The sequence below is a fragment of the Oryctolagus cuniculus genome, chromosome 7, assembly GCF_051225735.1.
Source record: "Oryctolagus cuniculus isolate XC-2025 breed Fujian yellow rabbit chromosome 7, ASM5122573v1, whole genome shotgun sequence".
Lineage (NCBI taxonomy): Eukaryota > Metazoa > Chordata > Mammalia > Lagomorpha > Leporidae > Oryctolagus > Oryctolagus cuniculus.
Window position 1 is genome coordinate 884,040 of NC_142873.1, and position 144,179 is coordinate 1,028,218.

Sequence of the window (144,179 nt, forward strand, 5' to 3'; positions counted from 1 at the left end):
TGTGGCCTGAGAAAGCAGCAGAAGTTGGCACAAGTTCTTGGACCCCTGCACCCATGTGGGAAATCTGGAAGAAGCTCCTGGCTCCTGGCTCAGGATTGGCTCAGCTCCGGCCATTGTGGCCATCTGGGGAATGACCAGCAGATGGAAGACCTGACTCTCTGCCTCTCCTTCTTTCTCTGTGTAACTCTGCCTTTCAAATAAATAAATAAATCTTTAAAAAAAAACTCAGAATGTACTCACTGAAATATTTTTTATTTCCTTTTTCATTTCTTCTTCAAGCCAATGGCTGACAGTGTGGATTGAGATCCACGTATGTGTGACTTTTCCAGTTTTTCTCAAATAGATTCCTATTTTTATTCTATTGGGGTTATGAAAGACAGTGGTATGACTTCAATTTTCTAAAAATTGTTGACATATTTTTTTCTGAATTAGATGATCCCACCTGGAGAATTTTTGACAGCTGTTGAGAAGAACACATGTTCTGCTGCTGTCGGGTAGAATGCTCTCTGTGTAACTGTTAGGAAAAGTTGATTTACAGTGTTCAAATCTAACACTCTCTATTGATTTCCCACCTAGATATCCTCTTTTATTTTGAAAGTGGAGTATTGGCCTCTTCTGTTTGTTCCATTGCTGTTTACCCCTTCAGAGCTGTCAACATTTGCTTTACATATTGTAGTGCTCTGTGGTTGAGTATGCATGTTTTTCAACCTAGAAAAGTACACAGGTGGACAACTCAATATCAAGAATAATATGGGAACAAAATGAGGAATTCAAAATATACATAGAACCCTGAAGAAGACTCAACAAATTTTCAAGATGTAGAAAATGATGAATAAAAAGAAAAAAATAAAAACTTCTACTCCAAGGAAACACAACAGAAGAAATATTTTATTATGCAGAAATGGGGTTGGCATTGTATGATCCTCAAGCTCTGATGCTTTTCCCTGGCACAAATCCATGTCTTCTACTGAGAGCATCATCCCAGGACTTCAGGGAGTGATCCATCCCACCTGTCAGTGCAAGTGGTAAGTGAGGATAGAACTAGCTCCTGCTGCAGGGGCAAGGGTCATGCTTGTTCTTCCTGCTGTGGCAGTGTTGGTGCATGAGGAGTTGGGGCTCAGGCATGCACATCTTTTGAGGGAATGCACAGGCCCCAGGATTTAGCCCTGGCTGTGAACAAATGGTCCTATGTTCATAACAAGGCACGCCTGCTTCCACCTAGTGTAAGATGCCAGGGGTGACCAAATTATGTTTCCCTCAAACACAGCCAGGAGGGAGGGGATCCAGGCCTCACTCACATTGAACATGGCTTCTGCACTCTGTCATCAGTGTCCTTAGTGAGAAAAGATGGCATCTGCTGATTCCTATTAAAAAAAATCAACATAGCAGCTCATCAAAATGGAATCAGAAATGTTATTGTGGAAATGGGCAAATATAAGAGATTTTACAAGATTAGTAAGTATTAATGGCACTTCTGAGAAAACATAACATGTTAACTTTTATGAGATGTGTATTTGCCTCTTTTTTTTTTTGACAGGCAGAGTGGACAGTGAGAGAGAGAGAGACAGAGAGAAAGGTCTTCCTTTGCCGTTGGTTCACCCTCCAATGGCTGCCGCGGCCGGCACGCTGTGGCAGGTGCACCACGCTGATCCGATGGCAGGAGCCAGGTACTTATCCTGGTCTTCCATGGGGTGCAGGGCCCAAGGACTTAGGCCATCCTCCACTGCACTCCCAGGCCACAGCAGAGAGCTGACCTGGAAGAGGGGCAACTGGGGTATTTGCCTTGTTTACATCAAGAGTTCTTTTTTGTTTTAAAGATTTGTTTTGTTTATTTCAAACACAAAGTTAGAGAGGTAGAGACAGAGAGATCTTCCATCCACTGCTTCACTCCCAAAATGGCCACAATGGCCTGAGTTGGGCCAATCTGAAGCCAAGAGGCAGGGGATTCTTCCAGGTGCCCCATGTGTGTGCCAGGGACAAGTATTTGAGACATTTCCCACTGCTTTCCCAGGCACATTAGTGAAGAGTTGGATGGAAAGTGGAGCACCCAAGACTCAAACCGACATCCATATAGCATTTAGGCATCACAGGCTGGAGCTGTGCCATAGCTCCAGCCCCTATTTGATCACTTTTTAAATGTACTGTTAGTGTGGTACTGACAAAACAAAATACAGCTGATGAATTTTATCATTTAAGCATTTCTAAGTGTATGTTGAGTAGTGTTGAGTATAAGCACATTGCTGTGTTTGTTGAGCAATGTGGAGGATAAGCACATTGCGGTGTGACCAATATTTAGAACTGTTTTTCCTTATGAGACTGAAACCCAACCCAATGAATGAAAATTTCCTATAATTCCACTCTCCCTAATTCCCAGTAACTGCCATTCTACTTGCCATTGCCCAGGCTACAGAGTCTTTAGGAGGTACAGTGATTTCTCAGGGTCACATAACTGAGCATTTAGAGGGAACCATGTTGGAACTCAGTTCTGTCTGTGCAAAGCTGGGTCCTGATTGTACCCAGCACTCCCTGGGGTTTTGGGATTCAGCTATGTGATTATGGACATGGCATGAGCCAGAAGGAGGATGAGACTTTGGAGAGGTCTTTTCTGCTGAGGAATCCTATGAAAGTGGATCCCAAGAAATGAAATCAATTTCTTGATGAAAGTCAACAATAGAACCTGGAACTCATTGTGTCAAGCTTTCTTTGCTGAAGACCCCTGGAGAAAGCCATCTGTTCTGCTCTGTCCTGACTTTCCAGGTGCCCAGACTCAAGAAATCCTGCAGATATTGGCTCAGCTCTCACTATTGATACCTCAGACATTTGGGCAGGAAGGACCCCATGGTGACATGGGTTGTCCCAAAGAAGGAAACTCTAGGCAAGGTCACCACTCTGATCCCACTTGGGCATTGCAACACTACTTCCCCTTTTGTGTCTGTTTTTTGGGAGCCTCATGTAGGGTGCTCTGTCCCATATAGGAACAATTTATTGGAAGAGTTAAAATATGGGTCAGCCTGATAGGTCTACACTCTAGGTCATGGCAGACAGAATGGGAAGAAGAATGATGTGATGGTGCTCATCTTTTATGTGAATCCTAAGCTAGAGAAATGTTCAGACAGAAATCTGTGTTTGGCCTTACTAACAGAAAGTTGCCTGGAACAGAAACAGTATTGATAGCCAGATGGGGTTATGATACCACCAGACCTACCATTAGAACCATTGCACAGGGGCCAGCGCTGTGGCACAGTGGGTTAACACCCTGGCCTGAAGTGCTGGCATCCCATATGGATGCTGGCTCAAGTCCTGGCTGCTCCACTTCCCATCCAGCTCTCTGCTATGGCCTGGGAAAGCAGTAGAAGATGGCCAAAGTCCTTGGGCCCCTGCACCCACATGGGAGACCTGGAAGAAGCTCCTCGCTCATGGCTTTGGATCGGTGCAGCCCCAGCCATTGGGGCCAATTGGGGAGTGAACCATTGGATGGAAGACCTCTCTCTCCCTCTCTGCTTCTCCTTTCTCTGTCTAACTCTGACTTTCAAATAAATAAATAAATCTTTTTTTAAAAAAAAAAGAACCATTGCACGAAGTTGAAAATGTACTTAACAGAGTCGTATACTTCTCCCTGGGTGAGGAGCAATTGCACCACATTGACAATGAAGCCCAATGCTGAATCACTTTGAGTGCACATGCAAAGAGATCTTCATAACCATGGCCTGGAAATGGCCAATAAGATCTCCTGCTCCTCTTCTTTAAAAAAAAAAAAAAAGAAATACCCAATTGTGTTGGTGAAGATACAAAGATTTTCAGCCACATGTGTGTTGTTTGTGGTAACATAAAATGGCACAACCACCACAGAAAACAGTGTCTCTTAATTACATTAAAAATAGATTTTTTATGTGATCTAATACTCTCACTTCTGAGTATACATCTAAAAGTATTGAAAGTTCAATATAAGCAACATATAAATATTATTCACCACAGCATAATTCACTGTAGCCAAGATTTCTAGTGTGGCCTGTACTCACAGTGAAAAGTTATGCAGGCACAGAAGAAAAGGAAATCCTGTGACATGGATGAACCTTGAATATATTTTACTAAATGAAATTAGCCACAAGTATCAGTCCCCAAAGGAAAAATACTGCAATATTCTAATCATATGAAATAAATAAGGTAGTCAGAGGGACTGGCACTGTGGGGCAGTGGGTTTAAGCTCCTGCCTACAGTGCCAGCATCCCATATGGGTGCTGGTTCTAGTCCTGGCTGCTCCACTTCTGATCCAGAACTCTGACATGGCCTGGGAAAGCAGGAGAAGATGGCCCAAGTCCTTGGGCCCCTGCATCTGAGTGGGAAGCCTGGAAGAAACTCCTGGCTCCTGGCTTCAGATTGGCTCAGCTCTGGTTATCTCAGTGTTTTGGGGAGTGAACCAGTGGATGAAAGACCTCTGTCTCTGGCTCTACCACTCTCTGGAACTCTGTCTTTCAAATAAATAATATAAACCTTTAAAATAAGTAAAATAGAATACTAGAAACAGAAAGTAGAAGAGTGGTTATAAATGGTAGGAAGGGTATGCTATTCAGTGGAAATGGAATTTTTAGATTAAAAAAAATCCTAGAGATCTGGTGTGTTTGTGTAGACACATGTATATGTGGCTTACCTTAGAATGACACCTGCCCTTGTGAGATACAGTACTCAAGCCCTCTTCTACCTGACCCTGGATAAGAAAAGGGCTCCCTGTGTTGGTCATATGTCACTCTTCAGGTGCTTGTGAGTAGGGCTTGTGGCAGGCTATTCCCAAAAGAGTAGAGATTCATGACTGGTGCTATCTAGGAATGTTGGGAAGACTGCAATGATGTCTCCTTTCTCTCTCCAGTTTGGTCTCCTTAGTTATCACACTCTCTTTGGGTGAGAATACAGGAAGATACACCAGTCTCTGCTGAGTTTATGATGATGCAAATGCAGTTCAGTCTGTGATTGGATCCTCCTTTGTAAGAAAATGGGCAGCCTCTCATCTTGGCCTGAGACTTGGAAATGCATCCAATAAATATAGTTCTAGTTTTATTTTTGTAGGGCCTTTGTCCAAGTTTATCAGGCCAGAGGATGATCAATAATATCTTTCCAACATTTACATTAGCATTTCTTTCTCCATGAAGAATTTTCCTACAGAGAAAAAACATGAAAGACTGTGATTTTTCTCTTCTATGTCATGGAATTGCTAAAGAAATAATTCCCTCATTAACCATTGGAGTGATCGAAGTGAATCTAAGTGAGCGGTGCACACAGGAGATAGAGCTGAGTGAAGGCAGAAGCTCATAGTGCAGTGGGGAGGCAGACACTCCTGCAGGGAGCACAATCAGTGTTAGAGGGACTGGGAGAGGTTGAACAACATTGAGTGAGGGAGAAATGAGAGGGTTGGATAGAAGAGCAAGATGGAGTTATTCATTTGTGTTCACCAATTTAAACTTAAAAAATTTATTGGATGTATAGGAACATTTGGATAAATTCCTTTTTTCTCTTTCAACATTTCAGTTATTTTATTTGCAGTTTGTATTCAGTGCAAATCAATTCCATAACATGGGGAATTACTATGAATCAAAGCATAAGCCCACAAACATATATGCAATCCAAAATAGAGGAACAGCATTAGATATGAAGCAAACAGTCACGTTCATTCACACACACAGTGGACTCAGATCTGGTCAACCTGGTTGTTTCCAGGCAGGTTTGTAAAGATGATAAAGTGTGACTGTGGAGAATAAGATTTCTGCCAGAGCACTCTTAGTGAAGACATTTTCTTCCTAGTACACAGAGTGTGACCTCAGGTACTGATTAGGATAGCTTATGACCTACTAACAAGAAGAGCATTGAGCCCTTGTGAGAACGTAGGCTTCACAAGAACATGCAACTGCTTTTTCAGACATGCTTGTTAGGGTTTGCAACCATGACTGGGAACTACAACCAAGACCATGCTGAACAAAGAAAAAGTTTTAGGGTGAAGAACTGCCAGGAGTATCATCAGAGGGAGAGGCACTCTGGGCTCAGGTGTAGGGCTGGGGTTTCATAGGGAACTTGTACCAAGGGAGGTGGGAGATAGGTGGGAGATGGATTGGAGCAGCCAAACAAATGGATGTGGGATGTAGGCTGGAGCAGCTGGAGAAGATACCTGATACCAGGAGGTACAGTATGTCTGCCTGATTTATAACTAGGGGCAGTTGTGGGAACAGTGAGGCACAGAAAGTCTCTCAGGCCTGATTTGTGGGAAAGATGAGGCTCTCCATAAGCACAGCACCTCTGTGCTTTTGCTTTCTGATGTCAAGAAAGAGTGGGGGAGATTCCTCAGGCCAGTGTGGATTCAGGACTCTCACAATGTTTATCTACTATATCTTGCTAAACGTGTTTCAGAGAATCCTTAGTTCTATGAACACATGCATGTGCTCTACAATAGGCTGTTGTAATCCTTATCAGTAAAGAAACCACACCTGGTTAGTCTGTGCACACTTTCTGGAGGAAGAGACCCCATGTCCTGTTTTTCCTTTCATTTGCACACCCCAACATATAACCTTGGTTATCCAGACTACTGTGACCAAATTAGATATTGGAACATCTAAGCATCAGCATGTGAGCATGCAAACTCAAGATTTCAGGGATGGTCTGGTTTTGAAAAGATTTCTGTGTGTCAAAGTAGTTGTAAAAGATTGGCTGCAGAATAAAATCGACTATTAGGCTTAAAGCTCCCTGTCACTGGTTCACTCCCCAAATATCTACATTGGTCAAGATTGTGACAATACTTAAGGTGGTGTCAAGAACTCTATATAGGTTTCCAAAATGGGTGACAGGAACCCAGTTAGTTGAACCATCACCATTGCTTTCCAGGGTCTGCAGTAACAGGAAACTGGAGTATGGTTCTGGATGAAGATATCAAACTTATGCAGTGTAATGTAGGATTCAGGCATCTAACTACTAGACCTGCCTGCTTCTCTTATCCATATTTTTAAAATACATATAATATATGAAGAGTAATTTTATTTACTTTTAGCTGTGGATTTAAGATTTTTTAAAATAATTATTTATTTATTTGAAAGAGTTACACAGAGGAAAAAAAGAGAGAGAAAGAGAGAGAGAAAGAGCAAGAGATCTTCTTTCCACTGTTTCATGCCTCAAATGGCCACAATGCTCTGGCTGGAACCAGGAGTCAGGAGTTTCTTTCAGATCCCTCACATGGGTACAGGGGCCCAAGCACGTGGACCATCCTCCACTGCATTTCTGGGCATATTAGCAGGGAGATGAATTGGAATTGGAGCAGCTAGGTCTTGAACCAGCACCCATAAGGGATGATGGTGTCACAGGCAGTTTCTTTACCCACTATGCTACAATGCTGGCCCCCTAGCTGTAGATTTAAAATGCATGTAACAATAAAAAATAATGTTAAATGACAATTTTTCTAATGACTGTTGAGATGACATTAAATTGGAAATATTCTGTTTCCCATTTAGCAGATAGACTGGATTAAGGGACAAGGAGATGGGACAGGCACTATGATATAGGAAGCTAATCCTCCTCCTGTGGTACTCATATGGGCACTGGTTGGTCTCCTGGTTGCTCCACTTCTCATCCAGCTCCATGATAATGGCCTGTAAAAGCAGTGGGAGATGGCTCAGGTGCATGGGCCCCTGCACTCACATGGGAAACCCAGAAGAGATCCTGGCTCCTGGCTTGGGATTGGCCCAGCTCTGGCCATTGTGGCCATTTGGGTAATGGACCAGATTATGGAAGAGCCCCCCCTTCTCCCTGTCTAAAACTCTGCCTCTCAAATAAGTAAATAATAATAGTAACAGATAGAAGGAAAATGATAACTGATGATTGGAAACCCCAGAGAAGAGAGAAGTGAGTCCTCACCACAAAAGAAATCAGGCTAAGACCATCATATTGCAGCAATTCAGGAATCCGAGCCTGTCCAGAACTGCTTCTTATTTGTGACAGTGAACACGACGGAGATAGAGGTGAAAGAGCTGCACCTGCTGAACCCCAGGTTTTGTGTTTCGACTGTTCAATCTGAATAGTGCTGGTCACTGTTTCATCATCCTCTCCACCTTAACACAAACAGACATAAATCCCATTTATTATTTGCTACATAAGCAACACCATATACTTTAGCTCTTCCAATGTTCAGTCATTTTGTGGAGTAACCGAAGATTCATATAAGAGAATAGTTCACTCATGGTCATAGTTGATATGTCAGAATCAATTCATGTTTAGCTGCCACATAATGAGTTAGGAGATGCATTTGAAACTGATAAGGAAATAGTTTTGTATTCTTAAGTTCAAAAATTGATAATCATGTATAATTTCCCACTTTACTCAGACATCTACAGGTTATTTCACAGCATAGCTGTGACACTCCCATATATTGAAATCACTGACTGTTCAGATTGTGTACATATCCCAGTAATTGTGTGGGAAAGACATGTGGAAGGCCAGCACAGGGAAATACTTGAGGGTAATCCCAACCATGGTTTAAATTTTCTATCCATAGAGCCACCCCCTTGGTACAGTTATGACCTTCTCTCCTAGACGTTGGTACAGATGGCCTTGGCTGAGCAAGGATGTCCATATTTTAGGAGTCACATTCAAGGATATGATTATGGATGTACCAATGAAGTTCAGGCCCTGCTTGAGACATCTGAGGGAAAGCTGTAGAGGATGTGATTCTGAAGAACATCTGCTTCATGAGTACTAAGACATATGGATTCTAATTCAACAAAGACTTTTTAGGAAAAAATATAGCATTCACTTATCTAACATTTTAACCCTCAGGTATTCACCTGAGGTAGTGAAAATACATAATATAAAACATTTTCCCAAATCTGCCAGTAGGCAAGGAGATAAGACCAGAGAGTCCTGGATTATATAAAGCAAAAGGTCATAAATGAGATTAAAATAAAATCAGAGAGATGTTTTTCAGATGCAGAATAGGATTGCAAATTGGGAGACAGATTCAGTTTAAAGTGAACCACGGTTCTTCTGAGGTGGAGCAGGACTGAGGCTTTTATAATAAGGAAAGGGAGGGGATGTCCAGCTTTGCATTCTTTGAATATATACAGGGTAGGGTGAGTGCACTGGTTTGAATTGATGCAGGGACTAGCATGTGATTCAATAGGTCAAGCTGCTCTTCTGACATTGGCATCTCATATGGAGTGCAGCTTTGAGTCCTGGCAACTCCTCTTCCAATCTAGATTCTTGCTAGTTTGTCTGAGATAGCAGTGGATAATGGCCCAACCATTTCTGTCAACCATATGGAAGACCTGGATGAAGCTCCTGGCTCCTGTCTTTCATCTAATTCAGTCCTGATTGTGGTGGGCATTGTGTAGTAAGCCAACAGATGAGTGATTTCTGCTGCTTGCCTTTCTCAGTCTCTGATTCCCAAATAAAAACTAAATTAAAAATGAAGGAGTGGCCATTTGACATAGTGGTGTGACCACTGCTTGGGATGCCTGCATCCCATGTCAGAGAGCCTGGGCAAAGTCCCAGCTCTGCTTCTGACTCCAGCTTCATGTTGGTGTGCATTCAGAGAGACAGTGATGAGGGTTAAAGGAGTTGAGTCCGTGCCACCCTTGTAGAGACCCAGATTGTGTTTCAGGTTGCTGGTTTGGGCTTGGTCCTGCCCCAGTTGTGGCATAAAGTTGGGGAATGAACCAACAGATTTGAGATACACCCCATCTCTACTTTTCAAGTACAAAAATAAAATAATTATTTTTAAAGAGCAACAGGGTTTTCAAAACCTTTAAAATAGAAAGATCAAGCTGTTTACAAATTATCACAAATATATTCACAAAAAATGTATTGTGAATAGTATTCTATTTTTTGTGCAGTCTCCACACATGTAGATGCTTAGAAGGGGACAAGTTTTACAACTTCGGCCTAATAGGAATTGGGTAAGGTTTAGCCTTTATAGTATTTGATGCTGTCCCTGCTTTACTAACATGATATGGATATTGTCATCTTATAATTTGGTCATTTTAAGAGTAGTTAGTTTTGAAATTATTTCAAACTTACAGAAATACCATGAGTGAGTCCCATTCATTGAGAATGCCCAGTTATTATACTTTTAGCACTTTTGCCCCGACCCACCTCAAGCTGGGCCCCTCCAGTGTTCCTTTCTGAGAAAATGTGGGCACCATGGTTCGACGCTGGGCTGTGCTCAGTCTCCCATCCACTCTATGATGGGTGCTATCAACTTGGTACTTAGTGAATTTCTGCCAGATTGATTCACACTCAACCTTTTAAGGATTTATTTAGGTGTGTTCTCATGTGAAGGGAAGGAGTGTTGGGGATCCAGAGTCTCGAGGTTGAGACATTTTCGGTCCCAAAGAGGAAGAAGCCACTTTTGCCGCTGCACCGGCCCATGCCGGCCCTTCCTCCCTACATCCAGCCTGGCCCCGCAGCGCCGCCTCTTCCTAGTCTCCCTCCTCGGCTCTCCCTGCATGTTGCGGGGTCACCAGGCACCTGGGCTGTGGCAAGGAACCCGCCGGAGGCCGGTTGGGCGGGGCAGGTGGCGCGGGCAACATCCTGAAGTTTACATTAAACTTCTCCGAGTGGAACCCATGACTTCTGATGAGGACGCTAAAGTTGTGGCTGAACTGCAGGCACAGCGAGGCCAAGAGGGCAAGGACAGCTCTCATCTGATGAATGGTTCTGTATCTCAAACCACTTCTCAAATTCCATCCCAGCTTTGAGTCAGGTACCAACAACTAAGGTTTCAGAGCTAAACCCTAATGCGAAAGTGTGGGGGACTCACGTTACATTTGGAAGCAAGTAGTGCAGCTGTCGGTTTGAGTGCTACATGGGAGGAGACAGCTGGCCATGGTGCAGACTGCAGCCCGCAGGGATTGGATGTCAGTGGTGATGGTGACAAAAGTCGTGAGAATGCAGCATTACCAGATTTACCTGAGTCAAATCAGACACGAAAGCTTTGGCTCTGGATCATGCAGAATACGAATCTCTACCTGAAAATAGTGAAACAGGAGGAAATGAATCTCAACCAGAAAGCCAGGAAGACTCTCAAGAAGTACTTAAAAAAATTGGAATTCTGTTTATCTAGGGAGACTCTTGCTAGTGCCGTGTATCTTACCTCACAGATGGACAGTGAGCAGTATGCTCTAATTACAATGGTAGCTACCCTTGACTATATCAAGAAACTCAGTACTAGTGTGGATTCGATTGTTGAAGTGCTAAGATCTTTACCTTTAGTCCCGGTGGGTGAGAAGGGAGAAAAAGTAAGGCCAAATCAAAATCGTTGCATAGTCATATTGTGAGAAATATCTGAATCTACCCCTGGGGAAGAAGTAGAAGCACTATTCAAAGGAAATAATTTACTGAAATTTATTAACTGTGAATTTGCCCATAATGATAATTGATTTATTACATTTGAAGCAGAAGCTGATGCACAACAGGCTTACAAGTACCTGTGAAAAGTCAAAACTTTTCAAGGAAAACCAATTAAGGTGCAGCTAAAAGGAAGGCAATAGCTATAAACCCATTTTTGCCAAAGAATGGATTTAGGTCTCTCGACATGAACCTTTATACACAGCAGTGTTACACATCATTTATTTACCTCCAGTATACAGTCCCCAACAACAGTTTCCTCTGCACAGCCTGACTGCCCCCAGACATTGTCAACAATGCGTAGCTATTTCGATCCACCCTTGGTAACTCTATTTCCAAATACTGGATTTATACATGGGTTCAGGTCTCCAACCTTCAAGCCTGCAGCCTCTCCTCTGACTTCACTCAGACAGTATCCTCCCAGAAGCAGGAAAAATTCCTTTGGCTATAGGAAGAAAATACAAGCAGCCAAACTCAGTCTCCAACACGACCAAAGCCTCCATCACAAACTTTGAACTGGGGCTGTCCAACTTCCCCCCATTACCTGGAGCTGCAGGCAATTTGATGACAGGACTTGTTTGAAAACAGGCCATCTAGCTCGGTAATAGGATTAGCAAAGGAAAGGAGCCTCCATGCAGATGCAAGTAGGAACGCTATTCCTGTAGTGGTCCCCAGAGAGCCCTCACTGCTGGCTTCTTGTGCTGTATCAGCAACATATGAATGATCCTCCCACCAGCCCATTTACCTGAGGATCCCAAGGTGGTAGAAAAGCAGAAGGAAACCCACAGTGTGGACACTCTCCCTGTCCTTACTACAACTGCGTGTAAATCGGTGCAGGTGCATGGAGCTGCCACAGAATTGCGAAAGCCCAGTTACATGGAGATTTGTCAGAGAACGTGTAAAGAGCCGCCTTCTTCCCCACTGCAACCCCCAAAAGAGCAAAAGTCAAACCCCCGCAGTTGTAGGAAGGAGGAGAAGAAGCTCGCTGCACCTGTGGAGAAACAGAGGGAGCCCCTGCCCTCAAGTCCACTCCCAGAGTCTCCAAAGACAAGGGAAGGCAGCCTGGGCACCGGCTCTCACCCCCAGCTGTTGGAAAGTGTCTTCACAGAGGACAGGACACTCCCCCCAAGTCTCCTCAGTGAAAATCCTATGTCTGGGAGTGGTTGCATAGAGCTGTATTAGCCACAAGTGAAACACTTCCCACTCAGTATGAGAATGAGCCACTGGTTAGGCACTTGCAGTGTCTGTGAGCCCCACAGAATGCCTGCAAATATTTTTTCTTCTCTGAGTCAGATTCTCCCCGTCTAAAAAAAAAACTTTCAGAATTTAATTAATATAAAACTTATTTTTGGTTGGTGCTTAACTGGAGGTGATATGTAAGTCTGATTTTTTTCAGGATAGAAAATGCATTTATCTCAACAGATTCATGTTTTTATTAAGCCTCTGTGTGGTTCTGAATGCAAGCTATATATAGTAAATTTTTCTAAATTAAGGGAACTATGCTGCTTTATTTTTTAAAATAATATTGATCTACAAGTGCATATCTCAGATGCTCCAGCAGATGGCGACCTCGGCCTCAAGCTGGAAGGGGGTTGGCAGTGTCAGGTCGCTGACACACTGGCATGGGAGCTGTGCTTTCATCTAAACTGTTAACAAGTGAGTCCAGCATTTAAAAATACATATAAATATACATATAGGCCTTTTTGGATCCAGTGGGCAGAAAGAACCTGCAGAGCGCACCCTAGAGAAACCTGAAAGCTTTGAGCTTTGACATTCTGCCAGCAAGTACCCAGCTTCTCCCCTCAATTGCAAGTGGCTATTAACTAAAATCAATTCAAAACATGTGAATAGAACCTAAATGAAAATATACTTTTTTGGCCACTGACATGTTGCCAGTATGTTGTATCATGAAATGGTTTTGATCCCTGTGAGCTGGCTGCTTTGGCTCTTGGCCTAGTGCACCTGTTCCATGCACATTTCTGTCCATGTTCCCCTGCCCCCAGGCACTCTCTCAGAAGAGTCCTCATCTTAACTCCATGGGGATGTCTTCCTGAACCTCTGCATCAGCACATGGATTTAAAGGTTATGTAATGGTGAGAGAATGGTGTTTGTGGTTTTATTCCCCTCTTTGGCTGGTGGAGGACAAAAATTGTTGCTCTTTTTACCTCCAAGATGAGGGTCTCATTGATTCACTTCTAGAAGTGTTGTACTTCTGAAGAACAATATAAATTATCTTGTTTTAAAATGCCTAAAAGTATTCTCTTTTATTTATTTGACAGATAGAGGTATACAGTGAGAGAGAGAGAAACAGAGAGAAACATCTTCCTTCCATTGGTTCACCCACCAAATGGCCACCATGACCAGAGCTATGCTGATCTGAAGCCAGGAGCCAGGTGCTTCCTCCTGGTCTCCCATGAAGGTGCAGGGGCCCAAGCACCTGGGCCATCCTTCACTGCCTTCCTGGGCCACAGCAGAGAGCAGGACTGGAAGAGGAGCAACCGGGACTAGAACCCAGTGCCCATATGGGGTGCCATTGCTGCAGGTGGAGGATTAACCAAGTGAGCCACGGTGCTGGCCCCCATCATTTTTCTTTAATTATTCTAAGCAACAGACATTAAAATATTTCCTGCTACATGTAACCATACAGTTTATTCCATGAAATGTTATTTAACAAGATTGAGGTTTTTTTAAAAAAATTATTTCCATCCAATATTTAAAGGCTTGAATTGCATTTAAACTTGAAAATGACTTTGCCTTAACTTTTGTATAAGACAGATTAGTGTCGCTCCCCCATTCGCGGAGGAACGACACAGGACCCTGCGCTGTTCTTTTGTCTGCTCGGCCCTTCCCGGGTTTGCTGCTGGTTCTTCCCAGGTTGGCTGCCAATCCTTCCACCTCCATGGAAGGGTGGTTCCCCCTGCCACTTTCCCCACTTCTGCGGGGAAGTGGCACACCGCCAGCCGGCTCTCTCGGGGGCTGCTCAGATGTTATCCAGATGTTCCCCTTAGATGTTCTTGGTGCATGTTGTCTCTCTCCTCCTTTATAGTCCTCCTCCATCAATCCCAACTCTGCTACCCACACGCAGAGCACGCTGCTCTCCTACAATCAGGAGCAGGATCAGCTCCTGCAGATTATTGGTCAAACTGGAGGCAGCTGTGTAGAAGCTGTTTACTCCTCTCCCAGCACCATATTGTGGGAGAGCAGATGCATAGAATAAGTCTTAATTCCAGTAACTTAGTCTAGTCCGAGTTGCTCCCCACAGCTTAGAGTTCATGGAGACACCCCGGGATGGCATGAGTGGATCAGAATTACTCAGTTACTGTGTGGATATTTTGTTTCTAGTTTTACCGAGTAAGCATACCACAGTACAAGGACTAGCAGTTTTTGTAATATACCTTAAGGATCTTAAACAGTTGATCTTTTTTCTGATTGTTTAAAAATCCTGTAAATGCAAATAGTTGATACTGTATTAAATATGTGCACTTTGGGAGTGTGCTTTGCTTGTACAGTTGTAAATAATCAGAACATATTAATAAAGGTTCCCTACAGAGAAAATCTGATAAAATTACTGATGTATTATAAATGTTGATGTTGAGCTGGATGTAGATATACTTAATGCTGTGGTTTGAATATTATTTTAATTTGTTGAGTTTTTTTTCCCCCTCTCATACTGGTGTGTTGAACTGATTTTGTCTCTTTGCTGCAAAAGGGAAATGGAAAGTTTTATTAAAAGCTGTGAGATGTTTTTATACTCTCTTTCAAAATATGGAAATGCATATTAGTCATATTTAATGTGAAAGAGTTCTGAAGTACAATGTAGTAAGCAGAAACTGGGAGGATCTTTAAGTCAAAATGGAAAATGATCTACTAATTCAAATCATATATGACTAAGTGTGATTTACCCTGCCAGAGAAAACCTGCCTGGTGTCTCTCACTGTTTCCTTCAGAGAAGTAGTCATTATTCAAAGATGTAGAAATACACATATTGCTAATAAGTTTCAAATGCCTGATTAAGGAATGAGAGAATTAATTTCTTGGTAGCTGTCAGATCGCTGGACCGAAAACCCAGAAATAATTGACTTCAAACCAAACCAAGAGATGCTGTAAACACTCAAAGGGCAAGCTCTGAGATCTGGGGCCCTTTGTGTCACTTCTTAGGAGCAGGTGCCAGGGTGTGCTCAGCCATCCCCGACCCACACATCAGTGGGCTTGTAATAGTAAGTCCTTTCTCAAACATGTGATATTTGCAGCATGATGTGTGTGTGATTAGTGCCAACTGTGGTTGGTTGGTTGCAAACTAAAAGGCTAGAGCTGAAGAGCAGCATGCAGGAGGGCAGTGGGCACATGGAGTGGTGTCAGCACAGAAAAGGGGCTGTGCTGGTGGGTTCTGCTGCCATCTGGACAAGGTCAGTGCACTGTAATTACCACTTAGCCAGTGACCATCTGTTGCATCCAGAGCCAAAACCTTGCTCAGATGTGATTTTTATAGTAAAGGTTATATGCCAAATAACTTTTTAAAAAAAGATTTATTTATTTAAAAGTGAAAGTAATGCAGAGAGAGGAGAGGCAGAGAGAGGTAAACCACTTTGGGCACCACCCACCTTACTTCCTTTGGGCGCCATCTTTGAATTGCCACGTGTGCCTAATTTCCCTTCAGCCACCATCTTTGAATTGCCTCCTGTGCCTAATTTCCCCACAGGCAGGAAGGAAGGAAGGCAGGCAGGCAGGCGGGCAGGTGGGCAGGCGGGCAGGCGGGCAGGCGAGAAGGAGGGAAGGAGGGAAGGAGGGAAGGAAGAAAAAAATTGTGTTGTGCAACTCATGGGTTTACCATAAATTTAGATAAAGTGGGGGCTGGTGTGTGCCACAGTCATTAAGCCTCTGCCTGTGGCTCTGCTATCCCATACAGGTGCCAGTTCATGTCTTGGCTGCTCCATTTCCAATCCAGCTCTGTGCTAATGACCTGGAAAAGCAGTGGATGGTGGCCCAAGTGCTTGGACCCCTGCACCCATGTGAGAGACCCAGAAAAATCTCCTGGCTCCTGGCTTTGGATTGGCCCAGCTCTGACCATTGTGGCCATTGGGGAGTGAACCAGCAAAGGGAAGACCTCTCTGTCTCTCTCCTGACTTTGTCAAATAAGTAAATATTTTAAAAAATAGATAAAGTGAAATTTTTTTCTATATAAGTTCTGTTCTATAAAGTAAATCAGAAATTAGAGACTAAGCATCATTGGTTTTCCAATGTTCTATAAAACAAAAATTTACCTCTTGTAGATTCTGTCACTCCCCCTCTTCATGGAGGAATGACACAGGACCCTGAGCTGTTCTTTTGTCTGCTCGGCCCTCCCCGGGTTTGCTGCTGGTTCTTCCCGGGTTGGCTACCATCCCTTCCACCTCCGTGGAAGGGCGGTTCCCCCTGCCACTTTCCCCACTTCTGCAGGGGAGCAGCACACCGCCGGCCGGCTCTCTCGGGGGCTGCACAGGTGTTCCTTCAGATAATGTTCCTGGTGCATGTTGTCTCTCTCCTCCTTTATAGTCCTCTTCCACCAATCCCAACTCTGCTACCCACAAGCCGAGTACACTGCTCTCCTCCAATCAGGAGCAGCTCCTGCAGCTTGTCAAGTTGGTGAAAGGCAGCTGTGTAGAAGCTGTTTACTCCTCTCCCAGTGCCATATTGTGGGAGAGCAGATGCATAGAATAAGTCTTAATTCCAGTAACTTAGTCTAGTCCGAGTTGCTCCCCACAGATTCATGCACTAAAGTTTACTTTTTCAAAGAGGGACAATTTTAACAAGAGCCTTCAAAGAATTTTCTATGATGAGCCAAATTCACTATTGTCAGAAAAAAATTAGTAAATTTTAGGAAGGCCTATTAGAATAAATCAGATATGCCTTCTATTCACATGACTTTGTGAGACTGAGAGTGCTTTGTTTCAACCTTTTTTTTTTTTTTTTTTGACAGGCAGAGTTAGAGAGAGACAGAGAGAAAGTTCTTACTTCCATTGGTTCACCCCCAAATGGCTGCTATGGCCGGCGTTGCACGGATCCAAACCAGGAGCCAGGTGCTTCCTCCTGGTCTCCCATGTGGGTGCAGGGCCCAAGCACTTGGGCCATCATCCACTGCCTTCCTGGGCCACAGCAGAAAGCTGGACTGGAAGAGGAGCAACTGGGACAGAACCAGCGCCCCAACCAGAACTAGAACCTGGGGTGCTGGTGCCACAGGTGGAGGATTAGCTTAGTGAGCTGTGGCGCTGGCCTGTTTCAACCTTTTTCTACTAGGCTGATGAATATTGTCACTTGAAATGTTTTCATTTGAAACTAAATTCTAATTACCAATAATCAATCATTCAAATTAGTACATGATAATACACATTATTTTTCTTTTAGTACATCATAGTGACAAAACTGCAGTAGTACCACATTTATAGTCTGTTCTGGAGTCCTTATTAAAATATTTATTTTTTTCTTGAATCTGTTCTGCTTTCTTAGTTTTATTTTTTTTTAAATTATTGATTTACTTATCTGAAAGTCAGACTTTTCAGAAGAGAGAGAGGGAGAAAGAGAGAGAGGGAGTCAGGGAGAGTATAAAGTACTGTTTGAAGATTACTTTTACAGTTAATTCTCATAGTACAACACATTAAGGACAGAGGTCCTACATGGGGAGCAAGTACACAATGACTCCTGTTGTTGATTTAACAATTGACATTCTTATTTATGATGTCAGTAATCACCTGAGGCTCTTGTTATGAGCTGCCAAGGCTATGGAGGTCTCTTGAGTTCACAAACTCTGACCTTATTTAGACAAGGCCATAATCAAAGTGGAAGTTCTCTCTTCCCTTCAGAGAAAGGTACCTCCTTCTTTGATGGCCTGTTCTTTCCACCGGGATCTCACTCACAGAGATTTTTCATTTAGGTCATTTTTTTGCCACAGTGTCTTGGCTTTCCATGCCTGAGAAACTCTCATGGGCTTTTTAGCCAGATCTGAATGCCTTAAGGGCTGATTCTGAGGCCAGAGTGCTGTTTAGGGCATTTGTGATTCCATGAGTCTGCTGTGTATCCTACTTCCCATGTTGGATTGTTCTCTGCTTTTTAATTCTATCAATTAATATTAGCAGGCACTGATCTTATTTATGTGATCCCTTTGACACTTAATCCTATCTTTATGATCAATTATGAGCTTAAACTGATCACTTTGACTAGTAAGATGGCATTGGTAAATGTCAACTTAATAAGATTTGGAGTCCCATGACCTATGGCAAGAGAACAAGTTTTTCAAATGCTGTTTAATTAAAAGCATATCCATGGGGTCTTGTATATTTTTTCTTATTTAATCTTTCACCTCTACTTATGGATTGAATTCTTTTTTGTTTGTTTTTTGTTTTTTGTTTTTTGACAGGCAGAGTTGACAGTGAGAGAGAGAGACAGAGAGAAAGGTCTTCCTTTGCCGTTGGTTCACCCTCCAATGGCCGCTGTGGCCAGCGCATTGCAGCTGGCGCAGCATGCTGATCTGATGGCAGGAGCCAGGTGCTTCTCCTGGTCTCCCATGGGGTGCAGGGCCCAAGGACTTGGGCCATCCTCCACTGCACTCCCTGGCCACAGCAGAGAGCTGGCCTGGAAGAGGGGCAACCAGGACAGAATCCGGTGCCCTGACCGGGACTAGAACCCGGTGTGCCGGCACTGCAAGGCAGAGGATTAGCCTAGTGAGCTGCGGCGCTGGCTGGATTGAATTCTTAATTCCATGTGAGGAGAAATGTAGGTCAAACTTTTAGTAATATAACAAAATTGCCTTGCAAAATATAACATGGCAAGAATTTGCATTCATGTGTACTTCTTTTCAAAGCTCAGAATCCTAAACATGTACATCTTTAGGGGTACATATCAGATGCAATTTTTTTTTTACAGGCAGAGTGGACAATGAGAGAGAGAGACAGAGAGAAAGGTCTTCCTTTTCCATTGGTTCACCCCCTAATGGCCACTGCAGTTGGCATGCTATGGCTGTCATACCACACTGATCCGAAGCCAGGAGCTAGGTGCTTCTCCTGGTCTCCCATGTGGGTGCAGGGCCCAAGCACTTGGGCCATCCTCCATTGTACTCCCAGGCCACAGCAGAGAGCTGGACAGGAAGAGGAGCAACCAGGACTAGAACCCGGTATGCCGGCACCGCAGGTAGAGGATTAGCCTATTGAGCTACAGCGGCACCCAGATGCAAATTTTATCTGCAATATCACCTTCTAGCTTATTCACACTATTGTTCTATATGACTCATTTGTAGTACTGCAAGGGGATCCCCCCTCTATTGGACCCACTTCCAATAACACCAACCTTTTATTCATATTTTCCAGTTCACTGTAGTTATTCATTTAATCATACATTGAAAAAGACTCTAAATTCTCATTCACCATGTCTTCTGGTTAAGGATGTAAACTTGGTAACTCCAAACATTTGCAGATCCTGTGGCTGCATCTGACAGAGCATATGACTAGTGTATTTATATTGGTCCAATTAAACTCATCTTTACAAAATCACTTAATATGTGTATCTGTCTATATCTAAAAGTTACACAATTTTTTGTCCATGAATACTTCATATCATCATGCATAGATTGAATATTTTCACATATTCACATCACCATTCCCTGTTCATGTGGAATGGATAATATGACATAATATCTCTACTGATGTCATAAGATTTATACATAGGGGCTGGCACTGTGGCATAGTGGGTAAACCCACTGCCTGCAGTGCCAGCATCCCATATGGGAACCAGTTCAAGTCCTGGCTACTCCACTTCCAATTCATTTCAATAATAATTTCATTTTGCACATTGGAATCAAAGTGTGAACCCAACCACCACTCTCTCCATTCATCTTCTCTTCCAGTTATGATCATAAGGAAGGACATCTATATATTTCCAAGATCAAAGAAAATTAATTTTTCTCCAGTAAGGTGATTACTTAATTATTCTTCAGCTTATTTTCAGTTTTCTCTTATTTTTAATTCAACTTTCTGCAAACTTTTTGAAGTATGCTTCTTATGTTGGTTGCTAAATAATATGAACCTGGCACTGTGGCATAGTGGGTAAAGCCACTGCCTGCAGTGCTGGAATCCCATATAGATGCTGGTTCAAGTCCTGCCTGCTTCACTTCCCACTCAGCTTTCTGCTATGGCCTTGGAAAGCAGTGGAAGATGGCCCTAGTCCTTGAAACCCTGCAATCACGGGGGAGGCCCAGGAGAAGCTCTGGATCCTGGTTTCAGATTTTCTCAGCTCTGGCTGTTCATAGCCATTTGGGCAGTGAACAAGTGGATGAAGACTTCTCTCTCTCTCTCTCTCTCTCTCTCCCCCTCTCCCTCCCTCCCTCTCCTTCTGCTTCTCTGTAAATCTGCCTTTCAAATAAAAAAATAAATATTAAAAAAATCCTTCCCTATTCTCATTAGAGAACAGACATGAACTAAATTGAAAAAAAATGGGACTGGTACTGTGGCACAACCAGTAAGCCTGTTGCTGGCAGTGCTGGCATCCATATGGGCACCAGTTCAAGTCCCAGGTGCTCCACTTCCAATTCAGCTCTCTCTATGGCCTAGGAAAGCAATAGAAGATGGCCCAGAACCTTGCGCTCCTACTGCTTGGGAAACCTGGAAGAAGCTCCTGGCTCCTGGCTTCATATCAGTGCATCTCCAGCTGTTGCAGCCAGATGGGGAGTGAACTAGCCTGTAGAAGACCCCTCTCTCTCTGCCACTCCTTCTTTCTCTGTGTAACTCTTTCATATAAATAAATAAATCTTTAAAAAAATTTAAAAATAAAAACTCAATAGTCTCATGGCTTTCTAAAGTTCTGTGCATTTTCCTTCACTTTTTTAAATTAACATGATATCCTCCAGAAGCTAGTGTTCTGTTTTGTTTTAAAGATTTATTTATTTAATAGGCAGTATTATGGAGAAGAGAGGGGAAGAGACAAGGGGGGAAATAGAGAGAGAGGGAGAGAGAGAGTGAGAGAGAGAGAGAGAGAGAGAATATTCCATCCATTGGTTCACTCACCAATGGCTGCTATGTGCAGGGCTGGGTCAAGCTGAAGCCAGCAGTCAGGATCTTCATCCAATTCTCCACATGAGTGCACACTCTCAAGGACTTAGGGCATCTTTTGTTGCTTTTCCAGGCATATTAATAAGGAGTTATCAGAAGTAAAGCAAGCCAGGACTAGAATCAGTGCCCAAATAGGATGCCAGCACTCCAGGCAGCAGTTTAACCTGCTAAGCCACACGCTGGCTCTCCATTTTCCTTCTCTCTTTCCTAAAGAGGAGAAAATATGTATTGATCTATTTTCAGTCTTAGTCTATTTTGTGTTGTTACAAAACCAGTGTACAATGTGTAATTTATAAAGAAAAAGTATATCTTACAGTCATATGAGAAGTCCATGACCAAGAGGCCCCATCAGGAGAGGGCCATATTCCTGTAACTTAACTTGGCAGAAGTCATTACATGGTGAGAGAGAGTGTAAGAGATAAAACTTATCACCTCAAGGTCCTTTCAAAATTGGTGTCAATCTATTCCTGAGGGTTGAAACTATTGTCTTGGGGATTTTTTTTTTAAGATTTTGTTTCTTTGAGAGGTAGAGCTACAGACAGAGAGAGGGAGAGACAGAGAGAAAGGTCTTCCATCTGATGGTTCACTCCTCAAATGGCGACAATGGCTGGAGCTTGGCCAGTCTGAACCTAGGGGCTAGGAGCTTCCTCCAGGTCTCCTATATCAAGGTAGGGGTCAAAGCACTTGGGTCATTCTCCACTGCTTTCTCAGGTGGCAGAGAGCTAGATTGGAAGAGGATCAGCCAGGACATGAACTGGTAACATATGGGATGCTAGCACCACAGACAGAGGCTCAGCCCACAGTGCCACAGCACCAGTTCCAGGTATTATTAGGTTTTCCATACATCATCTGGGATGATACATGTTAAAGTCAGACCATTTTTAAAATTATATTGCATTTTTATTACTATTCCAATTTATTTGGCCTATAGGTAGAATTTTTATTGTAGTTATTCTATTTCACAGCTATTGAAATTAAATGTCAGTTTTTAATTTTTTAAATTTAAGGTAAACAGATTTCACGTATTTCATATATACAGATTTAGGAACATAGTGATACTTCCCACCTTATCCTCTCTCCCACCCACACATCCCCTCTCATCCTTTCTCTCTAATTCCCTGTCTTATTTTTCCCTAAAGATCTATTCATTTTTTATTTGAAAGGCAAAGTTACAAAGACAAAGGAAGGAAGAGACAGAGAGAGATCTTCCATCCACTGCTTTACTCCCCACATGGCTGCGATGGCTGGAGATGGGCTGGTCCAAAGCCAGGAGCCAGGAGCTTCTTCCCAGTTTCCCATGTGGTTGCAGGGGCCCAAGCCCCTGGGTGATCTGATCTTTTCCAGGCGCATTAGCAGGGAGCTGGATTGGAAGTGGAGCCTCTGGGACTGAAACTGGGCACAGTTCTCCCCACCTCACCACAGTGTCAGCCCTATTTCTCTTACTTTCTACACTGATCTACTTTCAGTGGACTTTTTACTCTTAAGATTCACCCTATACTAAGTAAAGAGTACAGCACTGTTGTTCAGCAGTAGAGACAAGGGCTGTAAACAATCATAAACTCTCAAAATATCAATTTCACTCCTATACATTCCATTTTTTGCTGCTCTATTAGTTACCACAGATCAAGGAGAACATAGGTATTTGTCTATTTGGGATTGGCTTATTTCACTAAATTTAATGGTTTTCAATTGTATTCATTGTGTTGCAAAACAAAGGATTTCATTATATTTTATAGCTGAGTAGTTGTTTATTATATATACATATATATATGTACATATGTATATATGTATCACTTTTTTTATCCAGTCATCAGTTGATGGACATCTAGGTTGAATCCATATCTTGGCTATTGCTAATTGAGCTGCAATGAACATGAGGATACAGATAGCTCTTTCATATGCCTATTTCTTTTTTTAAGATTTAATTTATTTGAAATACAGAGTTACAGACAGAGGTAGAGACACAGAGAGAGGTCTTCTACCTGCTGGTTCATTCCCCAGATGACTGCAATGGCCAGAGCTGTACTGATCTGAAGCCAGAAGCCAGGAGCTTCCTTCAGGTCTCCCATGTGGTGCAGGGGCCCAAGAACTTGGGCCATCTTCCACTGCTATCCCACGCTATAGCAGAGAGCTGGATCAGAAGAGGAGCAGGCAAGACTAGAACTGGTGCTCATATGGGATGCCAGTGTTTCAGGCCAGGGCATTAACCTACTGCACCACAGTGCTGGCCCCTCATGTGCCTATTTCATTTCACTTAGATTAATTCCCAGGATTAAGATTGCTGAGTCATATGGTATATCTACGTTCAAGTTTCTGAGGTGTCTCCATACGTCTTCCACAATAGCTGTGCTAGTTTATTTTCCCACCAATAGTGGATTAAGATGCCTTTTCCCCACATTCTGGCCAGCATTTGTTGATTGTTGATTTCTGTTTGAGAGCCACTCTGACAGGGGTGAAGTCAAACCTCATTGTGATTGTGATTTGCATTTCCCTGGTGACTAGTGATAGTGAGTATTTTTCACTTGCCTGTGGTTTTTAAAATTTTCTCTTTTGAAAAGTGCCTGTAGAGCAGCTCACATTGGTTGCCCAGAGAACCAGCTATATCCTGTGCCTTCTTATGCAGTCACAGAGTTTCCACAGTCTCAGCACACAGGGCTCCCACTGTCAAGGGTTGCAGAGGATTTGCTCCACCTTGCTAGACTGTCTCATTCACAGAGACGCAGACATTCCCAGAGCCTCAACAGTTTGAGCGCTGGAGCCTGTGACATGTTGAGAGATTGGGGGGACCTCAGTAATATGTGGGTGCACAGACTCTAGTGAATTTGCCCAGCCAGACTCAAAGTCAGTGGGAAACATGGAGTTTTCCTTCTGTTAGAATCTCTGGATCTCACACATGCACAATAGCCACCAACCAAATGCTTCCTTCTCCCCATCAGTAGTAAGGTGCATGCATTCAAGCTGCTGCCACTGGTACTGGTAGTAGATGGCATCTTGTCTCAGCCAGGTGCTGGGCAGGTACACAAGAGCTTCTGCATCTTCTGTTTCTGTCCAAAATGGTGCCCACCTTCTCTCAACTGATATTGGGCACCATTGCTTAGTGAACGTAGTGAGAGAAACATGCCCCCTTGTTTTTTTTCTGGGTCAGTGGGTACACTTTCCCCTCAGAGCTCCAGGCCAGGCTCACGTCAAAGTCTCCCTCTGTCTATATCACCAGTGGTATGGGTTGCTGCAGTCTGATCTCACCTCACTCTCCAAAGCTGGTGCTTTCTCCTCCTCTTGGCTGCTGGCATCATGTTGTGTCTGTGTTCATGCTGCATGTCTGCATCTTCCACACAGATCCATGGCATTTCTCTCCTGTAGAATTTCCACCACAGTTTTCTCCAACTCTTCCCCAATAATGTACTTCCAACATTTTTTGAAACTAGTTACCACTAGTATATGCGCTTCCCTATTCCACCATCTTGGAATCCTCCAACATGCATGCTTTTTATGGAATTTTAGGTATATAAAATCTGGAGATACTCTATTGAAACATGCTAACATGGCATCCCAAGGGTATCCCTGTATTAAGAGGAACATAGTTAATATCATTGATTTATTTTTCCATTGTTCAGTTGTTAGTGACACGTGATCTTTCTTTGGAATTCTGTAATTAATTTGGGTAATAATTCTTAAAAGTATATTATCTTTACTAACAAATTTTTTAAAAAATCAGTAGCAAATGAATGTCTTCATGAAACTAAGTTGTGTTTAATCATACCAATTAATAAATTGTGAGTGTCCTTTCAAGAATGTCTTTCCAGCCTATAATCATGGTGAAACACTATTTTTGCAGAGGGAGGTTTATTGTTTTTGTTCTTCCAGCTTATATATCTGTTTTTCTGTATACATTTCTATCATAATCTTGTTTTGCACAGTAGAATGTAGGTACAATCCTGACCAGTTCTCTCACTACCACCTTCTTTCATTTTCTCTTCCAGGCATAGATCTATTGACTTCCACATATCTACATGTTTCTAAGACCAGAGAAATTAATATATCTCAGTAACTTGCTTACTTCATCATTCCTCAGCTCATTTTACATTGTGCTTTAGGACCTTTATGAAAATTTGTTAATTAAAATGGAAAGGCAAACACAACATTCATCATTAGAGAATGCACATGAACAAGATAAAGTTGGCATGGTTCTAAGACAATAGAGCCATGTAAGCTGAGAGCAAATTAGTATCTTGTCTTTCTCCCATCCATGTACTAATCAGGCCTGACCCATCTTAGTTTCCAAGATCAGATGAGATTGGGGGTGGGAGGTTCAGGGTTGTGTGGCTTTAGACAGTCTCTTGTCTTTGTGATGCTATAGCAAAAAGACATATTTGTTACATTTCAAATTAAAAAGAGGAAATTTGCTAAATACCTATGAGATGTATTCTGAAACAGAACCTTTATGAGTCATAAAGATGATGTTGTGCATAGTGTTTTAGTTCAAGCCTGAAAATAAACACTCAATATGCTGCAGAGCCAAGAATTATCTAGTGTTAAAACATAAACAGGGGTCAGTGCCATGGCTTAGTCAGTTAATCCTCCACCTGTGGTGCCAGTATCTCATATGGTTTCTCCTCTTCCAGTCCAGCTTTGTGCTGTGGCCCGGGAAGGCAGTGAAGGGTGGCCCAAATGCTTGGGCCCCTGTACCTGCATGGGAGACCAGGAGGAATCAGCTGGCTCCTGGCTTCAGATCAGCACAGTGCCGTCTGTAGCTGCCATTTGGGGGCTTAACCAACAAACAGAAGGAAGACCTCTCTCTCACTGTCTAACTCTACATCAAATTTTTAAAAAAAAGCATAAACCAGTTATTTAGGTTATTTTGGAATTGCTAAAACAGTATGATCTTTGAGAGCTTTTTGGAGCCTGTACTTATATATAGATAAGACCAGGAATGTGTGGAGGACAGAATCTATTATGTGGCCTTAAATAATTCTCCATTCATTTCTCTCAGTGTATTAATGTAGGTTGCACAGACACTTTTTAATGTTATATTTTCAGGCAAATCATTCTATTATACATTTGAATTTTAACCTACTCAAATTAGGCTTAATTGAAGCCCTGAAACCCTTACCAGTAACATAAATTATAGTCAGAGCCAAAGGCTATTCTCTAATCATTGCATTAATTGAACCTTTTGTCATGTCTAAAAAATATTTTTATCTTGAAGAGAAAGGGAGCTAGGAAGAATGAGACATATAGGTAGAGAGAACACTTTTTTGCATTAATTCATTCCTCAACCCCCACAGCAGCCAGACCTGGGCCAAGACTGAATACAAGAGCCAGAAATGTAGTCCCAGTCTCTCAGAGGTGTGATAGAAGCCTAGTTAATTGATTCTGGAAGTCACATCCAGGCACTCTAAAGTAGAACTAGGGTATCTTAATAGGCATCATAGGCTGGAGCTGTGGCTCAATAGGCTAATCCTCAGCCTGCGGCACCAGTACTCTAGGTTCTAGTCCTGGTTGGGGTGCCGGTTCTGTCCCGGTTACTCCTCTTCCAGTGCAGCTCTCTGCTGTGGCCTGGGAAGGCAGTGGATGATGGCTCAAGTGCTTGGGCCCCTGTACCCACATGGGAGACCAGGAGGAAGCACCTAGCTCCTAGCTTCGGATTGGCACAGTGCGACAACCGTAGTGGCCATTTGGTGGTGAACCAATGGGAGGAAGACCTTTCTCTCTGTCTCTGTCTCTCTCACTGTCTAACTCTGCCTGTCAAAAAAAAAAAAAAAAAAGCATCATAACCACTACACTAAATGCATAATGCCCATTTAAATGTTTTTCTTTGTCATATTTGAAAGTACTATATATGATTTTCCCCTGGTAATTCCTCTCTGTTTCTATCATAACTCTACTGATGGTTTCTTGTATTTTCCTCCTGAAGCCATCTGCATTCTCCTTAACATTACCCATCTAGGTATTCCCTCTAATCTCCCATTCATCCCAATCTCTGATTCTGCCTGACTGATTTTCCCATTTGTAATCAGACACTTCTCTTTCCAGTATGAACGTCTTCCATGACCTTTAGACTATAGTTCCTTCTCCATCTTGAATGCTTCTTTGTAGCTGTTCAAATAATACCTCACATTTGATGAATCTCAAATGAAACCTGCAGCATTCATTCTTCTTTTTTATTTGTATATGGTATTAGTACAGGCTAGCCATGTCTTAAATCAACATAATGGGATTTTTGTTGGACTCCTCATTTTCTATCAGGTCTAATTTCAGATCTTTCTGTTTCTTTGCCTTTAAATTTGTAAACTCATTTTTTTCATTACTCGATTTCATTTTTACACTAGGTGGACAGAAAGCAATCCTCCTTAATAAAGTTGACAATTAGCTTCACTCAGAACATTTTTAGCAATGCACGTTAAAAATTCATCTTACAAACTGTTCTGCAATCCAAATATACAACAACTTGAAAAATGATGTTTAGAAAACAAAAGCCAATGTAAAAAGACAGATTAAAGGCTATGGAGATGTACCTGGACTCAAATTGAGTTTTCTCCAAAAATTGCTGTATGTTGTCATCTTGCTTACACCTGGTCCCCATGACAGTCTGGTTTATGTAATCTCTGAACTGCAATTCTTCCTGTTCCTTCATGGGTCTGAAGACTCTCATTTCCTCCTTGAATGACTTTGCATCCCTGTTTTCTGCTGAGAGTTGGGACAATGTTGGATTGCTGGTGGAACCAAGCCCACCACAAACTATAAATACACTCTTCTTGACCAATGACTTGACTGAGCAGGTGATGGAGGAGGCTCTGCATAAGAAGGCAGATCTCATCTTTTCCTGCCTTCCACCTATCTTCCTACACATAAAGCATATTACCTGGATGTCCTGAAAGGAGCGCCCGGTGTTCTGGGCTTTGGAGAACAGAGTTGGCATCTACTCTCTTCACACAGCCTATGATGCTGCACCCCAGGGATTGGAAAACTGGTTTTCCAAAGGGCTTGGAGCCTGCACATCCAGGCATATATATCCTTCCAAAGCTCATGGCTATCCTATAGAGGGAACCACTGAGTACAATTCAACATTAAGCATACCCAAGATATGGACAAAGTTGTGTCTGCAGTGAGAGAAGTTGAAGGTGCTCCTGTCACTTCTTTTTCTGCTAGGATTGATGAGGAGAAAAACAAGGATCAGCCTGAATTGTACTGAGAAGTCTTTGATACAGGTGGTGGCTCAGCTCTCTCAAAACATAACTTTACCAGAGAACTGAAATTGAGTCACTGCAGAAGCCTTTGCTCTACATACTGGAATAGGTCGATCATGCACCCTGGATGAATCTGTTGCCCTGGCAACCATGATTGAGCAAATCAAAAGACACCTCAAACTAACTCATATTAGTTCTTGGGGTAGGAAGGACCTTAGCATCGTGAGTCAAAGCTGTGGCCCTGTGTGCTGGTTCTGGGAGCAGCATCCTGCAGGATGTGGAAGCAGACCTGTACCTCACGGGTGGGATGTCCCATTATGATGGTCTGGATGCTACTTCCTAAGGAATAAATGCCATCCTCTGTGAACACAGTAACACTGAATGAGGCTTTCTTTCTGACCTTTGTGATATTCTGGGTGCCCACTTGGAGAACAAGATTAATATTATCTTGTCAGAGACAGACAGGGATCTTCTTTGTGTGGTATAAGGCATGCAGAAACATCAAGATGATACAACCTACAGATTGCATCTCCACTCATGTGGATGTGTAACATGAGTCAGTGGAGTTGATGTATCATTCTGGAAGAGTATCTTAAGATGTATGAGGATGCTTCGAAAAGTTCATGGAAATGTTTATTTTGAGAAAACTGCATAGATTAAAAAATTCACAACATAAACAACTTTTAAGTCCTTTTTCTGCAAACCTTTTGAACTGCCCTTATATTATCTTTTCTAGTTTATCTGGTTCAACAAATGTTTTCTAGTTCATAAGGAAATAACTGAACTACCATAATGAAGAGCAAATATTAAGAAAGATCAACTAAAATCAGTTTACTAAAGATTCTTGGGAAGTAACCAAGGAATTCTCTCCTTAGTTTAATTATAGTTGGGATATGTTAACCTAGATGTCTCTGCCATTGGTTAGTTTTAAAATGTCCTTTAAAACTTGGAATTGAACACCAATTTTTAGGTAGTAGCCAGTTTGGGATGATATGGTCTGTCTCTGTGTCCAGTTCTGTAGATCCACCTAAATTCCAGTCTTTCACCTCAGTTTTAGAATCAACATGAGATTTATTAGGAGGAATTTTTAAAAATATGATTGCTATTCATATTACTATGTCTTTATTGCTTTTCATTTTATAAAAATAAACCAAATTAATAACATTAGTCCAAGCCCTAATCCTTACCCTGGCCCCAGCCCTAGCCTTAGTCCTAATCCTAACCGTAAACCTAATCCTAGATCTAAACCAATTCTGAAGCCTAATACTAGGTCTATCCCTAGACAAAGCATTAACCCTAAATTTGGCCCTCATCTTAACCATAACCTTACCTTCACTCTATAGTTAGCCAAAATCCTAATTGTATCCCAACATGGTGCTTTAACCCGATCTAAACTCTAATCCTATCCCTAACTTTAGCCTTAATAACTCAAGTATTAACCTTAATCCTAATATGAGCCCCAACTCTAACCCTAACACTAATACCAAAACTTAAACCTAACCCTGCCTTAACCCTAACCCTAACCCTAACCCTGGCCTAAAACCTATCCATAGTCCTAACTTTAACTATCACACAAGCTCTAACCATATTCCTAACTCTGGCTCTAACTCTAAAATTTACCATAGAACTAAATATAACCCTAATCTTAAACTAATTTTAAATCTCTCCCCAACACTAATCCTATCCTTCTGCTTAGGCCTAACCCTAAAACAAACTAGCATTCAGTGTGAACTTGAACATAGTCCTGAAGCTAATTTTAATGCTATATCTAACACTAGCCTTAAACTAACCATCATGCTAACCAAAGACTAAGCTTTATCCTAGTGATGATGACCCTAACTTCAACTATAACTGTATATTATATATAACCACAGCTCTCACTCTATATTATATATAGATATATAACCATTTATAACCATATATAAAAATATATATTATATATATATATAATGTATATAAAACCACAGCTCTAACTCTATCCCTAGCCCTACACCTAAACTTATCCCTAATCCTAGCTCTATCCCTAGGCCTAACAATAGTCTTAACCCTATCTGTAACTCTAATCACAAATCTAATCCTAAATATAACACTAGTCCTAGACCTAATCCTTATTCTAACCCTAAAGCTAAACATAACTCTATGTGTAGCCCTAACCCTAAGCCTAGCCCTAACCATAACCCTAACCATGGCTTTTAATCTAACCTAGACCTAAGCCTAAACTTAACAGAACCCTAATCCTAAAACTAGCCCCGACTCTTGCCATAAGCCTAATACTAACACCGACACTAAACATAAACCTAGCTCTAAATCTTACCCTAACCCCAACCCTAACAATAGCCTTAATAATAGCACTCATTCTAAACCTTAACACCAATCCTAGCTCTCATCCTAGTCCTAATACTAACCGTAGCACTCATCCTGTATCTAGTCGCACACTTACTTCTAACCCTAAATGGCAGAATTTGCATTCACATGAACTGTCAGGGTTTATATACACTTGAGTAACTGAAATGGTCAGAGAATCAGAAAGAGAGCCCAAGCCCTTTTGTGTTTGAATGGTGCCATCCTTAGTCACCAATTCTGAAAACACCCCATTTTCAAGCAAATTGTTGTTGAACTTCTAGGTGTCACTGTGGTGATACATATGGGAAGGCTTGTGGCATAGGATGAGGAAAAACTGCAACTTGGCAAAAAAAATTCAGAAAGCATCAGTCAGTTATTGAAGTCTAGTAGAGGCTTTATGAGTAACTGCCATGGATTGGTCCTCCAGTCCTAGTGTAAACTTTGTTATAGGAGGAAAGCAAACAAAATGCAGAAAATGTATCATTTGAAACATATTAAGTGGAAAAATCAAATATAGAAGGCAGGTCAAATGAATTTTATTGTCTACAGATAAAAAAATGAGCTGAATGCCAACAGTGGCTGTGCTTTATGATGAAAGATAATATCTGAGTAGTACTTGTGAAAATAAACTGCACCCTCTCAGGGAGGCCTGGAAAAGTGGTGCTCACAGTCAAGAACGTAGATGTAATGGCTAAAACACTCTACAGAAAAAGAAAACCTTGGATTTGATCCCAAGTCCAGCTCTAGACAACTCTTTTTTTTTTTTTTGGACAGGCAGAGTGGATAGTGAGAGAGAGAGAGAGAGAGAGAGAGAGAAAGGTCTTCCTTTTGCTGTTGGTTCACCCTCCAATAGCCGCCGTGGCTGGCGCGCTGCAGCCGGCGCACCACGCTGATCTGATGGCAGGAGCCAGGTGCTTCTCCTGGTCTCTCATAGGGTGCAGGGCCCAAGGACTTGGGCCATCCTCCACTGCACTCCCTGGCCACAGCAGAGAGCTGGCCTGGAAGAGGGGCAACCAGGACAGAATCCGGTGTGCAGGCGCTGCAAGGTGGAGGATTAGCCTAGTGAGCCATGGTGCTGGCCCTAAATAACTCTTGAAACCACAAAAGAGAAAACAGGCATTTTGCATTTTTCCCCATCAGAATAGCAGCAAAATATGCAGTCATGGGAGCAGAGAGGAAAGGGAGGACTGAGAAACAATGAGCAAACCTAAATCTGTTTGTGATTTAATGGTGCTGTGACTTTGCACCTGTTCTCAAACTGCCCATTTTAAAATAACTTTATCTTTTTATCTTCTTGTGGTGCATTGGCTTTGGGAAGTGGGTTGGCATGGGGACACAGGAAGTCACCTGGACCATTGGCCACCTTGTGGGCTGCCTTAGATGCTGGAACTGAAGGCATCAAGATCAGCAATGGGGTCCAGCTCTGAGATTAGATCTGAGAACTCTGGGGCTGGCCGAGGTATATCAGCTTCCAAGCAGGTCCTGGAGGCTGGGGTGCCTCAGCTTGCCAGGCTCTGCCAGATTTCCCCAGGTGCCAAAGTCTGTGCTGCAGGACAGGGTGCTGATGCGTCCCTGCCCCCACTCCTGGCTTGCTCCCACCACTTGCCTCATAGCAAGCAGTGCTGGTTTCTTGAATGGATTCAATATTGTGTACATGGCAGCTTAATTTTCTGACTTTGTGTTGACTCTGAAACCAGATGCTATGGAATTATAGAGATTTACTGTATTTACCCAGAGTAACTGAAATGCTGTTTGTAAAAATTCACCTGAGTATTCATTTTAAATACATAATTCAAGGTTTAGATGGTTTCATTTTTAGATGCTTAATTTTGGTAGCAACCACAATATTTTGACAAAACTATTTGTAGAGAGTTCTTTCAACCATGAATTCATATAATATAAAATGGGTGTTGTGACTGATGTTATCATTTACTGCTGACACTGTAAGTTCATGAAAACCGAGGAACTCAATAGCAAAACCTGCCCAGTTCAGTAAGAGGTGGAGCTCACTTGTGCTTTTCATTCCTTCCCAGCAGATGTCTCCCAGACTTGTTTCCATTACAGAAAAGATTCCTTTTTTGCAACATTTTATGTTTTCAGGTGGGAATACTGCTTTCATTTTATAACCACAATGCTCTTCACAAGTGCCAGTAGTGGGAGGATTGAATAAATGCTGAGATCCCTTTCAATGCCAGCTCAGTAAAGTAGAATAAACAGGAAATCAGATGTCATTTAAGGAATTTTTTCCCAAATGTACAAGGTTTTTTATATATAATATATTTTATTATATTTATATAATTATATTATATTATATTCATTATATTATTATATTAATATGTTATGTAATATTTATTTTATTATATATATAATAAAAGAACAAGCACTTGCCAAAAACAAATACAGTGCCAATCTTAAGTGATTTGGAGTGCTAGTTTATTGTGTTTTATATCTCAGCGTATCAATTATATTCTTTTGTATGCATCAAATATTACATAAGAATGTAAAATAGTCTTTACAAAAGAGAAGTAAATATAAGAAAAGTAAATATTACTAATATGCAGCAGTACATATTTATTATTTGCAAATGGTTCAAAGATTACAAGGCCCATTATTAGTAACAACACATGTGAATCATGACTTAGCAACATAGAGTGTAAAGGAAGTTACATATTTATATTAAAACACACATGCAAATGTATTCCAGTCTCTCTCAAGCACTCACCATACACACTGCTTTAGAAGCAGGAGGCATGAAGCTATAGCAGTTTGAATATACACAGCATACTGAAATATCTCAAGCATGAAAACTGTACCTAATTTGCCATAATAGTTTCTTTCTTCAAGTATTTGGATCTGAACTCAAGCAAAGAAAATAATAAACACCAATGATTTTCATATTATGAAAATAGAAACAGGTTAACAGTTGTAAAAATCTTGAGAAATATGGAGCTTATGAGAATGAGAAATGCATTTCATAAAAAAGGCCATAGTGGATCTATTTCATTGGGGCTGTATTTTTTTTTTTAATTTAAGATCTCTGTCTCTTATTCTTCCCCCTCCCTCTTTGTAATTCTGCCTTTCAACTAAGTAAGTAAACAAATCTTTAAAAACAGATGGACAGATATGGCTGCACATACCCAAAGGAATAGATACACAAAGGGAGAACGTTGGATACATGTAGTCTCCAAGTGCAGGATTTGACTGGTACTGAACAATCAGTGGTAGGATGACAGCCGCACTGCAGTTATTTTCAGATCAGTGGCAACCCTCAATTCCACAATCCAACTTGAAAAAGTTAGGATTTAAAACTCTCTTTTCCCACTCAGGGATTACCTGAGCCACATGTACTGAAAAGGAACTAAGAGGGAGGATCTTCAAGCACATGTAGTCATCACTCAATTTCAAAGTCAGAGCTTTAAATGCTAAGGTTAGTCTGAAAGATATCAGGCCCTTTTAGCTTCTTAGGGAACACACACTATATCTTTATTTTTTAAGAAAGCTTTTATTTAAGAAATATAAATTTCATAGGTACAACTTTTGGAATATAGCAATTCTTCCCCCCATACCCACCCTCCCAACCCTAGGTCATCCCACCTCCTACTGCCTCTCCCATCCCATTCATCATTAAGATTAATTTTTAATTATCTTTATATACAGAAGATCAACTTCATACTAAGTAAAGATTTTAACAGTTTGCACCCACACAGACACACAAAGTACAAAGTAATGTTTGAAGACAAGTTTTACTATTAATTCTCATAGTACAATTCATTAAGGACAGAGGTTCCACATGTGGAGCAAGTGCAGTGACTCCTGTTGTTGATTGAACAATTGACACTCTTATTTATGATGTCAGTGATCACCTGAGGCTCTTGTCATGCGCTGCCAAGGCTACGGAAGCATTTTGAGTCCACAAACTCCGTCAGTATTTAGACAAGGCCATAAGCAGAGTGGAAGTTCTCTCCTCCCTTAAGAGAAAAGTACATCCTTCTTCAATGGCCCCTTCTTTCTACTGGGATCTCACTCACAGAGATTCTTCATGTAGATCTTTTTTTTTGCCACAGTGTCTTTGCTTTCCATTCCTGAAATGCTCTCATTGGGTTTTCAGCAGCTCTATGTTTTTAAGAATTATAATTCTCGGGCCAGCACTGTGGTGCAGTGGGTTAATGCCCTGGCCTGAAGCACTGGCATCCCATATGGGTGCTGATTCAGGTCTCGGCTGCTCCACTTCCTATCCAGCTCTCTGCTGTGGCCTGGGAAAGCAGTAGAAGATGGCCCAAGTCCTTGGGTCCTCGCACCCATTGGCAGACCAGAGGAAGCTCCTGGCTCCTGGCTTCAGATCGGCACAGCTCCAGCTGCAGTGGCCATCTAGGGGGTGAACCAGTGGACGGAAGACCTTTCTCTCTGTTTCTCCTTCTCACTGTCTGTAACTCTAACTCTCAAATAAATAAAATCTTTAAAAAAATGAATTATAATTATCTATACAAAGCTGCAAGTAAAGCTAGAACAAGCCTGTGACAACATCTGAGAACATTTGTACTATGAGGTTCCTGAGTTAAAGGGATTTAAGTAAATAGATGTGGTTGATTTCCAATGAATCTTTATTTACAAAAAGAGGTGAATCTTGTTTTTTTTTCAGAATATCTTGCACGCATGTTATTACCCATTTTACGGATACCAATGTGTGCCCCACCACATTTTTCAAGTGAAATTTCAAATAAAACTTTCAAATCTTTAATTACAAAATAAGGTTTCTTTCTGCTTTTTTTCTTTTATTTTTTAAGTAATTCAAAATCTAAATATGATTAAGAAATTTTATATTTGACTAGGGTAGAATTACCAAGTCTTTAAGATTTTCAAACATTTTATGGTATCTACAAATCTAAGCAAGATGATAAATAGTATACATAATACATATTTGGGAATTTTGAAGAAGTCATTTTATTCTTTAGCTTTAGATATGTATCATTGTCTCATAGGAGTCAGCCTAACTGGATTCTTTAGCTGTCTTTTCTTCCTGGGGCATCTCAGTTTCTGGGAAGCTTGCTTCTGAATTTTGGAAAGGAAGAACTTTTGGTGTGGACCATCACTCTTTCAGCTGGGGTTGGCTTTTGCTGGTTCAGAGCTTGCACTCTTGTCCAAACTCTTTTCTTCCTCAAACTGCCAGCTGCCTCCATGAAAAAAGGAAAAAACAGCAGCACCCTAGGTTCATTTTCTTATTCATTCCATGATGCTATGTTATCTCTTTGTCCTAATGTAGTAAGTAGCTGATCTAATAATCTAACAAATTTTAATTGGCTAACACAAATGTGTTAGAGGAAGACCTGACCTTTTTTTTTTTTTAAATAGGGAACTCTATGCTGTCTGTCTTGATCCAACTCCTTGGTGACCTTAGCCATGAGAATTTTAATCTACAGGCTCTGGGAAGACACAAAACTCATGAAGTGTGGGATTCCCTTGTCTTTTTTTTTTTTTTTTTTTTTTTTTTTTTTTTTTTTTTTTTTTTTAGTGCCTGTTTGTTGAAGGACATAACAGTGACTGTTGAATGACAGAGTGGCTGCTTTTGGAGGTAGAAGCACACAAGTGTCCGAAAAACAGCATCTAAACAGGAGATGAAGTGATTTGCTCTTCACATTAGTTGGCAGGTGCATTCTTTTTCAGAGAGTGAAGATGATACAGAATCCAAGTTAGAGAGGGCAGTTTGTAGGGAGGGAGGTGCGGTTGGGAAAATGAGCTTAGGGTGAAGCCTTTCTAATAGTGTTCTCACAAGCATGCATCCAATAAAAGCAATTTGAATGATGAAATTTAGCCATTCCTTAGCATTATATATATGACAGTGTCATTGACCCTGTTATCATAAACGGCTATGATTTTTCAGGGTGCTGTATAATAGTTGTTTATACTCTAGAGAAAATGAGAAGACTTGGTATATGTACTTTAGAAAATAACATTGGCAATCTATCACAGATTATCATTTTTATTATAAAATTTTAAAATTTAAAAGCCATGTTTCTTTCCACCGTGACTATTATGGACATGCATTGGTTGTTCAACAAGTATTTGTTTTTTTTTTTTTTTTTTTTTTTTTTACAGGTCTGACTGTTTATTGTGGGCAGGGGCTCAAGAGCTCTTGGTGGGGCGGGTGCGCTTCCTCTTCACCATCACGGGCTTCTGGCTGCGCAGGATGGCGCTGGCTCTGCGGATGGCGGCCATGCGCAGGTCGGGGCGGTACTTGTTCTTGCGAATCATGTGCCGGATACTGCTGAGCGTGGCCCGGGCGTTCTTGTTGATGGTGGTGCGCACGTACGAGGTGGCCGGCTTCCGCTGGCCGGATCTGCGCTTCATGACCACCACGACGCCCTTGCCGTCGGCCGCCGGCTCCACGCCCACGGTCTTGCGGTGGATAAGCCCGTTGTAGCGGAACGAGTTGCGGCCCTTCAGGTTGTTGGGCTCCGTGCTGTACGTCTGCTTGTTCCTCTTGATCAGGAAGCTGGAGCAGTTGCGCACGACCATCCACTGCAGGTGCGCGGACATGGCGGCGGCGGCTCCTCGCGCCGAGGCTGCCGGAGACGGAAAGAGCAACAAGTATTTGTTGAACCCAATAATAAACAATTGAACAGATGAGTAAAAGCCTATTGATGAATTTCTTGAGAAAAAATAAATCAAGGATTGGATTAAGATGGAGGAAGAGAGGGAGCTTACTGTTGTAGAAGATAGTATGAAAAAAGTGGAGAGAGTACAGTCTCAAGGAAGAGTTAGGGAAAAAATGGCAGAGGAAACTCCACACAAATTAGAGGGACACTGTGGACCATGTGCAGGGTGTGGACATGCACAACTCAGAAACCCAGCAGCCAAGAACCTCAGCAGCAGCTCAGGAAGTGAGACCAGACTGGAGCAACCCAAGCCACTGGTGATGAAGTTGCAGAAAGATCCTGGTGGGAATCCAGCTAGGAGCCCTAGGTAGGACAGTGTACCTGCCATGTTTCTGTCTCCCTGACCACCCTGAAACTGGCATTCTGTAACAAGCTGATAGAGAGCAGGCATCATTTTGGACATATGTAATAGATGCACCAGTGTCTGTACATTCAGCAAACAGCAGAGCAGAGAAACTTGAATTTGGTGGGGAGAACTGATGGGGGGGCTGGGTGCTCATGACTGTGGGAGGCTTGTGTGCTGGGACTGTGAGAACACTGATGCTGTGTGGGAGGGCTCAGGGTGTGACTGGGACTTTGGGCAGTCACTGTGGGAAGTTGCATGTACTCAGGGCTCACTGATTACCTGGAGAGAATCACTGCATATCAGTCTCCCACATATGTGCCAGGGGTCAGAATATGTGTGGAATCCACTGCTGCTTTCCCAGGAGCATTACTATAACTGGTTTGGAAGTATAGCAACCAGAATTCAAATCAGCACTCATATAGAATCCCAGTATTGTAGGAGATGGCTCAAACCCATTATTAAACAACAGCTCCCTCTCCTGTCTTCTGTGGTGAACTATTTCTAACATGCTTACTATTTTAGAATTAAGTGTTGTTTTATTGGCATCTTATGTATTGCACTATAAAATTTAATTTATCAGGTACATTTTTCCTTTTTCTTTTTTTAAAAAAAGATTTATTTATTTACTTGAAAGAGTTACACAGAGCGAGAAGGAGAGGCAGAGAGAGATAGGTCTTCCAACTGCTAATTCACTCCCCAGTTGGCTGCAGTGGCCAGAACTGTGCCTATCCAAAGCCAGGAGCCAAGCATTTCCTCCGGATCTCCAATGAGGGTGCAGGGGCCAAGGATTTGGGCCATCTACTACTGTTTTCCCAGGCTATAGCAGAGAGCTGAATCAGAAGTTGAGTAACTGGTACTCAAACTGGTGCATATATGGGATGCTGGTACTCTGGGCAGAAGCTTTACCCACTATGCCACAGAGCTGGTCTCATAGTATATTTTTCAAGGATTTTTTTTTTTTTTTGCTTTGACTTTCGTTCTTTAAACAGCATTTTTTTAACTTTTCTTTAATGAATATAGATTTCCAAAGTACAGCTTATGGACTGCACTGGCTTCCCCCACCCCCACCCCCGATGACTTCCCTCCCACCTGCAACCCTCCCCTTTCCCGCTCTCTCTTCCATTCATATCAAGATTCATTTTCAATTTTCTGTATATACAGAAGATCAGTTTAGTATACATTAAGTAAAGATTTCAACAGTTTGCACCCACATAGAAACAGAAAGTGAAATATAATGTTTGAGTACGCGTTATAGCATTAAATCTCAATGCACAGCACATTAAGGACAGAGATCCTACATGAGGAGTAAGTGCACAGTGACTCCTGTTGTTGACTTTACAAATTGACACTCCTGTTTATGGCATCAGTAATCTCCCTATGCTCCAGTCATGAGTTTCCAAGGCTATGGAAGCCTTTTGAGTACTCCGACTCTTATCTTATTTAGACAAGGTCATAGTCAAAGTGGAGGTTCTCTCCTCCCTTCAGAGAAAGGTACCTCCTTCTTTGAAGACCCATTCTTTCCACTGGGATCTCACTCGTGGAGATCTTTCATTTAGGTGTTTTATTTATTTTTTTTATTTTTTTAATTTTTTTTTTTTTATTTTGCCAGAGTGTCTTGGCTTTCCATGACTGAAATACTCTCTCGGGCTTTTCAGCTGGATCCGCATGCCTTAAGGGCTGATTCTGAGGCCAGAGTGCTGTTAAACAGCATTTTGAAAAGAAGTTTTTGGGGCCATGCAATGGCATAGTGGGTAAAGCTGCTGCCTGCAGTGCCGGCATTCCATATGGGTATGACTTTGAGTCCTGGCTGCTCCACTTCTGATCAAGCTCACTGCTATAGCCAGGGAAAGCAGTAGAAGATGGCCCAAGTGCTTGGGTTCCTGCACCCACATGGGAAATTCAGAAGAATCTATTGGCTCCTGACTTCAGATCAGCCCAGCTCTGGTCATGGTGGCCATCTGGGGAGTGAACCAGCAGATGGATGATCTCTCTCTCTCTGCATCTGCCACTCTGTAATTCTGCCTTTCAAATAAATAAATAAGTCTTGAAGAAAAGAAGTTTTAGACTTTAAGTGTAAATTATCCCTGTACTCAATTATAGATTTTAATTTTTTCTTGTATCTAGGAAATCTTTGCCTAACTTAAAGTAAAAAAATTTCTTCTATGATTTTTTTTTCTGGAAGTATTGTAGTTTTCAGAACTACAGTTAGATCTGTGGCATATTTTCAATTTTGTAAATAGAAGCTATTTTATTGGAAATTAGTATCTCATTGTGCTAACACCAAGTGTTGAAAATGCTAGACTTTCTCCCCTGCACTGCAATAGTGCCTCTGTAGAAAACCTGTTCACTGTTTGTGTTTGGGTCTTCTCTGGAACCTCTTTTGTGTTCCAGTCATCTGGCTTTCTGTATGACAACATCACACTTTAGGTTAGTATAAATTTATAACACTTAAAAATCATCTCTTTGATTTTATTATTTTTTCAGAGTTATTTTGGCTATCCTAGATTCTTTGCATTTTCATATGCACTTATATCAGCTTGTTACTTTAAAAATAACCAGGTTGCTAAATGAAAGATCTCTGTGAGTGAGATCCCAGCAGAAAGAATGGGCCATCAAAGGAGATACCATTCTCTGAAGGGAGGAGAGAACTTCCATTATGATTATGGCCTTATCTAAATAAGATCAGAATTTGTGAACTCAAGAGGCTTCCATAGCCTTGGCAGCTCAAGATAAGAGCCTTGGGTGATTACTGACATCATAAACAAGACTGTCAATTATTAAATCAACAATGGGAATCACTGTGCACCTGCTTCCCATGTAGGATCTCTGTCCTCAATGTGTTGTACTATGTGAATTAATGGTAAAACTACTACTCAGGCTGGCGCCATGGCTCACTGGGCTGATCCTCTGCCTGTGGCACCAGCACACTGGGTTCTAGTCCCAGTTGGGGTGCTGGTTCTGTCCCGGTTGCTCCTCTTCCAGTCCAACTCTGTGCTGTGGCCCAGGAAGGCAGTGGAGGATGCCTAAGTGCTTGGGCCCTGCACCCACATGGGAGACCAGGAGGAAGCACCTGGCTCCTGGCTTTGGATTGCAGCAGTGCACTGGCTGTAGTGGTCATTTGGGAGGTGAACCAATGGAAGGAAGTCCTTTCTCTCTGTCTCTCTCTCTCTCACTGTCTAACTCTGCCTGTCCAAAAAAAAAAAAAAAATCAGGCAGACTTTATTTTTTTTTTTAAAGATTTTATTTATTTATTTATTTATTTGACAGGTAGAGTTACAGACAGAGAAAAAGAGAGACAGAGAGAAAGATCTTCCATCTGCTGGTCACTCCCCAAATGGCCAGAACTGGGCCAATCCAAAGCCAGGAGCTTCATTCCAAGTCTCCCACCTGGGTGCAGGGGCCCAAGGACTTGGGCCATCTTCCACTGCTTTCCCAGGCCAAAGGAGAGAGCTGCATGAGAAGTGCAGCAGCAGGGACTCAAACTGGAGCCCACATGGGATTATGGCACTGTAGGCAGAGGCTTAGGCCATTACACCACAGTGCCAGGTCCCAGACTTTATCTTGAAACTTAACTTTACTCTGACTGAAGTTATCCCATCTCACAGATATTCATCTGCATGTTCAGGCTGTTGAAACAGGATGTGGTATAAAATGCTAATGGACCACATGATTTGTGAGCTCATTTCCTTTAGCAATAAAATTTTTTGTATGATATGTTATGCCCACTTAGATTGTCCCCAAAGACCACCAAGGAGCCTATACCGTTGTAAAACACATGAGTTTTATTGCAGGTCTGGGCTTGGGTGATCAACTATCACTGATGCCATGGGTCTGATTGAAAGCCCCAACTTCAGTGAAGGGGGTTTTTATAGGGTTTTCAGAGACAATCTATGCATTCTAGCACCATTCAGCAAACCATCTCATTCCATGGGAAATTCAAAGAACATCTCTTAAAACTGATTAGTGCATCCAGCGGCAGGCATGGACCTATTAAAAGTGGTGGGATGGCTTTTGGGGTTGATGCCTTTTAAAATGATTGGCTAAAGTATAGGGTCTGAGCCACTAGGGTATATGTGCCAAACTGCAGGATCTCAGGATATAATCAGTTACCTTAAGTGCCTGAAAAGACACCTGAAACTTTAGGTATCTCCCTGCTATCTGATGATTGGCTGTTGCTAGGTGGGGTTTATTGCAAGGGGAGTTCATTTATTTATTTTTTCTTTCATGAGCTTCAGGGTTCAGGGCTCAGTCAGGCCCGAGTTACAAGATGGAGGCCTATTCTAAAATAGCTGTGCCTTGATCCAGGCTCAGGTCTCTCAGAGATACAACACAGTCTACTCATACATTCACCTATTGAAGAATATCCTGTTTCAAAATTTAGTTTGATTTTTATATTATTGCTCATGTGGAAATTTGATTTCTTCAATCATTGCAGTTGGATAATGTTTGCATTATGGATTAGTCCGGATGTATTCTTCTTCTTTGTCTTTTGAAAAGTGTGTAGAATTACATTAGTTTTTCCCACTTTTTCTCCAGTTTTATGGACGTCTTCATCCTGTCACAATGAAATTGATTATGAAAACAGGCTGGTGTTCAGACATCGGGATAGACAAGTGCTTTTGGGAGCTTGGCTCAGGGGCAGTGGTGTGGCTTCTTTATGTTGACACTATCCTTGCTGACAGAGGCCATGCCATGCACTGAGCAGTGCTGTGGGGCCTGCTTCACCATGTCTGAGATTAATTCTAGGCAGCCAAGGCATGAGCCAAAATTTGCATGGAGCTAAGGCCTCACAGCCAGCATGATTCATGTAGTAACCAGTCCTGAAGTGAGCAATCCTCTGCCTGCAACAGGAAGTCCACCAGAGGCACACTCACTGTCCTCTGTGAGACATGGGGAACTCCTGGCCACACTGCCATGGGTCCTTGCCCCTTGTAGAGACTCCAGCTCCAGGATCCACCTCTGTCACTATGGGACTCTCCTTGTTCTCTGCAGTGTGCTGGCAACCCAGTTTCCTGTAACAGAGAATGGGGAGCCATGCTGGGGTCATGCTGAGGTCAAGGTGGTCAAAGTCAGAGGGGCCTCTGGGTCCATGCAGGAGGTGCTGCAGATCCTCAGGCTAAAGTTTTATTGATTTTCAAGTGCAAATGATCTATGGCCTGACCAGAATCACTCCATTTTGTCCCTGATTGTCCTCTATTTTTTTCTAACCAGTCCCACAACTGCTAGCTACTCAAAAACTAATCTTCTGAGAGGTTTTTTGTAAGTTTATTTACATTAAGTACTGGAAAACTTGTTAATATCCCCAAGATAAGCATAATGTTGCTTGCTCTAGCTCCTGTAACAAATGCTTGGCTTTGTAATTAACTTCAAGATATGGTTTTGGCCTTTAGAAGCTTAACCTTGAGCTCCTTCAGGGCAGTATGATTTGGAGAGCACACGCCCCTGTGCAGCCACTGGCTTTTAGAAATAAAAGACTCCATAATTAGGCCCTGAGACTTCAGCACTTATTAATATTTCTGAAATTAATAATCTGTGTGGGTTCTTGCCATGAATTCAGAGACAAATTCTGAATACTGGCTCAAATAGACCAGATGATAAGCTGAGTTTTTAAGCTTTTATTCAGTGAGAGAAACACATAGGAGAGTGAGGGCTCTATCTAAAGGAGAAAGGAAAGTTTGGAAATTAAGTAGGGGCCATACCAAGCAGGGAGCAGGCCAAGAGCTGTGGACTTGTCCTGTGAGGCCCACACCATCGGGGAGGGTGAGGCAATGGTGTTCTTCCACAGGAAGCACCAGGGACAGGCTTCAGTGAACATGTCCACCTTTATTAATGACCATGTACCCTTTCAAAGGGCAGGCAGAAGGGGCATAACTAATTCAGGGCAACCCTAACTCTATAGGATAGAACCAACACTGGCACCAATAAGCATCTCCAATTAGCTTGAAGGTCTCATAGTTAGGGTAGCTTTCCAGGTGGGCCTGGAGCACCCCCACCAATAGTTTACCTAATTGGCAGAAGGTGGGGGTGGGAGAAAATGTGCCTGAGGCTCCCACCTCCCACCATCAGTCAGGCTAGCCACATGGGCTAGGCAGAAAGTCTCACAGGATCACCCACATCTCCCCCCTTTGTTTTAGGGCAAGTGTGACTCTGCTTAGCGTGGCACAGCAACAAGCCGCAGCCCACAATAAGCTTTAAATTAAATTGAAGAATGCCTAGCATGGGGATTAAGGGCAGGGAGGAAAAGAAGGGCAAAGGGAAAAAGGCCAGGCCCACCATGTTTCAGGCCTTTGTAATTGGCAGGCGATGCACAGGTATGGGAAAGCAGGGGCATGAGATCACACGGGGGCTGGGGACAGTGTGATGAGGGTGTAGCCTTCCAGTTCTCAAGTCTAATGATATATGACTGCCTGCATCATCCCACCTTCAGAGACTCCATTCCCTTAATCCTAGGGATGTTGAAGGGTGTAGAATCATCACATCTTCTATAGCTGCTTCCTGTTTATGAGGGATGTAGTGCAGGCCCTGCCTGTCCTTGGTCTGGAAGTCTCTATCTCATCTAACAAATTCTCTTTGTGAGCTGGAGCAATCTTGGTCACCACCAATGTCTGTGTCCCCTGTATGGTCAGTGACTCCCAGAAGTTGTTGAGTTCTGGAACATATGTTTGTTAATTAGTATGAACAAAACTGGAACATGACCAATTGTAAATGGAGTGCCCCTTTAAGATGAAAAGACCACATCCTACAGACTCCCAGATAGTGGGTGGTGATATAATATAAACCCATTTAGCTTGAGTATAGAGAATTATAGGAACACATTAGGAGTTTTATTGTTAATAATAGAGAGAATCAAAGAGGCAGGTACACCATGCCTGCCTTCAGGCGCAGCACTCTTGATGTGAGGAAAGCAAAGGCTTTACTTTTCTTTTTGCTTAAGATCTCTGGCTTACAGGAATAATCAGGCATATCTTTTGAGTACACCTGTGAGGACTTGAGAGGTAGACATTAATCCTAATTTTACTGAGGTAGTCATGTTCAGTAGCACCTGGTAAGGTCCCTTCCATTTAAGCTGTAGCCCATCTGAAGAGGATCTTTCTATGAATGGCTTGTTCAGGGAAAGGTGCTGAAGTTGGTCTGTAGAGGGTCAGCTTTCAGAGACTGGGTCCAGCATTTGGCATTTCACGTTGCTATCCACACAGGCTGCAGAGTGATCTCTGGAAAGCACAAGCAAAATGTTTGCCCATCATTATGAGGGGATCAGGCCCCTTCCATTGTTGGGTGGTTGGGTCCCTCCATCAAACCAGAGGCAATTGGGTTGCACCTGTGAAAGGTCTCCAGTGTCTCACTGCTGGTGGCTCTCCAGGGGGTGAGACCTGTAAGAACTTTATGGTGAAAGGAGCAAAGTTAATACACTGATAGTGGGGGTACCGTACTCTCCCCTCTGTTTTTTAAGCATAGTCTTAAGGTCCTGCATGGGAAGTTAGTGCACAGTGACTCCTATGGTTAATTTCACAATTTACACTCTTTTGTGTGCTGTCAGTGATCACCCAAGGCTCTTGACATGAGCTGTCTAGGCTATGGAAGCCTTCTGAATCCACAAACTCCATCAATATTTAGGGAAGGCCGTAAGCAAAGTGAAAGTTCTCCCTTTGAAGAGAGTACATACTTCTTTGATGACCACTTCTTTCCACAGGAGTCTCACCCAGGGAGACTCTCCATGTAGGCACAACTTTTTGCACAAGTGTCCTGACTTTCCATGCCTGAAATGCTCTTGTGGGCTTTTTAGCCAGACCAGAATGCCTTTAGGGATGACTCTGAGGTCATTGAGCGTTACTTAGAGCAATTGCCATTCTATGAGTCTGCTGTATGGACTGCTTCCCATGTTGAAGCATTTACTACTCTTTAATTCTGTTGATATGATCACTTTAACAATTAGTGCCTCCTATATGACCAATTTAAAACTTAATGCAGTCAAATACAGTCACTTTTAAACTTAATCATATATATATATATATATAAATATGTTAAAACTTAAGATGTCACTTTCACCATCTAGCCCAAGGGCCAGATTTGATCAAATCATAACTCCTTTAAAACTCAGTTGTTTTAAACAATTAGAACTTAAGAGGCATTAGGAGAACATAGTAGATTACTTTAAAATAACACAGAATCTATCTCTTTAGTTGTTCAAAAGTCGGGAAATAAAACCTTAAATTTAAGACCTGGTGCATTGAATCAAATCCCATAATTTTAAGAGTCAGAACTAGGGAAGAAAGAATAGCACCCACATGGGAGACCAGGAGGAAGCACCTGGCTCCTGGTTTCAGATCAGCATAGCATGCTGGCTGCAGCGCGCCAGCCGTAGTGGCCATTTGGGGGGTGAACCAATGGAAGGAAGGCTTTCTCTCTGTCTCTCTCTCTCACTGCCTAACTCTGCCTGTCCAAAATAAATAAATAAATAAAAAAAATAAAGAAATCAACAAATGACAAAACTGATGAGGATGTGGAAAAAAGTTACCCTGGTCCACTGTTGGTGGGAATGTAAACTGGTGCAAGCCACTGTGAAAGACCGTATGGAGATATCTTACAAATCTGATTATAGGCCTACCATTTGATCTAGCCATCCCACTCCATGGAATTTACCCAAATGAAAAGAAATTAGCATATGCAAGAGTTATCTATAACCCCATGTTCATTGCAGCACAATTCACAATAGCTGAGATCTGGGAACAATCCAGATATCAATCAATTGTTGACTTGATAAGAAAATTATGGTATATACACACTATGGCGTACTACTCAGTTATTAAAAAAGAAAGAAAGAAAAAGAAACCCTGTCTTTTGCAACAAGATAGATGAAACTGGAAACCATTATACTTAGTAAAACAAACGAGTCCCCGAAAGACAGATATCCTATGTTTTCCCTGATCTGAGGTAGCTAATAGAGTACCTAAAATGTAATGTATTGGAGTTAGATACACATTTTGAGATTTGATGATTGTTTAGAGCCCTTGTCTCTTCCATTGAGGAACAGTGATTTTTTTTTTTTATTTTTTTGCTTCATACTATTTGCTGACTTGTTGAACTCTTACTTAGTGTAGGGTTAACTATACAATCATTAAGTAAACTGAAAACAGATTTTGTAAAAGTTAAGTGGGAATGTGAGAGGGAAGAGAAAGGGTTGGACTGTGTGTGGGAGGGAGGGTATCAGGGGAAGTGTCACTTACTTTCATTAGTCTGTATATATGAAATATATCAAACTTATATTAAATAAAATTTTAAAAGGAAGTAAATATTAAATTTCAAAATATTTATACCAATAACAAGGAGAATTTTAAAGGTGTTTATATATATAATATATATGTGTGTGTGTTTAATTTATGACATTACAATATAAATGTACATATATATAATTTATAATATAAATATATAGAGCAACCTTTTTAAATGTTTATAATGTATTTATCATCAGAAAAGAATAGCTCAGCTTTCTGTAATAATCCAGTTTCTGATCATTACAAGAATGAAGAGTAAGCCACCAAGTTGTAGCTCATAATCTCTGTTTCTCTGTGTCTCCAAGTCTACCAACCTCTAAAATTAAATAAACATACATAATTCTGGGATAGAAATCACATTAAGATCCCACTATTTTCAGGAAATATACTAGTATCTAGACACACAGTGGCAAATTTATCTATGTATAAAATATATGTATGTTATATATGTTACATATATTCATATATATATATATTACATTGAGGAGAAAGAATTATTACCCTTGGCTAAAATGGCCCTGAGACACTGTGTACCTGATAGTTTCCAGGGCAACTTACAGAATGTTGGGGGTGATGATGATCTTACAATAAAAGTGAAATCACCATGGCCATGGTACATGACTTTTCTATGCATGTATGTTTTCTCATTTTGGAGTCTCTTCATGTGAATTGATTAATGGCAGAAAAATTTTTTCACATGCATTAAATTGAAATTTTACTGTATGAATTCTCTGATGTTAGTTGATGTTTAATTTCTTGTTTTCTTTTTTTTAAAGATTTTTATTTATTTGACAGGTAGAGTTACAGACAGTGAGAGAGACAGAGATAAAGGTCTTCCTTCTGTTGATTCACTCCTCAAATGGCCACAATGGCCAGAGCTGCACTGATCTGAAGCCAGTAGCCAGGTGCTTCTTCCTGGTCTTCCATGTGGGTGCAGAGGTCCAAGCACTTGGGCTGTCTTCTACTGCTTTCCCAGGCCACAATAAAGAGCTGGATTGAAGAGGGGCAGCTGGGACTAGAACTGCCACCTATATGGATGCCAGCATAGAAGGTGGAGGATTAACCTATTGCTCCACGGTGCCAGCCTGATGTTTAATTTCTGGCTATGGTTTTTTGAGCTCTGTTGCACTTGAAGGATATCACCTTTTTTGAGTTGCATATTTATGCAAGCCTGAATTCTATGAAAATATACTTCCACATTCATTACACTCCTAAGAAACCACTTGTGTGAATTTTCTGATGTATAATGCCATTTCTGACAAATGGCTTTTTGTCACACTAATAATATTTCTGAACTTCATTTTTTTTTAACAATTTAATTTTTTTATTTGAAAGACAGAGTTAGAGACAGAGAAGCAGAAAGAGGTCTTCCATCTGCTAGTTCACTCCCCAGATGGATGCAATGGCTGGAGCTGCAGCAATCCAAAGCCAGGAGTCAGGAGCTTCTTCTGGGTCTCCCATGTGGGTGCAGGGCCATCTTCTACCGCTTTCCCAGGCCATAGCAGAGAGCTGGATTGGAAGAGGAGCAACTGGGACTAGAACCAGTGCCCACGTGGTATGCAGGCATTTTAGGCCAGGGCTTTAACCTACTGTGCCACAGCGCTGGTCCCAACCTTTCTTCCTTATGGGAGTGCCTATTGTATGGGATGTAATTTCCAGCAAAAGGCTCTGTAACATGGTTATGTTGATTTTGGAAAAAGTCCTTCACATTCATTATATTCTTAAGTTCTCTCCCTTGTTTGATCTACATGTTATGAGGTATTCCTTCTGACAAAAGGCTTTCCCACATTTATTACAAGATTTCCACCATGTAATAAATTCTCTGATGTTATATTGTGTGATTTTGGCAGAGTTTTCCAACATTCATTCCATTCATAAGGTTTCTCCCCCATGTGAATTCTGATGTTTTATGAGGTGTTACTTATGGATAAAGGCTTTTCCATATGCATTATATCCAAAGTGTTTTCCCCCATATGAATTAGATGATGTGCAATGAGGGCTGAATTATGGGAAAAAGCTTTCCAAGTCATTATGTCCAAAAGGTTTCTCTTCCTGTGCATTTTCTGATGCATTCTGAGATGTGACTTATTGCCAAGGGCTTTTCTACAGTCACTGCATTCATGAAGTCTCTCCCATGTTATAAATCATAGCTCATATCATACCACAGATTCACAACATGATTTATAAAGGCTTTTCCACACTTACTAGATTCATAAGGTTCCTGCCCTGTATGAATTGTTTTGATATGAGTATAACTTATAGAAAAAGGCTTTTCCACAGTCATTACATTTACGAGGTTTCTCTCCGGTGTGAATTTGCTGATGTTTCCTGAGGCCTGACTTGTGTCCAAAGGCTTTTCCACAGGCATTACATTTATGAGGTTTCTCCCCTGTGTGAATTTGCTGGTGTATGATGAGGTGTGACTTTCGTCCAAAAGCTTTTCCACAGTCATTACATTTATGAGGTTTCTCCCCTGTGTGAATTCGCTGGTGTATGAGGAGGTGTGACTTTTGTCCAAAGGATTTTCCACAGTCATTACATTTATGAGGTTTCTCCCCTGTGTGAATTCGCTGGTGTATGATGAGGTTTGACTTTTGTCCAAAGGCTTTTCCACAGGCATTACATTTATGAGGTTTCTCCCCTGTGTGAATTCGCTGATGCATGATGAGGCTTGACTTTTGTCCAAAGGCTTTTCCACAGTCATTACATTTATGAGGTTTCTCCCCTGTGTGAATTCGCTGGTGTACGATGAGGTCTGACTTTCGTCCAAAGGCTTTTCCACAGTCATTACATTTATGAGGTTTCTCCCCTGTGTGAGTTCGCTGGTGTATGAGGAGCTCTGACTTTCGTCCAAAGGCTTTTCCACAGTCATTACATTTATGAGGTTTCTCCCTTGTGTGAATTCGCTGATGTTTCCTGAGGCCTGATTTGTGTCCAAAGGCTTTTCCACAGTCATTACATTTATGAGGTTTCTCTCCTGTGTGAATTCTCTGATGTTTCCTGAGGCCTGACGTTTGTCCAAAGGCTTTTCCACAGGCATTACATTTATGAGGTTTCTCCCCTGTGTGAATTCGCTGGTGTATGATGAGGTCTGACTTTTGTCCAAAGGATTTTCCACAGTCATTACATTTATGAGGTTTCTCTCCGGTGTGAATTCGCTGATGTATGAGGAGGTTTGACTTGTGTCCAAAGGCTTTTCCACAGTCATTACATTTATGAGGTTTCTCCCCTGTGTGAATTTGCTGGTGTATGATGAGGTTTGACTTTTGTCCAAAGGCTTTTCCACAGTCATTACATTTATGAGGTTTCTGCCCTGTGTGAATTCGCTGGTGTATGATGAGGTTTGACTTTTGTCCAAAGGCTTTTCCACAGAAACTACATTCATGAGGTTTCTCCCCTGTGTGAACTTTCTGTTGTTTCCTGAGGACTGACTTTTGTCCAAAGGCTTTTCCACAGTCATTACATTCAGAAGGTGAATTAAAACTGAGTGATTTTCCACAAGGTTTACATGTGTAAAGTTTTTCCCTTGTATTTAGTTTCTGGTTTATTGCAAGATGTGACTGGTGAATGACAGGTTCAACATACATAATGTACTTATAAAATTTCTTTCTTGTGTGAGTTTGTTGATGCATATTGAGGCTAGAATTTTCATGGATAGCTTTTTCTATTTGTGTTGCTTTTCCAAAAGTGACAGTTGACTTATTACAGTTTTCTGCCATATGAACCCTCTCAGATTTACAGAACATCTTTCTTGTGAAGACTTTTGCTTGTCCAGTGGGTCCAAATGGCTGCTTCATGATGTGAATATTGTCAAGCTGGCTAGGAGGCTCACAGAACTGGAGAGATTTTCCAGGTATCTTAGTGTTATCAAATTTCTCTCCAGCCTGTAGTTGATCAGGCCCACTGGGGGGATACACAGTGTGACATTTATTGCATTCCTCAGGCTTCAATCCTGAATAGATTCCCTTTTTAATAATCAGTGTTGGAACATGGCTTGAATTTAAACTAAGTGTTTTTCTTAATTCAATTCTCTTGAGAGCTGATGTCTTGTTATTTTTCATAAAATCCTGATTCAGATTTTTGTCCTGACTTTCCTGGTTGATCCTAATCAGGTCATCCCTTTTCATGACCACTGAAATGAGAAAAAAGCAATCATGTCACTGAATCACATGTAACTGTTTCTCCTGGCATACTCATGTAAAGGGAATGAAGTTACTTGTAATCCAAGTGGCATAAGATGTTCACAAAATCAGTATGAGGTACTTATTTGTGACCATTATATGGTTTTCCTCCTTAATACATTAATATACCATGAGGTTTCCCAATGTTCAAACATGATCCTTTTTACTATGGGAATTTGTTAAGGATGGTAGAATGACATTTGTGCTATGATGTGCGGGATGCCTGCATCTCAAAACAGTGTTGGTTTGAGCCTTGGCTACTCTGCTTTCAGTACAGCTCTCTGCCTATGTAAACTGGAAGGAAGCAGATAATGGTTCATGTGCCTGGGAACCTGTGAGAAACCAGGGAAGACTAGAGGGATTCTAGAGTTTTGGCTTCAGACTAGTTAGACCTAAGTGTTGCAGGCATCTGGGAAGTGAGCTAATAGAGGACCTCTTTCTCTCTCTCTCTCTTCTCTCACTATCACTCTGCCTTTCACAAAGATGAAATAACTATAAAATATTTTAAAGAATGGGCAAATATTTAATACAAATATTCACCCACTACCTAGCAACCATTTTTTTCCTTGTGCTTTTTCTCCAGTTTATTTTTATAAAAATTGTGTGCTTTTTGCTTCTCTGATATCTCAACCATAAACATGAAAAAGTTTTACTGATCATTTACTTGCAGGTGGAGAAGAGTGAAATGTGCCTGTACTTTAAGCAGGACAACATTTAAGGAGTAGGATTTGAATCTATGAGTGTCTCATGCTCAGTCTTCCTAGGTAAACATCATTTGTGGGATTTTTCAAATGAAAAATGACTTTGTCTCTACTCTATGACAGCTTCCCCAAATTCCTAAGGACACCCAACACCTTCAGCTTCTCAGAAGTACAACAGGTACAGAAAATTCCCAATATACCACTTTAGTTAAACACTCCCAATCAGTTTGAAGAATTTGTTTCTGCAAACCGGGAATTGCTCATCTTTGAAAAGTGTTTTCTAACTCATTCTGAAATCATCAGTGCTGGTTACCTCCTCTAAATTCTTTCTAGAAACATTCCTGTGTGATAATTTGAATTTCTGGAGGCTTTTGATCAGTTGCCTCCTATTTTCACTGAAAGCTTCATTTCCTATGCTTTTCTTATCTTTTTGTTTGCTTATTTTCAATGATACTGAAAAATAAGAGAAATCATACTTCAAACTCCACCCTTAAAGAAATCTGAGCCACTCAACATAACCCCATGAGGCTACTTGACCTTGGGTCTCAAAATCTCAGTATTTTCTTGGTGAGTCTAGGATCACTTATTTTCATGTTTTATGTAAGTTCATGCTTAGTTTAGGATTTCTTTTTTTTCAAAGATTTACTTTATTTGAAAGCTAGAATTATAGAGAGAGAGACAGAGAGAAGTCTTCCATCTGCTGGTTCACTCCCCATATGGGCACAACAACCAATGCTGGGCCAAAATGAAGTTAGGAGCCAGGAGTATCTTTCTTGTCTCCCACATGGGTACAGGGGGCCAAAGACTTGGGCCAACCTCTGCTCTTTTCTCAGGTGTATTAGCAGAGAGCTGGATTAGAAGGGGACCAGCTGGGACTTGAACTGGCACCCATATGCAATGCTAGTGCTACAGGCTGGAGCTTTAACACACTGCACCACAGTGTCATTCCTAGCTTCATAATTTCTGATGTCACAGCACAGAGGCTTACTCATGACCATGTTTTATTTTTAAAGATTTATTTATTTATTTGAAAGTCAGAGTTACACAAAGAGAGGAGAGGCAAAGATAGAGTAAGGTCTTGATCCAATGGTTCACTCCCCAATTGGCCACAATGGCCAGAACTGTGCTGATCTGAAGCCACAAGCCAGGAGCTGCTTCTGGGTCTCCCTCAGGTGCAGGGGACCAAGGACTTGGACCATCTTCTACTGCTTTTGGAAGTGGAGCAACTGGGTCCCAAACTGGTGCCCATATGGGATGCTGGTGCTTCATGCTAGGGTGTTAATTCACTGTGCCACAGCGCCAGCCACATGACCATCTTTTAGCATTTACTTATTTACTTACTTGAGAGTCAGAGAGACAGAATGAGAGATAAAAACAGACTGAAAAAGAGGTTTGCCAACTGTAGGCTCACTCCTCAAATGTTTCCAACAGACTATAATTTTCTTATTTATTTGAGAGGCACAGAGGAAAAAAAAGAAAGAGACTAAGAGAGAGTTCACATTTATTGATTCAGTCCTGAGCAAGTCCTATGCCTGGGCAAAATCATGAGTGGGAACTCAATCTGAGCAATGAGTTAGAAATAAGTTTCTGGGGGCTGGCATTGTGGCATAGCATAAAGCCACCACCTGCAGTGCCAACATCACTTATGGGTACCAGTTTAAGTCCTAGGTGCTCCACTTCTGATCCAGCACTCTGCTATGGCCTGGGAAAGCAGTAGAAGATGGCCCAAGTACTTGGGCCCCTGTACTTATATGGGAGACCTGGAAGAAGCTTCTGGCTCCTAGATTCAGATCAGTACAGCCCCAGCCACAACAGCCAATTGGGAAGTGAACCAGTGGATGGAAGACCTCTCTTTCTCTCTCTGCCTCTCCCTCTTCTCTCTCTCTGACTTTCAAATAAATAAATAAATCTTTAAAAAAAAAACCAGAAACAGCCTGGCATGGCAGCTCAATAGGCTAATCCTCTACCTGCAGCACCGGCACACCAGGTTCTAGTCCCGGTCGGGGTGCTGGATTTTGTCCCAGTTGCCCCTCTTCCAGGCCAGATCTCTGCTGTGGCCCAGGAGTGCAGTGGAGGATGGCCCAGGTCCTTGGGCACTGCACCCACATGGGAGACCAGGAGAAACACCTGGCTCCTAGCTTTGGATCAGCATGGTGTGCCAGCCACAGCACACCGGCCATGGTGGCCATTGGAGGGTGAACCAATGGCAAAAGGAAGACCTTTCTCTCTGTCTCTCTTTCTCACTGTCCACTCTGCCTGTCAAAAAAAAAAAAAAAAAAAAAAACACAGAAAAATTAATCCTAAAAAAAATAAGTTTCTGTATGTTGCCTAACTAACAAGCACTGAAGGAACTAATAAGTGCATGAAGGGAAAGGTATGAAAGTGTAGAGAAGGACAAGTTAGAATTGGGGGAATGTATCAAACCTAGATAAAAGCCTTAGTAACATCAGAAAATGACTGGATTTTTTTTTTTAATCAAAGGACATCTTCACTAAGAACAAAAATTAGAAAGATATTGGTATCTCTAAATGCCTGTGTCTGATGCACAAAACCAGCTGTCATCAGGAGTAAGGCTTGAGAAAAATTCATGGAAAGAACACCAGTCAACATCTGCACACTTTCTGCCTTGGCCTCCCTGTCTCTTATGTGCAGACTGACCTGAAAGGCTCAGATTCAAGCATTCATCCACGATCCATGGCTCTTCTCCTCGCTCCAATTTGAAGATCAAGTCAGGTTTGGTAATGCAGTGCCCTATTAATGGAAACAAAGTAAGACTTTGTAAAATCACTATCTTGGGTTATTTAAAGGGCTACAGCTTGGTTCAGGAGCTATGCAACAAATGTTCCAATTTGAATCTTTTGTTAGATGGTAGATATTCGGATTATTCATGGACTCAAATTCTAATCCTGTCCAATATTAAACATTATAAAGTGTTTCCTTATTTGTCAAATAGCAAGAAAATGTTATCACTGGGCATGTGATGGGTGTCACTCACCCAAGGAGAACAGGCTGCTGTAGGTCTCCAGCATCACATCTCTGTACAGGATTTTCTGAGCGTTGTTCATTTTCTGCCATTCTTCCCACGTAAAGTACACAGCCAGGTCTTCAAATGCTGTCATCACCTATAATAATACACTTCCAGTCAACATGTTAACTCTGTCACAAAATAAACACTGACAGTTGTGTATGGATATGAAGGAAAAAAGGAAGGATATGGTTTCACATTAGACTTGTGGAGTGTTTAGAAAGCCACACGGAGCATTCAACAGAGTCAAACCCATGATCTGCAGGCTGTGAGACATGCCCAAGCTGGAGGGAACCAGGAGGTTCAAATCACAAAGGCCACATCTGTCAAGGGGAATTGCACAGCAGGCTAGAAGAGGGGCAATACTGACTCTTGACTGGGCAATGTTAAGGAGAAGTATGTAGAAGCATTGAGAAAAAAGGCAAGAAACCATCAGTGAAACTACGATGGGAATGAACAGAAAACAATTTCCAGGAAAACACCATGCATATCATTTCCAATATGTCAGAGAAAAAATATATTAAAAGACAGGGCAGACATTTAGCTTAGTGTTGTTTATGATGCCACCTCAGAGTGTCTATGATTTCCAATGCCAGCTCTAGTTTCTAGCTCCCAGATAATGCAAACCTGGGGAAGCAATGGTGATGTCACCAATGAAGGAGGCCTAGATTCTATTCCTCAATCCTGGCTTCAGTCCTGCCCCACCTGTTTGGTATGGTTATCTAGGAAGTGAATTAATGTGTCAAAGCTCTCTATCTCTCAGTCCATCAACTTTTTTCTCTATCAAGCTAATAAATATTTTTTTAAGTAAAAGAGAAAATACAGGTAAGACAAAGAATACAAATTAGCTTTTGCCCTTGTCTATGATTATTCTACTGATAAACAATTGAAATAACATTATACCTAATTAAAGTGAAAGCAATGAAAATACTTGCCCAAAGCATTCAAATGATAAACATTTGAAATAACATTATACATAATTAAATGAAAGCAATGGAATTATTTGCCCAAAAAGAGAACCTGGGAATGTCTGCAGTACAATCTGCATTTGTGACTCACTGAGAAAAATGCTTAGAGATTCGTTTCAGAACCTGCAATAGTCACCAGAATTGTGATCCAGCAGGCTAAGCCTCCACCATCAATGCTGGCATCCCATGTAAACAGAGGACTTGAGTCCTTGCTGCTCCACTTCCAATCTAGTTCCCTGCTAATCTGAAAGAGCAGTGAAAATGGCCTGAGTATTTGGACCCTTCCACCAATGTGGGAGACCCATGGAGTCCCAGGCTCCTGGCTTTGGCCTGGCCCAGTCCCAGCCATTGTGGGCATTTGGGGAATGAACACTAGATAGAAGATATATCCTTTTGTCTCCCTGTCTCTCCCAATCTCTGCAAGTCCACCTTTCAAATAAATAATCTTAAAAAAATAAATGAGCCTCCAGTAGATTCTTTTCTCCACACATTCCTTATCCTATTCCAGAATCCAATTCAGCTTCTCAAAGGTATTAAGAACTCCATTACTCTAACAATTTGAAAACAAACTTAACTGATTTGTGTTCCAGCACTAGGTAACTCTTCCTCTTGCAGAATGCTAAGTGTTTACTTCATAGGTAGCACTAAAACACTGTTCAGTACATCATCTATGTGTAGAATGTTTCAGACATGACCCCAAAAATGTAGCATATTGTGCTTAGTTTCAACTCAATTCATGTAACAAATATATATTTTGCTATAGCAACAGAAAGACAAGAAACCAAACTGCATTATTATAGATGACAGTAACGTTTCATAATCATGCCAAATTCATAATTCATTTCTGTATATTCTGTGATAACAAATTTTATGTTTATTTTTCTATTTTAAAATTTTGTAAAGATTTATTTATTTATTTTGAAAGTCAGAGTTACACAGAGAGAGGAGAGGCAGAGAGAGAGAGAGAGGTCTTCCATCTGCTGGTTCAGTTCCCAGTTGGCTGCAATGGCTGGAACTGCACCAATCTGAAGCCAGGAACCAGGAGCTTCTTCTGGGTTTCCCACATGGGTTCAGGGGCACAAGGACCTGGGCCATCTTCCACTGCTTTCCCAAGCCATAGTAGAGGGCTGGAGCAGAAGTGGAGCAGCCAGGTCTCAAACCGGTGCCTATATGGGAAGTCGATGCTTTAGACCAGGGCATTAACCCACTGAGCCACAGAGCCAGCCCCATATTTTCCATTTTAATTAACTAGTATACTGGGACTGGCACTGTGGCTAGCAGGTAAAGCCACTGCCTTCAGTGCTGGCATCCCATATTGGTGCCAGTTCAAGTCCCAGTGGCTTCACTTCCAATCCAGCTCTCTGCTATGGCCTGGGAATTCAGTAGGAGATGGCCTAAGTCCCTGGGCCCCTGAACCCATGTGGGAGACCCAGAAGCTCTTCAATTCTAGCTTTGGACCAGTGCAACCCCGGCCACTGTGGCAAACTAGGGAGTGCACCAGCAGATGGAAGACTCTCTCTCTCTCCCCCTCTGCCTCTCTGTAACTCTGACTTTCAAATAAATAAAAAAATTCTAAAAAAATAAATAAATAAACTAGCATTAAACACCTAAAATGAGTACTGACAAGCTGGGGAATAATTTAAAAAAAAAAAAACACTTACAGGTGATATATTAATTTTCTTTCCTCTTAGAAACATGTGGAGGACCCAGAATCATACCTGGGAGAGAAGGTGAATGGCAGGAGTTCAAAGAAAACTCTGGAGGCCAACGCTGTGGCATAATGGGTAAAGCTGCTGCCTTCAGTGCCAGCATTCCATATGGGTTCTGGTTTGAGTACTGCCTCCTCAACATACAATCTAGCTTTCTGCTATGTCCTGAGAAAGCAGTGGAACATGGTCCAAGTCCCTGGGCCACTGCACCTGCATGGGAGACCCAGAAGCTCTTGGGTCTTGGTTTTGGATCGGCTGAGCTCCAGCCTTTGCAGTAATTTGGAGGGTGAGCCAGCAGATAGAAGACTTTCTCTCCCTGCAACTCTTTCAATAAATAAATGAAATCTTTAAAAAAAAAAAAAACAACTCTGGTTTCCTTCTGCACTGAACAGTGGGAAAAAAAGGATATAATAGAATGAATAAAGAATAATAAATACATTAACCAAGAAAACATCAGCTTCACTGTGGAGGAATAATCCTGTAAAAATAGAAATACATAGGAAAATGCATCCACCTATATTAAGTAGCAGAGATTAAACAGAAGTTAGCATTGGTTTAACAAAAGCATTATCTACAAATTTTGTAAAATAATAATGTGAAAGTAAAAAGAAAAGTTGAGTGTTCAAATGAATAAGGTTATCAGAGATAAACATTATGTTGTTATTGAAGTTTATACTAAAGAAAGTTAACAAATACACATAATGTATATTTAATGCAGTGCACTTTACCAGTAATGATTCCAAGTAGCACCTTTCCCTGTATTCATCCCTTCACAAAACCCTGGATTGGGGCTGGCACTGTGGCCTAGCGGGTAAAACTGCCACCTGCAGACTGGCATCCCATATAGGCACTGGTTTGATTCCCAGCTGCCCCACTTCTGATCCAGCTTTCTGCTATGCCCTGGGAAAGCAGTAGAAGATGGCCCAAGTCCTTGGGCCCCTGTACCCATGTGGAAGACCCAGAAGAATCCCTGGATCATGGCTTTGGATTGGCACAACTCTGGCCATTGCAGCCAACGGGGAGTGAACCAGCAGATGGAAGAGCTCTCTATCTCTCTCTGCCTCTCCCTCTCTCTGTGTGTAACTCTTTCAAATAAATAAATAAATATTTTTGAAAAAGACCATGAATTTCACCATTTCAATTGATTTACCCCCATGAGATACCAGTAAATGTGATAGAAATAGACAATTTGTTAAAATATTTATTTATATGAAAGAGTTACACAAAGAGAGAAGGAGAGGCAGAGAAGAGAGAGAGAGAGAGAGAGAGAGAGAGAAGGAGGAATAAAGAGAGTTCTTCAAACTGCAGGTTCACTCCCCAGATGGCTGTAATGGCTGGAGCTGTGTAGATCCAAAGATATGAACCAGGAGCTTCTTTCAGGTCTCCCACAAGGGAGCAGGGGCCAAAGGACTTGGGCCATCTTCTACTGTTTTCCCAGGCTGTAGCAAAGAGCTGGATCAGAAGTGGAGCAGCCGAGTCATGAACTGACACCCATATGAGATGCTGGCACTGCAGGCGGTGTCTTTACTTGCTATGTCACAGAACCAGCCCCAGAAATAGACAATTTGTAAAGTATTTGCCTTCTCAGCTTTTCTTTTTCTGACAGTTATCTTCTGAAAAACCCTGGGGCCTGCCTGTTGAAGAGATAGTATGTAGGCTGGTGCCGTGGCTCACTAGGCTAATCCTCCACCCGTGGCACTGGTATTCCAGGTGACAGTCTCAGTTGGGGTGCTGGTTCTGACCCAGTTGCTCCTATTCCAGTCCACTCTCGGCTGTGGCCTGGGAAGGCAGTGGAGGATGGCCCAAGTGCTTGGGCCCTGCACCCACAAGGGAGACCAGGAGGACGTGCCTGTCTCCTAGCTTTGGATCAGCACAGCATGCTGGCCATAGCAGCCATTTGGGGGGTGAACCAATGGAAGGAAGGCATTTCTCTCTGTCTCTCTCTCTCTAACTCTGCCTGTCAAAAAAAGAAAAAAAAGATAATATATAGCCAAGATTCACCACAAACCCCAGACACTTAAGTGAAGCCTCAATCAGTTCCCCAAATGACTAAACTCTCATTTCTGCTCCTGGACTGATCATAGGAACTGCCCAGCTGAGTACAGCCCATAACACAGAGTCTGAACTGCAAATCAAATGGCTATTTGTTAAGCCATTGTGTTTTCTGATTTGTCCTACATCAAATGCTGATATATATCAGTAAGTATGGCAGAAAGTTGAATTACATGCAAACTACAATGCATACAACTTCAAAATTTCATTTGGAAGTTCCCATAAAACAGGGCCAGCATTGTCACATAGCAAGTAAACCTGCCGTCTGCAATACAAGCACCCCATATGAGCACTGGGTCATGTTCTGGCTCTTCTGCTTTTGATCCAGCTTCCTGCTGATGGCCTGAGAAAAGCAATGGAAGATGATCCAAATACTTGGGCAAATGCTACCAATGTTGGAGATCCAGATGAAGATCTTGGTTCCTGGCCTCATTCTTTCCTGGCCCTGCTCAATGCAGCCATCTGTGATGTGAACAAGCAGAAGGGAGATCCCTCTGGGTCTCTCCTCTATATACAATACTTTGAAATAATTTTTTTTAAAAAAACTTGAATAAAAGCTCCTATAAACACAATCTTTGCCTATCAATTAGACCTTAGAAAAGCTGCTGATACAAAAAAAAAAAAAAAGTCCTGGGATTCATAAAAATAAATTATCTGGAGACCATAAGGTTGTTCTTCACATTTTGGCTTATATATGGTCATTGTGTTCTTTTGGTTTAAATTTTAAGAAGCTTATTATCATATGAAATCTAATTTAATATACTTTTACTATCTCAGAAGGCAGGATAAAGGTTCACAGTAATTTTCTGTAGCTGCATGTATACTGCATGTTGTTCAAGAAGAAATTACTGAAAGGGAGGAAATTTTTATGATATGCTTTTTGTTTTTTTTAAAGATGTATTTATGTGAAAGTCAAATTTATGCAGAGAGCGAGAGAGAGAGAGAGAGAGATATCTTCCATCTGATGGCTCACTCTGCAAATGGCTGCAATGGCCGGAGCTGCACCAACCAAAGCCAGGACCCAGGAGCTTCTTCCAGGTCTCCCACATGGGTGCAGGGACCCAAGGACTTGAGCCATCTTCTACTGCTTTCCCAGGCCATAGCAGAGAGCTGGATCAGAAGTGGAGCAGCCGAGTCTTGAACCTGTGCCAATATGAGATGTGGGCACTTCAGGCCAGAGCATTAACCTGCTGTGCCACAGCACCAGCCTCATGATATGCTTTTTGAAGTAATACACTCCAAACATAGCATTAGTAGCAAAAGGAAAGACATGCTCATGAAAGTTTTCTAAAGCAGTACTATTTGAATTGGTGACAATTTCTGAAATGGATCTGAAAAATAAATGTTTTTTAATTAAGTGTGGCAAGATAGAGAACATTAGGCAGAAGTTAAGGTGCTGGGTATTTACAAATCATGTGACACTACACAAAGCACTTTTCTCCTGAAATACAATTTATTTCATCTTTTTTACAGAGATCCTGGCAAAACTTCCTTGAGCTACCAAGAAGGACTATTAGAATACAGGGGGCAGGAGTCCTCCAAGATGGTGGAATAGGGAGGGAGCACACTGATAGTCCAGGAAAAGATAGTTTAATAAAAGTGGAGATACTGTAGTTTCAGGGAAGAGTTAGGGGAAAAAACTGCAGAAGGAACTCTTCCAGAACTAGTGGGACATGGTGGACCCATGTGGAGGGTACGGGTGCCCATGGCTCAGGACCCAAGCTGCTGAGTCTACACGCCAGTGCTGGAAAGGGAGGTGAGGCAAAACCTCAGTAGCCCAAGACACTGGCAGGGATGTCGCAGGAAGAGCCTAGAGGGAATGAGGCTTAAAGCCCTGTGGGGGAAAGACCACTAGGCTAACTAAAAGACTGAAATAAAATAAATAAAATAAAATAAAATAAAATAAAATAAAATAAAATAAAAGGGACCAGTATGGACATGATTCTCTCTCTCCACTCACCTTACAAAGGTGAGCAAGACAAAGAGCAGGCACCATTTTGGACATATGTAAAAGCTGTGCTACCTCAGGGCTGTGCCCGCCCTCAGCCAAGCAGAAAAACCTGACTCTGGTGCGAGAAATAAAAGGAGGTTAGGACCTAGTGATGTGTGGGAGCTTATGAACTGTGACTGTGAAAAAAAAAAAAAAAACAAACTGAGGGTGTGTGAGAGAACTCGTGGAGTGCCTGAGATGTGAGTACTCTTAGGAGATGCCACAAACTTGGTAACCTTGGAAACCTGGTGGAAGACTTCAGGGGAATCTGAGCTTACACTGAGGACTGCACAGATCCTTTGTGTGGTCCTTGGGACAGAGCAGACAAATATTATACCCACAGGGGCCAGAGCTCAGACACTGACTGCCTTCAATTCCACTCAGCTGTGTGGAATTACTTCCCTTCTTAATAATAAAAAAAAAAAAAAAGAGAGAAAGAGAAAAATTTAATATGTCTAACCTGGGTGTGTCACCCTTAACCCTGAAGAATCAAACAGAGCTCTCTGGCAACACCCATCACAAGCCTCTAAGGATCCATCAAAAGCAGACAGTCCACTTAATCAAGTCATAGTATAACAAGAAAAACCACAACAGCAAAAAAAAAAAAAAAAAAAAGAAGAAGAAAACCAAAGAATATCTCCATAATGCCAAGCAAGAAATGCAGAAACTGAGGAAACAAGAACAAGGAAGACATTATGATGCCCCCAAGAGAACAAGATACCCCAAGCCAAGATGATGAGATAGAAGAAATGCAACATATGGATTTCAAAAAATATATGATAAGAACACTTAGAAGTTCTCAAAAACAAATTCTTGAACTACAGAAATCCTTACTGGACAGGGTAGAAAATCTCTCATGAAAATGAAATCTTAAGGAAAAATCAAAATTAAATGAAGCAATTAGTAGAACATGAAATTGTGATAGTGAAGAGAAATCAAAATGAAATGAAGAATTCAATAGATCAAATGACAAATGCATTTGAGAGCCTTAAAAAGAGAGACTACTGGACTTAGAAGACAGAGCACAGGAAAGCATACAGTGAAACCAAAGAAAAGAAGAGGAAATTAGAAATCTAAACAATATTGTTGGAAATCTACAGGATACTATTAAAAAAGCCAACATTCAGGTTCCAGGAGTTCCTGAAGGCATGGAGAGAGAGAAAGGCCTTTTTAGTGAGATACTAGCAGAAAACTTCCTGAATTTGGAGAAGGACAGAAACATCCTAGTACAGGAAGCTCATAGAAACCCTAGTAAACATGACCAAAAGAGATTCTCGACATAACACATTGTAATCAAACTCACTACAGTGAAACATAAACAAAAGATACTAAAATGTGCAAGAGAGAAACATCAGATTACTCTCAGAGGATCTCCAATTAGACTCACAGCTGACTTCTCATCAGAAATCCTACAGGTTAGGAGGGAATGGCAAGATATAGCCCAGGTACTAAGAGAGAAAAATTGCCAGCCCAGAATATTATATCCTGCTAAGCTCTCATTTGTGAATGAAGGTGAAATAAAGACCTTTCATAGCAAACAGACATCGAAAGAATTTGTCACCACTCGTCCAGCTCTGCAAAAGATGCTTAAAGATGTGTTACACAGAGAAACACAGAAACATGGCCATAAATATGAAAAAAGGTAAAGGAAGAAAATCTCCCAGTAAAAGATCACAGGAATTTCAAAGCATATATTAGAAATATCTTTGGGAAAATGGCAGGGCAAAGTTACTACTTATCAATAGTCACATTGAATGTTAATGGACTCAAATCTCCAGTTAAAAGACACAGACTGGCTGAACGGATTAAGGAAAAAAACCCATCTATTTGCTACCAACAAGAAACATATCTTTCCAAGCCGGTGCTGCAGCTCACTAGGCTAATCCTCTGCCTTGTGGCGCTGGCACACCAGGTTCTAGTTCCGGTCAGGGTGCCAGATTCTGTCGGGTTGCCCCTCTTCCAGGCCAGCTCTCTGCTGTGGCCTGGGAGTGCAGTGGAGGATGGCCCAAGTACTTGGGCCCTGCACCCCATGGGAGACCAGGATAAGTACCTGACTCCTGCCATCGGATCAGCACGGTGCGCCAGTGGCGGCGACCATTGGAGGGTGAACCAACAGCAAAAGGAAGACCTTTCTCTCTGTCTCTCTCTCTCACTGTCCACTCTGCCTGTCAAAAAAAAAAAAAAAAAAAAAAAAAAAGAAAAAAGAAAAAAGAAAAAGACACACATCTTTCCATACAGATGCATACAGACTGAAAGTAAAAGGTTGGAAAAATGTATTCCATGCCAACAGAAACCAAAAAAATAGCAGGTGTAGCCATATTAATATCAGACAAAATAAATTTTAACACAAAAACTGTTAAGAGAGACAAAGAGGGGCACTATATAATGATTAAGGGAACAATTCAACAGGAAGACATAACTATTATAAATGGATATGCACCTTATTACAGGGCACCGGTTTATTTAAAAGATGTGTTAAGGGACTTAAAAGGGAGACATAGACTCAAATACAATAGTATTGGGCGACTTCAATACTCCACTCTCAGAAATAGATCAACCCGACAGAAGATCAACAAGGAAACAGCAGTTTCAATTGACACTACAGCCCAAATGGATCTAACAGATATCTACAGAACTTTCAATCCTACACTTAAAGAATTTAAATTCTTCTCAGCAGTGCATGGAACCTACTCTAGGACTGACCACATACTAGCCCATAAAGCAAGTCTCTGCAAATTTAAAAGAATTAGAATCATACGATGCAGCTTCTCAGACCATAGTGGAATGAAGTTGGAAATTAGCAACTCAGGAATCCCTAGAGAATATGCAAACACATGGAGACTGAACAACATGCTCCTGAATGAACACTGGGTCATAGAAGAAATCAAAAGAGAAATCAAAAACTTTCTGGAGGTAAATGAGGATAACAACACAACATATCAAACTTATGGGATACAGCAAAAGCAGTGTTAAGAGGAAAGGTTATAGCAATAGGTGCCTACATCAAGAAATTGGAAAAACACCAAATAAATGAGCTTTCAATTCATCTCAAGGATCTAGAAAAACTGCAAAAAACCAGACCCAAATCTAGTAGAAGAGAAATAATTAAAATCAGAGAAGAAATCAGCAGGATTGAATCAAAAAAAAAAAATTACAAAAGATCAGCCAAACAAAGAGCTGGCTTTTTTGAAAAAATAAATAAAATTGACAACCCACTGGCCCAACTAACTAAAAAAAGAAAAGACCAAATCAATAAAATCAGAGATGAAAAAGGAAACATAACAACAGACACCAAAGATATAAAAAGAGTCATCAGAAATTACTACAAGGACTTGTATGCCAGCAAACAGGAAAAACTGTCAGAAATGGATAGATTCCTGGACACATACAACCTACCTAAATTGAACCAGGAAGACATAGAAAACCTAAACAGACCCATAACTGAGATAGAAATAAAGGCCCTCCCAAGAAAGAAAAGCCCAGGACTGAATGGATTCGCTGCTGAATTCTACCAGACATTTAAAGAAGAACTAACTCCAATTTTTCTCAAACTATTCAGAACAATCGAAAAAGAGGGAATCCTTCCAAATTCTTTCTATGAAGCCAGCATTACTTTAATTCCTAAGCTGGAAAAAGATGCAGCACTGAAAGAACATTCAGACCAATATCCCTGATGAACATAGATGAAAAAAACCTCAATAAAATTCTGGCTAACTGAATGCAACAACACATCAGAAAGATCATCCAACCAGACCAAGTGGGATTTATCCCTGGTATGCAGGGACGGTTCAATGTTCGCAAATCAATCAATGTGATGCACCACATTGACAAACTGCAGAAGAAAAACCATATTATTATCTCAATAGATGCAGAGAAAGCATTCGATAAAATACAACACCATTTCATGATGAAAACTCTAAGCAAATTGGGTATAAAAGGAACATTCCTCAATACAATCAAAGCAATTCATGAAAAACCCATGGCCAGCATCCTATTGAATGGGGAAATGTTGGAAACATTTCCACTGAGATCTTGTACCAGACAGGGATGCCCACTCTCACCACTGCTAGTCAACATAGTTCTGGAAGTTTTAGCCAGAGCCATCAGGCAAGAAAAAGAAATTAAAGGGATACAAATTGGGAAGGAAAAACTCAAACTATCCCTCTTTGCAGATGATATGATTCTTTATCTAGGGGATCCAAAGAACTCCACTAAGAGACTATTGGAACTCATAGAAGAGTTTGCAAAGTTGCAGGATATAAAATCAATGCACAAAAATCAACAGCCTTTGTATACACAGGCAATGCCATGGCTGAGAAAGAACTGTTAACATCAATCCCATTCACAACAGCTACAAAAACAATCAAATACCTTGGAATAAACTTAACCAAGGATGTTAAAGATCTCTATGATGAGAATTACAAAATCTTAAAGAAAGAAATAGAAGAGGATACCTAGAAATGGAAAAATCTTCCATGCTCATGGATTGGAAGAATCAATAGCATCAAAATGTCCATTCTCCCAAAAGCAATTTATAGATTCAATGCAATAACAATCAAAATACCAAAGACACTCTTCTCAGATCTGGAAAAAATGATGCTGAAATTCATATGGAGACACAGGAGACCTCGAATAGCGAAAGCAATTTTGTGCAACAAAAACAAAGCTGGAGGCATCACAATACCAGATTTCAGGACATACTACAGGGCAGTTGCAATCAAAACAGCATGGTACCGGTACAGAAACAGGTGGATAGACCAATGTACCAGAATAGAAACACCAGAAATCCAAACATCTATAGCCAACTTATATTTGATCAAGGATCCAAAGCCAATCCCTGGAGTAAGGACAGTCTATTCAATAAATGGTGCTGGGAAAATTGGATTTCCAAATGCAGAAGCTTGAAGGAAGGCACCTACTTTACACCTTACACAAAAATTCACTCAACATGGATTAAAGATCTAAATCTATGACCCAACACCAGCAAATTATTAGAGAGCATTGGAGAAACCCTGCAAGACATTGGCACCGGCAAAGACTTCTTGGAAAATACCCCAGAGGCACAGGCAGTCAAAGCCAAAATTAACACTTGGGATTGCATCAAATTGAGAAGTTTCTGTACTGCAAAAGAAATAGTCAGGAAAGTGAAGAGACAACTGACAGAATGGGAAAAAATATTTGCAAACTATGCTACAGATAAAGGGTTGATAACCAGAATCTACAAAGAGATCAAGAATCTTCAAAACAAAACAAACAACCCACTCAAGAATTGCGCCAAGGACCTCAATAGACATTTTTTCAAAAGAGGAAATACAAATGGCCAAGAGACACATGAAAAAATGTTCAGGATCACTAGCCATCAGGGAAATGCAAATCAAAACCACAATGAGGTTTCACCTCACCCCGGTTAGAATGGCTCACATTCAGAAATCTACCAACAACAGATGCTGGAGAGGATGTGGGGAAAAAGGGACACTAACCCACTGTTGGTGGGAATGCAAACTGGTCAAGCCACTATGGAAATCAGTCTGGAGATTCCTCAGAATCCTGAATATAACCCTACCATACAACCCAGCCATCCCACTCCTTGGAATTTACTCAAAGGAAATTAAATTGGCAAATAATAAAGATGTCTGCACCATAATGTTTATTGCAGATCACTTCACAATAGCTAAGACCTGGAATCAACCCAAATGCCCATCAACAGTAGACTGGATAAAAAATTATGGGACATGTACTCTATAGAATACTACACAGCAGTCAAAAAAAATGAAATCTGGTCATTTGCAACAAAATGGAGGAATCTGGAAAACATCATGCTGAGTGAATTAAGCCAGTCCCAAAGGGACAAATATCATATGTTCTCCCTGATCTGTGACAACTAACCAAGCACCTAAAAGGAAGCCTGTTGAAGCGAAACGGACACTTTGAGAAACAGTGACTTGATCACCCCTTTTCCTGACTATTGATGAAAAACTTAATACTTTATCCCTTTTAGTACATTTTTGTTCTACTTAATACTTTGGTTGAACTCTTTAATTAACACACAATTATTCTTAGGTGTTTAACTTTAACTGAAAAGTGGTCCTTGTTAAATATAAGAGTGGGAATAAGAGAGGGAAGAGATGTACAATTTGGGACATGCTCAAGCTGACTTGCCCCAAATGGTAGAGTTAAAAATGTGCCAGGGGATTCCAATTCAACCCCATAAAAGTGGCATGTACCAATACCATGTCACTAGTCAAAGTGATCAATTTCTGTTCACAGTTGATCATAATGATAAGATTAAGAGTCAAAGGGATCACATAAGCAAGACTAGTATCTGCTAATATTAACTGACAGAATTAAAAAGGAGAGAATGATCCAACATGGGAAAACAGCACTCTAGCCTCAGAATCAGCCCTTAAGGCATTTGGATCTGGCTGAAGAGCCCATGAGAGTATTTTAAGCATGGACAGCCAAGACACACTGGAAAAAAAAAATAAAAAAAATAAGAAATAAAAGCCTAAATAAAAGATCCCTGTGAGTGATATCTCAGTGGATAGAACAGGCCTTCAAAGAAGGAGCTACCTTTCTCTGAAGGCAGGAGAGAACTTCCACTTTGACTATGACCTTGTCTAAATAAGATCAGAGTCGGTGAACTCAAAAGGCTTCCACAGCCTTGGCAACACATGACAAGAGCCTAGGGTGATTACTGATGCCATAAACAAGACTGTCAATAGTTAAATCAACAACAGGAGTCACTGTACACTTACTCACCATGTAGGATTTCTGTACTTAATATGTTGTTCAATGTGAATTAATGCTGTAACTAGTACTCAAACAGTACTTTACACTTTGTGTTTCTGTGTGGGTGCAAACTGTTGAAATCTTTACTTAATATATGCTAAATTGATCTTCTGTATATAAAGATAATTGAAAATGAATCTTGATGTGAATGGAATGGGAGAAGGAGCCAGAGATGGGAGGGTTGCAGGTGGTGGGGGGAAGCCATTGTAATCCAAAAGCTGTACTTTGGAAATTTATATTTATTAAATAAAAGTTAAAGAGGAAAAGAATACAGTGGGCAGAAGCATAGCCCAGGTACCAAGTATATAACAGATTAGATTTTACAGACCTCCATTTCTAGAGATGCTGATAGTGGAGTGATGTAATGGGCATGTGGCAGGAAGCAATGCAAATAGTGACTCTCAGATTGGAGAGGTTATCCCTCCACTCCAGGCTGTACCCTTAAGACCCTTGTCTTTCTAATCCACTCACAACTCTCTTTTGAATGCTGGTCCAGGACTTCTATTACCACCAAGTTTTGAAAACTAATGGGTGAGGTAACGTAATATCAAGCACATCTTGTTCACTCTGGTCAGTATGACCCATAACTGCTTGAACCATGCAACTAGGATCTTTACTTTTTAATGACTCTTGTCTCTGCTCTGAGCCTTAAGGTGTTATCTCAGAGAGCTTTAAGTTGTATTCTGTTAGAAAAGATTCCTATTTATTGAGCTCCCTTCTTCAAATGCCATAAAAACTTCTCACTTCCAAAGGAAATGGGACTGTCCCCCAGTACCCAAACTTCCATGTTCCCAGAAACTGTTTATTGTATAAGTTCTGTAACCTTGAATGAGTAGCACTGGGAAGGCTATACAGTGCAGGAAATGAGAAACTTCATTTAAGGAAGATACACCAGAAACCCCATAAATGCAATTGCAACACAGTGTAAGTCAGAGTGCACACATTTCACAGTGAAGACATTTCACTAGTATTGTTGCTATACTCATCTTAAAGATGAGTAAACAGTGACAGAGGTGCAACCTACATTCAGCTCATATACAATTCAGCTCAAATGGTCTGAATACCCATCTCCATCCCACAGCCATCTTGTATGAGACTAGTTGTCTACAGAAATTTTAGAACCCCTTTCTGTGTACCTGGAGACCCACTGGTCTTCTGTCAGACACATCATCTTCTCTTTTTTAAAAAGATTTATTTTTATTTATTTGACAGGCAGAGTTACAGAAAGGTGTAGAGACAGAGAGAGAGGTCTTCCATCCGCTGGTTCACTCCCCAGATGGCTGTGCCAATCCGAAGCCAGGAGCCAGGAGTTTTTCTGGGTCTCCCACATGGGTGCAGGGGCCCAAGGACTTGGGCTATCTTCTACTGTTTTCCCAGGCCACAGCAGAGAGCTGGATCAGAAGAGGAGCAGCCGGGATTAGAACCGGCACCCATATGGGATGCTGGCACTTCAGCCCAGGGCGCTAACCCACTGAGCCACAGCGCTAGCCCCTCATCTTCTGACAAAAAAAAAAAATCCTTGAAAATCCAACATTATTCATTCCTTCTATGACTTTGGAACTGAGGATCTACCACTGGTATCCCTTCCTGAACCAGCCAAGGTCTATAGGGTGTATCTGAAAGAGAGATTATAATGCCTCCAATCTACAACTGCACCTATGCCATCAAGAGACAGGAACCTGCCCTGCTCTCCAAAGTTCCCTTTACCCCCACACTAACATTCACAGACATAGAAACCAATCACACAGTCCTTGAGCAATATGAGGACAGCTTCAGGACCAGAAATTCTCTAAAGATGGTGGGAGTGGTTGCAATGGCATATGCTGAGAAGGAAAACAAAGGAGACTTTCCATGATCTTTCCCTGTTGACATCATGGGCTGATGAAGCTACTTTCCCTGTAAAACAGTGCACAGCTCCATTAGAAAGAAATTTGCTGGAAAATCAACCTCTTAGGATACAGCGAGTATACATAAAACTTGTCTAACCATATGAAGTGCTCGCATAATATTCCAATTCCTCATTAATTCCTGGCTTGGCAAATATATTTGAAAGAAACATACTATAACTTGGCCGGCACCATGGCTAATCCCCCACCTGCGGCGCCAGCACCCGTGTTCTAGTTCCAGTCAGGGTGCTGGATTCTGTCCCAGTTGCTCCTCTTCCAGTCCAGCTCTCTGCTGTTTCCCAGGAGTGCAGTGGAGGATGGCCCAGGTCCTTGGGCCCTGCACCTGCATGGGAGACCAGGAGGAAGCACCTGGCTCCTGGCTTTGGATCAGCACAGCGTGCCAGCCGTGGCGGCCACTTGGGGTGTGAACCAATGGAAAAAGGAAGACCCTTCTCTCTGTCTCTCTTTCTCTCACAGTCTAACTCTACCTGTAAAAGAAAAGAAAAGAAAAGAAAAGAAAAGAAAAGAAAAGAAAAGAAAAGAAAAGAAAAGAAAAGAAAAGAAACATACTGTAAGTCGAGAAATTAAAATGTGGAAAGAATTTTTGGAAATTGTCTTTATATATATAAATATTTTTTAAATTCTCATAATTAAATTGTGGTTCTAAAACCTCAAATACTTCTACAGATACTTAGAAAAAACCTCCAAGGACTCTCTTTAACTTTAGTGTTTAAAGAAGAAAATAATATCCTGAATAAATCATTTTTAATCCTTTAAAATGATGCTTGATCTTACCTATTAAAATAATTTGTGGACCATCAATGGATCATATTTTACAGTAAAATAGTAATAATTTGGTACATTAATATGGCTGGAAAACAGGGTGAATGCCTTGTAAAATCTTTGTGAATATTCTTTACCCAAAACATCCTGAAATTCATCTATCTATCACATCCAGTTATCTGTATATTTTTAACAAAGCTATATTTTAAAAAACACTGCACTTAAGTAGTAGTTTCTGACACAAATTAGGCAAGAGACAAATATTAGGGTGTCACGGAGCTCCTGCTTTTACTCCTCCCACGGCCATCTTGTATGAAACTAGTCTAATGAGAATTGCCATGAAATTATAGACAAACTCTTGAGGATTTGAGTGATGGTCTCATGGGCCATTGACTGTTGGCCCACAGCTACTGATCATTTTTTCTATGTATAGTGTATGAATTGTGCCATGCAAATGCCTGTATCATCTGGTAATTGCCTTTCAGTGACTTCATTCTGCAAATTGAAGGACTTCAGTCTTGAACTTCAATCTTACATAACTTCACCTCAGACCCAGAATAAAATTATTACTTAGTTCCCAGCATCATACAATGCAAACAGAAAATGAAGTTGTAGGCATCAAACAAGAATAGTATCATGAAATAGTGAATTCCCTTGTCCTTTCTAAAAATTATTGCTCCCCATAGTGGTAGCCACACACTTCTGACAGCAGGAGTTGCTGATTTTAGAATTATGCTGGAAAATTCTGTGGGGATTCCTGAGAAGAAAGTGGGAAGGCAGCACGCAACACTCAATTGTTGTTGATTGATCTTTTACAATTCATTTTCTCTCACTGATTTTAAATACACCTTTGTTTTTATTTGACAGGTAGAGTTATAGACAGTAAAAGAGAGACAGAAAGGTCTTCCTTGTGCTGGTTCACTCCCCAAATGGCCGCTGTCGCCAGCGCTGCATTGATCCAAAGCCACGAGCCAGGTGCATCTTCCTGGTCTCTCATGGGGGTGCAGGGGCCCACACACTTGGGCCATCCTCCACTGCCTTCCCTGGCCACAGCACAGAGCTGGACTGGAAGAGCTGTAACCAGGACTAGAACCCGGTGCCCATATGGGATGCCAGTGCCACAGGTGGAGGATTAACCAAGTGAGCCATGGCACCAAACCCTAAATACACCTTCTGACCAGCATTTCTAATTTCAAGCACTTAGAAATAGGAGCTCTAACACTTGATTTTACTGAATCAATAATGAAAAATATAGTCCCTAAGATATAAAGAGAGTGAGAATCACAGACTGAAACTAATTCAGGATCCTACAAGGACTAAATTTGAGGTCAAGCTTGAGCTACTTATCACTAATAGAAGCAACCAGTGTTATCTGATCAAGTTTTACTAGATGGGAATGGTATCTCATATTTGTGCCAGTTTGTGTCCCAGTCTCTCCACTCCTGATCCAGCTCCCTGCTATTGAACCTGGGAAAATAGCAGCAAAAGATGGCCCAAGTGTGTGGGCCTCTGCCCACACCACAGTGCCAGTCCTAAGAAGTCTTAAAAACCTAAAGAAAGAAAATGTATAATATATCAACTATCTTTGTATATAGGTATAAATTTCTGAAAAGTACATAATTTCATCCTTTTAGTCATCTAAAAGTTATTTGTAAAGTATATAATTAAAAAAAGATAAAAAGACATTGATTCTTATGTCTCTTCAGCATAAGACATCAACTTTTCCAGGTTCTAGATGCACTTATTCACAGATTTTCATAGAAGAAATCAGTAATGTGTCTCAAATAACAGTCTTACCCAGGGAATCCCCCTAAATTTAAACAGGGTGCTCAATATCATTTTAGAAAAGTTCCAAAATATGTATCAGAAGAAAAAAATTATTTATTTGGTACATCTCATTTTAACTATAGTATTACCTAAATTTCCCATAGTCAGATGTACTCAAAAAATCCCACAGGTGGGAGAGATGGCCTAACACAGCAAGTAATTATTAAAATAAAAATTTTAAGCTACAACTTAACTAGGGAAAATAACACTCCACAGGTCCCAAACTAAAATAATTAAGATGACATAATAAAAGGAAACTCAATGTCTTCATGCATTAAAATGTATTACCTTAAACTTAATAAACAAAAAGGTGATTATTCCAGCTGTTTCCCACTTGGCAGCCCAATTTTACCTGTTGAATCTGGAAAAAAGTAAATGGCATCTCATGGTAGATTACTAAAATCTTAATGCTATATGCCATTATGTTCACCATACTTTATATCTAATATTAACATATCTCATGCCTCTTAGTAGATAAATGACCTGTCTTAACTATTACAAAAGTGGCAAATGTGTTTTTGCTCAAAGCTTTTCCAACAGCTCCTCAGTCTAGTTTGCCTTCACTTTGGAAAGACACTTTTTCTAGGGTATACATGAGCATCTCATTGACTTGGCCATCAAACATAATTTTTGCAAAGAATTTAACTGTACCAGCTTTTATCAGGAGCACAAGAATATATCACATTGATGACTTCCTCCCTTCATGAGACTATTTGACACACTTGTGAAGAACATACAATGCTAATACCTTTTAGTCCTTCCTGGGTTTTGGTGCAATGCATGCCTCATTTAAAAAATTAATTGTCATGGATGCTACAAATCAGTCCAGCTTATATGGCCCCCCTTCCAATGAAAAGTCAAATTGAATACTGTGGGCACTATCCTTAGTGCTCTCAGTGACTTCTTCACTCGAGGAGCTCATATGCCTTCTAAATTCTCTGGATCATTTGTGATATCCACTACTTCTCAAGGGCTGTGATGCAAGGAATAACCTCTCTTGGAACCTTGCTATGTGCCAGTAAAATTAAATTAGATTTCTATTAATTGTGCTATACTGGAAAAACAGTCACCTACACACCTTGAGCCTGTGATTCTCCAAACCTTGTTATCTAGTAGGACTTTGGCCATGGATATAGAACAGTAAAACATGAGAATGGCTACTAAGGCCTCCTTAATAGATGATGGACCCAAACTTGGCATACTCCATTTGGCAAAGGGGATGGCTTCCAATGTCTGCTGTCTATGTCCAGATGCCAGGGTACAGCAGGAGGTCACTATTCTAACAATAATAAAGAAAAACCATTTAAGTTCAGCTGGACACCATTCTACTGACTGCTGATTTCATTACTATTAATCTGGATGCCTTCACTGGTGACAATCCAGAGACCCAAAGTAGTCACAGCATTATCTGCTAACAAAAGCTTAAACCAAGAGTTATGGATTAATATCTGTTATAACACAATTCCTCAGAACCCATCTAGTCCAAACCTTGAGAGTTGCAAGCTGTTATACTTGGCCCACCCATATATAGGACGTAAATTGTGCCAGATGGGCTCTATATCCTTGTACTACAAGGAAGATGTCATAGATATTGATGCTCCAAACTTATCCAGCTCCCTACTAATGTGTCTGGGAAAGCAGCAAAGGCTTGCCCAGATGCTTGGGCCCCTGAACCCATGTGATATCTGGAAGAAGCTCCTATCTCATGAGATCAGCCTGGTCTAGCCCCAGTCATTGCAGCCATTTTGGAGGAGAACAAACCAGAAGGAAAATCAGTCTCTCCCTTTCTCACTCTAACACTGCCTTTCAAATATATAAATAAATCTTTTAAAATGTAATCATTTCAATCGATTCCTCAGTGCTCAATCATGATGACTTTTACTATCTTAAGGACATTTTCATTTCTTTTTTAAAGATTTGTTTATTTGAAAGGCAGAGAGGAGGATGGTGTGCTGCAGTATGCAAAGCTGCCATCTGTTATACTGGCATCCTATATAGGCACCAGTTCAAGTCACACTTGTTCCACTTCTGATTTAGCTTCATGCTAATGGCCTGATAGAGTGGAAGATGGCCCAAGTACTTGGGCTCCTGCCACCCCCATGGGTGACTCAAAAGACGCTCCTGGTTTCAACCTGGCCCTACACCGGCCATTGGAGAAACCATGGGTGTGAAACAGATGATGGAAGATCTCTCTATGTCTCTCTCTCTCTCTCTCTCTCTAACTGTGACTTTCAAATAAAGAAGTAAATAACTTTTAAAATGATTTTAGAAAGGGCAGAGAAACACACAGAAAGTGGGTGAGGAGAGAGAGGAAGAGAGGTCTTGCTTATGTTGGTTCACTCTCTAAATGTTTGCAACAGCTATGGCTGGACCAGGCTCTCAGGTCCCCTAATAAGTAGTAGATCTTGCACTTAGGTGAAAGGAACTGAAGAATTTGAGCCACTACCCTATGCTTCTCAGAGATATTAAGCAGGAAACTACTATGGAAGTGAAACACTGAAAACTTAGATTAGCACTGCAATATAGAATGTGGGCATCACATGCAATGACCAACAAATTAGAAAACCTGGAAGAAAGCCGGCGCCATGGCTCAATAGGCTAATCCTCCACCTTGTGGCGCCGGCACACCGGGTTCTAGTCCCGGTTGGGGCGCCAGATTCTGTCCCGGTTGCCCCTCTTCCAGGCCAGCTCTCTGCTATGGCCAGGGAGTGCAGTGGAGGATGGCCCAGGTGCTTGGGCCCTGCACCCCATGGGAGACCAGGAAAAGCACCTGGCTCCTGGCTCCTGCCATCGGATCAGCGCGGTGCGCCGGCTGCAGTGGCGGCCATTGGAGGGTGAACCAACGGCAAAGGAAGACCTTTCTCTCTCTGTCTCTCTCTCACTGTCCACTCTGCCTGTCAAAAAAAAAAAAAAAAAACAAAAAAACAAAAAAACCTGGAAGAAATCAAGACACATGCTAGGTAAAAAAATTGAGCCATGAAGACATATAGAAAACCTAAACAAACCAAAAACCAAAACAGATATTGAATCAGTAACAAAAACCCTCCAAAGAAAAGCCCAAGACCAGAAAGCTTCACTGCTAAATTCTATCAGACTTTTAAAAATAGAACTAATTGGCCAGCGCCATGGCTCAATAGGCTAATCCTCTGCCTTGTGGCACTGGCACACCGGGTTCTAGTCCCAGTTGGGGCACCGGATTCTGTCCCAGCTGCCCCTCTTCCAGGCCAGCTCTCTTCTATGGCCCGGGAGTGCAGTGGAGGATGGCCCATGTGCTTGGGCCCTGCACCCCATGGGAAACCAGAAGAGGCACCTGGCTCCCAGCTTTGGATCAGCACAATGCACCAGCTTCAGCGTGCTGGCCACGGCGGCCATTGGAGGGTGAACCAATGGCAAAGGAAGACCTTTCTCTCTGTCTCTCTCTCACTGTCCATGCTACCTGTCCAAAAAAAAAGAAAGACTAATTCCAATACTTCTTAAGCTATTCAAAGCAATTGAAAGAGAAGAGTATTCCCAAACTCCTTCTGTTTGGCCAGTGTCACCTTATTTTCTAAACCAGAAAATGATACAATAGAGAAAGAGAATTAAAGAACAATATCTCTGATAACCACAGATCCCAAAATTCTCAACAAAATACTAGCTAATAAAATCCAACAACAGATCATAAAGATAATTTACCTGGACCAAGTGGAATGTACCCATGGTATGCAGGGATAGTTCAACATATGCAAATCAATAAATGTGATATGTGACACTGGCAAACTAAAGAATAAAAACCACATGATGATCAATAGATGAAGAGAAAGTATTTGATAAAAAACAGCCTTTCATTATAAAAACCTTAAGCAAGTTGGGAATAGAAGGAACATTCCTTATCACAATCAAGGCAATATATGACAAATCTTCAACCAACATCATATTGAATGCAAATCATGGAAGCATTTCCACTAAGATCTGAAACCAAAGTTGCTCTCCCTCACTACTGCTGTTCAATACACTACTGACAGTTTTAGCCATGGCAATAATGCAAGAAAAAGAAATCAAAGGAAAACAAATTAGAAAGGAGAAAGTCCAATAATTTGTTTGCAGATGACATGATCCTAAATATTGGGAAACCAAAAGACTCCACCAAGAGATTATTGAAACTCACAAGAAAGTTTGGCAAAGTTGTAAAATATGAAATCAACACACAAAAATCAATAACCATTATATACACAAAAATGCCATGGCTGAAAAATAACTTATCAGAACAGTGCCATTCTCGATAACCATAAAATTTTTTATTACCTTGGAATAAATTTAGTCAAGGGTGTGAAAGATCTCTATAAGAAAAATTACAAAACATTAAAGAAAAAAAAAAGAAAACACAAAAAAGGAAAAATCTTTGATGTTCATAAATTGGAAGAACAAATATCATCAAAATTCCCATTCTACCAATAGAAATTAGTTTTAATTTTACTTTTACAATCATTTATTTATTTGAGAAGAAGTTATAGACAGAGAGATGGAGAGACAAAAAGCGATGCCTTCTAACTGTTGGTTAATTCTCCAAACAGCTGTAATGGCTGGTGCTGGGCTGATCTGAACCCAGGAGCTAGGAGCTTCCTCCTCATCTCCTATGTGGATACAGGAGCCCAAGCACTTGGGCCATCTTCCTCTGCCTTCCCAGGCCATGAGCAGAGAGCTGGATCAGAGGACCAGCTGGGACCCAAACTGGCATCCATATGAGATGCCAATGCCACAGACAGAGGCTCAAACTACTATTCCACAGTGCCAGCCCCTCAAAACCAATTTACAGATTCAACATGATCTCAATCAAAATACCAACAACATTCAGAAGGAAGACCTTTCTCTCTGTCTCTCTCTGTCTATAACTCTACCTGTCAAAATAAAAAAAAAAATAATTTTAAAAATAAAAGAACATACAGCATCACCTGATGGTTCAGCAGCATGAAAAGTAGGGCCCTGTGGTGGCTTATTACTGGATAGTTGCTCAAGTTGATCTGAGGTGTGTTTGTTAGCAGCCATTGTTTGATCATTATGTATTTCACCAAGGGGATCATTTATATGCCATGCAAACTAGAATGAAGATTCATAATAAAACTCATGAATGTCATAAATTTTTTATCAAAATTAACAGGTCAGGTAGGAGCTCTTAATAAATAGTTGGGGGGCTGGCACTGTGGTGCAGCAGGTTAAAGCCCTGGCCTACAGTGCTGACACACCATATGTGCTCCAGTTCAAGTCCCAGCTGCTCACTTCTGACTCAGCTCTCTGCTCTGGCCTGGGAAAGAAGTAGAAAGATGGCCCAAGTCCTTAGGCCCCTGCACACATGTGGGAGACTTGGAAGAATTTCCTGGCTCCTGGCTTCAGATCAGCACAGCTCTGGCCATTGTGGCCATTTGGGGAGTGAACTAGCGCATGGCAAAGGCCAACTCTCTTTCTGTTAGACCGAACTTGGATGGGACTCAATTATCCCAATGAGAGACTTCAATGATGCAAAAGCAAAGAGGTTTATTGTTCTAGCTTGATCTAGGGTCCACTCCTCCAATCATCACAGTGGTCATCTGATGAGGACCCATCCCATATACTTTGTGGGGTTTATATAGAGTTTTCAGAGACATTCTACATATTATAGCACCATTCAGCAAATCATCTCATTCTGCGGGAATTTAAAGAACATCTCTTAAAATTGATTAGTAAATCCAGTGGTGGGAATAGACCTAGTAAAGGTGGTTAGATGGCTTTGGGGGTGATGCTTTTTAAAATGATTGGCTAAAGTGTAGGGTCCAAACCGCTAGGGTGTATGTTCCAAACTACAGGGTTTTGGGATGTTATCAATCACCTTAATGGCCTAAAAAGACACCTGGAAAAGATTCAGATTCCTTTTGAAGCATTCATCAGTAGCCTCAACCAGTTTTTATTGTCCATTTAATGGCTCCAATAATTTATGGGTACATAGGGCTGATGTTGGCAAGATCCTAAAAACACCCTTTGAACCCTGCTTCAGCAAATGAAAATACAGAAAATATATATTGGAAATAAGCTTTATTAATTTACATACATGAAGAGAAGTTTTTAAAAGGCATACTATTTGGACAAACAGATTATATTACTTTGCTGTAAAATTCTAAATCTAATGAAAGAGTCCAGAATTGTCTAGATTAGAGATTATCTTTTTGTTTTCCTTAAGGCTTATAAAACAAATACAAATGTCCTAAAGTGCTAGATTAACCTGAAAAAATTATGTTCAAAACACAATTTTTATTCATTAGAGTTTACCACTGACAGAAGGGAAAGTCATTCAGTAAAGAGGTAGAAATGCTTTCAGACTTAATATTAAGAATGTTGGTTTCCCAAATGCTTTTTCTTATCCATTCAGCTTAAGGTGAATTGGTATTTGTGCATCAGCAGTCTGACTGCATGTCTTAGGGAATGAAAAATAGAGGTCTGTAGAGATGCCTGAAGAGTTGGTGCTTTTAAGTTAAGATTCTTCTCAGCTGCTGAGGAGTACGTTCCATCGAGTGCATAACTATGAATGATTCAGAAGATTTATAAGACTTAAGATACTCAGTTGTTAAGTTTATGAATTTTGTGGGAAATTATGGACTTACTGTGTCACCGGAATTTGCTGTGTTAAAAAAAATGAATACAAAGATTCTTTTTAAATAAAACTTAAAAAAGTATAGGCTTGTATTGAACAAGATGTATCTAAACTTCATAAAATGCTGTTATTTTAATACAAAACATACATAAGCATATGTTTTAAACATAAACAATTGATTATAAAAGCTTGTGTTTCTACTCAAATACACTTGTGAAAAGAAATGACAATTTATCCCCAAAATAATCTAGAATTTCCTAACAGTATCTAACTTAAATAATGAAGGAAAACATCCTAAAACATCTTTTGTTTAGGTGAACTTAATTATAGTACCTTAAATTAGCATTCTCCATCCCAAAGGTTATTAAAAGTTTTGAAAGGGAGATAAACTCCATGAGGTTGTTAGATTTTCTGTTCTAAATTCTTCATGTACTTGGGGCTGGTGATGTGGTGCAGAGGTTAATCCTCTGCCTATGGTGCCAGCATCCAGTATGAGTACTGGTTCTAGTCCCGGCTGCCCCTCTTCCAGTCCAGTTCTCTGCTGTGGCCTGGGAAAGCAGTGGAAGATGGCCCAAGTGCTTGGGCCCTGCACCCCATGGGAGACCAGGAGAAGCACCTGGCTCCTGCCATCAGATCACCACGGTGTGCCGGCCGCTGCATACCAGCTGTGGTGGCCATTGGATGGTGAACCAATTGCAAAAGGAAGACCTTTTTCTCTGTCTCTCACTCACTGCCCACTCTGCCTGTCCAAAAAAAAAAAAAAAAAAAAAACCACCTGACTATCAAAATTATTCAGATGCAGACAAGATAAGACTCCTTGTGGGGTAACCACATGCTGAATATCTGGTTTTTTATTTACATGTCACTGTCACAGGCTGAACAGCAACAGAACACAGTATGAGAATGATGAGCGCTCCTCTAATTCTAGAGACATATGTGCCCTGTCAGGACTTCATTGGCCTAGCTCATCAAAAGACTCAGGAATAAATGTTTCTGTTTTCAAGAGAATTGTGGGGCTGGTGCCATGGCACAGTAGGTTAATCTTCCACCTGTGGCACTGGCATCCCATATAGCCACTGGTTCTAGTCCCAGCTACTCCTCTTTCACTACAGCTCTCTGCTATGGCCTGGGAAAGCAGTAAAATGTGGCCCAAGTGCTTGGGCCCCTGCACCCAAGGGCAACTAGGAAGAAGCACCTGGCTCCTGGCATTGGATCAAGCAGCTCTGGCTGTTGTGGCCATTTGGGGAGTGAACCAGTGGATGGAAGACCTTTCTCTCTGTCTCTACCTCTCACTGTCTGTAACTCTGCCTCTCAAAGAAATAAATAAAATCCTTCAAAAAGTCTGTTAAAGTGAATTACAACCACCATTGTTTGTTTTCTTTTACAACTTCAAGTGGACATAGCTCATAAAATAAAATAAATCATAGGCTGATGCCATGGCTCACTTGGCTAATCCTTCACTTGTGGCACCAGCACCCCAGGTTCTAGTCCCAGTTGGGGTGCTGGGTACTATCCCATTTGCTCCTCTTCCTGGGCTCAGGAGGGCAGTGGAAGGTGGCCCAAGTGCTTGGTTCTCTGCACCCGCACAGGATAACTGGAGGAAGTACTTGACTCTGGGCTTTGGATCGGCAGAGCACTGGCCATAGTGGCCATTAGGGGAGTGAACCAACGGAAGGAAGACCTTTCTCTGTCTCTCTCACTGTATATAACTCTCTCAAATATAAATAAATAAACAAACAAATAAATAAATCAGTTTCATAAACACTAAAGCTTAGACAATTGGTACCAATGAATAGCTTCTTTCATAGTCTCTCTTTATAAATAATTAATAAACCAATTATTTTCTTCCTACTCTGCAAAGCCAGTCAACGTAATTGATTTCTAATTTAGTTTCCAAATCACCCAGAAATGCACAATGTTGATGCTTTTGCAGCATTATAAGAGCATAAAATAATAGCAATTTTTAATTCTTGCACTTTTTAACATTAGAGAGTTCTAAGACATTAAATGGCATTTTTTTTCTAACCCATGTAAGACTAACAATGTGCAGAAAAACATAAGGATTTTTCTTATGCAGATAAATAATTGTGCTTTGCCTAGAATCATGCTTCAACTGTGGTTATTTTTCCCCTCCACTGAAGCCAGGAAGAAGAGAGTCCTGTGAAACTAATGAAATGCCCCTGGTGTTCTTAAATGATTACTTTCTGGCAGGAACTTCCAAGGAACAACACCACAGTCATAGCGAACTTCTTCTATGGTTGGAATCTTCTCTTTGCTTCCAGGAGACCAAGAGAAGCCACCTGGAGATCTCAGGGGAAGGTCACGTGGGAATCGAGAGTCATTCATCTCCTCTGGAAGCAGTTGTGTCTGTGAAATTTTTTGCTCATAGTAAATTTGACAGGTCTCTATCCATTGATAAAGAAGAAACTCATCATAAAAATTAGTAATACATAAAAAAAATCATTGAAATCTCATTTTTTTCTGCCACAGGCAAGTGGAACCACATCTCTCACAGTAAAACAGACTGTAAAGAGTCTATCCAATATCTCTGGCTCTCCTCACATTCTAAGGACAGACCTCAGAGAACTTCCAGCTGCCTCTTCCAGAGAGGTAAATCAATAAATAAATTGTTAATAAAAAGAAAAAGGAAGTAACTTTTTTTCTGTATTTCTGGATAGGATTCCTGTCTTTGAATCAATATCTCATGATTTTTATTCATTTTTCCTTCTTCGGAATTGGAGTAGGAGTAGGCAAAAACATGCATGAAAGAAGGGGGAAAAAAGCTTAAAGTACTAGATTGTAAAGTAGGAACAAATGGACAGGAAGGCTGGAGGTGAAGGGGTAAAGACTAGGTTAGGGAAAAAAAGCCAGCTTATTAAATCCTTAAAAAGAGAAAGGAAGAAAGGAGGGGGCAATAGAGAAGTATGGTTATGTTCTTCTGGAATCACCATCTTATGCAATCTGTTCTCTTTGTATTAATAAAAATAAAAATGTTTAACAACTGAAAGTTCATTCCTTTATTGCATCACTACTGCCTCATTCCAACACTCTATGAAAGCAGAAACTAAAGGCAGGCATGGGTTGCAGGGTGGAAGTGACAGTGCTAGCTCTATTTCTCTAATGTCAACCTCTGCACCCCAACTTCTGATCCAGCAAAGTTCTATACAGTACCCAGAATCAGCTTCATAAAATAAACCACTTAGGGCAAAAGCTCAGAAAAATTCAATGTCCCCATTATTCTTTGCCTATGAAGCACTCATAAAAATTAGCATGCTGCTAAAGAAAATGAGATTGTGGCCCAGCTATGTATAAAGAACGTAGGGATGCAAAGTCAGGAGGCAGTTTGGTGTTTTATGAGCACCCAAAGTGAACTGCAGATGATGGAAGGGGATGCATTACAGAATGGGAGCTGAGTAGGCAGCCCAGGCAGTAGTGACCACCAAGCCTTTAACCTGAGATTTGTGAGTATTTGTGAAGTGTACAAATGAGTTCTACCTATAACAACAGTAATTACTTTATCCTTAGGACACAAGGCAAAGCACACTTTTTCCAATTTTTATCTGTTTTTCATTTTATTTGAAAGGTAGAGGGAGATGGAGAGGGAGAGAGATTTCTTCCATTTTCTGGTACACACCCAAATGCTCACAACAGCAGGCAATGTTCAGCTTGAAGCCAGGATCCCAGAACTCCATGCAGGCCTGGGTGAGTTCAGTTGATTCTGAGGACACACAGTCTTCAGTGACACCTGTCTTTATAAAGACACATCTCAATACAAAATAAAACTCCCTACTCAGGACTCTTGAGATTCAAGAGAAAACTCAAATATTTTCCAGATGAGTGCAAAACAGAAATCTGGAGCCAACAAGTTCCCTGCCTACCTGAGAATCAGCCTGCTCACCAGGGAGATCTAGGGAAGAGGACTAAGCAAAGCCACTTGGGACCTGTGCCCAGAGTCTTATCTCTTGAGTGAGCATAAAGGCAGCCCAGTCATTGGGCACTGGCAGTTTTGGACCACCTTAATCCTGAAGTGGCTACACAAACTAGTCAACTCCAATTTGGGCTGAGTTATCAGACTGGCAGTCTGGACAAAGATTGTCACCCATTAAGGAATCTGGACACAGGAATGGCCAAAAAAGAACCATCAGGAGATGCGCACAATAGGAGTCAGAGTACTAAGTGGGTAATAAATGCACAGATCCTAGACCAAGGCAACAGGCAACGCCAACCTTCTCTTTTGTTGCAAAGTTTTCTTATTTTATCTTAAAGGCCTTGAGAAACAGATCTGTAGACATCTCATGTGTAAGACAAACATGCATCATTCATAATTGGCCTATAAATATTAGCATTCTTGGCCTGATCAATAAGCCTCAGGAACTAGCTCAGGGAGGGGCAAGGAAAGGGAATCACTTCTGTCTCATTTCTAGGGAAGTACACTTCCTCCATGAACTGCTTCTTACAAAATATTTCTCCAATTTTCCAGGAGAAATACATCAACTCTGAAAAGGCTACTTCTTTTTTTCCATAGAGCCCAACACCTGTCTTGGGAATCACCTGTGATGCCAGGTAGATGGATAAGAAAGCCAATTGGAATCATCTACTAGAAGACAAGATACTTTACCCAAATCACTATATTTTACTCTACAGAAAAATGCAAACTAAATCACAAAGAACTCCAGTCGATCAATCCCCTGGTTTAAGCAAAGGGCATATTTGCATTACTCTAGATATGCAGGCCTCTCTTTCTGCTGTACCTTCATGTGGACTATCTGCATAGGGATACAGAGTGAGGGGGAGGCTGCAGCAGTAAAAATGGTCAATGTTTCAATTATGAAACTGATTTTTCATTATCTCAAATTCAGTCATAAAAATTCTGCTCTAAGCAAGACACACATAAAGCCAAGCGCATCCCTTTCTCAACAAAAATTTAATGCTAACTGCATATTTAGGAGTGTACTATTGCATTTAATTCCAGTACTTCTCTACATCTTATTTTTTAAGATTTTATTTATTTGAGAGGTCGAATTATAGACAGTGAGAGGAAGAGACAGAGATAAAAGTCTTCCATCTGCTGGTTCATTCCCCAAATGACTATAACAGATGGAGCTGCACTGATCTGAAACCAGGAACCAGGAGCTTCTTCTCTGTTCCTCCTTGGGTACAGGGGCCTAAGCACTTGAGCCATCTTCTACTACTTTCCCATGTCATAGCAGAGAGCTGGATCAGAAGAGGAGAATCTGGGACTAGAATGGTGCCCATATAGGATGCCAGTGCCACAGGCAGAGGATTAAACTACAAAGCCACAGTACCAGCCCCTCTATATCTTATAAGCACATCTTATCTGTAAGAAGAAAACTGAAAAGTGAGTCCAGTATATCACAAATTATGTTAGAAATTATCTCTAATTTAAAAAAAAAAAAAAAAAAAAAAAAGGAAAACCCTATAATAGAAACCTGCACAAATGACCTGTGTCCTATTACTTTATCCTTTGGAATACTTTTCAAGATTTCTTCTGGCCTTCCCATCTTCCCTTGTTCCTCATACCCTTTCAACATCACTGCCTCTCTGTCCCTGCAGCTCTCTCCCTTTGGAAGCAGTCTTGTGGACTGTCAATCATTATTTCAAAATGTATGTAGGAAGGGCCTGAATGGCCTTCTAACGTCCCTTAAATATTTCTATAAAACAGATGATAGAGGGGCTGCTACTGTGTCCCAGCAGGGAAAGCTGCTGCCTGCACTGCTGGCATCCCATGTGGGTGCTGCTTTGAGTCTCGGCTGCTCCATTTCTGATCCAGCTCTCTTCTAAGGTCTGGGGAAGCAGTAGAAGATGACCCAAGACCTTGGGCCCCTGCACCCATGTGGGATAACTGGAAGAGGCTCCCGGCTCTTGGCTTCAGTTCAGGGTAGCTCCAGCCATTGCAGCCATCTGGGAGTAAACAAGAAGATGGAAGGCCTTTCTCCCTCTCTTTCTCTCTCTGCCTCTGCTTCTCTCTCTCTCTTTCAAATAATAATAATAATAATAATAATAATAAAAACAGACAGTAGAGCATAGTGGGAAAGCTGTTGCCTGTGATGCTGGTATTCCATGTTGTGCACGAGTTCATGTCCCAGCTGCTCTACTTCTGATCCAGCTCTCTCATGTGCCTAGGAAAGCTACAAAGTTTGGTGCCTATGCTCCTACTCCCACATGGGAAATGTGGAAGAAGATACTGGCTCCTGACTTTAATCCAGTTTCAACCCCAGGTGCTGTGGCCATTAGGGGTGTGAAACAGTGGATAAATGATTTACATCTCTCTTTCTTTCTTTGTAACTCTGCCTTTCAAATAAATATTTTTAATTTTTTAAAAAATTTAACAAATGGCCCTAAATATTCTGACTCATCTTGACATGTAACAAGAGCCAAAAAAGTTGCTGCTGACTTTATGTAGTGCCTCCTCAATCCATTCTATAAGAAAAAAAATGTGTATTTCTTTTGCTCTCCAAGCACTCAAATCCAAAAGAAATAATACTACCCAGTGTGGCTCTCTTTAAGGCTGCTCTTGCACTGAAGAAAAGTAAAGGAGCAAGGGGCCCAAACCCTGTGTGGCTGGCTGGCAGTCCCCTCCTCACTCTGCATCTGAGTTTCTGGTTAGAGATGGAGACAAAGGCAACTCCAGATGCTGCAGTGGTCCACAAACAGCCTCAATCACAGACATGCCTTGTGTGTGTGCAACAGAAGGAGAGCACAAAGCACTATATAAGGGAGGAATACAATGAACAAAAAGGAAAGGATGTGAATGGACATAGCCAAGAATTTCCCCACTCTGCTGATCATGATCTCAAGGATGTCCAGGCCAGAATTCCATTTCACTTTGGAAAGCCCACTCCTTGAAGTTTTCTCCTCCTAGGTGTATTCTTCTGTGAGGAATCTGTCCTCCTGTGAGAGAGGGCACCACCACAAATTGAAAACCAGTCAAAAAGCAGAGTGATGGCTTTAATTCTCAGAGGTGAATGGACAACCACATCTATGAATTCTGCATTAAAAAATAAGCTTCCTTCTGCTCTAGGAATCTGATGTAGGTTTGGGCTAAAATGAGAAACACAGAGACCAGCTGGGTCTGTTAGGTGAGAAGAAAGGAAGCTTGATTTCCAGTTTTTACTTTGTAGCTTGTTACTTTTGAGAGGATTTCATTTTCCACTTCTACTTGAAGAAATGGAAAGGTAGAATCAGTGCCAGCCTAACACACAGCAGCTTTAGCCACTGATGACATCACAGCTTGCTACCCAAAAGTGGCAGCCAAAATAAACTCAACAAATGAGAACCAAAATAAAACAGAAGAGTCTACCATAATACCAACAGTTGTTCAGCAGATATTACCCAGATCTTGACACACAAGTCACCAGGATAAACGGTGGGACTGGCTTTGTGGCACAGTGGATTAAACCACCACCAAATAAAATGCTGGGATCCAATATGTGTGTCCATCCTTTAAAAAAGATTTATTTATTTGAAAGTCAGAGTTTTGGGGGCCAGTGCTGTGGCACAGCTGGTTGAGACACTGGCCTGCATCCCATATGGTCCCTGGTTCAGGTCTTGGCTGCTCCACTTCCAATCCAGCTGCCTGCTAATGTGCTTGGGAAAGTGGCACAGTATGGCCCAAGTCCTTGGTCCCCTATATCCACGTGGGAAATCCGAAGAAGCTACTGGCTCCTGGTTTCAGATCAGCTCAGATCTGGCCACTGTGGCTATTTGGGAAGTGAACCAGCAGACTGAAGACCTCTCTATCTGTCTCTATCTCTATCAGTAACTCTGTCAAATAAATAAAATACATCTTAAAAAAATGTCAGAGTTATGGAGAGGAGGGAGAGTCAGATGGGATGGCATTGTGGACTACCAGGTAAAGCTGCTGCCTGCAGTGCTGGCATCTGGTATTGGCACCAGTTCATGTCCTGGCTGCTCCACTTCTGATCCATTTCTCTGCTAGTGGCCCTGGAAAAGTAGAAGATGGTCCAATACCTGGGTCCTTGACAGCCAAGTGGGAGACCTGGATGAAGCTCTTGGTGCCTGGCTTGGGCCTGGCCCAGTCTTGGCCATTGCAGCCATCTAGGAAGTAGACCAGCAGATGGAAAATCTCTTTCTCATTCTCTCCCTTTCTCTATCTCTGCCTTGTAAATAAATAAATAAATGCTAAAAAAGAGAGAGATCTTCCATCTGAGATGGCTGCCATGGCCAGGGCTGAAGCACACAGAAACCAGGAGCCAGGCACTTCATCTGGGTCTCCCACATGGGTTACAATGGCCCCAACACTTGAGTCATCTGCTGCTGCTTTTCTTAGACCATCAGCAGGGAGCTAGGTTAGAAGTGGAGCAACTGGGACATGAACGGCTGTTCATCTGGGAAGCTGGCATTGCAGATCGTGGCTTTCCCCATTGTGCCACAATGCCAGCCCGAGTCACAGCTGTTCCACTTCTGATCCAGCTCCCTGTAATGCAACTAGGGAAGCAGAAACAGATGGCACAAGTACTTGGGTCCTTGCACCAATGTGGGACACTGGGTTGGACTTCCAGGCTGGGCCAGCATTATTCATTGCAGTCTCTTGAGTGAACCAGCTGATGCAAGATCCCCATCCTTCTGTCTCTGCCTCTTCCTCTGTAACTCTGCTTTAAAATAAAATTTTTAAATCTTAATAAAATAGAGAGAGAGGGTGAGAGAGTAGCCACAGTAAAGTAACAGAGCAAAGCCAAAGTTGTGCTGTCCCTCAGCAGCCTTCTGCCTTAAGTGGGAAGTCTCCAGCTTACAGACACTGACATAAAAGACACATTCACAACACATTCCAAAACAAGAGATGAGAGGTTTACAAGGCATACTGACTTTATGATGACTTTCATTCATTAGGTACACTGGGTTTAGCTATATGCCTTTTGTGCAGCCAAGTTAACCCAGGGTCTAATTCAAAGAGACGTAATGAGGAAGATGTGCTGCCAGGGGAGAGAGCTGCAATGTCCCACTGCTCTTGTAACATCATAAAGAGAAGGAAAAGAAATGGCGCCACGGCTCACTAGGCTAATCCTCCTCCTTGCGGCACCGGCACACTGGGTTCTAGTCCTGGTCAGGGTGCCAGATTCTGTCCCAGTTGCCCCTCTTCCAGGCCAGCCCTCTGCTATGGTCCGGGAGTTCAGTGGAGGATGGCCCAGGTGCTTGGGCCCTGCACCCCATGGGAGACCAGGAGAAGCACCTGCCTCCTGCCTTTGGATCAGCGCGGTGTGCCAGCCACGGCGGCCACTGGAGGGTGAAGCAACGGCAAAGGAAGACCTTTCTCTCTGTCTCTTTCTCACTGTCCACTCTGCCTGTTTAAAAAAAAAAAAAGAGAGAGAGAGAGAGAGAGAAGGAAAAGGGCTACTTATGTCCATGGTTATAAGGAGGACAGAAGCACAAACATTTCAGAAAGGGGGAGCAAATTACAAATATAGTAATTTTAGGAAAATAAAAGGAAGTAAATTTCAGAATATAATGTGGGGTAGAAACACACCATCAGCTCATCAATTCTCAAGGGATCCAGGAAAACTGCCCTGCCTACCCACAGACCAAATGTTTCAAAACACATTTGTTGATTAAATTCAGAAGATTACAGGACTCAGCACTCTGGGTGTTCAAATGCCAAATTAAGTTTTAGTTTCCACTACGGGCAGATGTAGCCAATCACTCAGATCATGAGAAAAACTTTTCCATAAGAAGGAACATGAAATATTCAGTCACACAGAATAACTGTGCTTAGTGCTCAAAGTGAACCCCAAGATAAGCACCCAGAAAACCTGTTAAGTCTTGGGGCCAGCACAGTGGTGTAGCATGTAAATATTTATTTATTTATTTAAAAGGCAGAGTTACAGAGAGGCAGAGGCACAGAGAGAGGTCTTTCATGCACTGATTCACTCCCCAAATGGCTGCAATGGCCAGAGCTGGATCTATCTGAAGCCAGGAGCCAGAAGCTTCTGTCAGGTCTCCCATGCGGTGCGGAACCCAAGAACTTGGGCCATCTTCCACTGCTTTCCCAGGCCATGCCAGGAAGCTGGATCTCAAACAAGCACCCATACGGGATGCCAGCACTGTAGGTGGCAGCCTCACCTGCCATGCCATAGTGCCAGTCCTCCAAATAATCCTATTTTAAAAAGCATTTTAAATGAGGGATGGGAGAGTTTGTTTATCCAAAGCAAGGATAGCATAAGATAACTACTACACAGAAGAAGCTCCTGGCTCCTGGCTTTGGATTGGCACAGCTCCAACCACTGTAGCCAGTTGGGGAGTGAACCAGCATATGAAGACTTCTCTCTCTCTGCCTCTCCTCTCTGTAACTCTGACTTTCAAGTAAAATAAATAAATCTTTAAAAAAAATAAGATAACTACTAGTACTCATTAACTTAAAAAATATTGAAATTTAATGAAATTCAAAATATAACCAAAATCATCATCTACTACACATTATAATCTTTATTTTGAGAGTCATATTAGAAAAAATTTAACCCCTCCCCCTCTTTGAAAAATGCACATGGGACTGGTGTAGTAGGTTAAGCAGACCCTGGCAGTGCCAGCACCCCACATGGGCACTGGTTCAAGACCTGGCTGCTTCATTTCCAATATAGCTCCCTACTAATTCACCTGGGAAAGCAGAGGATAATGGCCCAAGTGTTTGGGCCCCTGAAATCAAGTGTGAGAACCAGAAGAAGCTCCTAGCTTCTGGTTTTAGCCTGGCCCAGCCCAGGTCATTGTGGCCATTTGAGGAGTGAACCAATGGATGGAAGACCTCTCTGTGTCTCTCTGTAAATCTGCCTTTCAAGTAAATAAAATGCATTAAAATAAACCCTATACAATGTAGTATTTTGGTGATTCCCTCATACAAGGAAAGCTCAGATAAATTGTAGAGGAATCCTCCTGGCTTGATGCAATTCAGAAGGAGGATTGCTTCTGCCACCCTATGCTAGACATCAATGAGAGTTATTAATGGGAAGATGAATGGACATATCAGACTGCTTCCTCACATGGCACCTTTTCTTAAAGACATCACTGCTGCATTACCAGATTATGTCTCTCATGTGAAATATGTCTCTCCTAAAAATTTTAAAGAACTTGCCAGAAACTTATTGCAGAGCAGGGAATGATGTGCCAAGGACAGTGAGTTAGCCTGAGTAGTCCAGGAATCCTGTTCTTGGCTGTTTTCAAGTTCGTATTAACGTACACACAACATAGTTGCTGAGAAAGTGTCTTACAGTTGTTTCCTGGGTGTGAAGCAGCTCTTTTCAGCAGAAACACATCACTGCTTGTCCACTCGCAAGCACTGTGATAGGGAGTACATGGGAGAAAAGGTCAAAACACACTGGGTTTGAGAGGAAGAATGCTGTCACCCTAGCAACCTCTATCCAGGATTCCCTTTCTATTCTTACTTCCTAGGTAACCTTACTATGCTAAATGAGTTTCACAGATTAGTAATCTGGTGACAACAGGACTCTAACAGAATCTATGAATCACTCAGTTAATCAAGTGAAAACTTCATTACACTGAAAGTTAGTCTATAGCAATAGTTTTCAGGGCCACATCTCTCTTTTTTTAAAAGCTGTTTTATTTATTTATTTGAGAGGTAGAATTACAGATAGTGAGATGGATAGACGGACAGAAAGGTCTTCCTTCTGCTGGTTCACTCCCCAGTTGGTCAAAATGGCCAGAAGAGCTGCACTGTTCTAAAGCCAGGAGTCAGGAGCTTCTTCTGGGTCTCCCACATGGGTGCAGAGGCCCAAGCACTTGGGCCATCTTCTACTGCCTTCCCAGGCCTAGCAGAGAGCTGGATCAGAGGAGCAGCTGGGACTCAAACTGGTGCCCATATGGGATGCTGGCACCACAGGCAGAGGATTAACCTACTGAGTCACAGTGCCAGCCCAAAGCCACATCTTTTACTGTACTGTGTGGGCATCTCTGTGGGGGAGAGGGGCACATTTTCTCTTTTCTTCCTCACCCATCTTCACATTAACACCGTGTACAAAGGCATCCACAGACCAGTCATTTTGAAAATCTATCACTAATATCCTCCCGTGTTGAAAATGTCATGGGGTTAAACACAGAACCCAGAATAAGAAAAGTAACTTGAAGCTGGTGTTGTGGCTGAGCGGGTAAAACCATATGGGTGCTGGTTCAAGACCTGGCTGCTCCACTTCTGATCCAGCTCTCTGCTATGGCCTGGGAAAGTAGTGGAAGATGGCCCAAGTGCTAGGTCCCCTATACCTGTGTGAGAGACCTGGAAGAAGTTCGTGGCTTCTGGCTTCAGATCCATGCAGTTCTGGCCATTGTGACCATCTGGGGAGTAAACCAGCAGATGGGAGCTCGCTCACTCTCTCTCTCTCTCTCTCTGTGTGTGTCTTTGCCTCTCTGTAACTCTGCCTTTAAAATAAATAAATAATTTTTTTTAAAGTAACTGGCCAGCGCCGTGGCTCACTTGGTTAATCCTCTGCCTGCAGTGCTGGCATCCCATATGCACACCGGATTCTGTCCCATTTTCTCCTCTTCCAGTCCAGTTCTCTACTATAGCCCAAGTGCTTCGGCCCCTGCACCTACATGGGAGACCAGGAGGAAGCACCTGGCTCCTGGCTTCGGATCAGCACAGCACGCCAGCCATAGTGGCCATTTGGGGGGTGACTATCGGAAGGAAGACCTTCCTAACTCTGCCTGTCAAATTAAAAAAAAAAAGTAACTGGCCCCCTTAATTACAACCATATGGACTGTAAGATAATCAGCTTGGTGGAGCATTGAGTGACTGTAAAGAACTAGAGAAGAAAAATTGATACTTTTCTGTATTTATGTTTTTGTAGCTCTCCACTATGAAAATGCAGATTGAAGTAGCTCATTATTAACTCACACGGTAGACTTGCATTAATTTCAGCTCACTTCTCACTTTGCAAAGGGATTAGCAGCAGGTAATAAAAGTTCACATCCCTAATAACATGAGAAGAAAGAAGGGTTGAAGACAGAAATCGAAACGCAGGAAAATAAATCAGCTAGGTTTCCATGGCCTCAAGCTCCAGATTGAAAAAGAGTCTGTTAATTAAACACGGAGGAGCGATCAATCCACAAAGCTACTGCACAAGCTTCACGTGCTGCTGGGAAAGTCAGCCAAACACACAGCGCCCCAGCTGAAAATGTGTCCGCGGGGTCCAGCATGGGGGCCAGGAGCCAGAGCCTACTCTGATCTTCCATCTCCACCTCTCCACTGCCTCAGGCTCTGGCTGAGGGCCACCGAGCCCCGCCCAGCGGGAACTACCAGGGGATATAGCCGGAGGCCAGCCACAAGGCATTCTCTGACCCACCCAAAGTGAGAACTGGGCTTATTTAAATTTAGGGAATGGGACTCCTTCCTTCAGCGTGCTCTCAACTGCCCTGCTGGTGCCGTTCCTCGTCCAGTGTACTTTAAGGAGAATTTGAGCGAGGCAGCCTGTGGGACTGGCCGAGCATCGGGAGACTGGGAAGCGGCGGTGGGAGACACAACACCTGGGCCCCAGACTTGACTCTGCCAGAGAAGCTCCCAGCATCACTGAGAAGCAAGTGATCGAGGTCTGGGAGCCGCCACCCGCCATCGCACCCTCCCCTCTCCCACACACACATCTGTGCCCCTCCTGTTCTCCATACTTGCTGTGGAAAATCTCGGGAGCACGTCCCCTTTCTTCAGGACACACAGGGAGCAAAGCGGAGAGTGTGGGACAGGAGAAGTCGCTGGAACTTGGGGCCCACGGTGGCAGATGCAGAGGCACAGAAGCAGCGGGCGGCAGGTCTGGGGTGTGTGCTCCCGAACCGCCTGCAATTGCACTTGCACAGCAAGTCTCCCCAGTGAATGTGGGAGAAGGAGCAGCGCGGCCTCTCAGCGACCTCTCTGATAGTAAATGAACTTCTGTTCCCAGCCCTGAGCCACAGGGAAAGGCACGCATGCGCACGTTCTCCCACATGCACACGCACAGGCGTTCAGAGCACGGAAAACGTTGGAGCACCAGGTGACTCTGGGAAATGGAGTCCAGGCCAGGGCATTCCTAGATAGACTTACTGGCCCTCTCCTAGGGCTTCAGTGCGGGGTGGGTGGAGACAGGCTGGGAACCAGAGAGCGTTTGCTTTTGTTTCCATCCCTCCTTCCCTTCCTTCCCACCCCAGATCTCAAGGGTCAGCTGCTGTTCTTCCTTTCTTGAACAAAATCTTAAGAAGTGACAGCCACTGCTGCTGAGTCCCAAATCCCGGTTCCCTCACACACGCTGTTTCCCTCAGGAAAATCCCCTGCTGCTTTATTCCTGGACAGCTTCTCTCAAGTAACCCATGACAAGGATTTCAATGTAACTCTCAGCACAGGTGTACACGGCACAGTTTAACATCTAGATTTGAGAATACGATTTTTACTTGTGTCTTTTATTTGTGGTTCTTTTCAAAGCATTTTACACCACCCTCTAATTCACCAAGTACAAAAAAAAAAAAAAAGACAACTGGATACAGAACTAACATTGCCAAGTATCTTCTAGGGTCCAGATTAACAGAGTAAATGCCTTACTTTGTATCAATTATACCTTGGGTTAATTCTGGAGACCATATTCTCAATTTACAAAGAGAAAGCTGAGGTGGAAAGAGATTAGAATTGAATTTGCCCATGGAAGTATGGTAAAAAAAAAAAAAAAGTCTAGGTTAAAGGCCAACCAACATGAAATATTGGTTTAAGAAGTCTTTCGGGAACAACACTGTGGCATAGTGGGCTAAGCCTCCGCCTTCAGCACCGACATTCTATACGGGGGCTAGTTCAAGTCCCTGCTGCTCCGCTTCCAATACAGCTTTCTACTCTAGCCTGGGAAAGCAGTAGAAGATGGCCCAAATGCCTGGGACCCTGCATCCACATCAGAGACCCAGAATTTCCTGGCTCCTGGCTTTGGATTAGCTTAACTATGGGTATTGCAGCCATTTGGGGAGTGAACAAGTGGATGGAAGACTTCTATCTCTCTCTCTCTCTCTTTCTCTCTCTTTCTCTGCCTCTGCCTTTCTGTAGCTCTGCCTTTCAAATAAAACAATCTTCTTTAAAAAAAGAAATTTTTTTTATCTGCAGGCTCAGTTTCTAAAACCCCAGATTTCTCATCTCTAAAATAAAAAGTGAGGAAGAGGAAGAGTATCTACAATCCTAATCTTCACTGTAGAGAAACACAGTGTGTTGAAAGAACTACCAGCCACATGATTTTCCTAGTTATTGGAATAAGAGAACCTGAGCAATCAGAAAAATGGATGAAATAAGAGGCTTTACACAAAGGTAAGAAAAACAAAAAGCAGAGAGGTCAATTAAAAAGTATATCAAAGGTAATTTAGTAGGACCTGAACCAAGGTATGGTGGTAGTGGGAATGAAGAAGAGGCAACAGATTACAGGGAGATCCAAAAGGCAGAAACAACGGGATTTCAGTGGTAGATGAAGGCAGGAGGGAACTCATGTGTATATCTTCAATTTGGATTTTATTATTTAAAGGACAAGGAGTTCTCAGTACATTCATGTTCATCAGTAATAAAAGGCTACCTCCAACTGACATAAACTTCCCCTAAATCCAAGACACAATTTCATGGGTAGCTACTATCTATAAGCCTTATGTTGATCATCAAGCCAAATATTTTTAACTGCTACAATCTACAATGGTCCTCATTATGATGCAGTTACTTAGAAACTAGAAGACATAATCCATTTCTCTAAATAAAAAAGTAAAATTCAGGGGCTGGTGCTGTGGCACAGCAGGTTAACACCCAGGCCTGAAGTGCCGGCATCACATATGGGCCCCTGTTCAAGACCTGGATGCTCCACTTTCAATCCAGCTCTCTGCTATGGCCTGGGAAAGTAGTAGAGGATACTTGGTCCCCTACACCCACATGGGAGACCTGGAGGAAGCTCCTGGCTGATGGCTTTGAATCAGCACACTTCTGGCCATTGTGGCCAATTGGAGAGTGAACCATCAGATAGAAGACCTCTCTCTCTCTCTCTCTGCCTCCCCTCTCTCTGTGTAACTCTGATTTTCAAATAAGTAAGTAAATAAATATTTTTTAAAAAGAGTAGTAATGGTCAATATTTATAAAAAGGCTGACGCCGTGGCTCAATAGGCTAATCCTCCACCTTGTGGCACTGGCACACCGGGTTCTAGTCCCGGTCGGGGTGCCAGATTCTGTCCTGGTTGCCCCTCTTCCAGGCCAGCTCTCTGCTGTGGCCAGGGAGTGCAGTGGAGAATGGCCCAAGTCCTTGGACCCTGCACCCATGGGAGACCAGGAGAAGCACCTGGCTCCTGCCTTCAGATCAGCGTGGTGCAATGGCTGCAGTGCGCCGGCCACAGAGGCCATGGGAGGGTTTAACCAATGGTAAAAGGAAGACCTTTCTCTCTGTCTCTCTCTCTCACTGTCCACTCTGCTTGTCAAAAAAAAAAAAAAATTATATAAAAAAAGTTAAGTTAAAAAACCCACAAAATCATATATTTCAAAGCTAAATTTGGAATACCTCGCTAATTCACAATTTATAGATTCATCAACCTTAGGTAACTAAAGCACAATTAAGCAGGAAAGAAGTAAAAAAAAATTCCTTGGGGAGGGGGCAGCACTATGGCATAGTGGGTAAAGCTGCCACCTGCAGTGTGGCATCCCATATGGGCATCGGTTCAAGTCCTGGCTGCTCCACTTCTGATCCAGCTCTCTGCTATGGCCTGGGAAAGCAGTAGAAGATGGCCCAAGGCCTTGGGCCCCTGCACCCATGTGGGAGACCTGAAGAGGCTCCTGGCTCCTGGCTTCAGATTGACACAGCTCTGACCATTGCAGCCAACTGGGAATGAACCAACGGATGGAGGACCTTTCCCTCTCTTTCTTCCTCTCCTTCTCTCTCTGTGTAACTATTTCAAATAAATAAGTAAATCTTTAAAAAACAATTTCCTGGAATAGCCAAAATGCACATTATAAAGTCTAAGTAAGGTGTCTAGCCGCTGGCTCACCATCATGACTCACAAAAACTCACTGTCCTGGCTACTCTGATATGAGTGGATGGACACAAAGCAGAAAAGAAAGCAATAGGTTTGAGCAGTGAATAAATGGAAAGGGCTCCAACAACAATGCTGCAGAGCTCTGTGGCTCCTAACTGAATGGGATATGCAGGCAGGCATCTCCTTAATTTCTGCCATGCTCTCAGTTGTCATAGGACCATGGAACTGAGCACAAGAATCAGAGCTTTCAAGGCCAACATCCACAATTCACTTAGTGATAGTGGAGCTCTGTAGCTTCGCTTCATGAGTACAACTAAACCTCCACACTTGATATGTCCTCCTGTTAGGATCCACTGGAACTGGAGAGTGTATGGGGTCAGAGGGAGTAGAGGAGCATGGTGTGTGGGTCTCATGGTGGTGGTAGCTGTGCAGAGGGAGGGGTGGAGGAGGAGAAGAGCAAGAGCCCCTAGCACTGTGGGAATGAGGAGCAGAGGAGGAAGGGAGACAGGGGTGACTTGTCTGCATTATGCCTGGTACTCTCCTGGGTATGATTGATGCAATACGAATAATGTGAATATCATGATTACCCTAAAGGTGATTTCAGTCCTGGTGGGCAAATGACAAGGACATAGATAATTAAAAACAATGTGACAAAAGTTGTGGGTGCAGAATACAATCACCAACATCATTTGTGGATGCCATGCCCATCAGGCAGGAACCACCAGGTTAAGGTCAGATCTCAGGGCTGGCATTGTGGTGTAGAGGGTAAAGCTACCCCCATCAGTGCCAGCATCCCATATGGGCACTGGTTCAATTCCCAGCTGCTCCACTTCTGATCCAGAACTCTGAGGTGGACTGGGAAAGCAGATGGCACAAGCCCTTGGGCCCCTGCACCCTCATGGGAAGACCTGGAGGAATCTCATGGCTCCTGGGTTCTGAGCAGTGCAGCTCCAGCTATTGCAGCCACCAACTGTGAAGTGAACCAGTGTATGGAAGACCTATTCTCTCTGCCTCTCCTTCTATCTCTGTGTAAGTCTGACTTTCAAATAAATAAATAAATCTTTTTTTAAAAAAGAGTCAGATCTCAGAGGTAGCAGAGCCCAGAAATGACACCATTGTATGAAATGAAAATAGGCAGATGGTAGGTAGAAGCTTGGTAACTAAAGCTGGGATCAGCACATGGATCTTGACTGGCAGGCTGTCAAACCAATCATCAACTTGGACTAGGCTGGGATCTCCCAACTTGTATCCTAGTGCCCATGTCTTGGCAGAGAGGCATAACCAAGAAAGAGAAAATCATCTCTGGCCGTGGCTGAGGGGACTGTGGGAGCTCCCCACATTTGAAGCCAGAATCTTTTTAACCCTGAGATTCCCTCTTTCATAGGAAGGCTCATTCCTGACCTTGTCTTCTTAGCATAAACCTCTCAAGCCACCAGACCTCCCATAGCCCCACATCACCGGGCACATGTGAATGTGAATGGCTGAATGAAGAGAATCTTGAGGTATCATGTAAATGGAAGACTCATGAATCTATTCTCACCTTATGGGTGTACTTGAAGGTGAGAAAACTGAGGCAGGGGACTTTGGTCATGTTCAACCATAGAGTCCTCCTTACAAAGCAAAACAAAACAAAACAAAACAAAACAAAACAAAACACAGAAAATCCTGTTCACACTTCAGAAGTGCCCAGCCAACCACCCCTGAGTACATGCTCCTGGAACAATGACAAATCCCCTAAGACCAGAGTTGGGCAGGCACTGTCTTGACAGTGTAGAAAACATTTGGGGAGGAAAGGCCCTGCCCCTCTAGAACCCATTGATTAAAGGATCCAGCAGAAGACTCAGAGGCTTGCCACATCACACATCTGCCCACAGAGTAGGATGGTCACAGATGTGCTGTGAGCTGTGGCCTCGTGGTACTGGCTGCAGCTGTTGACACATCAGGGATGACTGGTGGCAGTGGTTTGAGCTAATCCTGCCTCTGTCTGGCCAGCATTGCAGTATGCATGGAGCAAGTCTGCTCCTGGAGTGCCTGATGAGGCCAAGGGATGTGTGTAGACCTACAGTCAGAGGAAGTATGAAGCACTGGCCTCAAGGTTGGAAAGTTGCCATACCAATAATATTTTCAGAAGGTGATGTGGCAGGGGTAGCCCTGCAAGGCAGGGTGGACTCCTGACTACATGCCCATCCCCTTATGCTCCTCTGAACTTAGATGAGCCTCAATTGAGTACAACAAGCTGGGTGGGTGATGTTGAGAGACCACCAGATGAGATTCTGGTTAATGAATGCAGGCTGTGGGTCATAATGACAACTTAATGTGCAATGTTGGGTGCTGTCTCATGTGTTCACTCACATGCCTGATATGAATGAGGGTCAGACAGAGGGAGAGTGGGCAATGGGATTTTCTTTTCTTTTTCTTTTTTTTTTCTTTTTTTCTTTTTTTTTTTTTTGACAGGCAAAGTGGACAGTGAGAGAGAGACAAAGAGAAAGGTCTTCCTTTTGCTGTTGATTCACCCCGCAATGGCTGCCGTGGCCAGCGTGCTGCAGCCGGCACACCACGCTGATCCGATGGCAGGAGCCAGGTGCTTCTCCTGGTCTCCCATGGGGTGCAGGACCCAAGCACTTGGGCCATATTCCACTGCAAACCCTGGCCACAGCAGAGAGCTGGCCTGGAAGAGGAGCAACCGTGACAGAATCCGGTGCCCGGACCAGGACTAGAATCCGGTGTGCCAGTGCCACAAGGTGGAGGATTAGCCTAGTGACCCACAGCGCTGGCCGTGCCATGGGATTTTCAAGAAGAACTTATGAGCAAGTGAAGCAGGCTGATTTCTTGCCTGGGGCTACTAGAGAAGAAGAAAGGTTTGCAGGCTAGAAAATGAGCAAAGAGACAGGAAACACAGCATCTCCTTTGCCCCTTCCCCAAGATGCACACCCAAGGTTAGTAATTGCCTTCCTCTTAAATCTGAATTGGTGCCAGTAATGATGTTGGAACTTGTGAATAAAGGGCCTAATGTGGCTAATATTCTGCTTATCTTTCCTACACATGGCCCAACAAATGATATTTGCTTAAAACAAATATAGGCATGCACATAGCTTGAGACTTGACTGAGAGTTCTTGCAAAATGTAAGTACTCCTTGCTGACTTGAAAGATGCTAAATGTGTGGCTCCATATTGGGATTGGGAGTTCTGTCATTAGAGCTGGATTTTGCCATTGGTGGTGCACATCATTTTCTCAACTAGGTCTCTGACAACTCCTATGGCATTCACCCTTGCTAGACATTTCCTCAGGTTCCCAGCTGAAAGGCAGCCAAACATGAATCCCATTATCTAAAGACTGACATCTGTGGTCTCTTTGCGTGAGACCCTCAGCTGTCCGGCTGGAAGTGCAACAGCATCTCTCCACAAGAAACACTGGAGACAGGCCTGATGAGCCTGTCTGTTTTTTAGCAATCAGGCTCAGAATTTATAGGGGAAGAGGGGAAGAAAAAACCTTGGGTGGCAACAGCAAGTCTATAGAGCAGAAGGGGCAACATGCCAAAAGACCTCCAACTAATTGACTTCTAGGTCACTTAGCACACATAGGCCCCTGGGCTCCTTTGTGCAACCAGCCCATGTCTGGGAGTTGCTTATCAGCTCTCTGTTTATGAACCACAAAAGCATAGCCACAAGGCTTCCAACAGGAAGAGGGGATGGAGGAAATGGGCCTGGAGTTCCTGCCACTTGCCAGCAGCCAGGCTGTGGGGTCCCTCCTGGGAGGCATAGCGCACCATGCCCTCTCAACCTCCTGCATGGGCAGGGCAGGCAGTCCCATGGGATCACCCACAGAAATCTATCTGAACTGCAAAAGATTGTGATTGGCTAAATTTTATTATAGAATTTATATCAGAAATTTCCCACCAAAGTCTGCTTTATTCTGACTTTGTCATACACAGTGATGGAGAAAGGACAAAAATCCTTATGTCCATGTTGATCTCTCACCTACACAACAAGCAGTCCCCTGTTTCTCTGACTTGCTAATACAGCCTCTCCCCCCCACCCCACCTTGACCAGCCATGCCCTGCCTCAACTTTTAGACACAACACTATGTGAAAACTCTGCTATCAGCCTGAGATCTCCCCCACTCCTCCCAAGCTGTCTCCCTCTATCTCAGTGCTCAGCCTCAGAGCCCAGCCTCAGCCCAAACCCCTCCCAGCTCACACTGTGACCTCAAAGGACCTTTAAATCTAGCCCAAGCTCTTCTCTATCTCAGCAGCCCTGCTTTAGCTCAGACCTCCAAGCTCCTTCCCACCACTTTGTGCTATATAAAGCACCAGTCTGTAAGACAGGGGGTTCTCTCTTTGCTGTGTTTGCTGGGAACTCTCTGCCATGCATTCACCTTGGAGGGAATCAACATTCTGAATAAACCTGGTCTGCCTGTGGCTCCATGCTCTGTCTCCTCTTTCTTGGCACACAGCTTGTCTTGTTTTGTGGACTTGTGCATGGAGATTTAAGATTACTACCCCAATCCCCGACCATTTGAAAGCTAATTTATAAACATGGACTTGGCATATTGCTCCATTAATGTGTGTCTGTGATCTTCGAAGTTCTTTTGGCTGCTTTTATTGGGAGGTGACTGTCAGGAAATAAACTGCTAGGAAGAGATTGATGAGATTTCCTTTGAATTCTGTGGTGCTTCACTGAAACTTGGAACACTTTGGTGATCTAAGATGAAAAGCTCATTAACAATTCTTGCTCAAAGATGCTAAAAATAATCAGCAATCTAGATCATAGACCTTGGATAAATGTTCTCTCCAACTTGAAATTTCTTTTCTTTTCTTTTTAATTTGACAGGTAGAGTTATAGACAGTGTGAGAGAGAGAGAGACAGAGAGAAAGGTGTTCCTTCTGTTGGTTCACTCCCCAAATGGCTGCAATGGCCAGAGTTGCACCAATCTGCAGCCAGGAGCCAGGTGCTTCTCCCTGGTCTCCCATGCAGGTTCAGGGGCCCAACCACTTGGGTCATCCTCCACTGCCCTCCTGGGCCACAGCAGAGCTGGACTGGAAGGGGAGCAGCTGGGACTAGAACCTGGTGCCCATAGGGGATGCCAGCACTGCAGACAGAGGATTAACCAAGTGAGCCACGGCCCTGGCCCATCCAACTTGAAATTTCTAGAGAAGACTTCACTTAAATGTTTTCAGCATTGATGTTTTCAGAAAGGAAATACAAAGAGCTACCCTTTTCCTTTGACTTAGCTGAACTTAGTTGTGGGAAGGAAGGGGAATGTGGAACCCAGTGACTGGTGATGTCTGGAGACCTAAACTCCTAATGGATACTGCCATGATTTCCTACAGCTTTTAAATCTGAGTGAAATCAGGTGAGAAACTCTAGTGTGCAAGCAAAGCACTCTGACAATCAATATGTGGTCCACAGTAGAGACTAGGGTACCTGAGGAGTCAATATAGTCATTTTTCAGCATGGTGACTGCCTTAGAGCCATGAGCTTCAGCCCCCTGGGTGTAAGAAATTCCCAATTTTTGGTCCCCCAAATCCAGAGAGGATTTGGTACAGCTCATGACAAGAGAAGTTTTGACCAAACATGTGAAGCCCTTTTTGCATTCTTGATAGGATTTCTCAGGATCAAGGTTCTAAGCATTTTGACCTTGAGATTTCTAGCTGGACCCTTGGATATGTCAAAGGATAATTTTGTATTTTCTAAAAACACTTGAAATCAGTTTAGCAGAAAATATTCTTAAATACAGATCTTAGGCTACTTTAGACACTAATTTCCAGAATGCTGCGGCAAAGAAAAAAACTAAAAATCCCATTAAACTGCTAGTAGAGGGGCCAGTGCTGTGGCACAGTGGGTTAAAGCCCTGGCTTGACACTCCAGCATTCCATATGGGCACCAGTTTGAGTCCTGGGAGCTCCACTGTTGATCCAGCTCCCTATTCATGTTCCTGAGAAAGCAACAGAGGATGGCTCAGGTCCTCGGGCCTCTACATCCACATGGGAGACCCAGAAGAAGCTCCTGGATCCTAGCTTCAGATTAGCTCAGCTCCAACTGTTTCAGCCACTTGGGGAGTGAACCAGCAAATGCAAGTGCTCTCTCTCTCTCTGTGTGTCTCTGTCTCTCTGTGTAACTGTCTTTCAAATACATAGAATTAGTTACATGAGATTGAATTAATCATATTTATGGATTTCTATGCTTTTATTTAAATGTTTTTGGTTCTGCATTTCAGTGTTTCATCTAGATTCAGGAAGATTTCTACAATTTCTATTGGTTACTATACTTTAGTATAGTTTTATAAATAGGTGGAAATGTTTACCTTTCTACCTACTTAATTCCTCTAAAATGCAAAACTTTTTTGATTTCTTGTGGCAACGTTATTGTATGAGCCCAGTAAAAATCCATTACCAGGGCCGGCACTGTGGCATAGCAAGCAAAGTCGCTACCTGCAGTGCTGGCATCCCATATGGGCAATGATTCAGGTCCCGACTGCTCCACTTCTGATCTGACTATCTGCTATGGCCTGGGAAAGCAATGGAAGATGGCTCAAGCCCTTGGGCCCCTGCACCAGTGTGGGAGAACCAGAAGAAGCTCCTGGCTTCAGATCAGCCCAGCTCTGGCCATTGTGGCCATTTGGAAGAGTGAACAAGCAGATGGAGGACATCTTTCTCTCCCTCTTGCCTCTGCCTCTTTGTAATTCTGGCTTTCAAGTAAAAATGAATAAATTTTAAAAAAGAAGAATCTATTATCATCATACCACAATATCCTTGAAAATGTTAGCATATACAAAAATTATGCACAGAATATCTGGCATCATGAACTCCTACCCTTGCAATTAGTGAATAGAGTTTTCACTTCTTAGTGAACCCCAAAACTTGAAAATACCAGATATTGCTGGTAAAAAAGAAAATATAAGCCTGTCTTGGATTCAATTTTTAACTTTCAGAATTTTTGGATCAGACATTATACATATTTAATGTAAGTAGTTAGCACACTGTAATACTCCTTCTTTCAGATCACAACTCTGTTCATTGTTTTTGTTTTATTTCATAGATTTAGTTTTTCATTTATTTGAAAGGCAGAATTACAGACAAAGAGGGAGAGACAGAGAAAGAGAGGTCTTCCATCCATGGTGTACTCCACAAATGGCTGCAATATATGGAATGGGGCAAGGCTGAAGCCAGGAATCAGGAACTTCATCTGAGTCTTCCCCATGGGTGACAGGGGTCCAAGCACTTATGTCATCTTCTACTGCTTTCCCAGGTCCATTAGCATGGAGCCAAATCAGAAGTGACTCAAATTGGCACTCGTATGGGATGTAGGCATCAAAGATGGCAGCTGAACCACTGGGCCACAATACCAGCCCATGTTCATGGGCCTGAAAACTTTCACTGAGGTTAATAAGCATTTCCTGTGTACTTATATGATGTTAATTATGGTATTCTGCTATTCGCTTGTAACCTTGTTCATTGTTTTAACATATAACTTCTGTATAGCTTATATGCATAGATGTAACTCAATTTGTTATCATCTTGTTGGTTTTGTTAAACACTTTTATTTTGAACTTTGGGCCTATTGAATGGCATACTTCTGCAGAAGTACAATTCCCAGCAAAATAATCCTGGCTAGGTACTTCAGGGCAACGTCTTCTGTATACAGAACAGATAGATCTAAGTTTAGCAATGGACTACAGATAGTTAGCCTGATGACCACTCCTAAATCTTCCTTGTTAATCAAATGTGACTAAAAACATATTTACACTGACTTCTTCTCATCAAATGTTTCTATCTTGACATGGGTCTGCATGAAAAAGCAGGTCAAATACAACTTTGCAACAAGAGACAGATGGAACATGATTGATCAGCTGTGATTTCAGAACTAGATCTTGATCACATGGAAGAAACAAAAGTCAAGATGTAGTGAGTCACTGGTGTGAACTCTAAAGCAAATTAGATAAAGCAAAGAAGTTATAAAGATTTTTAATGAATGATGGATAGTAACTGGCACAAAAAGACTCTGCTAGAACTACAATCTCTAGAGTGCCCTCCCATTTTGAAAAAGAGAGGAGAACTAGATATGATACTTAATATTCTCACACCTAATGCTACATCTATATGCTATTTAAAATGATTGTCATTCTATGAGTCTGCTGTGTGGACTGCTTCCGAACTCAACATGTCTTAAAATGCAATGTCTGGCCTCATTCTAAGTCTTTTTTATTTTTGCTAAATATTTATTTATTTATTTGAAAGATAGCCTTACAAAGAGAGAGAGGGAGAGACAGAGAGATCTTCCATCTGCTGGTTCACTCCCCAAATTGCTGCAACAGCCAGAGACGGGCCCACCCAAGTCAAGAGCCAAGAGCTTCTCCAGGTCTCCCAAGTGGTTGTAGGAACTGAGGACTTGGGCCATCCTCTGCTCATTTCCCAGGTGCATTATCAAAGATGGATCAGAAGTGGAGCATCTGGGACTCAAACCCATGTCCATATTATGCTGCCAAGACAGGCAGTGGCTTTATCCTCTACACTAAAGTGGAAGCCCCATGCACACAAAGTCTTAATCAATGACTCTTCCTGGTTTTAAACTGAAAGTTTTCAGGCAGAAAAATCACTAATTTCTCTGGTTTCATTTGAGGTACAGAAATACTAGCATGTTGCTTTTATTACTGCTGTAGAATGGTGATGCACCTGCAAGATAAAGCTATGCAGAAACTGGCTGTGTAAACCTTCTATTTATGCAGAAGATCACTACAGCTAAACCCAGAACTTGGGAGTTTTTTCTTAAAGAAACACCTACAGCAGCTGCTGTTGTGGTGTAACAGGTAAAATTGCCAACTATGACTCCAGCATACTGATTTTAGTCTTGGCTGCTGCACTTCCAATCCAACACTTTGCTAATGGCCTTTCAAAAGCAGTGGAAGATGTCCCAAGTACTTGTGCGCCGGCTGCCCAGGCAGGAGACCATGAAGAAGCTCCTGACTCCTGGATTTGGCATGATTAAGCCCTGGCTGATGCCACCATCTGGGGAAGTGAAACAGCAGGTGGAAGATCTCTCCCTCTCTCTCTCCCTGTTAATTAATAAGTAAGCAAATAAAGAAATTAAAGAAATGCCTACAACCTCCTCTCTTTTCATCCTTAAAATACCCTCACATGACCCCATAAATTTCATGAAGCACTCCAGGCTCTCAATGTTATCTGGATAATTTCTCTTCAAATGCAAAAAGAATTGGTTGACTTTTCCAAACACTTTGTATTGAAGAGACTACTTATTTTTCTTCATCTGTTCTAGACACCTTAAAAGTCAATTGACTGGCCACCTCCACAGCTCAATAGACTAATGCTCTGCCTGCGGCACCAGCACACCAGGTTCTAGTCCCAGTTGGGGTGCTGGATTCTGTCCCGGTTGCTCCTCTTCCAGTCCAGCTCTCTGCTGTGTCCCGGGAAGGCAGTGGAGGATGGCCCAAGTGCTTGGGCCCTGCATCCACATGGGAGACCAGGAGAAGCACCTGGCTTCAGATCAACGTGGTGCGCTGGCCGCAGCGGCCATTCGAGTGTGAACCAATAGAAGGAAGACCTTTCTCTCTGTCCACTCTGCCTGTCCAAAAAAAAAAAAAAAAAAAGTCAATTGACTATAGGTTAATGACTTGTTCTCTATTCTGCCCCACTGCTTAATGTATCTGCTTTAGTGCTAGTGATATGCTATTTTGATTACTATAGCTTTGTAAATAAAGTATTGTGACCATTCCAGCTTTCTTCTTTTACTTCAATATTGACTTGACTATTCATTATCCTTCACAGTTCTGTACAATTCTGGGGACTTTAAAATATTTTGTTAAAGAGGGGCTGGTTGGCACTGTGGTTTAGTGGGTAAAACCACCACCTGCAGTACCAGCATCCCATAAGCGTGCCAGTTCAAGTACCGACTACTCCACTTATGATTCAGCTCTCTGCTATGGTCTAGGATAGCAATGGAAGATGGCCCAAGTCCTTGGAGACCTTGAAGAAATCCTGTTTCTTGGCTTTGGATCAGCACCCTGCCACAGCCTTTGTGGCCATCTGTGGAGTGAACCAGTGGATGGAACAATTGATTCTCTGTCTCTGTCTCTCCGCAATTCTTTCACATAAATAAATCTTTTAAAAAGTTTTGTTAAAGAATAGCATTGAAACTTTGCAATTGCACTGAGTCTGTATATTGATTTGGATAGTAAGAATATCCTAATACTATTCTAACTTATGAACTTGAGTAATGTTTCAATTATTTCTGTTGTATTCAATTTCTTCATCAACATTATAAAATATTCAGCATTCAGGTAATTATCTTCCTAGATTAAATTCATTTCTATATATTTATTTTTTCTGCTAGAATTTGTTTTTCAAAAAATTGGTTCTTAGGTTATATAAATTCTCTTAATTTTGTATTCTATAACAGCTGCAAAGAAAAAAGCATCTGGCAAAACAAACCCAGATTCATTATTTAAAAATTTCAAGAGAGAGGGCCAGGGGCTGATGCTGTGGTGCAGCAGACTATCGCCCTGGCCTAAAGCGCCAGCATCCCATATGGGTGCCAGTTCTAGAACCAGCTGCTCCTCTTCCAATCCAGCTCTCTGTTGATGGCCTGGGAAAGCAGTAGAAGATGGCCCAAGTCCTTGGGCCCCTGCACCCAAGTGAGGACCTGGAAGAAGCTCCTGGCTCCTGGCTTTGGATCAGTGAAGCTCCAACTGTTGTGGTCATCTGGGGAGTGAACCATTGGATGGAAGACCTCTCTCTCTCTCTCTCTCTCTCTCTCTCTCTCTCACAACCTGGGAGTGAACCACTGGATGGAAGACCTCTTTCTCTCTTTCTCTCTCTCTCTCTCTCCCTCTTTCTCTCTCTCTCTCTCTCTGCCTCTCTTCTCTCTGTGTAACTCTATTAAATAAATAAATCTTTAAAAAAGAGAGAGAGACAGGGCCAGTGTTGCAGTATAGATGGTTAGGCCACTGTCTACAGCATCAGCATCCCACATGGTCACTGATTCAAGTCCCAGCTGCTCCACTTCTGATCCAGGTCTCTGCTACTGTGCCAGGAAAAGCAGCAGTGGATGGCCCAACTGCTTGCACCTATGTTGGAGACTTGGATGAAGCTCCTGGCTCCTGGCTTTGACCTGGCCCAGCCCTGCCATCAGTTGGGCATTCATTTGGGGAGTTGAACTAGTGAATGGAAGATCTCTGCCTCTGCTCTCTCTTTGTAACTCTGACTTTCAAATACTAAATAAATCTTTTAAAAAAAGAAATGCATCTCAATAAAATAAAGGCCATAAATGACAAGCTCACAGCTAACACCACAGTCAACAGTGAAAATTTGAAAACTTTTCCTATTAGGCAGACATCGTGGAATACTGGGTAAAGTCACACCATCTAATGCCAACCTCTCATATGGCATTGTTTGTGTCCCAGATACTCCACTTCTGATGAAGCTCCCTTTTAATGACCAGGAAATGTCAAAAGAAGATTCTCCAAATGCTTGGGCCCTTGTAACCCATGTGAGCCCCAAAAGAAGCCCCTGTCTTTCGGCTGGCCCAAGGCTGGCCATTGCAGCCATCAGGAATGAACCAGAGCATGGAAGATTTCTCTCTGTCTCTCCTGACTCCTTGAAAATATAAACATTTCCAGGGCCAGCGCTTGGTGCAGTGGATTAAGCCCTGGCCTGAAGTGTCAGCATCCCATATTGGTGCTGGTTCTAGTCCAGCTGTTTCTCTTCTGATCCAACTCTCTGCTGTGGCCTGAGAAAGCAGTAGAAGACGGCCCAAGTCTTTGGGCCCCTGCACCCATGTGGGAGACCTGGAGGAAGCTCCTGGCTCCTGGCCTCTGATGGCATAGCTCTAGCTGTTACAGCCATCTGGGGAGTGAACCAGCAGATGGAAGACCCCTCTATCTCTCTCTGCCTTTCCTCTTTCTGTGTAACTCTAACTTTGAAATAAATAAATAAATCTTAAAAAAAGAAAAGAAAAACATTTCCTATAACAACAAAATATACAAGGATGTCTAGTCTTATCACCTCAATTGTGTATAGGACTGAAACATCTAGTGGGAGCAATTAGTGAGAAAAAGAAATAAAACTGGACCTTAGCTATTTAGAAAACCCTAATGATTCCATGAGAGGCTATTCATTGTCCTGAATTATGCAGCATGTCAAGCCATTGTTTGTGCTGCCAGCATTCCCTATCAGAGCCCCAGCTCTAATCCCAGCTACTTTGCTTCTGATCCAGTTTCTTGCTAATATGCCTGGGAAAGCAGCAGAGGATGGTCCAAGCCTTATGTGCCTGTTACCCAATGTAAGAGACAATGATGGCTGCTGGCTTCAGCCTGCCAAAGATCTGCCTGTTGTAGCCATTCAAGAAATAAACTGTCATTCTTACTCTCTCTCCCCATCTGTCTCTGCCTATCTCAGAGTCTCCTGCTTTTAAGACAAATAGGGACCAGCACTGTGGCAGAGGAGGTTAAGTGGCCTCCTGTAATAACAGCATCTCATATGGATACCAGTGTGGGTTCCATCTGCTCAACTTCCATTCCAGTTCTCAGGTAATACACCTGGGTCCAAGGTCCAAGTGCCTGGGCCCCTGCAACCACATGGGAGACCTGGAAAGAAGCTCCTGGCTCCTGGCTTTGGCCTGTCCCAACCCTGGTTATTGCAGAAGTGAACCAGCAGATGGAAAAACTGATCCTCTCTCTCTCTCTCTCTCTTTCTCTCTCTCTCTGTAACTGCCTTTCAAGTAAATAAATATTATAGCAAGCAAACATAGCAAATAAATATTTTTCAAGATTTCTTTCATTTATTTGAAAGGCAGAGTTACAGGGAGATAGAGAGATCTTTGATCTTGGTTCACTGCCCACATGTCTACAGTGGCATGGCTGGGGAGCCAGAAGCATAGGTTGCAGAGGCCCAAGCACCTGAACCATCTTTCCCTGATTTTCCAGTGCATTAGCAAGAAGCTGGATAGGAAGTAGAAGAGACAGGACTCTAATCAGTGCACACGTGGTATAGCGGAATGGCAGGTGGTTGCTGGACTAAAATAGATAGATCTTTAAAAAGGAAAATTAAAAAAAAACTATTAAATCCAAAAATGCATTCCATAACGTTGCAGGATACAGAATCAACCAGGTTGTAGTAATTGTGTTACATCAAAAATGTTTGAAGCAATGTAGATTTATCTTGGAGAAGGACAGACTGAAAGATTAATGCCAACAGGTGCCACAGCTCAATAGGCTAATCCTCCACCTGCGGCACCAGTACACCAGGTTCTAGTCCTGGTCAGGGCACTGGATTCTGTCCCAGTTGCCCCTCTTCCAGTCCAGCTCTCTGCTGTGGCCTGGGAGTGCAGTGGAGGATGGCCCAAGTGCTTGGGCCCTGCACCCCATGGGAGACCAGGAGAAGCACCTGGCTCCTACCACTGGATCAGCGCGGTGCACCGGCCACAGTGCACCAGCTGCAGCGGCCATTGGAGGGTGAACCAATGGTAGAAGGAAGACCTTTCTCTCTGTCTCTCTCTCTCACTGTCCACTTTGCCTATAAAAAAAATTAATGCCTTGCTAATGAATAAATGCGGAATCTGATGTCACAGAGTAAAAGATGTCAGCATTGTGAACGTGTATTGTTTCCTAGGCTGCCATAAAATCATGACAAAATAGGTGACTTAAAACAACTAAAATGGGATAGGCATATAAAAATGTGGAAAAAATATATATTCTTTTTCTGTTCTTGAGGCCGGAAATCTGATATCAGGGTGTTGGCAGGGCCATGTTCCTTCTAATGGCTCTAGAGAAGAATGCCTCCTTGCCTTTACCTAGCTTTTGATGATTGCCTTCAATCATTGACATTCAGTGGCTGGAAGCTGTATCTCTCTAATTTCTGCCCCTGTTGTCATGACATCTCCTTTCTGTGTGTCTTCATATGGCTTTCTTTTTTTAATATTTTATTTTTTTGACAGGTAGAGTTACAGACAGTGAGAAGCAGAGACAGAGAGAAAGATCTTCCATCTGCTGGTTGACTCCCCAAATGGTGGCAACAGCTGGAGCTGGGCTGATCCAAAGCCATGAGTCAGGAGCTTCCTCCAAGTCTCCCACATGGGTGCAGGGGCCCAAGGACTTGGGCCATCTTCTACTGCTTTCCCAGGCCATCAGCAGAGAGCTGGATTGGAAGAGGAGCAGCCAGGACTAGAACTGATGCCCATATGGGATGTCGGTGCCACAGGTGGAGATTAAACTTCTGTGCCACAGCACTGGCCCCTGTATGATCTGCTTATAAAAACAATACATATTGGGGGCCAGCACTGTGGTGGAGCAGGTAGGGCTTCCACCTGCAGTGCCAGTATCCCTTATGAGCACCACTTTGAGTGCCAGCTGCTCCACTTTTGATCCAGCTCTCTGCTGTGGCCTGGGAAATCAGTAGAAAATGACCCAAGTCCTTGGGCCCCTGCCCCCACATGGGAGACCTGGAAGAAGCTCTTGGCTCCTGGTTTTGGATTGGCACAGCTCCGGCCATTGCAGCCAATTGGCGAGTGAACCAGTGGATGGAAGATCTCTCTCTCTCTGCCTCTCCTTCTCTCTCTGTGTGTAACTCTGACTTTCAAATAAATAAATAAATAAATGTTCAAAAGCAAAAAAAGTAGAGAATGAGATTTTGACAAAACATAAAATGTCTTTTCCTCATTTAATAATCAGAAATGTAAAATATTCTCTTGTAGTCTGTTTATTTTAACAAGCTGCTCAACCAGATAACTTGGAAATCAAACCTGATGATAAAGTACTAAAATTTAATTAGAAATTAGAATAATGTTGTTTCCAAAGGCTTGGACTCTGTCCCAAGTGTGGGGAGTGGGTCCCTGTGGGGAGCAGGGCCCATCTCCTGCAACATGGTGAAATAAGTACTGAGACTACCAAGACTAGACTAGACTACTGAGACTATTGAGACTAACTATGCGCCTGATCTCCCACCATATGGCGCTCTGAGGAAGTAAACAAATCTTACACAGCTGCTTCGTCAATTAGCTGATTCCTGATCCAACCTCTGATTGGAGGAGAACAGCATGCTCAGCGCGTGGGCAGCAGAGCACGGATTGGTGGAAGAGGACTATAAAGGCAAGATAGAAGCAGCATGGAGGGATTCGCTTATGCACCACAGACATCTCACAAAATGCACTGAAAGAATAACAAGAATGCGGACACACACCAAGTGGAATGCGGTTAGAATGCAGTTAGCACAGGAGCAAACTTGAGCACACAACCCAGAGTCATTCGCTTAAACAACAGCATCCAGTCTGGTGTAGCTCCCCCTGTGAGCCCGTGGGGGAGCGACAAGTGGTTCCGTGACTCAGATACAGATGGGGACAAAAAGCCACGGGGAGCGAGAGACAAAAAGCCGCGGGCGAAAAATAGAGAGAAATAAGAAAGCTGGAGAAAGGAAAATAAGAAAAAGCCGCAGGAAGAAAACCGCAGGGAGCGAAAGAAAGCTGAGGGGAAAAAAGCTGCGGGGGGGATAAGAGAGCCGGGAAATAGAAAAAAAAAAATAAGAAAGTCTCTCCACAACATGGCAATGAGAGGGCTTGGATTCGGACTGCCTAGGGTGATAAGCACCTGTGGGCAACCTAGCAGAGCAGAGTATGTGCCAAGGGGCACCGAAGACAGGCGTGTATGAACACCACAAAGAATAAAAAGAAGGGGGAGCTGTGGGGAGCAGGGCCCTGTGGGGAGCAGGGCCCATCTCCCCACAGCAAGTGCCAATTAAAATAATGAGGACATGGTTTTGGGGAGAATAAAACAGAGCAGTTAATCCTTTGCAAACGAGGACACAGAAGTCTATCAAATCTCAATGATAGTTACCAAATAATCAGGCCCTTGCTGCTTGCTGCTCAGATGGTCAATTCATCAGAGTGTTGGTAAAAGGGAAGGGTTAATTTAAAAAATCCAGTACTCTTGGGGGAAAGAGATCCCCCAATCCAAAGTGAGCTCTTTCCCAACAAGCCAACAGGACAGTTGCAGAGTGAGGTTGGAAATAGAACAATGAGTCTATTTGATTAACAATTATGCAGATTTTCATGCTTTGTTCTGATGAGGGTCCTACCTTGGCAGAGGAGTGTAGCATGGATCCCTCGGCTGGCAGTTCTTGATACAGAGCTCAAAATCAGTTGGGAGAGCTCAACATCAGTTGGGAGGAGACTTTTTTTAGCTGGGTCAAAAGTCTGCCATTCCAAATCATCCCCTTTCAGTGGACTCCTAAAATTCTTATGAAAACAATATTCACAAGACTAGGGTTAGAGTAGATGCCTTCATGAAGGTAAAATGTGGGAAGGGAAGGTGCCTTTATTATGGCTAATAATTCCTCACTGTCAAGTTTTCTGATCCATATGTATGGAATAGGGGAATTGACTCCATTCTGGCTACTTTCTGCTGAATGAAAGTAATGTAGAGGAATTTTTGGAATGGAAAATTGACATTGTTTTGACCCTTGCTTTCTCCCTTTGAAGAGAGATAAAGGCAAGAACATTTGTTTAGCTTCTGGCTCATAGGTTCATTTGTAAAGTTTCTGTAACATAGTGACTTTAAACCCTAAGTAAATTCCCAATAACATTATTAGAATGTTAGTCCTCATTTAAAATTCCTCCTAAAATAGACCTGGTTCCAGATGGTATCCAGGAAATGAATTTGAAAGCCAGTCTCTACCTCCTTGGGAAAGGGGAGCCACACAGGTAGTTTCCACATGTTTTACCTTGCAGGTGCCTTATCATTTCACAGTAATAATAAAAGCAACAACATATTAACATTACTCTACCTAAACAGCAAATCATAAAACTGTTGGCAGCTTTCACTAAGAATTTTTAACCTCAAGTAAGTAAAGCCATTGACTAGGGCTCAGTTTGTAGGTCAGACATAGTATTAAACTGGATGGGCATGTTAGCTAGGAAAATGATCCCAGAGCTATTGGGATTTTATACACAATATCTTGTTTTGATGGAGGCACAAATTTCTTCTTTGGATGGCCATGAGGGTGTTTCAAGCCATTTGGCTTTGGGGGATTGCCTTCCTCAGTAGGGAAATTTAAGCTCAGTTCTATCTCTCCTTCACCATCCAATAGGCACCTGCATAATAAGAAAAAGCATAGTTTCCTACCGCTTTCTCTCTATATAACCCTGCTGTTTAAATAAAGAAAATCAATCTTTAAAAAAAAAATGAGTTCCAGATCCGAATTTCTAAAGGGGATGTCAATCACATACAGGCTTGCTGGACTACAGTGTTCCAAGCATCCATGCACATGTTCCTCAGAAGGCTTTAGAAGAAAGGTGGCTGACACCCGTCGTTTTTAGATTAATGAGCAGGTCGTGTGACTGTGAGCTGGGAACCTCCCTGTTGTTTATGAGGTTGCAATAGTGAGATGGGCTGTCCAAGAGTGAACTGCTCTGCCTCTCCATAGTACATCATCAGTGGCTGTTATTCTTACATGCATTAGGCAGTCTTGCCTAGCAATGTCCAGATTTTTAAATATTTAAATTTTTAAATTTGAGTCAGTATTCTGAGTCCTAGTTCTTGCTTCTTGATTACCAAGAATTCCAAAACCTATCTCAGATCTGAAAACCCCAGTATGGGTGCTGTATATAGATTCTAGCGTAATGTGAGAGTACAAGATGAGAGAACTCCAAACATTGTATTTAGTTAGCATACCTTAGAAATAGTGGCAGTCTGTAGAGGTTGCAAATCTACCTACCAGGGTGGTGAGACATTTAAGGGATTTCAATAATTCTCCAAAAATTATTAAAAGGAAAAACAGCAACATGATAAAGGCTGGCTTCCCATGAGTCCTAACCCTATTCATCTTCCTGCACTATACACCCTCACCCATCCGTGATCCATACCCACCCTGCATAGCTTGTCTGGGCCGCAGCTGAGAGAAATTTGATGGGGAGCTGATGACAAATGACCTAAACAGCATATTGACAAAGGAATCAGCCCATAAGACCTTTGGATCTAGCTGAAAAGCCCATGACATCATTTCAGGCAAGAAAAGCTAAGACACTGTGGCAAAAAAAAAAAAAAAAAATCTACATGAAGAATCTCTGTGAGTTAGACCTCAGTGGAAAGAAAGGGCCATCAAAGGAGGTACCTTTCTCTGAAGGGAGAAGAGAACTTCCACTTTGCTTATGGCCCTGTCTGAATACCGACAGAGTTTGTGGACTCAAAAAGCTTCCATAGCCTTGGCAGCACATGAGAAGAGCCTCAGGTGATCACTGACTTCATAATTAAGAGTGTCAATTGTTAAATCAACAACAGGAGTCACTGTGCACTTGCTTCCCATGTAGGACCTCTGTCCTTAATGAGTTGTACTATGAGAATTAATGGTAAAACTTGTCATCTTCAAAAGTACTTTATACATTGTGTGTCTGTGTACGAGCAATCTGTTGAAATCTTTACTTAGTGTAGAGTTGGTCTTTGGTATATAAAGATAATTAAAAATGAATCTTTATGAAGAATGGGATAGGAGAGGGAGTAGAAGGTGGGACAGGGAGAAGTGGGGTGGGAGGGTGGGTATGGGAGGAAGAACTCCTGTATTCCTAAAACTGTATCCATGAAATTTGTATTCATTAAGTAAATGCTTTATAAAAGGAAAGGAAAGGAAAGGAGAGGAGAGGAGAGGAGAGGAGAGGGGAGGGGAGGGGAGGGGAGGGAAGGGGAGGGAAGGGGAGGGGAGGGAGAAAAAAAGAGCCAAGAATGGGAAAAATATCCCTAAAGCTCCTGCATTTTCTAAATTGACAAGGACTCCTCACTGTCTCCTTGGGCATCAACAGCCACAGACACAGTTGCTGGATGGTTTAAGGGATTTAAATGTTTACTCCATCGCATTTACCAGATCTCTCACAAAACCTCTACTATAGGAAATCCACTAAACAGGGGCGGATGCTGTGGCATATTGGGTAAAGCAGCCACCCACAGTGCCAGCATCACATTTGGGTGCCAGTTAGGGCCACCCCCTGCTGCTTCAGTTGTGATCCAACTCTCTGCTGTGGCCTGGGAGAAGAGTGGAGGATGGCTCAGGTGCTTGGGGCTGCATCCAGGGTGGAGGGAGTCTGGGAGGAATCTCCTGACTCCTAGATTCAGATCAGCCCAGCTCTGGCCATTGCAGCTACCTGGGAAGTGAACCAGTGGATGGAGGACCTCTCTCTCTCTCTCTCTCTCTCTCTCTCTCTCTCTCTCTCTGCCTCTGCTTCTCTGTAACTCTGCCTTTCAAATAAAATAAACATTTTAAAAAATCCACTTAACAGACAACTTCTCTTAAATTTAACACACATACAGGACATGCAGTATTACAATAGAACACCACTTTCTTCTTAGTAATAGGATTGTAACTATAAGCTGCTCAATCAGCCACAATGCAACTCAAGGTGCTTTTGGATGGAAATTAAATTGAACCACTCGTATTTCACCAAATGAATACTCTTCCAAATTGGTGTGTGTGAACCTCTGGATCTCCTCACATCCGGAGCTGAAGAGGCAGCCCAGTACTCTGCATGGAGCAGGTAGTGGCACAAGCCAACCTTCAGAGCTGTCCCTGAGCTGTAACCCCACTGTCTGTGTGTATGTGTGTGTGTGTGTGCATGGGCCCAGTGCATGCGAACCTCTGGATCTCCTCGCATGTGGAGCCGAAGCACCAGCTCCCTAGCCCCCTTGCTAAGTGACACAAGGTGACTACGAGATGCTCCAGCCAAGATGCCGCCTCATCACCTTGCCTGGCGTCCATATCAGCCTACTGCCAGAGCAGACCACAGAGGCAGACCAGGCCTCTGAGCAGGGGACCTCTCCAACTTCTCTTCACCTTTCACTGCAGTTTAGTTCACAGGTTCCAGAGCAAAGAAACAACCTGATATGTGTTAAATATCCTCCAGGAACAAATCTGAGTGAAACCTACATTTGTTCTCAGGAAAATAGACTTTTCTTCACCTTCTACTGTGGTTTAGTTCACAGGTTCCAGTGCAAATATGGAATAGGAAATAATCATCAAGAACATGAACATAAAACTCACTTGCTGGGACTGGCATTGTGGTACAGCACATTAAACTATCACTTATGATGCCTGCATCTCCTATCAGAGTGCCAACTTGAATCCTAGCTGTGTTCTTTCTGATCCAATCTCCTAACTGTGCCTAGGAATTAGCAGATAATGGCCTGATTACTTGACTCCTTGCCACCCACATGAAATACTCAGATGAGGTTCCTGACTCCTGGCTTCAGTCTGGCTCAGGCCCAACTGTTGAAGCCATTTAGGGGAGGGAACCAGTGAATGGAAATCTCTCTCTCTCTCTCTTTATTCCTCCCCTATGTGTGTGTATCTCCTTCCCTTTCACTCTGCCTTTCAGCAAAATAAATAAATCTCTAAAATATCTCCCATCAGGATCAAGCATCTGGGGGATACTGCACTTTAGGAGGAAATGGATTGATTTGTTCAGAGTACTCAAAGCAGCTTTTTTGTATCCCAGTTCTTTCTCTGTCTACACTTACATTTTTATAGCACTTATGACAGCATCAGTGTGAGTTTTCATTCATTTTCTCATATGTAGTGTGTGACCTATTACAAAGCAACCTTCCTGATTGTATGTCTTTTGCTTCTCCATCCCAAATACTTAGAATAGTGTCTAGTGCCTGACACGTGAAGATCATTTGTTGAATGAACAAACTGAACTATTTACTAAATGTTAATGAAGGAGCTTATGTTCAATCAGTCCATTCATAAAATAAAGCTCAGCTGACTATGAAATGTTTATATTGTATATAAAATATATATGAATTTGGCCGGCGCCGCGGCTCACTAGGCTAATCCTCCGCCTAGCAGCGCCAGCACACCGGGTTCTAGTCCCGGTTGGGGCGCCGGATTCTGTCCCGGTTGCCCCTCTTCCAGGCCAGCTCTCTGCTGTGGCCAGGGAGTGCAGTGGAGGATGGCCCAGGTGCTTGGGCCCTGCACCCCATGGGAGACCAGGAAAAGCACCTGGCTCCTGGCTCCTGCCTTCAGATCAGTGCGGTGCGCCAGCCGCAGCACGCCGGCCGTGGCGGCCATTGGAGGGTGAACCAACGGCAAAAGGAAGACCTTTCTCTCTGTCTCTCTCTCTCTCACTGTCCACTCTGCCTGTCAAAAAAATATATATATATATGAATTTGCAGTCTGCCTTTGAACTCGGTCATAAGCATCAGTATCCTTGTCTCCTTAATTGTTGTGGGCAGTAAGAAGACTTCTGTCTGCTCTGTTTAAAGATCCCCATGGTTCTCAGTGTTCAGAGAGCTTTTCTGCTGGTGACCTTCCATGTCCACCTGGTTTCTCTTTGTACCAAGCCTGGACTTGAGGATTGTGATTGTGGCTATGGATCCCAGCTCAAAACTCAAAATGTACCCACTGAAATATTTCCTGATTTCCTCTTCAAGCCAATGGCTGTTTGACACAGTGTGGATTGACATCCACATACGTGTGACTTTTCCCATTTTTCTGGAATTGATTTCTATTTTAATTCCATTGAAGTTATGAAAGCAATGATATGACTCCAATTTTCTAAAAACTGTTGACACATATTTTCTGAAATAACAGATGATCCCACCTGGAGAATTGTTGACAGCTGTTGAGAAGAACACATGTTCTGCTGCTGTCAGGTAGAATGCTCTCTGTATAACTGTTAGGAAAAGTTGATTTATAATATTGTTCAAATCTACCACTCTTGAAAGTGGAGTAGTAATACATTCTGTTTGTTCCATTGCTGTTTATCCCTTCAGAGCTGTCAACATTTGCTTATATATTCTGGTGTTCTGAGGTTGGGTATGCATGTTGTTCAACCTAGAAAAGTACACAGAGGAACACTCAACAATATCAATAATAATATAGGAAGAAAATGAGGAATTCAAAAAACACATAGAACAATGAAGAAGGATCAATCAATTTTCAAGATGTAGAAAATGGTGAATAAAAAGAAATAAAAATAAATAGAAAACTTCTACTTCAAAGAAACACAATAGAAAAAACATTTTGTTATGTAGAAATGGGATTGGACTTGCATGATCCTCAAACTCTGATGCTTTTCCCTGGCATAAGTCCACGTCTTCTACTGAGAGCATCATCCAATGATTTCTTCAGAGTGATCCATCCCACCTGTCAATGCAAGTGTTAAGTGACCATAAAACTAGCTCCTGCTGCAGGGGCAAGGGTCATGCTTGTTCTTCCTGCTGTGGTAGTGTTGGTGCATGAGGAGTTGGGGCTCAGGTGTGCATATCTTATGAGGGAATGCACAGGCCCCAGGATTTTGCCCTGGCTGTTGACACAACATCTCTCTGTTCAGCACAAGGTACACCTGCTTCCACCCAAGTGTAAGATGCCCAAGGGTGACCAAATTATATCTCCCTCAAACACAGCCAGGAGGGAGGGAACCTAGGCCACACCCACACTGAACACGGCTTCGGCTTCTCCACTCTGTCATCAGTGTCTTTAGTGAGAGAGGATGGCATCGGATTCCTATTTCAAAAAAAATTGATGACATAAAACTCAACAAAATGGAATTAGGAATGTTATTGTGAAAATGGGCAAATATAAGAGATTGTACAAAATTAGTAAGTATTAACTGCACTTCTGAGAGAATATGTTAATTTTTATGAGATGTGTATTTGGCCACTTTTTTCATATCAACTTTTTTTTTAAAGATCTGTGTTATTTATTTGAAAGGCAGAGTTAGAGAAAGACAGGTCGAGACAGAGAGAAATTTCCATTGGTTGGTTCACTCCCCAAATGTCCACAATGGGCCAAGCTGGGCCAATCTGAATTCAGGAGCCAGGAGTTTCTTCCAGGTCCCCAATGTGGGTGCGGGGATCCAAGTATTTGGGCCATCTTCTACTGCTTTTCCAGGCACATTTGCAGAAAGTTGGATGGGAAGTGGAGCACCCAGGACTTGAACCGGCACCCTTGTTGGATGCTGACATTACAGGCCAAGGTTTTAACCTGCTGTGCCACAGGTCTAGCTCCTATTTGACCACTTTTAAAATGTACTATTATTGTGGTCCTGACAAAACAAAATACAGCTGATGAATTTTATCATCTTAAGCATTTCGAAGTGTATAGTTGAGTAGTGTTGAGGATATGCACATTGTTGTGGGACGAATATTAGGAACTGTTTTTCCTTATGAGACTGAAACTCTCTACCCATTGAAGGAAAGTTTTTACAATTCCACCACCACCAACTCCCAGTAACTGCCATTCTACTTGCCATTGCCCAGACTATGGAGTCTTTAGGAGATAGTGATATTTCAGGGTCACATAACTGAGAGGGTAGAGGGAACCCTCTTGGAACTCAGTTTGTCTGCAAAGCTGGGTCCTGATTGTACCCAGGCACTCCCTGGGGTTTTCAGATTGAGCTATGTGTCATAAATGTGTGTGATTATTGACATGGCATGAGGCAGATGGAGGATGAGTCTTTGGAGAGGTCTTTTCTGCTGAGGAATCCCATGAAAGAGAATCCCAAGAAATGAAATCAATTTCTTGATGAAAGTCTACAATAGAACCTGGAACTCAGGGTGTCTAAGCTTTCTTTGCTGAAGCCCCATTGGAGAAAGCCATCTGTTCTCTTCTGTCCTGACTTTCTAGGGGCCCAGACTCAAGAAATCTAGGATGTGAATACTTTATAACTTTGCAGATATTGACTCAGCTCTTGCTATTGATACCTCAGGCATTTGGGCAGGAAGGACTCCATGGTGACATGGGTTGTCCCAAAGAAGGAAACTCTAGGCAAGGTAACCATGCTGATCCTACTTGGGCATTGCAACACTACTTCCCCTTTTGTGGGTATTTTTGGAGCTTCATGTAGGCTGTCCTGTCCCATGTAGGAACAATTTATTGGAAGAGTTAAAATCTGGGTTAGCCTGTTAGGTCTACACTCTAGGTCATGGCAGGCAGAATGGGTAGAGGAATGTTGTGCTGGCACTCATCTTTTATGTGAATCCCAAGCTAGAGAAATGTTCAGATGGAAATCTGTGCTTGACCTTGCTAACAGAAAGTTACCTGGAACAGAAACAATATTGAAAGCCAGATGGGGTTATGATACCTATAGACCTGGCTTTAGAACCACCGCAGGAAGTTGAAAATGTACTTAACAGTCATACACTTCTCCCTGGGTGATGGGCAATTTCACCACACTGACAATGAAGCCCAATGCTGATTCACCTTGAGTGCAAGTACAGAGGGATCTTCATAACTGTGCAGACAGATCTTCATAACCATGGCCAGTAATGGCCAACGCGACCTCCTGCTCCTGTTCTTTAAAAACAAACAAACAAAAAACCCAGGTGCATAATTTGTTGAAGATATATATTTTCAGCTACATGTACAGTGTCAGTGGTAATGTAAAATGATGCAACCACCACAGAAAACAGTATGAGTGTTCTTCATTACATTGAAAACAAAATTTTTATATTATCTGATAATCTCAGTTCTTATTAACTATCTAAAAGCATTGAAAGTTCAATATAAAAAAAGTATTGGCACTGTTTGCCACAGCATAATTCACTGTAGCCAAGACTTTTAGTGTGGCCTGCACTCACAGTGCAAAGTTATGCAGGCACAGAGAAAAGAAAATCCTGTGCCATGGATGAACAGTAAGGTTATTTTCCTAAGTGAAATTAACCACAAATATCAGTTCCCAAAGACAAATACTGTAAGATTCCAACATATGAAGTATTTAAAGTAGTCAGAGGGGCCAGCGCTGTAGTGCAGTGGTTTAAAGCCCCACCTGCCATGTCAGCAATCCATACGGGTGCCTCTTCAATTCCTGGCTACTCCACTTCTGACCCAGCTCTCTGTTATGGCCTGGAAAAGCAGTAGAAGATGGCCCAAGTCTTTAGGCTCCTGCACCTCTGTGGGAGATCTGGAAGAAGCTCGTGGCTCCTGGCTTCAGATTGGCTCAGCTCTGGCCGTTGTGGTCATTTGGGGAGTGAACCGGTGGATGGAAGATCTTTCTCTGCCTCTACCGATCTCTGTAACTCTTTCAATTAAATAAATCTTTTTTAAAAAATAGAATACGAGGGTCCAGCGCTGTGGCTCAGCAGGTTAACGCCCTGGCCTGAAGCGTCGGCATCCCATATGGGCATCAGTTCTAGTCCCGGCTGCTCCCCTTTCAATACAGCTCTCTGCTATGGCCTGGAAAAGCAGTAGAAGATGGCTCAAGCCCTTGTGCCCCTGTACCCATGTGGGAGACTCAGAGTAAGCTCCTGGCTTTTGGCTTTGGGCCGATGCAGTTCTGGCCATTGCAGCCAACTAGGGGGTGAACCATCAGATGGAAGACCTCTCTCTTCCTCGCCTTTCTCTGCGTAACTCTGACTTTCAAATAAAATAAATAAATCTTTAAAAAAAATAGACTATGAGAAGCATAAATTAGAAGGGTAGTTATGGATGGTAGAAAGGTATGCTATTCAGTAGAAATAGAACTTTTAGATGAAAACAATCCTAGAAATCTGGTGTGTGTGTGTGTGTAGACACATGTATACATCACTTACCTTACAGTGACAACTGCCCTTGTGAGATACAGTACTCAAGCCCTCTTCTATCTGACCTTGTATAAGAAAAGGGATCCCTCTGTTGGTCGTTGGTCACTCTTCAGGTGTTTGTGAGTAGGGCTGGTGGCAGGCTATTCCCAAGTGAGTAGAGAGTCATGACTGGTGTCATCTAGGAATGTTGGGAAAGACTGCAATGCCATATCTCTTTTCTCTCCCCAGCTTGGTCTCCTTAGTTACCACACTGTATTTGGGTGACAATGCAGGAAGATACACCAGTCTCTGCTGAATTTATGACAATGCAATTGCAATTGAATCCTATGAATGGATCTTCCTTTATAAGAAAATGGGCAGCCTCTCATCTTGGCCTGAGACTTCTAAATGCATCCAACAATATTATTTCCAGTTTTATTTATTTTATTTTATTTTTTAAAGATTTATTGAATTATTTGAAAGTCAGAGTTACACAGAGAAAGGCGAGGCACAGAGAAAGAGAGAGAGAAAGAGAGAGGTCTTCCATCTGATGGTTCACACCCAATTGGCTGTAATGGCCAGAATTGTGCTGATCCAAAGCCAGGGGCCAGGAGCTTTCTCTGGGTCTCCCACATGGGCACAGGGGCACAAGGACTTGGGCCATCTTCTGCTGCTTTCCCAGGCCATAGCAGAGAGCTGAATCAGAAGTGCGGCAGCCAGGTCTTGAACTGGCACCCATATGAAATGCCGGTGTTTCAGGCCAGGGCATTAACCCCCTGTGCCACAGTGCCAGTCCCTCCAGTTTTATTTTGGTAGGACCCTTGTCCAGGTATATCAGGCCAGAGAATAATCAATAATGTCTTTCCTGCTGGCGCTGTGGCTCACTAGGTTAATCCTCCACCTGTGGTGCTGGTACTCCGGGTTCTAGTCCTGTATGGGGCACCAGATTCTGTCTCAGTTGCTCCTCTTCCAGTCCAGCTCTCTGTTGTGGCCCAGGAAGGCAGTTTACGATGGCCCAAGTGCTTGGGCTCTGAACCTGCATGGGAGACCAGGAGGAAGCACCTGGCTCCTGGCTTCGGGTCACTGCAGTGTGCTGGCCGTAGCATCCATTTGGGGGGGTGAACCAATGGAAGGAAGACCTTTCTATCTGTCTCTCTTTCTCTCTCACTGTCTATAACTCTCTCTGTCTAACTCTGGCAAAAAAAAAATAAAATAAAATAAAAATAAATAAATAAAATAATGTCTTTCCAACATTTACATTAACATTTCTTTCTCCATGAAAGATTTTCCTAGAGAGAAGCAACATGAAAGACTTGATTTTTCTCTTCTATATCATGGAGTTGCTAAGGAAATAATTCCCTCATTAACCATTGGAGTGATCAAAGTGAATTTACGTGAGTGGTGAACACAGGAGATAGAGCTGAGTGAAGGCAGAAGTTCACAGTGCAGTGGGGAGACAGACACTCCTGCAGTGAGCTCAATCAGTACTAGAGGTACTGGGAGAGGTTGAGCAGCATTGAGTGAGAGATAAATGAGAGGGTTGGATAGAAGAGCAAGAGGGAATTATTCATTTGTGGTCACCATTTTATACTTAAAAAATTTTCTGGGATACATTGTAATATTTGGATAAATTCATTTTTTCTCTTTCAATATTTTATTTATATTTTCAGTTTCCATTCAATGATAATCAATTCCATAAAAAGTTGAGTTACTATGAATCAAAGCACAGTTACAAAACACATATATATGAGAGTATTTCAGGCATGGAAAGCCAAGACACTCTGGGGGAAAAAAAAAACCTAAATGAAAGATCTCCATGAGTGAAATCCCAGTGGAAAGAATGGGTCATCAAAGAAGGAGGTACCTTTCTCTGAAGGGAGGAGAGAACTTCCACTTTGACCATGGCCTTGTCTAAATATGATCAGAGTCAGTGAACTCAGGGGGCTTCCATAGCTTTGGCAGCTCATGACAAGAGCCTAGGGTGATCACTGACGCCATAAACAAGAGTGTCAATTTGTTAAGTCAAGAACAGGAGTCACTGTGCACTTACTCCTCATGTAGGATCTTTGTCCTTAGTGTGCTGTACATTGAGATTTAATGCTATAACTAGTACTCAAACAGTAGTTTTCACTTTATGTTTCTGTGTGGGAGCAAACTGTTGAAATCTTTACTTAATGTATGCTAAACTGATCTTATGTATATAAAGAGAATCAAAAATGAATCTTGATGTGAATGGAAGGGGAGAGGGAGTGGGAAAGGGGAGGGTTGCGGGTGGGAGGGATGTTATGGGGGGGAATCCATTGTAATCCATAAGCTGTACTTTGGAAATTTATATTCATTAAATAAAAGTTAAAAAAACACATATATAATCCAAAATAGAAGAACAGTATTTAGATATAAAGCAAAGTCATGTTCATTCACACACAGAGTGGACTCAGATCTGGTCAACCTGGTTGCTCATAGGAAGGTTTGTAAAGATGGTCAAATGTGACTGTGGAGAATAAGATTTCTGCCAAAGCAAAGACATTTTCTTCCTAGTACACAGCGTGTAGCTGCAGGGACTAAGTATAGTTTATGATCCACTAAGAAGAAGAGCACTGAGCCTTGTGGGAATGTTGGCTTCCCAAAGACATGCAGCAGCTGCCCTAGACTTGTTTATCTAATATGTCTTGCTAAACATGTTCCAGAGAAACCTTGGAGTTAGATGAGCACATGCATGAGCTGTACAATACGCTGTTGTAATCGTTATCAATAAAGAAAACACCCCGGGTTAGTTTGGCAGCACTTTGCAGAGGAATTGTTTCCATGTCCTGTCTCTCCTGTCTCTCCTTTCACTTGCACACTCATCTCTTCAAGATCCTGGTGAGTCATAAAGATGGGGAATCCCATACCTGGTGTAATGGAAACATAAAGTTGGGCTGCTTTATCTCCTTTAGAAAGAGGGACACTTTTTTTTTTTTAATTTCACAGGTAGAGTTATAGACAGTGAGAGAGAGAGAGAGAAATGTCTTCCATCCATTGGTTCACTCCCCAGATGGCCACTACGGCTGGCACTGCACCGATCCATAGCCAAGAGCCAGGTGCTTCCTCCTAGTCTCCCATGTGGGTGCAGGGGCCCAAGCACTTGGGCCATCCTCCACTGCCTTCCCTGGCCACAGCAGAGAGCTGGACTAGAAGAGAGGCAACCGGGACTAGCTCCTGGTGCTCATATTGGATGCCGCTGCTGCAGGCAGAGGATTAGCCAAGTGAGCCACGGTGCTGGCCCGAAGAGGGACACTCTTTACCAAAAAGTAATTGGATGCTTGCTGTAAAAAGTTAATAGTTGCTATCCTTGGAATCCTGATGAAGGCACTTTAAAAATAACTGATTGTTGGGTCAGCACTGTGGTCTAATGGGTAAAAGCCACCACCTACAGTGGTGGGCACTGGTTGAAGTCCTGGTTGCTCCACTTCTGATCCAGCTCTCTGCTATGGCCTGCTATGGCAGTAAGAAGATGGCCCAAGTCCTTGGGCCCCTGCACCCATGTGGGAGACAAGGAAGAAGTTCCTAGCTCCTGGCTTCAGATTGGTACAGCACTGGCCATTGCAGCCATTTGAGGAGTCAACCAGTGGATGGAAGACCTTTTTCTCTTTCTCACCTCTCCTCTCTCTGTGTAACTCTAACTTTGAAATAAATAAATAAATCTAAAAAAACAGTAACTGATTGAGAGAAAGTTGGTCAAAAATAACATCAGGAGCCTTGAGCTCCTATTCTGTTTTTGCACGTGTGATATCTCTGCTGGGATGCCATTAGTAAGGTTACAATTCCCTTGGCCTCTGTCCCCGGCCAGGAAGGTCAGTCAATGGGCTTGTCCCCACTGCCTCACAGAGACCTCTGCACTCTCAGCACCTGCTGTTGTGGTGGTGATATCTGAGTCCCCTTCAGGTGTGTCAGCAGTGCTAGGTACGCTTCCGCAAGCCAAGGAGCAAGGGGAATCACCAGTGTTAACTGTTTGTCCTGTAGCTTGACCCGAAAATGCAGCTCCCTGGCATGGACATCTTCCTTATAATGTTTACAGAGGGCTAAAAAAGGGCTTAACGGAGTACAAGATACAGAGTTCTGGTACAGTGGGCATACTGGAGGGAATTGGAGAAGGATGTGAGATGGTGCCATGGAACTGGAAAACTTTAATTAAAATCTTGGTTATTCCAGCCCAGTACACTGTTTGGGCTCAGGAATAGAGACTGGGCTTCTGTACAAGCCATAGATTAACTAAATAACAATGTCCCTGCCACTTCTGAGCAGCTGCTGAGAGAGGGAGTGTATTCAGATCTTGGTCGACAAGTTGCTTATCCTTGGACGAAGGCTTATGTGAAAATTTCTAACATTCATTAAAAGTATGGAAAAAGATTCTTGATGTTAAAGACCTGTCCACTTCATTTTCTACAGTCCATCAGGGGCTGACTGAGGGCAATATGTCCTTTGTGGATAGGCTAGAAAAAGCTATTGGACATCAGGTAGATAATCAGGAAGTGGCAAAATATTACTAAAACAAATGGCTTATGAAAATGCAAATCAGGATTAAAAAATGTTTTAAAAGCTGTTGTCTCCAAAACCTGAAACTATGATGGCAGAAATGAATAAATTTCTTCAAACAGTACAGACTGAGACTTACAAAACTAATATACTGGCTGCTGCCCTTAAACATCCTGATAACGTAAAATACTTTAGCTGTGGGAAGCAAGGTCATTTTATTATTTCTTTTTCTTTCACTTTTTTAAAAAGATTTAGTTATTTACTTGAAAGGCAGAGTTAGAGAGTCAGCGGCAGAGAGAGAGGGGGAGAGGGCTTCCATTGGCTGGTTCACTCCCTAGATGGCTGCAATGGCTGCAACTGTGCTGATCCAAATCCAGGAGCCAGGAGCTTCTTGTGAGTCTCCCAAGTGGGTGCAGGGGCCCAAGGACTTGGGCCATCCTCTACTGCTTTCCCAGGCCATAGCAGAGAGCTGGATTGGAAGTGGGGCAGCTGACACTTAAACCAGCACCCTTATGGGATGCTAGCACTCCAGGCAGCAGCTTTAACTGTTATGCTACAGCACCAGCCCCATCAAAGTCATTGTAAAAGAAACTTTCTGTCATTGCCAAAATCAGTTACTCAACCTTCAAAAAAGTGTCCAGGGTCTGGACCAGTGGCATAGAAATCAGCTCTCTACTATGGCCTGCTATGGCAGTAAGAAGATGGCCCAAGTCCTTGGGCCCCTGCACCTGTGTGGGAGACCCAGAAGAAGCTCCTGGATCCTGGCTTCAGATTGGTACAGCGCTGGCCATTGCAGCCATTTGAGGAGTCAACCAGTGGATGGAAGAACTCTTTCTCTCTCATCTCTCCTCTCTCTGTGTAACTCTGACTTTCAAATAAATAAATAAATAAATCTTTAAAAAAGTGTCCAAAACCCAAAAATCATATCACTGTACTAATCAGAGCTGCTCTGTTCTCTCAGTTTAAACTGAACAATGGTTCTGCTGAGGAACTAATATAATAATAATAAGGAAAGGGAGAGGATGTCCAGCTTTGCATTCTTTGAATATATACAGGGTAGGGTGAGTGCACTGGTTTGAATTGATGCAGGGACTAGCATGTGATTCAATAGGTCAAGCTGCTCTTCTGACATTGGCATCTCATACTGGAGTGCAGCTTTGAGTCCTGGCAACTCCTCTTCCATTCTAGATTTTTGCTAGTCTGTGGAGAAGGCAGTGAATAATGGCCCAACCATTTCTGTCAACCATATGGAAGACCTGGATGAAGCTCCTGGCTCCTGTCTTTCATCTAATTCAGTCCTGATGTGGTGGTGGGCATTGTGCAGTAAGCCAATAGATGATTGATTTCTGCTGCTTGTCTTTCTCAGTCTCTCTGATTCCCAAATAAAAACTAAATTAAAAATGAAGGAGTGGCCATTTGACATAGTGGTGTGACCACTGTTTGGGATGCCTGCATCCCATGTCAGAGAGCCTGGGAAAAGTCCCAGCTCTGCTTATGATTCCAGCTTCATGTTGGTGTGCATTCTGAGAGACAGTGATGAGGGTTAAAGGAGTTGAGTCCGTGCCACCCTTGTAGAGACCCAGATTGTGTTTCAGGTTGCTGGTTTGGGCTTGGTCCTGCCCCAGTTGTGGCATAAAGTTGGGGGGTGAACCAACAGATTTGAGACATATCCACATATTTTCTTTTCAGTACAAAAATAAAATAATTATTTCTAAAGATCAAGAGAGTTCTCAAAATCTTTAAAATAAAAAGATCAAGCTGTTTCAAAACTATCACAAATGTGTTCAGAACAGGAAACATATTGTGAATATTATTGTATTATTTCTGCAGTCTCCATACAGGCATGTAGATGCTTAGAGGGGGTCCAGTTTTATAACGTTGGCCTAATGGGAATTGGGTAAGGTTTAGCCTTTATAGTATTTGATTATGTCCCTGTTTTACTAACAGGATGTGGATATTGTCATCTTACAATCTGGTCATTTTAAGAGTAGTTAATTTTGAAATTATTTCAAACTTAGAGAAATACCATGAGTGAGTCCCATTCATTGAGAATGCCCAGTTAGTATCCTTTTAGCACTTTTGCCCCTGACCCAAGATGTTTCTGCTAACTATAGGGTGGTCCCCTGATAAATAGCATATGAACCCCAATTTAAGAAACCAACATTAATCCAACACAACCCAATCCACAGAACTATCACATCTTTTTCCAACCATGTTAAAATATCATTTCTCCCACTGTGATTCCATGTTATTTTTCTGGAATTCTAATATGAAATTCTAATATGAAAACTCTTAATAGATATCAAGAGCAGAGATGACTCAAGCTGGGTGGCTCCAGTGTTCCTTTCTGAGAAAATGTGGGCCCTGTATTCTCATCAGAAGCACCATGGGTCGATGCTGGGCTCTGCTAAGTCTCCCATCTGTGCTATGATGGATGCTATCAACTTGGTACTTAGTGAATTTCTGCCAGATTGATTCACATGCAACCTTTTAAGTATTTATTTATCCATTTTGAATGCAGAATTACAATGAGTGATCGATACCTATATCTATGTCTACATCTATATCTTTTAAAAGGATTTATTTATTTATTTGAGTGAAAGAGAGGCAGTGAGAGAGAGAGAGACAGGTCTCCCATCTACTGGTTAACTCCCCAATTGGCTGCAACAGCCAGAGCTGCATCAATCCACAGCCAGGAGCCAAGAGCTTCTTCTGGGTCTCCCATGCAGGTGCAGAGGTCCAAGCACTTGGGACATCTTCTACTGCTTTCCCAGGCCATAGCAGAGAGCTGGATCTCTCTCTCTCTCTCTCTCTCTGCTGGTTCATTTCCAAAGAGTTGCAATGTTAAGTTCTTTGTCAAGCTGAAGCTAGGATGAATGACTATTTCCCGGTCTTCCACATGGGTGGCAGGGCCCAAGGACTTGGGCCATGTTCTGAAACCTTCCCAGGTGCATTCACATTGTGCTTGATCAAAAGCAGAGAAGCTGGGACTTGAGGCAGCACCACAGCACTCTGATGTGGAATGCTGGTGTGGCAGGCAGTGGCAAAACTTGCTGCACCACAGCATTCGTATATGCTGTGCTATATGCACATTTTTATTCCTTTTTGGAATGTGTGGACTTTTATTAAAAATTATTCCAATATTATGCCAGTATCCTACTTCCTATCAAATTTTCATCCACTACCTTTAATAGTATTTTTAATCATCAATACTACATGAAATGCTGGTGTTTTAACTCCCAATATTGTTTCTCCATTTATATTTTGATCTAGCATCAAAGCTAAGGGCTCACTCTTCTGTCCTAGTTAGTGTGTCATTATGTTTTATATCATTATGAGTTCATAGATTCTTATCTTGTTAAAGGTATTATAGTCTGAAATTATGTGTTCTGATGCTCAAGTTATTCCAGATCCTAGAGGAATCCTCTTCAACACACCAAATTAGGGCCCCAATATCTACAGTTGGTGTAAGTACCATCTTAGGAGAAAAGATTCACTAATTCTTATCTCCCTTCCCTGAATTACATTTCCCTTAAAGGTGCCATTTCTTTCATCAAGTCTTGTTACTATTAATGAAGATTTACCATCCAGCAGTACTCTTCTATGTTTGCTCTGGAGGTGTTCTTTAATACTAAGGTCATTTAGGCTGGCGCCGCGGCTCACTAGGCTAATCCTCCACTTTGCGGCGCTGGCACACCGGGTTCTAGTCCCGGTTGGTGCAGCGGATTCTGTCCCGGTTGCCCCTCTTCCAGGCCAGCTCTCTGCTGTGGCCACGGAGTGCAGTGGAGGATGGCCCAGGTGCTTGGGCCCTGCACCCCATGGGAGACCAGGAAAAGCACCTGGCTCCTGGCTCCTGCCATCGGATCAGCGCGGTGCGCCGGCCGCAGCGTGCCAGCCGTGGCAGCCATTGGAGGGTGAACCAACAGCAAAGGAAGACCTCTCTCTCTCACTGTCCACTCTGCCTGTCAAAAAAAAAAAATACTAAGGTCATTTTACAAACCAAAATCTCATCAAGTCACACTCCTCTTTCAACTGTGTGGATGGTTTCCCATGACCTTTGAACAGGGACCATAGGACTTACTGTGGTCTTCAGAAAGACAATGCTATGTATGGTTGTACCCTGTTAGGTCTTGTCTACCAGCTGTCTGCTTGCTATTCTCTTCTTACATGCTAGGACTCGGAAGGCTCTCAGTTGTATCATAGACTTTACAAATTTCCTCTCAACCCATCAAAATTACTAGAAGTTCCAAAGGTGAGGCTAAACTGTTTTTAATTAAAAAAAATTTATTGTTTTATTTGAGAGGTAGAGTTACAGACAAAGGGAGAGACAGAGAGAAAAATCTTCTATCCACTGGTTTACTTCTCAGTAGACACAACAGACTGAGTTGGGTTGATCTGAAGCCAAGGACCAGAAACCTGGAGCTTCACTCTTCTCTCCCACATGGGTGCAGGAGCCCAAGCATTTGGGCCATCTTCGACTGCTTTTCCAGGCCAAAGCAGAGAGCTGGATTGGAAGAACAGCTGGAACTCAAACTGGCACCACAGGCAGAGGCTTAGCCCACTACATCGCAGTGCTGGACCCTAAACTCTTTTAAAATAAGATTTACAGTGTTTGTTTGAAAGGCAGAGATACAGAGAGAGAAGGTTGCAGTGGAGACAGAGATCTTCATCTGCTGGTTCATTCCCCAAATAGATGCAGTAACAGGGAGATGGCTCATAATGGAGCAGCTGGGACTCAAACCAGGGCTCACATGAGATGCTGGCATTACAGGCAGTGGCTCCATGTGTCAGCTACTTCATTTCTTCTTTCAAAGGAGTTCTCATCTCTAAGTGATTCAGAAAGATGTACCAAAGGACCTTTGAGGTGGTTATGATAAATTATCTCTTTTAAATTTTACATTCCACAGGACACACAGTATAACTAAATTATTTACCAACACAACCTCATTCCTTGAGAGTGGCCTAACTCAGATGAGATATGTAATGAATGCTAATCTCTGGATAAAAAGTGATGATCATGTCCATAAAGAAGATTGCAGTATAGCTCAGCTGAACAAAGGATAACATGATACTGTGAGTTAGTCAATAGCAACACAAAAATATGGTGATTATTTAAAATGCATATTACAATAATTTCATCATGACAGCCTCCATTTTGGATACACCTTCAGTGCTCTAAGTTTCTACAGCACAAGCAGCAGTGTGGGCAATGAAAGATTCTTGCTGGGAGAGATAAGAGGAATCTTTTAGCATCACCGACTCACACATTAGCAAGACAGATTTTCTGCAAATAATTGAAATCCATAATCAGCAGCTTTGTTCAAAATTTCATTTTCTGTAACTGTGAAAGTGAAATTAAGGGACGAGATTTGGGACAGAATTCTTAAAGATACATGAAGAAGGTTATTGAGTGGTACATAACTTGGCAAACCCACAGCAGCAGGTTTTATATAAGAAACAGATCACCATAAACAGCTCACTCACACCATCAGAGTGCCCAATTTTGTCTTCTATCTCTTTAACTTCATCTCCATTATCAGCAATTTTATTTATGTTTTAGAATTTAGTTCAAATTGAAGGTATAACCAGAGGATATCACTACTCCTAATCTAGGTAATACCAGTGAGCAAAAATACAGTGTCTTCAATGGCAAACATCCAACTTTCAGTATTATGCCAAACTTATTAAAGAACATGATACTGGGATTTTTTACAATGATGGAATAATAAAAATCATTAAAGCAATTTATCAGGTTTATAATGTACATCAAGTGAAAGTGCTGGCAGTGTGTGCAAATGTAGAGCACAGTGTGTAAATTGTTGAGTAATGTCAGGCAGAAGTGAGAAAATTAATCATGCTGGGTAAAAATATATGGGAACAAGAATTCAGCAGGCAATGTTAAGCAGAGAAGCACCACATGGAAGTATGGAATCATTGTTTAATGGATACCCTATTCTGGGTTCACAGCTGGGAGGTAGAAATACACTTGGAGATGCAGAGGTCCCTGATCCTCTTCATGATGACTTTTACCCAACCCAACCAAGACAGTATTCTTAGTCATTCTCACATGGAAGCAAGGGTCTTTATGCCTTTATCTCAGCTGTGGGCTCTTTCAATTATCCTTCTTCCAGTGCTGGACTTAAGTATCCTGTAAGTGAAGCAGATTTTCTTCCCCAGCAGAGCAGCTGGAGACAACAGTGGGGAATCAGGTGTCAATGATTGTGAAAATGTAATTGACCCTACAGAGCCCTCTAGTGGTGAATAGTCACATTCCAATGATTCATGACCCATTATTATATCCCAATGAGGACCCCAGCAACACTCAGACCTCCCAGAGTTAATTAAACCAAAGATGCTCTCCAGTTAGCACACCTTCTCTGGCATGTTATTGAGAGAGGCGCTTGAGGACTTAATCTAGGAGAGCTTCCTTGTCAGATGCTTTGACCCCCAAGAGGAGAGTTCTTGCACAGAGTAATCATAAGCCTCTCTCCCTGGTCCATGTCCCTGGATGCAATGTGCAAGCTTCATGACACAGAAAAATAAGGAAGGAAGGAAGGAAGGAAGGAAGGAAGGAAGGAAGGAAGGAAGGAAGAGAGAAAGAAAGGAAGGAAGGAAGAGAGAAAGAAAGGAAGGAAGGAAAAGAAAATAGCATTGTGGTGCAACTCATGAGTTTACCATAAATTTAAATAAAGTGGGGGCTGGTGCTGTGCCATAATCATTAAGCCTCTGCCTGTGGCACTGGTATTCCATACAGGTGCTGGTTCATGTCTCAGCTGCGCCACTTCCAATCCAGCTCTGTGCTAATGACCTGGGAAAGCAGTGGATGGTGGCCCAAGTGCTTGGACCCCTGTACCCATGTGTGAAGAAACTCATGGTTCCTGGCTTTGAGTTGGTCCAGCTCTGGCCATTGTGTCCATTTGGGGAGTGAACTAGCAAATGGAAGACCTCTCTCTTGGTCTTTCCCCTTGTCTATCTATGACTGCTTGTCAAATAAATAAGTAAATATTTTTAAAAATTAGACAAAGTAACATTTATCTGTGTAATTTCTGTCCTATAAGTAAATCAGAAATTAGAGACTAAGCATAATTGGTTTTCAAATTTCCTATAAATCAAAAATTTACCTCTTGCAGTAGCATGCAGTAAAATTTACTTTTTCAAAGAGGAAGAAGTTTAATAAGAGCCTTCAAAGAACTTTCTATGATGAGCGAAATTCACTGTTGCCAGAAAAAAAATTTGTAAATTTTAGGAAGGCTGATTAGAAAAAATTAGATATGCCTTTTCCTAGCCACATGACTTTGTGAGATTAAGAAAGTGCTTTGGCCGGTGCCATGGCTCAATAGGCTAATCCTCCACCTGCGGCGCTGGCACACCAGGTTGTAGTGCTGGATGGAGCGCCGGATTCTGTCCCAATTGCGGGTGCAGCAGCCATTGGGGGTTGAACCAATGGAAAAGGAAGACCTTTCTCTCTCTGTCTCTCTCTCACTGTCCACTCTGCCTGTAGGAAAAAAAAAAAAAAGAGAGTGCTTTGTTTCAACTTTTTCCTATTGATGAATACTGTCCCTTGAAATTTTTTCTTTAAAACTAAATACTAATTACCAGTAATCAATCATCCAAATAAGTACATGATAATATACATTAATTATTTTTTATTCAGCACATCATAGTGACAAATGTAGAGTAGTAGCACATTTATAGTCTGTCCTGGACTCTATTAAAATATTTATTTATGAGAGAGAGAGAGAGACCTTCCACCTGCTGGTTCACTCCCCAAATGACTGCGCCATGCCAAAACCAGGAGCATGGAACTCCAACGGTTCTTCCATAAAAGTGGGAAGTGCCAAAGTATTTCAGCAATGTTCTGCTGCTTTCCTACACACATTAGTAGTGAACTGGATCAGAACTGGGACTGGAACCTGAGTTCATCTGGGATGCCAGCATTGTGAGCAGCTGCTTAATCTGCACCAAATGCTGGCCCCTGTTCTTGATTCTTTTTTTTTTTTTTTTTTTTTTGGACAGGCAGAGTGGTCAGTGAGAGAGAGAGACAGAGAGAGAAAGGTCTTCCTTTGCCGTTGGTTCACCCTCCAATGGCCACCGCTGCAGCCGGCGCACCACGCTGATCCGATGGCAGGAGCCAGGAGCCAGGTGCTTTTCCTGGTCTCCCATGGGGTGCAGGGCCCAAGCACCTGGGCCATCCTCCACTGCACTCCCTGGCCATAGCAGAGAGCTGGCCTGGAAGAGGGGCAACCGGGACAGAATCCGGCGCCACAACCGGGTCTAGAACCCGGTGTGCCGGCGCCACAAGGTGGAGGATTAGCCTAGTGAGCCACAGCGCCGGCTTGTTCTTGATTCTTAAAGGAAGGACACGGTAATGTCTAGCTGAAGAGAGATATGTACCAGACTTGAGTTTTACTATGGACAGATGACAGACACTGTAGATTTAGCTGAGTTTATGCCCAAGGGGTAGGACTCATTTAAGTTTCTTTTTTTAAAGATATGTTTTATTTACTTGAAAGACAGAGTTACAGAGAGAGCCAGAGCCAGAGCGAGAGCCAGAGCGAGAGTGAGAGCGAGAGCAAGAGCGAGAGCGAGAGCGAGAGAGAGAGAGAGAGATGATGTCTTCCATTCCACTGGTTCTCTCCCCAGTGACTGCAATGGCCAGAGCTGAACTGATCCAAGCCAGGAGCCAGGAGCTTCTTCCAGGTGTCTCATGTAGGTTAGGGGCCCAAGGACCTGGGCCATTTTCCACTGCTTTCCCAGGCCATAGCAGAGAGCTGGATCAGAAAAGGAGCAGGCAAGACTTGAACTGGTGCCCATAAAGGATGCTGGTGCTGCAGGCTAGGACTTTAATCCACTGCACCATAGCACTGCCCCCATTTGGGTCTTCTAACAAATCCTGGTGTTAGCTTGACTTGTAAATAGAGACAATTAATAAATTGCACAATAACCTTGGTAAATAATAGAGATATCTTTTGCTTATTTAGAAGGAGACTTTTAAAAGTAATTTTATAAAGAATATAAGGAGGGACTAGCATTTAAGCCACCATTTGTGAGAATGAAATCCTATATGGGTGCCAGTTCAAGTTCTGGCTGCTACACTTCTGCTACAGCTCCTTGATGATGGCCTGAGGAAACATCAGAGAATTGGCCAAGTGCTTGGGCTCCTTCATCCATGTGGCAGGCATGGAAGAAGTTCCTGGCTTTGACCTAACCCAACCCCTGTCTTTGTAGCCATTTGGGGAATGAACCAGATGATGGAAGATCTGTCTTTCTCTCTTCTCCGTAACTTTGACTTTCAAATACACAAATAAGTCTTTCATAAAAAGAATATCAATGAAAATAAACTCTTTAGAAATAGGTGATTTTAGGAGCTCATCAACGTGGCTGAGGAGGTTATGTCCTATCTGCAAGGCTGGCATCTCATATGGGTACCTGTTCAGGTCCTGATGCTCCACTTCCTATCCAGCTCCCAGCTAATGGCCAGGGAAAGCAGCTGAAATGACCCACATGATTGGGTCCCTGCCATCTACATGGAAGACGAGGAGGAAGCTTCTTTCTCCTGGCTTTGGTTTTACCCAGCTCTGGCCATTGCAGCCATCTGGGTAGTGAAGCAGCAGATGGAAAGTCTCTGACTCTGTTTCTCCATCCTTACAAATCTGCCTTTCAAATGAGTGCAATATATCTTTAAAAAGAGAAAAAATAGGTGATTTTATCCAATGTTAAAATGAATTCTTTAATGTTTCTTCAAAGGTCCTGTATTCTTCTGTATTGTAGGAAATAGCTGAAAATATTTAAACCCATTTTGATAGAGATTTTTAAAATTTATTTGAAAGAATTATAGAGATAGCTATAGAGATAGAGATATAGAGAAATATAGAGAAAGAGAGGGAGAGAGAGATAGAGAGAGAAAGAGAGAGATGTTGGTTCCATTTGTTGGTTCACATCCCAAATGGCCACAATGGCCAGGGCTGGGTTGATGCAAATCCAGAAGCCAGGAGCTCCTTCTGGGCTGCCCACATAGGTGCAGGACCCCAAATACTTGAACCATCTGGGACTTGAACTGGTGGCCATATGGGATGCCAGCACCATAGTTGCTGGCTTTACCCACTATTTTCACAGTGCTGGACCTCAATTTTATTTTAAAAATAATAAAAAATAAGTTGCATATTTTACTTACAATCAAATAGATTAAAAATAGGTACATTTGTTTTGGGAATCTCTAACATTTTCAATCATTATACCAATTTAAAAGTCTTAGTACATCAGCTTGAACAGATACGGAGGTCCAGGTTGGGTAGATTTTTCTCTTCTGTGGAATTTACATACATTCTATCATCCTAATGATTTTTAGTTCTTTAGCAATGCTTTATATAAAAGCACTCAAAATGTCATGGTTATAAAATGAAATGATGATGTGTATTGTCCATGAACCTTTTGAAATACCTTCTTATAAAATATAGGGGCTGGCACTGTGGCATAGCGAGTAAAGCCACCGCCTGCAGTGCCAGCAACCCATATGGGCACTGGTTTGAGACTTGGCTGCTCCACTTCTGATCCAGTTCTCTGCTATGGCCTGGGAAAGCAGTAGAAGATGGCCCAGGTCCTTGGGCCCCTGTACCCATGAGGAAACCCAGAGGAAAACCCTGGCTCCTGGCTTCAGATCAGCTCAGCTCTGGCCATGGCAGACATTTGAGGAGTGAAGCAGCAAATGGAAGACCTCTTTCTCTCTCTCTCTGCCTCTCTTTCTCTCTCTGTGTAACTCTTTCAAATTAAATCTTGAAAGGGACAAAGGAAGGAAAGAAGGAGGGAAGGAAGGAAGGAAGGAAGGAAGGAAGGAAGGAAGGAAGGAAGGAAACAGAAGAATCTGAAATGAATGAATAAATGAAAGGAAGGGAGGGAGGGAGGAAGGAAGACAGAAAAGGAAAGAAAGAAAGCAGAAGGGGTGAAGGGGTAACAAGAACCTGAAATGACTGAGGCTTATGTCCTTGTTCCATCAGTCCCAACTCTGAGTATAGATAAGGACATGGGGTGCCAGTTTCTTTCTGGCTACTTCTTGCTGATATGAACCATTGACATGGAGTGAGTATCTGTACTCTGGATTGGATTGATTGAAGAGCAGTCTTGGGTTTTTCCTGCATAATTGCTGGGGATTTAGTAGTCATATGCTCCTGTAAAGACTTTTGAAATATGTTAATTGTACATGGTAATAATGGAAGCATTATGACTATGAGGATAAAAGGAGAAATTAGAAACATTGCCCATGGTGGGAAAGATGGCCAAAATGAGGAGAACAAAGAGGGATATAGGAGAGAAAAAGAGTCCTGCCAGTTAATGTGAAGACAGATGTACGCCTGAGTGCTCCTGTTTTGTTTAGTGTGTACGTGCAGTCAAGGAGCTGTGGGGTAGTTAGTCTGGCCTGCTTCTGGTCCTGGGGCCCCTCATTTCCTAGCTGGCCTGGGAGGAGAGCTGGCCTGAATAGATTAGTTTTAATAGGTGACATCTCTAAAAGAAATTTAGAGCTCTGCCTGCAATGTTACTGATCCTAGGTCATCCCTTCAACCATGCTGGTTACTTTGGAAGTTGGGAAGAGTGAAGGGCTTTTTCAGTTTAGGGAGGGCCAACAGGGTCTGCAGCTCTGACCCAGGAGTCCTTCAACCTCCAGGGCAGTTCCATTTCCAGTAGTGTCGCTCTTGGTAGAGTTGTCAGGCCCCTTCAGGAGCCATCTTCTAGCATGACTGCTGCTTGCCCAATGCCCAGATTGCTCATATTGCCAATCAGTGCCATTTGAGGTAGACCGGCTTTGTTGGGTCTCCTTGGTGGAAGACTCCTATGTAAGGCAGCCATTAATTGGCCTGCCATCTACCCTTACATTGCTCCTGTACATTGGCTGCCTAAATAACTCCTCTTCCTCCTAGTCTCTGTTAAAGTGGACTACGGAGGCAGCCTTTGGGAAGGTCAGCCAAGGTGGTGCTCAATCCCATCCCTAATCCTTGGTGGCCAGAGCTACAAATCTATAGTCACAGGCACGTTATCACAGTGTTTTTCAGGGCTGGTACTGTGGCACAGCAGGTTAAAGCCCCAGCATGCAGTGCTGGCTCACCATACGGATGCCATTTCAAGTCCCAGATGCTTCACTTTTGATCCAGCTCCCTGCTAATGCACCTGGGAAAGCAGCAGAGGATGGCACAATTCCTTGGGCCCCTGAATCCATGCGGGAGAACTAGGAAGAAGCTCCTGGCTCCTGACTTTGGAATAGTTCTGCTCATGTGGCTGTTTGCAGAGTGAACCAGAAGATGGGAGACTTCTCTCTCTCTTTGTAATTCTTTCAGATAAATAAAATAAAAATAAACCTTTAGAATAAATAAAAATAAAAAAAGATAAGATTATGCCCATAAGGAAAGATATGTCCCTCTAGGTAAGATCAAACATTAAGACCATCTTATCTAAATTGTCATGCATTTTGAAGTAATTATTAAGACCCTCTCTCCCTTAGTTTGGTTTGAAAAGGAAGGTTTCAAATGTTTGCTGTACAAAAAGTCTTTCAGAACCTTGAAGAGGACACATTTTAAACATAGAGCCCACAATGTTTCAATTTCCATGAGCAGTAAATCTGATTTTTAGTACAAAATGTGAATGATGAAAGACTTTAAATAGGTAAAATTGTAAATGGTTAAATTTATAAAACTCATTAAATAAAAAGAAGAGGTGATTGCCTACTCCAGACAGTATTTTCGAAAGCATCTGCAAGATTTTATAAAACATTTATCTCTTTTAGGCCTCTAGGACCTTTTCATGAAGATAACCATCATGACTGATAGCAACACAACAAGATGATAGGACTTTTGTAGCATTTGGACATTTGTATTGATAGCATTTTACATCATCATAACATTTAGTACCATTTCACATCTTGACACTACCTTTAATATAACCCAATTAGCCTCATTAGTTGATGTCTCTACAAGATGAAAGAAATATCCTTTGACATTTCCAGGGCCCAACTGGAAATATCAAAGTCCAAAGAATTTGGAACTTTATTTTTTGAATGCCTGCAAAGATTTTAATCCAAGAAGGCTTAAAATGTCTGGTAGAAATAGGATCCCTTAACATCTTAATGCAATATAGGCCAGACTTGATCATTGTTCAAAAGTGATCCCTCAAATGCTTTAAAATGAGCATATAATCAAACCACAACTCTTATTAATAAAGACTCAGGTGTTTTTAAACAATTGATCTCTTTGGTCTTTCTCTAAAATGGATAAGTAAAACCTTAAATGAGTTAGGACACAGAATCATCTCATAATTTGAAGCAATTTTAACAGAGAAATAGAGAAGAAAAGAGAGCTTACTGGAGTTGGTAGAAAACTGACAGACTCACCAATTAAACAAAAAAACTATTAAAAGGAGATGCTTTTAATCTATTTCAGAATTAGCAATTAAGACTATCACCAAATAGTTCTGATTTCCTTGAGTTACATTTTGAATTGATCCTTTAAAAATCTCCAAATCAAGAGATTTTCTAAATAAAAGAATATAGCAAATTTCAACCTTAATCTCAAGTGGTCTTGAATAATTTTTCATATATGAACATTTGTAAAAATATATTTGTTAACAAATGTAAATTATTTTATAGACTGTAAATCAGACATTACAAAATAGGGGCCAGCACTGTGGCGCAGTGGGTTAAAGTCCCAGCCTGTGGCACCAGCATCCCATATGGGTGATGGTTCAAGTCCCGGCTGCTCCACTTCTGATCTAGCTCTCTGTTATGGCCTGGGAAAGCAGTAGAAGATTGCCTACGTCCTTGGGCCCCTGCACCCATGGAGACCTGTAAAAAGCTCCTGGTTCCTGGCTTGGGATCAGATCAGATCAGCTCTGGCCATTGCTGTCATTTGGGAGTAAACCAGTGGAATGGGCAATCTCTCTCTCTGGCTGTACCTCTCTCTGTAACTCTTTCAACTAAATAAAATAATTCTTTAAATAATCTTCCTAGATTCAAGACAGAAATTCCTTCAAACCCAATATCCAGTTGAATTTTACAACTGAACCAAAATTTCATGCCCGAGATCGTTATTTACCAAAGACATCTTTTTGGATTTTAAACTGAATTTGAGCCTAGTTTTTCATCCAGAAAACACCTTGGGCTAATAATGTCTGGTCAACCATCAGCTACTTGGAACTGTCTGAAACAACTACATCTTCAGGCAGCTCCATGACCCCAAGGTTGACTGTGCCCAGTGGCCAGGGTGCCACAGATGAGTTACTCACTAGTGGTTGTTCAACATCACATTCAATTTCATGAAGGAGGACATCCATCAGAGCAGATGGGCACCTTCTTGTTGAAGAGATTCCCAATGAGGACAATGTAATAGGTGACAGAATGAAGTGCTACTGTGCAGAGCAAGTTATACCTGGAAATAGTAATGAACCCAGTGAGCCAGTTGGTTCGAGCATTATTCCACATAGGTTAGGAGAGCTATCTCCCAGGGTAACATTTCCATGGGAGGGGCCCTTTATTTCCTTTCCACCCCTTGTGTGGAACATTGCTGGATAGAGGGCTTCATGGGTGTGGAATTCCTGAAATCCTACCAGGACTTTACAAAGGACTTGGTGGCCCACTTGGTGGAGGTCATGAGAAATTCCAAGGTGGCCAGGTTAAAATAACAGGCAAGACTTTGTCTCCATGAAATATTAGCAAAGAGATTTTGGCTGCCGCTAGACAAGGCAGGGGAAAAGATAGAAGAAGGCTAGGCATGGGGCATTCTTTCAAGTGAAGTTGCTCAGGACTTGCCACAGTTCTTGAGATTTCTTTGCCAGCACTGCCAAATATATTACTGGAGATGGCTGGAACAGAGATGTTTGTCTTCATGTGAGAGAGAATCTAGATGTGATATAGAGTAGCAGTGCGAGATGTGGCTGCATTATGTTAGGTTTTAGGATTTTAGGACTCATAGAAGGATAGGAAGTAGCTAGTTAAAGGTCTTTATGGGCCACTGCTGTGGCATAGGGAATAAAGCCTCCACCTGCAGTGCCAGCATCCCATGTGGGTACTGGTTCGTGTCCTGGCTGCTCCACTTCCAATCCAGCTGTCTGCTATGGCCTGGGAAAGGAGCAGAAGATGGCCCAAGTCCTTGGGTCCCTGAATCCATGTGGGAGACCAGGAAGAGGTTCCTGGCTTCTGGCTTCTGATCAGCAGAGCTCCGGCCATTGCGGCCATTTGGGGAGTGAACCAATGGAAGGAAGACCTTTCTCTGTCTCTCCCTCTCTTTGTAATTATAACTCTCATGTTGGGGTCTCAAGCCCGATGCTAGCCCCTGACCAGCAGGGGCAGCACAAGCCCTCCCCAAAAAGGTGAACGGGAAGGGTAAGGTTGACAGGTGAACACACCACAAGCACCCATGAGTTCTGTCGAAGCAGGAACCACTTTATTGAGGAAGTGTGCAGGTATAAAGCTTACGAAAGACATGCACAGTAGGGGAGCCAATCAGTGAATAGGTCATGCAGGCATGGGTGGACCACACACAGGGGCACCTTAAGCAAAGTATAGAGATCATGCACTGTCCACGTGTCTGGAACTAAAGCAGACCTATCCCTGCCAGTGGTCTGATGATCATACGTAGCTTAATGGCAGCAGCCACAGACACACCCATCAAACATCCACCAGGCACCATATTGGGATGGAGATTTTAGGCAATGCCCAATACTCTCAAATAAAATAAGTAAAATCTTTTTTTTTCTTTTTTGAGAGGCAGAGTTAGACAGTGAGACAGAGAGACACAGAGATGGGTCTTCCTTCCGTTGGTTCACCCCCCTAAATGGCCACTACAGCTGGTGTGCTGTGCTGATCTGAAGCCAGGAGCCAGGTGCTTTCTCCTGGACTCCCATGCAGTTGCAGGGCCCAAGCACTTGGGCCATCCTCCACTGCCTTCCCGGTCCACAGCAGAGAGCTGGACTGGAAGAGGAGCAACTGGGACAGAACGGATGCCCCATCAGGGACTAGAAACCCGGGGTGCCAGTGCTGTAGGCAGAGGATTAGCCAAGTGAGCCATGGCACTGGCCAATAAATAAAATCTTGAAAAAAAAAAAAAGAGGCAGGCTAGAGGGGAATTGAGATTTAGAACCCATGAATTAAGCAAAATATGGCCTGAGGGAAGAAGGTCCTTTCACAGGAAAGAGTCACCCCAACTGAGAACCTGAGTTCTGAGTTCTCTAAGAGGAGACCACGAGAATCCCCAAGCTCGGACTGGTGTCCCAGTTTTAAGCTGTTACAGATAAGCATTTCCCCCAAGAGCAGGAAACTGACTAAACATGCCAGGCCCTAAGAGGGGCATGAACTGGCCCAACCAAATACCCCAGGCCCTAAAGGGAGGAAGAAGCCTCATGAGCATCGCCCCAATATGCTTGAGGTGGCAGAGACCTCTCTTACCAAGCCAGTGGGTTGAGAATTAGGTTCACTGTGGCCTGCAGTGATGAGATCTGGCAAAAGCTCTGTGAATGCATTGAGAAATGAGAAAGGGCAAGCAGATGAGAAAGTGATCTGGAGAGCATCTCTCAGGGCCATCTGAGTCAGAAGGGAAAAGGACATGGTGGGAAAGAGAAGGTGGGGGGGGGCAGAGACAGTAAAAAGGGAAAAGAGTTCAGAAAGGAGAAGAACGTCTGGAGAAACGTTAATATGCACAGCTCTTACCAAAAGGATACAGGAGTGGCTGACTGGGGCCAGTTGCCATTCCCTCACTCCCCCCTCACATGACACACCACACATAAGGAGATGATACGAACTCACAGTCAGACTGAATTTATTCAAAGAAAATGAACTTGCGGAAGTTGACCAGCTGCCAGTGTGCACAAAGACCAAACATGTGGCTGAAGTCCCAGACACCAGCAACCTGGGCCTTATTATATCTTAGATGGGTTAGGGTAGAGGTGGGGAATAGTAGGTGGAGATGAGCTTCTCCATATAGGTTTTCCAAGTTTTTCAAGGGCTTCCAAACCTGGAGAAGAATGTACGGGGTGAGGTGGGAACAATATAGGATGTGAGACTGAACTGGTCTCTTGAAAGAAGGCAGGGGTAACAAGAACCTAAAATGACTGACGCTTATGTTCTTGTCCCATCATAAGCCAAAGCCAAGAGCCTGGAACTCCATCTGAGTTCCCACACGGATGGCAGAGACACAAGCACTTGGGCTGCTTTCCCAGGTGCATTAGTGTTGTGGGTTAGCTTAGGCTCAAACTTCAATTTCATGCTCTTGCCTTTTACTTAAAGAAGAATTCTAAGTTCAGGCACAAATACAACATGCAGCATGATGAGGCTTATTTATAGTGAGAATACATAGGAATAAATAGTCTTTATTAAAGCAGAGTGTGGCAGGAAGGGGAAAGACAGACTTCCATACCAGCCTCTTCTGTGTCCACGAGGGGAGAGAGAGCAAGCATGCATTACCCTTC

The 144,179-nt window shown here is 42.4% G+C and overlaps 1 protein-coding gene and 3 pseudogenes across 2 annotated transcripts; 2 read left to right on the forward strand and 2 right to left on the reverse strand.

Moving 5' to 3' along the window:
* The first annotated feature begins 10,592 nt into the window (after positions 1-10,592).
* Positions 10,593-12,515, forward strand: LOC127489166 (la-related protein 4B pseudogene; annotated as a pseudogene).
* Positions 12,516-16,237: 3,722 nt separating this feature from the next.
* LOC138848166 (NIF3-like protein 1 pseudogene) lies at positions 16,238-29,290 on the forward strand (annotated as a pseudogene).
* A 7,745-nt stretch (positions 29,291-37,035) lies between these two features.
* On the reverse strand, positions 37,036-37,561 carry LOC149125245 (large ribosomal subunit protein eL28 pseudogene; annotated as a pseudogene). The gene has a single exon (XR_016236803.1). The product of XR_016236803.1 is annotated as a large ribosomal subunit protein eL28 pseudogene (transcript).
* Positions 37,562-48,547: 10,986 nt separating this feature from the next.
* LOC127486510 (uncharacterized) lies at positions 48,548-94,200 on the reverse strand. The gene is given in 5 exon segments (XM_089336784.1): positions 48,548-49,483; positions 49,485-51,379; positions 54,788-54,880; positions 55,125-55,251; positions 93,401-94,200. Coding segments are annotated over 4 exon segments (2,211 nt in total). The 5' UTR covers positions 55,249-55,251; positions 93,401-94,200; the 3' UTR covers positions 48,548-49,384.
* Positions 94,201-144,179: the final 49,979 nt, after the last annotated feature.